We start from the raw sequence: 139894 nt of genomic DNA, 5'->3' as shown, positions 1-139894 counted from the left end.
ACACACAGACACACACACACGGACACACCCACACACAACAGACACACCCACACCCACACACACACATACATACACACACAGACACACACACTCACGTACACACACACACACACACAGACACACACACACACAGACACACACACACACGGACACACCCACACACACACAGACACACACACACGTACACACACACACACACACACACACAGACACACACACACGCAGACACACACACACACGGACACACCCACACACACACAGACACACACACACGGACACACCCACACACAACAGACACACCCACACCCACACACACACATACATACACACACAGACACACACACTCACGTACACACACACACACACACAGACACACACACACACAGACACACACACACACGGACACACCCACACACACACAGACACACACACACGGACACACCCACACACACACACAGACACACCCACACCCACACAGACACACCCACACCCACACACAAACATACACACACACACGTACACACACACACACACACACACACACAGACACAGACACACACACAGACACAGACACACACACACACACGGACACACCCACACACACACAGACACACTCACACGGACACACCCACACACACACAGACACACACACACACAGACACACCCACACACACACAGACACACACACACACACACGGACACACACACACACACAGACACACCCACACACAGACACACACACCCAGACACACACACACACACACACACACACACACGGACGGACGCACACACACACACACACACATACGGACACGGACATACACACACAGACACAGACACGGACACACACACACTCACACACACGGGCACACACACACACACAGACACACACACACAGCCACAGACACACACACACACAGACACAGACACACAGACACACACACAGGCACATACACAGACACACACACAGACACACACACAGACACACAGACGCACAAAACACACACACAGACACACACACACAGACACACACACACACAGACATAAACACAGACACACACACAGACACACACACACAGACACACACACACGCAGACACACAGACACAAACACAGACACACACACTCACTTACACACACAGACACACACACACACATACCACGCACGCACGCACACACACACACACACACAGACATACACGCACACAGACACACAAACACATATATACACACACACACAAACACACACTGTGGGATTCAGGCTGTCTGTGGGAACGGGGAGAGACAAAGGAGCAAAATGCTAGAGAGGGATCTGATCCCACAGATTTCACTGCTTCCCTCTCTCTCTGCGGCTCTCATGTCTATTTCTGTGTTCCCAGTTCTCTCTCCCACATCTTTCCTTCAATCACTATCTCTCAACATCCTTCACATCTCTGTCCAATGTACATTTCCCAGTGTTCTGCAAATCTCTCTCTGCATCTGTCTGACAGCTCTGTGGGATCTTGCTATTCCTTTCTGTACATCACTCTAGCCACCTCACAGCCCCCACCACCACCCCACTCTCTCAGCTCTATCTCTCTGCTGCTGCAGCTCCTCTCTCTCTCTCTCTCTGTCCTATTTCTCTCCCTGGGATTTCCGTCTTGCTGTCTGCCTGAACTTCTCTCCCTGTCTTTCTCTCCCCATTTTCGCCTTGTATCTGTCTGACATTGTATTTCTCTTGGAGTTTCACTCTCTCTCTCTCTGTCTCTCTCTGTCCTGCTCTCTCTCAGTTCTTCTCACTTCCTCTCCCCTTCCCCCCCCGCCTGTCGTTGTCTTGTTCTCTCCCTCTCTCACGCTGTCTGTCCGTCCATCTCTCTTTCTCTCCGGTAGTTTCTCTCCCTCTTTCTCCCTGGACCCCTCTGCTCTGTCCCAGTGACTGGGGAAGGGGCATTGGGAAGAGTTTGCCTCAGTGCCTGGTCTATTCCAGTATTTACCCCGACTGTGGGGAGGGGTTGAATGGAATGAACATGAAGTACTTTTCTGAGTGCGTCTGAAAAAGAGAGAAAGAGAACGAGAAAGGGAGAGTGACAAAAAGAGAGAGACATGGAGAGAGTGGAGATGGAGAAAGTGGAGAGAGAGAAATGGGCAGTAAGAGTCAGGGAGGTGGAGTGAGAAAAGGACAGAGTGAGAGAGACAGGGAGAGAGAGAGAGAGTGAGAAGGACATATATGGAGGGAGAACGACAGTGTGTGTACTTGGCGATGGTTTTAGAGTGGGATCTTGCTGTGCATTACAGCACTCGGTGTCAAAAGGCGAGTTAGTCTCTGCACTATGTCCTCCAGCCCAGGGGCTGTAAGTCTGCATGGGAAGGGGGAGAATGGGAGACACGGAGGGAGTGGGACAGCCAGAGACATGGGGAGGGTTTGATGGGGTTTTGGGGTTGGTGGAGAAAGGAGGGACTGTTGTCATAGAGAGATGAAGGGAGGGATAGCATGTGATGCAAAATCTGAGACAGGGTGGAGAAGAGGTCTTCACACGAAGGATAGTCAATGCGGCCATTCAGGGGCCAATCCTGAGGATCCTGAACCGGACCAGGATCATTTAATGGGGCAGGGGGATGATGGGCAGAAAGGACTCCATCTGTGATGCAAACCTTCTGTAATTCTCGGGCTGGGATCTTGCTGTACATTAAAATAAGTCACAGGTCAGTCAACCCAGACACATTTACCAGTGTGAAAAAGTGAGGACTGCAGATGCTGGAGAGTCAGAGTTACAAAGTGAGGAGCTGGAGAAGCACAGCAGGTCAGCCAGGAGAGTCGATGGTTCAGGCCTGACCTGCTGGGCTTTTCCAGCTCCACACTTTTCCACTCAACTCCCTCTGCCCCAGGGAGTGGGGCTCACAGCAATGTTGAGGGGGGCAGCAAAATATTTGAGGGGGGCACAGTTGGTGAGGTAGGTATTTTGGAGGGAAGGTATTTGGGGAAGGGAATAAATTTGGGAGGAGAGTGAAAATAATGGGCAATTGTTTTTAGGGGGTTCAAAATTAGGTGAGCACTTTCAGGTCTGAAATAAAGAAAAAGAGAAAGGGAGGGTGAGAAAAAGAGAGAGAGGTAGAGAGTGTGGGGATGGAGAAGGGGGATGAGAGAAAGATGGGGCAGAGACAGACAGTGAGAGGGAGGGTGTGAGAGAAAGGCAGATTGAGAGAAAGAGACAGACAGGGAGAGAGAAGGACAAAGAGAGAAGGGGAAGTCAGACTGAGAGAAACAGGCGTTGAAGCATGGACAGACTGAAGGGGGTCACTCAGTATTCCAGTTGGTTCCAGCTCCCTCTCTCTCAATGGGTTTTCACACTCCCTCTCTCCCATGCTCCTGGGGTTTCCTTCAGCTTGTCTCTCTCCCTCTCTCTCTCCCTCTCTCTGGGTGGTGAGCTGGTCTCTGTCCCTTGCCATGTTGGTCACCTCAGAAAGCCTCCAGAAAATTCAAGAGATCAGTCTGCAGGTGATCCCTGGTTTTGTTCATTTCTGGATGGTTTCCCAGAACTTTCTATACTTCTGGCCAGTCAGGAGAATCAGTTAATAGTTTGAAACGTTGCTAATCATTTGGATGGCTTGTTCCTGTTAGTTTCTTTGTGTAGCAGGACCCGGTGCCTTCCTATCTGGGCCCTCCTTTGTTTGGTGGAGACGTTGTTAGGGATATGTCTGCCCAGGGGACCTGCTGCCTTTGACATTATGCTGATGGGATAACCATCTGGCTGCTGTCTGGCTTTTGTGATTTGGGATATAACTTGTCCAATATACCCAGCATCTCTTGGCTGTCTATCTGTGTTTTAGCAAGGAGGCCGCAACATTTCACCCATTCCCCCTCCCCCACCCAGTCTTTTGAATGGAAAGAAGCTTATACAATGAATTACAAACCTAATTTTAAAAGCTGGTTATGTTTGTTGTCAGAGTAGCCTGCTGTTTGAGCGAAAGCCATTTTGTACATTGGTCAAACCGATTGTCATATGGCTGATAAGTGATATCATAGAATCCCTACAGAGCAGAACAGGCCCTTCAGCCCATCGAGTCCACAATGACTCTCTGAAGAGAATCCAACTCAGATTCATCCCCTGATGATATCCCTGAAACCCTGCATTTCCCATGACTATTCCAGCTAACCTGAATATCCCTCGACACTATGGGCAATCTGTCAAAACTGCTCACCATTGAACAGTGGGAGAAAACCCATGCAGATGCAGGGAGAATGTACAAACTCCACACAGACAGTCGCTCAGGAGTGGAATCAAACCCAGGTCTCTGGTGCTGTGAGGTAACAGTGCTAACCACTGAGCGACTGTGGCACTCCTAACTGTTTCGACAAAATATATTCCGTTCTGAGAATCTATACAGAATTGGGATGCATAGCCAACATCCAGTGAGCAGAATAAATGCAAGGGAATGAGACCTGCTGGCTCAAACTCCTGGAATTCCCTCCCTAAGGAACTTGTGGGTCCACCACCTGCAACAGTTCAAGGAGGCAGCTCACCACCAAAACCAGCTCCCGAGCAGCTACGGACAGGCAATCAATACTGGGCCCAGCCAGGAACACTCAAACGTTGCAAATGAATGAAACTGAGGTGATCACCCGGGGAGTTCCATCTACCTTCCAGTCCCTGGGGGTGTGTCTAGGTATTATTCACCATGACCGTACCCATCTGTTACAGGCTGCAATCCTAACCACCGGTATCCCGAGATATATCATGGTGAGTGCAGTTAGGGACACAGCCGATGTGGTCCTCTCTATCTATCACTCCTCTCTCTATCTCACCCCTCTCTCTCTCCCTCAGTGCTTCTCTCTCACACCGCTTCTCTCTCTCTCAGCCCTCTCTCACACACACACCCTCTCTCTCACCCCTCTCTTTCTTACCCCTCTCTCTTCTCACACCTCTCTCTCTCTCCCTCAGCGCTTCTCTCTCACACCGCTTCTCTCTCTCAGCCCTCTCTCACTCTCACCTGTCTCTCTCTCTCACCCTCTCTCTCTTACCCCTCTCTCTTCTCACACGTCTCTCTCACTCTCCCTCAGCGCTTCTCTCTCACACCGCTTCTCTCTCTCTCAGCCCTCTCTCACACACACACCCTCTCTCTCACCCCTCTCTCTCTTACCCCTCTCTCTTCTCACACCTCTCTCTCTCTCTCTCTCTCTCCCTCAGCGCTTCTCTCTCACACCGTTTCTCTCTCTCAGCCCTCTCTCACTCTCACCTGTCTCTCTCTCTCACCCTCTCTCTCTTACCCCTCTCTCTTCTCACACGTCTCTCTCACTCTCCCTCAGCGCTTCTCTCTCACACCGCTTCTCTCTCTCTCAGCCCTCTCTCACACACACACCCTCTCTCACCCCTCTCTCTCTTACCCCTCTCTCTTCTCACACGTCTCTCACACTCTCCCTCAGCGCTTATCTCTCACACCACTTCTCTCTCTCTCTCACCCCTCTCTCTCACCTCTCTCTCACCCTCTCTCTCTCTCACCCCATCTCTCTTGCACCCTCTCTCACCCCCTCTCTCTCAGGCCCTCTCTTTCAGACCCCCTCTCTCTCTCACCCCCCTCTCTCACACCCTTCTCTCTCTCTTACACCCTCTCTCTCACCCCTTTCTCTCTCACCCCTTCTCTCTCTCCTACTTTCTTTCACACCCTCTCTCAGGCCCTCTCTTTCAGCCCCCCTCTCTCTCACCCCTCTCTCTCACACACCTCTCTCTCTCAACCCCCTATCTCTCACACCCCCCTCTCTTTCTCTCACCCTCTCTCTCACCCCTTTTTCTATCACCCCTTCTCTCTCACCTACTCTCTCTCACACCCTCTATCTCAGGCCCTCTCTCTCTCTCTAGCACCCTCTCTCTCAACCTCTCTTTGTGTCACACCCTTCTCTCTTTCTCAACCTCTCTCTCTCTTACCCCTCTCTCTCTCACACCGCTTCTCTCTCTCACCCTCTCTCTCTGTCAGCCTGTCTCTCTCTCTCACCCCCTATCTCTCTCACACCCCTCGCTCCCTCACTCCTCTCTCTCTTTCACCCCTCTATCTGTCACCCCTCTCTCTCAACCTTCTCTCTCTAACACGTCTCTTCCTCTCTCACACCTCTCTCTCCCAGCCTCTCTCTCTCACGCCTTCTCTCTCCCTCTCTTTGGCAGCCCTTCTCTCTCTCAGCCCCCCTCTCTCTCCCCAGTCTCTCCCACCCTGATCTCTCTCACAGTCCCTCTCTCTCTCACCCCTCGCTCTCTCTCATCCCTCTCTCTCTGATCCCTCTCTCTCTCTCACCCCTCTCTCTCACACACATCTCTCTCATCCTCTCTCTCACCCCTCTCTCTTACCCCTCTCTCTCACCCACTCTCTCAACCCCTCTGTCACCCCTTCTCTCTCAGTCCTCTCTCTCTCAGCCCACCTAGTCACTCCAGTCTTTCCCACCCTGACCTCTCTCACACACTCTCTCTCACCATCTCTCTCTCTCACCCCTTCACTCTCTCATCCTGTCTCTCTGTCAGCCCGTCTCTTTCTCACCCGCTCTCTCTTCCACCACTCTCTCTCCCTCAACCCCTCTCTCTCACCCTCTCTCTCTTAACCTTCTCTCACACCTCTCTCTCTCACCCTCTCTCTCTCTCTCTCTCACCCCTACTCTGTTAGCCCCTCTCTCGCACCCCCCTCTCTCTGGCCCTCACTCTTTCACCCCTCTCTCTCTGTTTCACCCCTCTCGCTCTGTTTCACCCCTCTGTCTCACCCCCTCTCTCACTCCCTGTCTCTCTCAGCCTGTCTCTCTGTCACCCCCTGTCTCTTTCTCACCCGCTCTCCCTTCCACCCCCTCTCTCCCTCACCCCTCTCTCTCTCTCACCCCTCTCTCTTTCACTCCTCTCTCTCTCACTCTCTCGCTCTTACCCATCTCTCTCTCTTACACACCTCTCTCTCTCACGCCTTCTCTCTCACCCTCTCTTTCACAGCCCCTCTCTCTCAGCTCTTCTCTCTCTCATCCCTTTCTCTCTCATCCCACTCTCTCTCACACCTCTCTCTCACCTCCTCTCTCACACCCTCTCTCTCACACCCTCAAACTCTCTTACCCCTCTCTCTCACACCGCTTCTCTCTCTCTCACCCGTCTCTCACTCTCACCTCTTTCTCCCTCTCTCATCCCACTCTCTCTCACTCTATGTCAGCCCCTCTCTCTCAAGCCCTCTCTTTCAGCCCATTGCTCTCTCACCCCCCACACACACCTCTCTCTGAACCCTCTGTCGCTCTCACACTCCTCTCTCTCTCTCTCTCACCCTCTCTCTCAACCCTCTCTCTCACCCCCCTCTCTCTCAGGCCTTCTCTTTCAGCCCCCCTCTCTCTCACACACCCTTCTCTCTCTCTCTCACCCTGTATCTCTCTCATCCCCTCTTTCTTACCCCTCTCTCTCACACACCTCTCTCTCACCCTTTCTCTCTCACCTCTCTCTCTCTCACACACCCTCTCTCTCTTACCCCCCTCTCTCTCACACACCTCTCTCTCACACCCTTTCTATCACCCCCCTCTCTCACACCCTCTCTCTCTCATACCTCTCTCACACCCCTCTCTCAGGCCCTCTCTTTCAGCCCCTCTCACTCTCTCACCCCTCTCTCTCTCACCCTCTCTCTCTCACCCCTCTCTCTCTCACCCTCCTCTCTCTCACCCTCTCTCTCTCTCTCTCTCTCACTCATTCTCTCTCACCCCCTCTCTCAGGCCCTCTCTCTCATACCTCTCTCTCACCCCCTCTCTCTCTTACACGCCCTCTCTCTCTCACACCTCCCTCTCTCTCACCCCTCTCTCTCATCCCGCTCTCACTCTCACATCTTTCTCTCTCATCCCTCTCTCTCTCATACCCTCTCTCACCGCCCCCCTCTCACCCCTCTCTCTCACACCCTCTCTCTCACCCCCTCTCTCACACCCCTCTCTTTCACCCCTCCTTCTCTCACCCCCTCTCTCTCACCACCCTCACTCTCACACCCCTCTCTCTCACGCCCTCTCTCTTACCCCCTCTCTCTCACCCCTCTCTCTCTCACCCCCTCTCTTCCTCACCTCGCTCTATCTGTCTCCCTTCTCTCTCTCTCTCCCCTCTCCCACACCCTCTCTTTCTTAGCCCTCTCACTCTCTCACCCTCTCTCTCTCACCCCCTCTCTCTTTCTCACCTGCTCTCTTCCACTCCGATCTCTCTCACACACGCTCTCTCTCACCCCTCTCTCTCTCACCCCTCTCTCTATTACCTCTCTCTCTCACACACACACCACTCTCTCTCTCAGAACCCTCTTGCTCTACCCAGTCTCTCCCAACCTGATCTCTCTCACACCTCTCTCTCTTACACCTCTCTCTATCTCACCCCCTCTCTCTCTCAGACCCTCTCTCTCTCACCCTCTCACTGTCTTTCACCCCTCTCTCTCTCTCACCTCTCCCTCTCACCCCCTCTCTCTCACACGTCTCTCTCTCTTTCAGCCCTTCTCTCTCTCACAACCCCCTCACAGACTTCTCTCTCAACCCTCTGTCTCTCTCACACACCTCTCTCTCTCACCCTCTCTCTCACCCCCTTCTCTCTCACACACCCTTCTCTCTCTCTCACCCTCTCTCTCTCTAACCCCTCTCTCTCACTAACCCCTCTCCCTCTTAACCCTCTCTCTCTCTAACCCCTCTCTCTCTAACACCTCTCCCTCTTTACCGTCTCTCTCTCACACACATCTCTCTCACCCTTTCTCTCTCACCCCCCTCTCTTACCCCCCTCTCTCTCACACACACTCTCTCTCACCACTTCTCTCTCACTGCCTCTCTCATCCCCCTCTCTCAGGCTATCTCTTCCAGCCCCTCTCACTCTCTCACCCCTCTATCTCTCTCACCCTTTCTCTCTCACCCCCTTCTCTCTCATACCCGCTCTCTCAGGCCCCCTCTCTCTCTCACCCCTCTCTCTCTCACACACCCCTCTCTCTCTCAAACACCCCCTCCCTCACACACACCCCTCCCTCACCCCCTCTCTCTCACCCCCTCTCTCTCACCCCCTCTCTCTCTACTCCCTCTCACCCCCTCTCTCATCCCCTCTTTGTCACACACCCCTCTCTTTCACCCCTCTTTCTCACACACCCCCTCTCTCACCCCCTCACTCTCACACCCCTCTCTCTCTCGCACCCTTCTCTCTCTCTCACCCCTCTCTCCCTCACCCCGCTCTATCTGTCATCCCCTCCCTCTCTCCCCTCTTCTCACCCCCTCACTCTCACACCCTCTCTTTCTTATCCCTCTCACTCTCTCACCCCTCCCACTCTCACCACTCTGATTCTCTCTCACCCCTCCCACTCTCACCACTCTCATTCTTTCTTGCCCCTCTCTCTCTTTCACCCCCTCTCTGTCTTACCCTTCTCTCTCGCCCCATCTCTCACACCCTCTCTCTCCCCCATTCTCTCCCCCCTTTCTCTCCCCCACTCTCACTCATCCCCTTTCTCTTTCCCACCCCGATCTTTCCCATCCCCTCTCTCTCTCACTCTCTCTCAGCCTTCTCTCTCTTTCCCCTCTCTCTCTTACTCCCTCTCTCACGACTCTCTCTTACCTTCTCGCTCTCACCCTCTCTTTCTCTGCCTGTCTCTCTCTCACACCCCGCCACTCTCTCACCCCTCTCTCTCTCACCCTTTCTCTCTCAACCCTCTCTCTCATTACCCCTCCTTCTCACACCTCTCTCTCTCCTACCCCTCTCTATTACACCTCTCTCTGTCTCTCACCTCTGTCTCTCACCCTCTGTCTCTCACTCCTTCTCTCCCACCCTCTCTTTCAGCCCCTCTCTCTCACACCCCCCTCTCTCTCTCACACCTCTCTCTCAACCCAATGTCTCTCTCAACCCCTCTCTCTCTCACCCCTGTCTCTCTTACCCCTCTCTCTTACACACCTCTCTCTCACCCTGTCTCTCAACCCCCTCTCTCTCTCACACCCCTCTCTCTCTCACCCCTGTCTCTCTTACCCCTCTCTCTTACACACCTCTCTCTCACCCTCTCTCTCCCCTCTCTCCCCCACTGTCACTCATCCCCTTTCTCTTTCTCACCCGCGCTCTCCCCCACCCCAATCTTTCTCATCCTCCCTCTCTGTCTCACCCTCTCACCCTTATTCCTCTTTCCCCCTCTCTCTCTTACCCCCTCTCTCTCACACCTCTCTCTCGCCTTCTCTTTCTCACCCTCTCTTTCTCTGCCTGTCTCTCTCTCTCTCACACCCTCTCTCTTCCTCACCACCTCTCCCTTCCACTCTGATCTCTCTCACACCCCCTCTCTCTCACACACCCCCTCTCTCTCTCAGCCCTCTCTCTCTCACAAACCCTCTCTCTCACACCCCCTCTCTATCACACCCCTTTCTCTCACACCCCTCTCTCTCACCCCTCTCTCTCTCACACCCCCTCTCTCTCACCCCCCTCTCTCTCATCCCTCTCTCTCACACCCCCTCTCTCTCACACCCCTCTCTCTCACACCCCCTCTCTCTCACACACCCCTCTCTCTCACCCCTCTCTCTCACACCCCTCTCTCTCTCACCCCTCTCTCTCACCCCCCTCTCTCCACCCTCTCTCTCTCACCCCCTCTCTGTTACACCCCATCTCTCTCACCAGCTCTCTCTCACCCCTCTCTCTCTCACCCCTCTCTCTCTCTCACCTCTCTCTCTCTCACCCCTCTCTCTCACACCCCTCTCTCTCTCACCCCTCTCTCTCTCACACCCCCTCTCTCTCACACCCCCTCTCTCTCACACCCCTCTCTCACCCCTCTCTCTCACACCCCTCTCTCTCTCTCACACACCCCTCTCTCTATCACACCCCCTCTCTTTCACACCCCTCTCTCTGTCACCCCTCTCTCTTACACCCCTCTCTCTCACCCCTCTCTCTCTCACCCCACTCTCTCAGCCCTCTCTCTCTCTTAGCGTCCTCCCTCTCTCCCCAGTCTCTCCCACCCTGATCTCTCTCACACACCTTCTCTCACATGCTTCTCTCTCTCACCCTCTCTCTCTCCCACCCCCCTCTCTCCACCCTCTCTCTCTCAGCCCCCTCCCTCTCTCCCCAGTCTCTCCCACCCTGATCTCTCTCACACACCTTCTCACATGCATCTCTCTCTCACCCTCTCTCTCTCCCACCCCTCTCTCTCTCTTTCCCCTATCTCTATCTCACCCCCTCTCTCTCAGGCCCTCTCTCTCTCAGCCCCTCTCTCTCTTTCACCCTCTCTCTCTCTTACCTCCCTCTCACCCTCTCTCTCTCTCACCCTCTGTCTCTCATCTTTGTCTCTCTGACTCAGCCTGTCTCTCTCTCACCCCGTCTCTTTCTCACCCACTCTCTCTTCCACCGGGATCTCTCTCTCACACCCTCTCTCTCTCCCTCACCCCTCTCTCCCTCACCCTTCTCTCCCTCTCACCCCCCTCTCTCTCTTGCCCGTCTCACTCTCTCTCATCCCCTCTCTCTCACCCCCTCTCTCTCACTCTCTCTCTCTCATCTCCTCTCTCTCATCCCCTCTCTCTCACCCCTTCTCTCTCACCTCTCTCTTTCACCCTCACTTTCACCCTCTCTCTCAGCCTGTCTCTCTCTCACCCCCTCTCTCTTTCACACCCGCTCTCTCTTCCACCCCGATTTCTCTCACACAAGCTCTCGAACTCGCCCCCCTCTCTCTCACTCACCCCTCTCTCTCTCACCCTTCTCTCTCTCCCCCTCTCTCTCACATCCCCCTCTCTCTCGCCCTCTCTCACTCCTACGGCTCTCTCTCTTAGCCCTCTCTCTCTCTCACATCTCCCTCTCACCCTCTTTCTCACCCCTCTCTCTCACATCCTCTCTCACCCTCTCTCTCTCCTACCCGTCCATTTCTTTCCCCTCTCTCTCTCACCTCTCTCTCTCTCACCCCTTCTCTCTCACCCCTTCTCTCTCACTCCCACTCTTTCAGCCCCTCTCTCACTCTCCCTTCCCTCTCACACACCTCTCTCTCATCTTCTGTCTCTCACTCCTCTCTCTTACCACTCTCTCTCTCACCCCCGTCTCTCTCTTATCCCTCTCTCTTACTCCTCTCTCTCACACCGCTCCTCTCTCTCACACCGCTTCTCTCTCTCACCCTCTCTCTCACCCCCTCTGTCTCTCAACCCCTGTCTCTCACCCCTCGCGCTCTCACCCCTCTCTCTCTCACTCCCTTTCTGTCTCACCACCCCCTCTCTCAAACCCCCTCACTCTCTCATCCCCTCACTCTCTCACACCCACACTCTCTCACCTCCTCTCTCTCAATCCCTCTTTCTCACACCATCTCTCTCACCCCTCTCTCTCTCCACCTATCTCTCACCCCCTCTCTCTCACCGCCCCCTCTCTCAACCCCCCTCACTCTCTCACCCCTCTCTCTCACCCCTCTCTCTCTCCCACCTCCCTCTCTCTAACCTATCTCTCTCTCTCTCATCCCCACCCCCTCTCTCTCTCAACCCCCCTCTCTCTCACCCCCCTCTCTCTCACCCCCCTCTCTCTCACTCCCCTCTCTCTCACTCCCTCATTCTCTCACCCCCTCTCTCTCAACCCCTCTCTCTCATCCCTCCCGCTCTCACCCCTCTCTCTCACCACCCCCTCTCTCAACCCCCTTTACTCTCTCATCCCCTCAGTCTCTTACACCCTCAATCTCTCACGCCCTCTCTCTTTCTCAAACCCTCTCTCTCCCCCCTCTCTCTTCCACTCTCTCTCACCCTTCTCTCTCACCCCTCTCTCACCCCCTCTCACACCCTTTCTCTCTTACCCCGTGCTCTCTCTAACCCCTCCGCCTCTCACCCCTCTCGCTCACCCCCTCTCTCTCACTCACTCTCTCAATCACACCCTCTCCTTCTCACTCCACTCTCTCTCTTACCCCTCCACACTTTCTCTCTCTCAATCACCCCTTGTCTCTCAACCCGTCTCTCTCACCCCTCTCTCTCACCCGCTCTGTCTTTATTACTCACACTCTCTCTTTCTCACTTACACTCTCTCTCTCTTTCACTCACTCTCTCTCTCTCTCACCCCCTTTCTCTCTCACACTCCTCTCGCTCACCCTTTCTATCTCACCCCTCTCTCTCTTACTGCTCTCTCACCCCTCTCTCTCTTACGCCTCTCTCACACCCCCTCTCTATTCCCCACTCTCACTCACCCCCTTTCTCTTTCTCACCCCACTCTCTCCCCCACCCCAATCTTTCTCATCCTCCCCATCTGTCTCACCCTCTCACCCTTCTCCTTCTTTTCCCCTCTCTCTCTTACCCCCTCTCTCTCACACCTCTCTCTCACCTTCTCTCTCTCACCCTCTCTTTCTCTGCCGTCTCTCTCACCCCCCCTCTCTCTCATCCCTCTCTCTCTCTCACCCCTCTCTCTCAGCCCTCTCTCTCTCTCAGCACCCCTCCCTCTCTCCCCAGTCTCTCCCATCCTGATCTATCTCACACGCGTCTCTCTCACCCTCTCTCTCTCCCACCTCTCTCTCTCTCTTTCCCCTCTCTCTATCTCACCTCCTCTCTCTCACACCCTCTCTCTCTCAGCCCCTCTCTCTTTAATCCCATCTCTATCTCTCTCTCTTACCTCCCTCTCACCCTCTCTCTCTCACCCCTGTCTCTCTAACTCAGTCTGTCTCTCTCTCTCTCACCCCCCGTCTCTTTATCACCCGCGCTCTCTTCCACCCCGATCTCTCTCACACACCCTCCATCGCCTCACCCCTCTCTCTCCCTCACCCTTCTCTCCCTCTCACCCCTCTCTCTCTCTCACTCACGCCTCTCTCTCTCCCTCTCTCTTACCCCTCTCTCTCTCTCACCCACCTGTCTCTCACCCTGTCTCTCTCACCCCGCTCTCTCACACCCTCTTTCTCTCACACCTCCCTCTCACACCCCTTGTCTCTCACCGCCTCTCTCACCCCTCCTCTCAGTCCCTCTCGTTCACCCCCTCTCTCTCACCCCCTCTCACTCGGACACCCCTCTCTCTCACCCCTCTCTCTATCAACCTTGTCTCTCTTTCCCCTCTCTCTTACCCCGTCTCTCTCACGCCTCTCTCTCACCTTCTCTCTCACCCTCTCTTTCTCTGCCTGTCTCTCTCTCACCCCCCTTTCTCTCTTACCCCCTCTCTCTCACACACCTCTCTCTCTCACCGCTTCTCTCTCACCCCTCTCTCTCCCCAGTCTCTCCCACACTGATCTCTCTCACACACCTCTCTCTCTCACCCTCTCTCTGTTACCCCTCTCTCTTTCACTCCCCTCTCTCTCTTACATCTCTCTCACCCCGTCTCTCTCCCCCTCTCTCACTCACCCCCTTTCTCTTTCGCACCCGCGCTCTCCTCCACCCCGATCTTTCTCATTCTCCCTCTCTCTCTCACCCTCTCACCCTTCTCTCTCTCATTCCCTCTCTCTCTCGCCCTCTATCTCTCTCCAACCCCCTCTCTCCCACTCCCTCTCTCTCACCCCCTCACCTCCACTCTTTCTCTGACCCCCCTCTCATACTTTCCCCTCTCTCTTTCTCCCTCTCTCTCCCTTTTTCACCCTCCTCTCTCTCTCACACCCCTTCTCTCTCTCCCTCTCATCTCACCCTCTCTCTCACATCCCCTCATCCACTCTCTCTCTGCACCCTCTCTCTCCCCCTCTCTCTTTCCCCCCACCCTTACATACCCTTTACTCTCCCCACCTCTCTGACACCCTCTCTAACACCCCACTCTCTCACCCCCTCTCTCCCTATCCCCTCTCTCTCTCAGCCCCCTTTCTCTCTCAGCCCGTTCACTCTCTCACCCCGCTCTCTCACCCCCTCTCTCCCTACCCCCCTCTCTCAGCCCCTTTTCTCTCTCAGCCCGTTCACTCTCTCACCCCGCTGTCACTCACCCCTCTCTCCCTACCCCCTCTCTCTCAGCCCCCTCTCTCTCTCAGCCCCCTTTCTCTCTCAGCCCACTCCCTCTCTCACCCCGCTCTCTCTCACCCCGTCTCTCCCTACCCCCCTCTCTCAGCCTCTTTTCTCTCTCAGCCCGTTCACTCTCTCACCCCTCTCTCCCTCACCCCCTCTCTCTCAGCCCCTTTTCTCTCAGCCCCCTTTCTCTCTCACACCATGCTCTCTCTCTCATCTCACCCCTCTCTCACACCCTCTCTCTCTCACCCTCTTAACCTCTCACTCTCTCTCTCTGTTTCTCACACCCCCTCTCTCTCACACCCACCTTTCTCTCTCACCCCCTTTCTCTCTCAACCACCTCTCTCTCACCCCGCTCTATCTCTCATCTCCTCTCTCTGCCCCTCTCTCTCACTCTCTCTTTTCCGCTCACCCCCTCTCTCTCACCCCCTCTCTCTCATCCCCTCTCTCTCAGCCCCCTCTCACTCAGCCCACTTTCTCTCTCAAACCCCCTCACCCCACTCCCTCTCTCATCTCTCCCCCTCTCTCACACACTCTCTCTCTCACCCCCTCACTCACTCTCTCACCCCCTCAATCCCCCCTCTCTCACACCCTCTCTCTCTCACTACCTTCTCTCTCACCCCCCTCACTCCATCTCTCACCCCCCTCTCACACACACCCTCTCTCTCTCACTGCCTTCTCTCTCATCCCCCTCATCCCATCTCTCACCCCCCCTCTCTCTCACATGCCTCTCTCTCACCCTCTCTCTCCCACCCGCTCACCCCCACTCTCTCACCTGCTCTCTCGCTCTCTCAAACCACCTCTCTCTCTTAACCTCTCTCTCTCTCTCACACCCTCTCTCCCAGCCCCTCTCTATCTCACCTCCACTATTTCTCTGACCCACTCTCACACCCCCTTTGTCTCTCCCCTTTTCTCTCTCACGCCCCTCTCATCGCCCTCTCTCTCACTCACCCGCTGTCTCTCCCACCCTACTCCCTCTCCCACCCCTCTCTCTCCCACCCACTCTCTCTCACCCCTCTCTCCCACCCACTCTCTCTCACCGTCTCTCTCTCTCATCCTTTTCTCTCTCTCTCAGCCCTCTCTCTCCCATCCCCATCGCTCTCCCACCCTGTCTCTCTCGAACCCCATTCTCTCTCACACCCTCTCTCTCAACCCCCTCTCTCTCAACCCCCCTCTCTCTCACATACCTCTCTCTCTCTCTCACCGCTTCTCTCTCACCCCTCTCTCTCACTCCAGTCTCTCCCACCCTGATCTCTCTCTCACCCCGCTCTCCCACCGCCCCTCTCTCTCACCGCCCCTCTCTCTCACCCCACCCCCCCACACTCCCCTTTCTCTCACCCACCTCTCTCTCTCATCGCCTCTCTCTCACCCCCATTCTCTCTCTCACTCTCTCTCACCGCTCTCTCACCCTCTCTCTCTCACGCCCCTCATCCTCCTCTCTCTCACCCCTCTCTCTCTCACAACCCCTCTCTCTCACACCCCCTCTCTCTCACACCCCCCTCTCTCTCACCCCTCTCTCTCTCACCCCTCTCTCTCTCACATGTCTCTCTCACCCCCCTCTCTCCACCCTCTCTCTCTCAGCCCCCTTCCTCTCTCCCCAGTCTCTCCCACCCTGATCTCTCACACACCTTCTCTCACATGCTTCTCTCTCTCACCCTCTCTCTCTCCCACCCCTCTCTCTCATTCCCCTATCTCTATCTCACCCCCTCTCTCTCAGTCCCTCTCTCTCTCTCAGCCCCTCTCTCTCTTTCACCCCTCTCTCTTACCTCCCTCTCACCCTCTCTCTCTCACCCTCTGTCTCTCATCTTTGTCTCTCTAACTCAGCCTGTCTCTCTCACCCCCGTCTCTTTCTCACCCACTCTCTCTTCCACCCCGATCTCTGTCTCACACCCTCCCTCTCCCTCATCCCTCTCTCTCCCTCACCCTTCTCTCCCTCTCACCCTCTCTCTCTCTTGCCCGTCTCTCTCTCTCCCTCTCTCTTAACCCTCTCTCTCACCCCATCTCTCTCACCCCTCTCTCTCACCCCCTCTTTCTCACCTCCTCTCTCTCATCCCCCTCTCTCACCCCTTCTCTCTCACTCCTCGCTTTCACCCTCTCTCTCTCTCAGCCTGTCTCTCTCTCACCCCCTCTCTCTTTCACACCCGCTCTCTCTTACACCCCGATTTCTCTCACACAAGCTCTCTAACTCACCCCTCTCTCTCTCACTCACCCCTCTTTTTCTCTCACCCCCTCTCTCTCACATCCTCTCTCTCTCCTACCTGTCCATTTCTTACCCCTCTCTCTCTCACCTCTCTCTCCCACTCTCTCTCTCCCACCCCTTCTCTCTCACCCCTTCTCTCTCAATCCCTCTCTCTCATGCCCAATCTTTCAGCCCCTCTCTCACTCTCCCTTCCCTCTCACACACCTCTCTCTCATCCTCTGTCTCTCACTCCTCTCTCTTACCACTCTCTCTCTCACCCCTCTCTCTCTTACACCCCTCTCTCTGTCACACCCCTCTGTCTAACCCCTCTCACTCTCTCGTACCTCTCTCTCTCATCGCCCTCTCCCACCCCCTCTCTCTCACCCTCTCTCTGTTACATCCCATCTCTCTCACTAGCTCTCTCTTTACACTCACTCTCTCTCTTTCTCACTTACACTCTCTATCTTTTTCACTCACTCGCTCTCTTTCTCACTCCCTCTCTCTCTCACCCCTTCTCTCTCACCTCCTCTCTCTCTCCCGCCCTCTCTCTCCCCTCTCTCCCCCACTGTCACTCACCCCCTTTCTCTTTCTCACCCGCTCTCTCCCCCACCCCAATCTTTCTCATCCTCCCTCTCTGTCTCACCCTCTCACCCTTATCCCTCTTTCTCCCTCTCTCTCACCCCCTCTCTCACGCCTCGCTCTCAACTTCTCTCTCACCCTCTTTTTCTCTGCCTGTCTCTCTCTCACCCCTCTCTCTTCCTCACCCGCTCTCCCTTCCACTCCGATCTCTCTCACACACCCCCTCTCTCTCACCACTCTCTCTCACCCCTCTCTCTCTCTCAAACCCCCTCTCTCTCACACCCCTCTCTCTCACCCCTCTCTCTCACACCCCCTCTCTTTCACACCCCCTCTCTCTCACACCCGCTCTCTCTCACCCCTCTCTTTCACACCACTCTCTCTCTCTCACCCCTCTCTCTCTCTCACCCCCCTCTCTCAGCCCTCTCTCTCTCTCAGCCCCCTCCCTCTCTCCCCAGTCTCTCCCACCCTGATCTCTCTCAAACACCTTCTCTCATGCATCTCTCTCTCACACTCTCTCTTTCCCACCCCTCTCTCTCTTTCCCCTATCTCTATCTCGCCCCCTCTCTCTCAGGCCCTCTCTCTCTCTCTCACCCCTCTCTCTCACAGCCCTCTCTCTCTCTCTCTCTCACCCCTCTCTCTCTCAAACCCCCTCTCTCTCACACCTCTCTCTCCCACCCCTCTCTCTCACACCCCCTCTCTTTCACACCCCCTCTCTCTCACACCCCTCTCTCTCTCACCCCTCTCTTTCACACCACTCTCTCTCTCTCACCCCTCTCTCTCTCTCACCCCCCTCTCTCAGCCCTCTCTCTCTCTCAGCCCCCTCCCTCTCTCCCCAGTCTCTCCCACCCTGATCTCTCTCACACACCTTCTCACATGCATCTCTCTCTCACTCTCTCTCTTTCCCACCCCTCTCTCTCTTTCCCCTATCTCTATCTCACCCCTACTCTCTCAGGCCCTCTCTCTCTCAGCCCCTCTCTCTCTTTCACCCTCTCTCTCTCTTACCTCCCTCTCACCCTCTCCCTCTCACCCTCTCTCTCTCACCCTCTGTCTCTCATCTTTGTCTCTCTAACTCAGCCTGTCACTCTCTCACCCCGTCTCTTTCTCACCCACTCTCTCTTCCACCCGGATCTCTCTCTCACACCCTCACCCCTCTCTCCCTCACCCATCTCTCCCTCACCCTTCTCTCCCTCTCACCTCTCTCTCTCTTGTCCGTCTCTCTCTCTCACTCATTCCCTCTCTCTCACCCCCTCTCTCTCACATCCTCTCTCACCCTCTCTCTCCTACCCGTCCATTTCTTACCCCTCTCTCTCTCACCTCTATCTCTCTCACCCCTTCTCTCTCACCCTTTCTCTCTCACTCCCACTCTTTCAGCCCCTCTCTGTCACTCTCCCTTCCCTCTCACACACCTCTCTCTCATCCTCTGTCTCTCACTCCTCTCTCTCTTACCACTCTCTCTCTCACCCCCGTCTCTCTCTTATCCCTCTCTCTTACCCCTCTCTCTCACACCGCTCCTCTCTCTCACACCGCTTCTCTCTCTCACCCTCTCTCTCTCACCCCCTCTCTCTCTCAACCCCTGTCTCTCACCCCTCGCGCTCTCACCCTCTCTCTCTCTCACTCCCTTTCTGTCTCACCACCCCCTCTCTCAAACCCCCTCACTCTCTCATCCCCTCACTCTCTCACTCCCACACTCTCTCACCTCCTCTCTCTCAATCCCTCTTTCTCACCCCCTCTCTCTCACCCCTCACTCTCTCCACCTATCTCTCACCCCCCTCTCTCTCACCGCCCCCACTCTCAACCCCCTCACTCTCTCACCCCTCTCTCTCACCCCTCTCTCTCTTCCACCTCCCTCTCTCTAACCTATCTCTCTCTGTCACAAACCCCCCTCTCTCTCACCCCTCTCTCTCTCCCACCTCCCTCTCTCAAACCTATCTCTCTCTCTCAACCCCCCCTCACCCCCCTCTCTCTCACCCCCCTCTCTCTCACCCCTCATTCTCTCACACCTCTCTCTCACCACCCCCTCTCTCAACCCCCCTTACTCTCTCATCCCCTCAGTCTCTCACACCCTCAATCTCTCACGCCCTCTCTCTTTCTCAAACCCTATCTCTCCCCTCTCTCTTCCACTCTCTCTCACCCCTCTCTCTCACCCCTCTCTCTCACCCCCTCTCACACCCTTTCTCTCTTACCCCGTGCTCTCTCTAACCCCTCCGCCTCTCACCCCTCTCGCTCACCCCCTCTCTCTCACTCACTCTCTCAATCACACCCTCTCCTTCTCACTCCACTCTCTCTCTTACCCCCTCCACACTTTCTCTCTCTCAATCACCCCTTGTCTCTCAACCCCTCTCTCTCACCCCTCTCTCTCACCCGCTCTGTCTTTATTACTCACAATCTCTCTTTCTCACTTACACTCTCTCTCTCTTTCACTCACTCGCTCTCTTTCTCACCACCTTTCTCTCTCACACCCCTCTCGCTCATCCTTTCTATCTCACCCTCTCTCTCTTACTGCTCTCTCTCACACCCCCTCTCTATTCCCCACTCTCACTCACCCCCTTTCTCTTTCTCACCCCACTCTCTCCCCATCCCAATCTTTCTCATCCTCTCTCTCTGTCTCACCCTCTAACCCTTCTCCTCTTTTCCCCTCTCTCTCTTACCCCATCTCTCTCACACCTCTCTCTCACCTCTCTCTCACCCTCTCTTTCTCTGCCGTCTCTCTCACCCACCCTCTCTCTCATCCCTCTCTCTCTCTCTCACCCCTCTCTCTCTCACCCCTCTCTCTCAGCCCTCTCTCTCTCTCTCAGCACCCATCCCTCTCTCCCCAGTCTCTCCCACCCTGATCTATCTCACACGCGTCTCTCTCTCACCCTCTCTCTCTCCCACCTCTCTCTCTCTCTTTCCCCTCTCTCTATCTCACCCCCTCTCTCTCACACCCTCGGTCAATTAGCCCCTCTCTCTCTTTCACCTCATCTCTATCTCTCTCTCTTACCTCTCTCTCACCCTCTCTCTCTCACCCCTATCTCTCTAACTCAGTCTGTCTCTCCCTCTCACCCCCCGTCTCTTTATCACCTGCGCTCTCTTCCACCTCGATCTCTCTCACACACCCTCCAACGCCTCACCCTCTCTCTCTCCCACCTCTCTCTCTCTCTTTCCCCTCTCTCTATCTCACCCCCTCTCTCTCACACCCTCTCTCTCTCTCAGCCCCTCTCTCTCTTTCACCCCATCTCTATCTTTCTCTCTTACCTCCCTCTCACCCTCTCTCTCTCACCCCTGTCTCTCTAACTCAGTCTGTCTCTCTCTCTCTCACCCCCCGTCTCTTTCTCACCCACTTTCTCTTCCACCCGGATCTCTCTCTCACACCCTCTCTCTATCCCTCACCCCTCTCTCCCTCACCCTTCTCTCCCTCTCACCCCTCTCTCTCTCTTGCCCGTCTCTCTCTCTCTCATCCCCTCTCTCTCACCCCCTCTCTCTCACCCCCTCCCTCTCATCTCCTCTCTCTCATTCCCTCTCTCTCACCCCTTCTCTCTCACCCCTCTCTTTCACCCTCTCTCTCTCAGCCTGTCTCTCTCTCACCCCCACTCTCTTTCACATCCGCTCTCTCTTCCACCCCGATTTCTCTCTCACAAGCTCTCTAACTCACCCCTCTCTCTCTCACTCACCCCTCTCTCTCTCACCCTTCTCTCTCTCCCCCTCTCTCTCACATCCCCCTCTCTCTCGCCCTCTCTCACTCCTATGGCTCTCTCTCTTAGCCCTCTCTCTCTCACATCTCCCTCTCACCCTCTCTCTCACCCCCTCTCTCTCACATCCTCTCTCACCCTCTCTCTCTCCTACCCGTCCATTTCTTACCCCTCTCTCTCTCACCTCTATCTCTCTCACCCCTTCTCTCTCACACCTTCTCTCTCACTCCCACTCTTTCAGCCCCTCTCTGTCACTCTCCCTTTCCTCTCACACACCTCTCTCTCATCCTCTGTCTCTCACTCCTCTCTCTCTTACCACTCTCTCTCTCACCCCCGTCTCTCTCTTATCCCTCTCTCTTACCCCTCTCTCTCACACCGCTCCTCTCTCTCACACCGCTTCTCTCTCTCACTCTCTCACACCCACACTCTCTCACCTCCTCTCTCTCAATCCCTCTTTCTCACCCCCTCTCTCTCACCCCTCTCTCTCTCCACCTATCTCTCACCCCCCTCTCTCTCACCGCCCCCTCTCTCAACCCCCCTCACTCTCTCACCCCTCTCTCTCACCCCTCTCTCTCTTCCACCTCCCTCTCTCTAACCTATCTCTCTCTCTCATCCCCACCCCTCTCCCTCAAAACCCCCTCTCTCTCACCCCTCTCACTCTCCCACCTCCCTCTCTCTAACCTATCTCTCTCTCTCAACCCCCCCTCACCCCCCTCTCTCTCACCCCCCTCTCTCTCACTCCCTCATTCTCTCACACCTCCCTCTCACCACCCCCTCTCTCAACCCCCCTTACTCTCTCATCCCCTCAGTCTCTCACACCCTCAATCTCTCACGGCCTCTCTCTTTCTCAAACCCTATCTCTCCCCTCTCTCTTCCACTCTCTCTCACCCCTCTCTCTCACCCCCTCTCACACCCTTTCTCTCTTACCCCGTGCTCTCTCTAACCCCTCCGCCTCTCACCCCTCTCGCTCACCCCCTCTCTCTCACTCACTCTCTCAATCACACCCTCTCCTTCTCACTCCACTCTCTCTCTTACCCCCTCCACACTTTCTCTCTCTCAATCACCCCTTGTCTCTCAACCCCTCTCTCTCACCCCTCTCTCTCACCCGCTCTGTCTTTATTACTCACACTCTCTCTTTCTCACTTACACTCTCTCTCTCTTTCACTCACTCGCTCTCTTTCTCACCCCCTTTCTCTCTCACACCCCTCTCGCTCATCCTTTCTATCTCACCCTCTCTCTCTTACTGCTCTCTCTCACACCCCCTCTCTATTCCCCACTCTCACTCACCCCCTTTCTCTTTCTCACCCCACTCTCTCCCCATCCCAATCTTTCTCATCCTCCCTCTCTGTCTCACCCTCTCACCCTTCTCCATCTTTTCCCCTCTCTCTCTTACCCCATCTCTCTCACACCTCTCTCTCACCTTCTCTCTCTCACCCTCTCTTTCTCTGCCGTCTCTCTCACCCACCCTCTCTCTCATCCCTCTCTCTCACCCTCTCTCTCTCACCCCTCTCTCTCAGCCCTCTCTCTCTCTCAGCACCCATAGAACATAGAAGAATACAGCGCAGTACAGGCCCTTTGGCCCTCGATGTTGCGCCGATCCAAGCCCACCTAACCTATACTAACCCACTATCCTCCATATACCTATCCAATGCCCGCTTAAATGCCCATAAAGAGGGAGAGTCCACCACTGCTGCTGGCAGGGCATTCCATGAACTTACGACTCGCTGAGTGAAGAACCTACCCCTAACTTCAGTCCTATATCTACCCCCCCTTAATTTAAAGCTATGCCCCCTTGTAATACCCGACTCCATACGCGTGAAAAGGTTCACACTGTCAACCCTATCTAACCCCCTAATCATCTTGTACACCTCAATCAAGTCACCCCTAAACCTTCTTTTCTCTAATGAAAACACCCCCAAGTGTCTCAGTCTTTCCTCATACGATCTTCCTTCCATACCAGGCAACATCCTGGTAAACCTCCTCTGCACCCGTTCCAGTGCCTCCACATCCTTCCTATAGTATGGCGACCAAAACTGCACACAATATTCCAGATGCGGCCGCACCAGAGTCTTATACAACTGCATCATGACCTCAGGACTCCGGAACTCAATTCCTCTACCAATAAAAGCCAGTACGCCATATGCCTTCCTCACCACACTATTTACCTGGGTGGCAACTTTCAGAGATCTGTGTACATGGACACCAAGATCCCTCTGCTCATCCACACTACCAAGTATCCGACCATTAGCCCAGTACCCCATCTTTTTGTTATTCTTCCCAAAGTGAATCACCTCACATTTAGCTACATTGAATTCCATTTGCCACCTTTCTGCCCAGCTCTGCAGCTTCTCTATATCCTGCTGTAACCTGCCACATCCTTCCTCACTGTCAACAACTCCTCCGACTTTCGTATAATACGCAAACTTGCTCACCCAACCTTATAACCCCTCTTCCATAAAAATGACAAACAGCAATGGTCCCAAAACAGATCCTTGCGGAACACCGCTAGTGACGGCACTCCATGAAGAAACTTTGCCATCAACTACTACCCTCTGTCTTCTTCCATCCAGCCAATTCCTAATCCAAACCTCCAACTCACCCTCAATGCCATATCTCCGTATTTTCTGCAGTAGCCTACCATGGGGAACCTTATCAAACGCCTTACTAAAATCCATATATACCACATCTACCGCTTTCCCCTCATCAACCTCCTTCGTCACCTTTTCAAAGAATTCAATAAGGTTTGTGAGGCACGACCTGCCCTTCACAAAACCATGCTGACTATCCTTGATCACATTATTCCTATCCAGATGTGCATAAATCCTATCCCTTACAATTCTCTCTAAGACTTGGCCCACAACAGAAGTGAGACTCACCGGCCTATAGTTACTAGGGTTATCCCTACTCCCCTTTTTGAACAAGGGAACCACACTTGCTATCCTCCAGTCTTCTGGCACTACTCCTGTAGACGAAGAGGACATAAAAATCAAGGCCAATGGCTCTGCAATCTCCTCCCTTGCTTCCCAGAGAATCCTAGGATAAATGCCATCAGGCCCAGGGGACTTATCTAATTTCACCTTTTCCAGGATTTCCAACACCTCTTCTCTACATACCTCAAAGCCATCCATTCTACTTATTTGTGACTCAGTATTCACATCGACGACAATGCCCTGTTCCTGAGTAAATACTGAAGAAAAGTATTCATTCAGTGTCTCCCCAATCTCTTCCGCCTCCACACGCAACTTCCCACTACTATCCTTGACTGGACCTATTCCTACCCTAGTCATTCTTTTATTCCTAACATACCTATAGAAAGCCTTAGGGTTTTCCCTAATCCTACCGACTAAGGACCTTTCATTTCCCCTCCTTACTGCTCTTAGCTCTCTCTTCAGGTCCTTCCTGGCTACCCTATAACTCTCAATCGCCCCAATTGAACCTTCACGCCTCATCTTGAGATAGGCCGCCCTCTTCCATTTAACAAGGGATTCCAATTCCTTATTAAACCACGGCTCCCTCGCACGACCCTTTCCGCCCTGAATGACAGGTACATAATTATCAAGGACACTCAATAGTTGCTCCTTGAACAAGCTCCACATATCATTTACACTCTTGCCTTGGAGTCTACTTTTCCAAGCCACACATCCTAAGTCATGCTTCACCGCATCATAATTTCCCTGACCCCAGCTATAACTCTTGCCCTGTAGTACACACTTATCCCTCTCCATCACGAGAGTAAAAATCACCGAATTATGGTCACTATCCCCAAAGTGCTCACCTACCTCTAATTCTAACACCTGGCCTGGTTCGTTACCCAGAACCAAATCCAGTATGGCCTCACTTCTTGTTGGCCTGTCTACATATTGTGTCAGGAAACTCTCCTGCACACATTGAACAAACACTGACCCATCTAACGAACTTGAGCTATAGCTTTCCCAATCAATATCAGGAAAGTTAAAGTCCCCCATAACAACCACCCTATTACTGTCACTCATCTCCTGAATCACCTTCCCTATCCTTTCTTCTACGTTTCTAGGACTATTGGGAGGCCTGTAAAAGACTCCTAACAGGGTGACCTCACCTTTCCTATTCCGAACCTCAGCCCAAACTACCTCAGATGGCAAGTCCTCATCCATCGTCCTTTCCACCACTGTAATACTATCTTTGACAAGCAATGCCACACCTCCCCCTCTTTTACCCCCACCTCTGACCCTACTAAAACATTTAAATCCTGGAACCTGCAACAGCCAATCCTGTCCCTGTTCTAGCCATGTCTCCGTAATAGCCACAACATCGAAGTCCCAGGTACCAACCTTCGCTGCAAGTTCACCTACCTTATTTCGTATACTTCTTGCATTGAAGTATACACACTTCAAGCCACTTTCCTGTTTACAGACACCCTCCTTGGAAATTGATGCCATGTTCCTAACCTCCCTACACTCCAGGCCCTGCACCCTGAAGCTACAATGTGGGTTCCCATGCCCCTGCAGAGTTAGTTTAAACCCCCCCCCCAAGAGCACTAGCAAACCTCCCCCCAAGGATACTGGTGCCCCTCAGGTTCAGGTGTATACCATCCTGTTTATAGATGTCCCATCGTCCCCAGAAAGAACCCCAGTTATCCAAAAACCGGAATCCCTCCCTCCTGCACCATCCCTGTAGCCACGCATTTAAGTGTTCTCTTTCCCTATTCCTCGAATCTCTATCACGTGGCACGGGTAACAAACCAGAGACAACAACTCTGTTCGTTCTAACTCTGAGCTTCCAACCTAGCTCCCTGAAAGCCTGTCTAACATCCTCGGCACTCCTCCTACCTATGTCGTTGGTGCCAATATGGACCACGACTTCGGGCTGCTCCCCCTCCACCTCCAGGACCCGGAAAACACATCACGTACCCTTGCACCTGGGAGGCAACATACCAAACGTGAGTCTCTCTCGTTCCCACAAAACCGCCTATCTGTGCCCCTAACTATCGAGTCCCCAATTACTACTGCTCTGCTCTTCTTCACCCTTCCCTTCTGAGTAACTGGGACAGGCTCCGAGCCAGAGACCTGAGCCCCGTTACTTACCCCTGGTAAGTCATCCCCCCCACAAGTATCCAAAACGGTATACTTGTTCTTGAGGGGAACGGCCGCAGGGGGTCCCTGCACTGGCTGGCTCCTCCCAGTCCCCCTCACTGTCACCCATCTATCTGCCATCTTTGGAGTTACTACTTCCCTATAACTCTGATCTATGACCCCCTCTGCCTCCCGAATGATCCGAAGTTCATCCAACTCCAGCTCCAGTTCCCTAACACGGTCTTGGAGGAGCTGGAGATGGGTGCACTTCCTGCAAGTGTAATCGGCAGGGACGTCGATGGCATCCCTCATCTCATACATGTTGCAGGAGGAACATTGCACTGCCTTCACTGCCATCCCTCTAAAGCTAACTTTTATTTAAAAAAAAACTGGGTCTAAAGAATACAACAAGCAAAATTCAGCACTTACCTACTTACCACAACAGGTGTTATTATTAGGTTAGAGGAGGAGGGCGGGTGGGAGGCACTACGCGTGTAGTGCCTCGGGTTCCTCTCCTTCGCGCTTTTAAAGGGGGAAAAAACCTACCCAGGTAAGCTTACACTAACTGCTTCCGGGTCTCGGCTGCCCCTCTGGTCGTCGTCACTTCCCCCTGGTGCTCCCGCTCTTTCTGTGAAGAGAGAAAAAAAAACACCGCTGCCCGCTACCGGTAAGCACTTTTAAAACCAAACGGTCTTACCTTCGCTGCTGCTCGCACTGCTCTCTCCCCAGTCTCTCCCACCCTGATCTATCTCACACGCGTCTCTCTCTCACCCTCTCTCTCTCCCACCTCTCTCTCTCTCTTTCCCCTCTCTCTATCTCACACCCTCTCTCTCACACCCTCTCTCTCTCAGCCCCTCTCTCTCTTTCACCCCATCTCTATCTCTCTCTCTCTTACCTCCCTCTCACCCTCTCTCTCACCCTGTCTCTCTAACTCAGTCTGTCTCATCTCTCTCACCCCCCGTCTCTTTATCACCCGCGCTCTCTTCCACCCCGATCTCTCTCACACACCCTCCATCGCCTCACCCCTCTCTCTCCCTCACCCTTCTCTCCCTCTCTCTCTCTCACTCACGCCTCTCCCTCTCCCTCTCTCTTACCCCCCTCTCTCTCACCCACCTGCCTCTCACCCTGTCTCTCTCACCCTGTCTCTCTCACCCCCCTCTCTTTCTCCCTCTTTCTCTCACACCTCCCTCTCACACCCCTTGTCTCTCACCGCCTCTCTCACTCCTCCTCTCAGTCCCTCTCGTTCAACCCCTCTCTCTCACACCTCTCTCTCTCACCCCCTCTCTCTCACCCCCTCTCACTCTTACACCCCTCTCTCTCACACCTCCTCTCTCTCTCACCCCTCTCTCTCAACCTTGTCTCTCTTTCCCCTCTCTCTTACCCCGTCTCTCTCATGCCTCTCTCTCACCTTCTCTCTCTCACCCTCTCTTTCTCTGCCTGTCTCTCTCTCACCCCCCCTTTCTCTCTTACCCCCCTCTCTCTGACACACCTCTCTCTCTCACCGCTTCTCTCTCACCCCTCTCTCTCACCCCAGTCTCTCCCACCCTGATCACACTCTCACACCTTCTCTCTCACATCTCTCTCTCTCAGCCCTCTCTCTCTCCCGAGTCTCTCCCACACTGATCTCTCTCACACACCTCTCTCTCTCAACCTCTCTCTGTTGCCCCTCTCTCTTTCACTCCCCTCTCTCTCTTACGTCTCTCTCACCCCGTCTCTCTCCCCTTCTCTCACTCACCCCCTTTCTCTTTCGCACCCGCTCTCTCCTCCACCCCGATCTTTCTCATTCTCCCTCTCTCTCTCACCCTCTCACCCTTCTCTCTCTCATTCCCTCTCTCTCTCGCCCTCTATCTCTCTCCAACCCCCTCTCTCCCACTCCCTCTCTCTCACCCCCTCACCTCCACTCTTTCTCTGACCCCCTCTCATACTTTCCCCTCTCTCTTTCTACCTCTCTCTCCCTTTTTTACCCTCCTCTCTCTCTCTCACCCCCTTCTCTCTCTCCCTCTCATCTCACCCTCTCTCTCACATCCCCTCACCCACTCTCTCTCTGCACCCTCTCTCTCCCCCTCTCTCTTTCCCCCCCTCCCTTACATACCCTTTACTCTCCCCACCTCTCTGACACCCTCTCTCACACCCCACTCTCTCACCCCCTCTCTCCCTATCCCCTCTCTCTCTCAGCCCCCTGTCTCTCTCAGCCCACTCGCTCTCTCACCCCGCTCTCTCTCACCCCTCTCTCCCTCACCACCTCTCTCTCAGCCACCTTTCTCTCAGCCCCCTTTCTCTCTCACACCATGCTCTCTCTCTCATCTCACCCCTCTCTCACACCCTCTCTCTCTCACCCTCTTAACCTCTCACTCTCTCTCTGTTTCTCACACCCCCTCTCTCTCACACCCACCTTTCTCTCTCACCCCCTTTCTCTCTCAACCATCTCTCTCTCACCCCGCTCTATCTCTCATCTCCTCTCTCTGCCCCTCTCTCTCACTCTCTCTTTTCCTCTCACCCCCTCTCTCTCACCCCCTCTCTCTCATCCCCTCTCTCTCAGCCCCCTCTCACTCAGCCCACTTTCTCTCTCAAACCCCCTCACCCCACTCCCTCTCTCATCTCTCCCCTCTCTCTCACACACTCTCTCTCTCTCACCCCCTCACTCTCTCTCACCCCCCTCAATCCCCCCCTCTCACACCCCTCAATCCCCCCTCTCTCACACCCTCTCTCTGTCACTGCCTTCTCTCTCACCCCCCTCACCCCATCTCTCACCCCCCTCTCTCTCTCACACCCCTCTCTCTCTCACTGCCTTCTCTCTCATCCCCCTCATCCCATCTCTCACCCCTCCTCTCTCTCACACCCCTCTCTCTCACCCTCTCTCTCCCACCCGCTCACCCCCACTCTCTCACCTGCTCTCTCGCTCTCTCAAACCACCTCTCTCTCTTAACCCCTCTCTCCCTCTCACGCCCTCTCTTCCACCCCCTCTCAGTCTCCCCTCCACTCTTTCTGTCCCCCTTTGTCTCTCCACCTTTGTCTCTCCCTCTTTCTCTCTCGACCCCCTCACATCACCCCCTCTCTCTCATCCCTCTCTCTCACTCACCTGCGCGCTCACTCTCACCCCACTCTCTCTCACACCCCCTCTCTCTCACCCCCTTCTCTCTCCCTCACCCTCTCATCTCACCCCTCTCTCACTCACCTCTCATCCCCTCTCTCTCACCTGCTCTCTCAAACTATCTCTCTCTTACCCCCACTCTCTCATTCCTCTCTCTTTCACTCTCACCCCTCTCTCTTTCTCAGCATCACTATCTCACCCCATTCTCTCTCTCAACCCCCTTTCTCACTCCCCTCTCAACCCCTCACCCACATTCTCTCTCGCTCTCAAACTTCCTCTCTCTCTTACCCTTCTCTCTCTCACTCCCTCCCTCTCTCCCACTCAGTGTCTCTCTCTCTCTCACCCCAGCTCACTCACACCTCTCTCTCTTTCAACCCCTCTCTCTCCCACGCCCTCTCTCCCAGCTCCTCTCTATCTCACCTCCACTCTTTCTCTGACCCACTCTCACACCCCCTTTGTCTCTCCCCTTTTCTCTCTCACGCCCCTCTCATCGCCCTCTCTATCTCTCACCCTCTCTCTCACTCACCCGCTGTCTCTCCCACCTTACTCTCTCTCCCACCCCTCTCTCTCTCCCACCCACTCTCTCTCACCCCCCTCTCCCACCCACTCTCTCTCTCATCCTTCTCTCTCTCTCACCACTCTCTCTCCCACCCCATCGCTCTCCCACCCTGTCTCTCTCGAACCCCATTCTCTCTCACACCCTCTCTCTCAACCCCCCTCTCTCATCCCCCTCTCTCTCATCCCCCTCTCTCTCATCCCCCTCTCTCTCGATCCCTCTCTCTCAACCCCTCTCTCTCACTCCTCTCCCTCACTCTCTTCTCTCTCTCAACCCGTCACTCTCTCCCCCCCTCTCTCACTCACCCCTCTCTCTCTCTCACCCCCTCTGTCTCACCCCCTCTCTTTCTCACTCCATCTCTCTTTTACCCCCCTCTCTCTCTCTCCCCCCTCTCTCTCACGCCCCCTCTCTCCCCCTCTCCCCCTCTCTCTCCCACCCCCTCCCACCCCATCTCGTTCACTTTCCCTCTCTCTCTCAGCCCCACTCTCTCTCACTCTCTATCTCACCCTTCTCTCTCTCACCCTTCTCTCTCACCCCGCTCTCTCACCGCCCCTCTCTCTCTCACCCCCCTTTCTCTCAGCCCCACTCTCTCTCACTCTCTCTCTCACCCTTCTCTCTCTCACACCTCTCTCTCTCACCCCACTCTCTCTCACCATCCCTCTCTCTCAACCCACCTCACACTCCCCTTTCTCTCACCCACCTCTCTCCCTCTCTCTCATCCCTTCTCTCTCACCGCCACTCTCTCTCACTCTCTCTCTCACCCCTCTCTCTCACCACGCTCTCTCACCGCCCCTCTCTCTCACCGCCCCTCTCACTCACCCCACCCCCCCACACTCCCCTTTCTCTCGCCCTCCTCTCTCTCCCATCCCCTCTCTCTCACCCCCACTCTCTCTCTCACTCTCTCTCTCACCCCTCTCTCACCCTCTCTCTCTCACGCCCCTCATCCTCCTCTCTCTCACCCGCTCTCTCTCAAACCCCCTCTCTCTCTAAAGCCCTTCTCTCTCACCCTCTCTCTCTCACCCCCCTCATCCTCCTCTCTCTCTTTCACCCTCTCTCACTTTATCCTCCTCTCTCTCTCTCTCACCCGCTCTCTCAAACCACCTCTCTCTCGCAACCCCTCTCTCTCACCCTCTCTCTCTCACCCTCCTCCTCCTCTCTCTCTCACCCGCTCTCTCTCGCTCTCTCAAACCTCCTCTCTCTCTAAACCCCTCTCTCACACCCTCTCTCTCACCCACTCATCGTCCTCTTGCTCTCTCACACACTCTCTCTCACCCCCTCATCCTCCTCTCTCTCTCTCACCCGCACTCTCAAGCTCTATCAAACCCCCTCTCTCACTAAAACCCCTCTCTCTCATCCTCTCTCTCTCACCCCCCTCATCATCCTCTCGCTCTCTCAACACTCTCTCTCACCCGCCTCATCCTCCTCTCTCTCTCTCTCATCCGCTCTCTCTCGCTCTCTCAAACCACCCCCTCACTTTAATACCCCTCTCTCTCACACACTCTCTCTCACCCCCCTCATCCTCCTCTCTCTCTCTCTTTCTCACCCGCGCTCTCTCTCTCACTCAAACCCCTCTCTCTCCAAAACCCCTCTCTCTCACCCTCTCTCTCTCACCCCCCTCATCCTCTTCTCTCTCTCTCACCCTCTTTCTCTCGCTCTCTCAAAACCCCTCTCTGTCTAAAACCCCTATCTCTCACCCTCTGTCTCTCACCCCGCTCATCCTCCTCTATCTCTCTCACCCGCTCTCTCTTGCTCCCGCAAACCCCCTCTCTCTCTGAAACCCCTCTCTCACCCTCTCTCTCTCACACCCGTCTCATCCTCCTCTCTCTCTCTCACCCGCCATCTCTCGCTCTCTCAAACCCCGTCTCTCTCTATAACCCCTCTCTCTCACCCTCTCTCTCATCCCCCTCATCCTCTTCTCTCTCTCTCTCACCCGCTCTCTCTCGCTCTCAAAACCCCTCTCTCTCTAAACCCCTCTCTCTCACCCCCTCATCCTCCTCTCTCTCTCTCACCCGCTCTCTCTCGCTCTCTCAAACCCCCTCTCTCTCTCAACCACTCTCTCTCACCCACTCATCCTCCTCTCTCTCACCCGCTCTCTCTCGCTCTCTCAAACCCCTCTCTCTCTCTCAACCCCTCTCTTTCACCCTCTCTCTCACCCCCCTCATTCTCCTCCCTCTCTCTCACCCGCTCTCTCTTGCTCTCTCAAACACCTTCTCTCACACCCTCTCTCACCCCCCTCATCCTCCTCTTTCTCTCTGACCCGCTCTAACTCGCTCTCTCAAACCCCCTGTCTCTCTCACGCTCTCTCTCTCACCCCCTCATCCTTCTCCCACTCTCTCACCCGCTCTCTCTTGCTATCTCAAACCCCTTCTCTCTCTAAAACCCCTATCTCTCACCCTCTGTCTCTCACACCCCATCCTCCTCAATCTCTCTCACCCGCTCTCTCTCACTCTCTCAAAAACCCTCTCTCTCTAAAACCCCTCTCTCACCCTCTCTCCCACACCCCTCATCCTCTTCTCTCTCTCTCTCACCCGCGCTCTCTCGCTCTCTCAAACCCCGTCTCTCTCTATAACCCCTCTCTCTCACACTCTGTCTCTCACCCCCCTCATCCCCCTCTCTCTCTCTCACCCGCTCTCTCTCGCTCCCTCAAACCCCTCTCTTTCTAAAACCCCTCTCTCTCACCCTCTCTCTCTCACCCCCCTCATCCTCCACTCTCTCTCTCACCCGCTCTCTCTCACTCTCTCAAGCCCCCTCCCTCTCTAAAACCCCTATCTCTCACCCTCTGTCTCTCACCCCCCTCATCCTCCTCTATCTCTCTCACCTGCTCTCTGTCGCTCTCTCAAACCCCTCTCTCTCTAAAACCTCTCTCTCACCTTCTCTCTCTCACACCCGTCTCATCCTCCTCTCTCTCTCTCACCCCCACTCTCTCTCACTCTCTCTCTCACCCCTCTCTCACCCCGCTCTCTCACCCCCTCCCTTTCTCACTCCCTCTCTCCACCCACTCTCTCTCACTGCCCCTCTCTCTCAATACCCCACTCACCCCTCCTCTCCCCTCTCTCTCTCCCAAACCCCTCTCTCACTTCCCCTCTCTCACCCCCTCTCTCTCACCCCCTCTCTCTCTCACCGCCCCTCTGTCTCACCCGCTTTCTCTCGCACCCCCTCTCTCACCCCATCTGTCTCAGCCTATCTGTCTCACCACCTCTCTCTCTCATACCCCTCTCTCAACCCCCATCTCACAACCCCCATCTCTCAACCCCCTCACTCTCTCCCACCTCACTCCCTCTCTCACCCTCTCACCCTCTCTCTCTGTCACCCCTCTCTCTCTCTCGCACCCCAATCTCTCTTATTCTTATTCCCCTCTCTCTCACCTCCCTCTCTCACTCTCTCTCACACACACTCACACACACCCTCCTTCTCTCCCACACCTCTTTCTGTCTCTGTCTAATCCCCTCTCCGTCCTTCTCATCCGGCTCGCTCTAACCCCCTCTCACTCTCACCCGCTCTCCCTCACCCATCTCTCATAAACCCCTCTCTCACTGTCTCTTTCTCATCCCCTCTCCCTCCTTCTCACCCCCTCTCTCTCCAAAACCCCTCTCTCTCACTTTCTCTTTCTCACTCCCCTCATCCTCCTCTCTCTCTCTCATCCGCTCTTACTCGCTCTCTCAAACCCCCTATCTCTCGCAACCCCTCTCTCTCACCCTCTCTCTCTCACCCCTCTCCTCCTCCTCTCTCTCTCTCACCCGCTCTGTTGCTCTCTCAAACACCCTCTCTCTCTCAACCCTTCTCTCTCACCCTCTTTCTCTCACCCCCCATCCTCCTCTCTCGATCACACCCGCGCTCTTTCGCTCTCTCAAACCCCCTCTCTCTCTCAACCCCTCTCTCTCACCCTCTCTCTCTCTCACCCCCCTCATCCTCGTCTCTCTCTCACCCGCTCTCACTCGCTCTCTCAAACCCCCTCTCTCTCTCAACCCCTCTCTCTCACCCTCTCTCTCTCACCCCCCTCATCCTCCTCCCGCTCTCTCACCCGCTCTCTCTTGCTCTCAAACCCTTTCTCTCTCTAAACCCCCTCTCTCTCACCCTCTCTCTCTCACCCCCCTCATCTTCCTCTCTCTCTCACCCGTGCTCTCTCGCTCTCTCAAATCCCCTCTCTCTTTCAAACCCCTCTCTCTCACCCTCTCTCTCACCCCCTCATCCTCCTCTCTCTCTCTCACCCGCACTCTCACGATCTATCAAACCCCCCTCTCACTAAAACCCCTCTCTCTCACCCTCTCTCTCTCTCACCCCCCTCATCCTCCTCTCTCTCTCACCCGCGCTCTCTCGCACTCTCAAACCCCTCTCTCTCTCAACCACTCTATCTCACCCTCTCTCTCACCCCCTCACCCTCCTCTCTCTCACCCGCTCTCTCTCGCCCTCTCAAACCCCCTCTCTCTCTCAACCCCTCTCTCTCACCCTCTCTCTCACCCCCGTCATTCTCCTCCCTCTCTCTCACCCGCTCTCTCTTGCTCTCTCAAACACCTTCTCTCACACCCTCTCTCACCCCCCTCATCCTCCTCTCTCTCTGTCACCCGCTCTAACTCGCTCTCTCAAACCCCCTCTCTCTCTCAACCCCTCTCTCACGCTCTCTCTCACCCCCTCATCCTCCTCCCACTCTCTCACCCTCTCTCTCTTGCTATCTCAAACCCCTTCTCTCTCTAAAACCCCTCTCTCTCACCCTCTCTCTGTCACCCCCTCATCCTCTTCTCTCTCTCTCACCCGCTCTCTCTCACTCTCTCAAACCCCTCTCTCTCTAAAACCCGTATCTCTCACCCTCTGTCTCTCACCCCCCATCCTCCTCAATCTCTCTCACCTGCTCTCTCTCACTCTCTCAAAAACCCTCTCTCTCTAAAACCCCTCTCTCACCCCCCTCATCCTCTTCTCTCTCTCTCTCACCCGCTCTCTCTTGCTCTCTCAAACCCGTTCTCTCTCTATAACCCCTCTCTCTCACCCTCTCTCACCACCTCATCCTTTTCTCTCTCTCTCTCTCTCACCCGCTCTCTCAAAGCCCCATCTCTCTCTCAACCCCTCCGTCTCTCACCGTATCTCTCTCATCCCCCTCATCATACTCTCTCTCTCTCACTCGCTCTAACGCGCTCTCTCAAACCCCCTCTCTCTCTCTCAACCCCTCTCTCTCACCCTCTCTCTCACCCGCCTCATTCTCCTCCCTCTCTCTCACCCGCTCTCTCTTGCTCTTTCAAGCACATTCGCTTACACCCTCTCTCACCCACCTCATCCTCCTCTCTCTCTCTCACCCGCGCTCTCTCGCTCTCTCAAACCCCTCTCTCTCTAAACCCACTCTCTCTCACTCTCTCTCTCTCTCACCCCCTCATGCTCCTCTCTCCCTCTCACCAGCACTCTCTCGCTCTCTCAAACCCCTCTCTCTCTAAAACCGCTCTCTCTCACCCTCTCTCTCTCACCGCCCTCATCCTCCTCTCTCTCTCTCTCACCCACTCTCTTGTACTCTCAAACGTCCTCTCTCTCAACCCCTCGCTCTCACCCTCACTCTCTCACCCCCCCTCATCCTCCTCACTCTCTCTCACCCGCTCTCTCTCACTCTCTCAAACCACCTCTCTCTCTCACCCCCCTCATCCTCCTCTCTCTCTCTCACCCATTCTCTCTCGCTCTCTCAAACACCCTCTCTCTCTATACCCTTTCTCTCTCATCCCTCTCTCTCTCAACCCCCTCATCCTCCTCTCTCTCTCTCACCCTCACTCTCTCACCCCCTCATCTTCCTCTCTCTCTCACCCGCTCTCTCTCGCTCTCTCAAACCCCCTCTCTCTCAAAAAACCCCTTTCTCACACCCTCTCTATCTCACCCCCCTCATCCTCCCCTCTCTCTCTCTCACCCGCTCTCTCTTGCTCTCTCAAACCCCTCTCTCTCTAAATCCCCTCTCTCTCACCCTCTGTCTCTCACCCCCTCATCCTCCTCTCTCACTCTCTCAACAGCTCTCTCTCGCTCTCTCAAACCTCCTCTCTCTCAACGCCTCTCTCTCACCCCCTCATCCTCCTCTCTCACTCTCTCACCCGTGTTCTCTCGCTCTCTCAAACCCCCTCTCTCTCACCCTCTCTCTCACCCCCCTCATCCTCGTCTCTCTCTCTCACCCACTCTCTCGTACTCTCAAACCCCCTCCATCTCAACCCCTCGCTCTCACCCTCTCTCTCTCACCCCCATCCTCCTCACTCTCTCTCACCCGCTCTCTCTCGCTCTCTCAAACCCCCTCTCTCTCTCAACCCCTCTCTCTCACCCTCTCTCTCTCACTCCCCTCATCCTCCTCTCTCTCACCTGCTCTCTCTCACTCTCTCAAACACCCTCTCTATCAAAAAACCCCTCTCTCACTCTCTCTCTCTCTCACACGCCTCATCCTCCTCTCTCACTCTCTCAACAGCTCTCTCTCGCTCTCTCAAACCCCCTCTCTCTGAACCCCTCTTTCTCACCCGCTCTCTCTCTCACCCCCTCCTCCTCCTCTCTCTCTCTCACTCGCTCTCTCTCGCTGTCTCAAACCCCTCTCTCTCTATACACCCTCTCTCTCACCCTCTCTCTCTCACCCCCTCATCCTCCTCTCTCTCTCACCCCCCTCATCCTCCTCTCTCTCTCACCCGCTCTCTCTCGCTCTCTCAAACCCCCTCTCCCTCTCAATCCGTCTCTCTCACCCTCTCTCCTCATCCTCCTCTCTCTCTCACCCGCGCTCTCTCGCTCTCTCAAAACACCTCTCTCTCTCAACCACTCTCTCTCACCCTCTTTCTCTTTCACCCCTCATCCTCCTCCCTCTCTCTCACCTACTCTCTCTCGCTCTCTTAAATCCCCTCTCTCTCTCTCAACACCTCTCTCTCACCCTCTCTCTCTCACCCCCCTCATCCTCCTCTCTCTCTCTCTCAGCCGCTCTCTCTCGCTCTCTCAAACCCCTCTCTCTCAACCCCTCTCTCACCCCCCTAATCATCCGCTCTCTCTCAACCCCTCTCTCACTCCCCTCTCTTTCTCTCTCAACCCGTCTCTCTCACCACTCTCTGTCACACCGACTCTCTCACCCCCATCTTTCTCTGTCAAGCCCTCTCTCTGACCTCTCTCTCTCACTCCCTCTCTGTCTCGCACCCCCCTCTCTCACCGCCCCCTCTCTCACCACCCCCTCTCTCAACACCCTTCAATCTCCTATCCCCTCACTCTCTCACCCCCTCAGTCTCTCACCCCCTTCTCTCTCAATCCCTCTCTCTCACACCTCTCTCTCGCCCCCGTCACCCCGTCCCTCTCTCACCCCCTCTCACACCCTTTCTCTCTTACCCCGCGCTCTCACTGTAACCTCTCCCCCTCTCGCTCAACCCCTCTCTCTCACTCACTCTCTCAATCACACCCTCTCCTCTCACTCCACTCTCTCTCTTACCACCTCTCCACTTTCTCTCTCTCAATCACCCCTTGTCTCTCTCACCCTCTCTCTCACCACTCTCTCTCATTCCCTAAGTCTCTCCCCCCCACCACCCCCTCTCTCAACCCTCCTCACTCTCTCATCCCCTTTCACTCTTATCCTGCGCTCTCTCTAACCCTTCCCCCTCTCACCCCTCTCGCTCACTCACTCTCTCTTCCCCTCTCTCTCGCACCCCTCTCTTTCTCTCTCAACCCCTCTCTCTCTCACCACTCTCTCTCACACCCTCTCTCTCACCCTCTCTCTCTCTCTCTCTCTCACCCCTCGCTTTCTCTATCAACCCCTCTCTCACCCCCCTCTCTCACCACTCCCTCTCTCTCTCACACAACCATCTCCCTCTCACACCCCTCTCTCTCCATCACCCCTCTCTCTCCCAGCCCAATCTCTTTCACATCCGCCCCTCTTTCTCACACACACTCTCACACACCCTCCCTCTCTCACCACCTCCCTCTCTCCCACCATCTCTCTGCCTCTTTCTCATCCCCTCTCTCTCCTTCTCACTGCCTTTCTCTCACCCCCTCTCTCTCTCACCCCCCTCTCTGTCACTCACTCCCACCTCTCCCTCTCACCGCCCTCTCACCCAGCTCTCTCTCTCTCACCACCTCTCTCTCACCCCCTCTCTCTCACCCCCTCTCTCTCACCCCTCTCTCTCACCCACACTCTCTCTCACACCTTCTCCTTCTCACTCCACTCTCTCTCTTACCCCCTCCCCACTTTCTCTCTCTCTCAATTACCCCTTGTCTCTCACCCCCTCTCTCGCACACCTCTCTCTCACTCCGTGTCTCTCACCACCCGTCTCTCACTATCCCCTCTCTCAACCCCCTCACTCTTTCACCCCTCTCTCTCTCACCACAGTCTCTCTCTCTCTGTCCCATCACCTCTGTCTCTCACCCCTTCTCTCTCAACCTCTTCTCACCCCACCCCCTCTATCTCACCCCTCGCTCTCTCACCTGGTCTCTCTTTCTCACTCACTCTTTCTCTTTCTAACTTACACTCTCTCTCTTTTTCACTCACTCTCTTTCTCTTTCTCACCCCCTCTCTCTCACGCCCTCACTCTCAACTCCTCTCTCTCTCCCTCAACTCCTCTCTTTCCTCTCTCTCACTTCTCTCTACCCCCTCTCTTGCCCCCCACTCTCTACCCCCCTCTCTGCCCCTGTCTCTCACACCCTCTCTCTCTCACTCCCATCTCACTCTTTCACCCCACTCTCACTCTCTCACCCCACTCACTCTCTCACCCCACACTCACTCTCTCACCCCACTCTCTCTCTCTAAGCCCGCGTCTCTCTCTCTCACCCCTTATTTTCCCCATCTCTCTCAACCCCTCTCTCTCAACCCCTCTCTCTCAACCCCCTCTCTCAACCGCGCTCTCTCAAATTCTCTGTCTCTCAATTCCTCTCTCTCTCTCCCCTCTCTCTCCCCCTCTCTCTTGCCCCCACCCTCTACCCCCTCTTTCCCGCGTCTCTCACATCCCTCTCTCTCACTCCCATCTCACTCTCTCACCCCACTCTCACTCTCTCCCCCCATGTCTCTCTCTCCCGCCCCCTCTGTCTCCCACCCTTTCTCTCTCACACCCGTTCTCTCTCTCACACCCCTGTTTCTCACTTCCCCTCTCAATTCCTCTCTTTCACCCCCTCTCTCTCAACACCTCTCTCCCTCACCCTCTCTCTCCCCCTCTCTCCCCCCTCTCCTCCTCTATCCACCCATCTCTCTGCCCCCTCTCTCTCCCCTCTCCCTCTCCCTCCCCCTCCCCCGCCCCCTCTCTCTCTCCTCCTGTCTCCCCTCCTCTTTCGCCCCTCTCTCTCGCACCCCTCTCTTACGTCTCTCTCTCTCACACACACACTTCAGCTCGCTCTCTTCCCCTTGCGGTCTCTGACACTCTCTCATCCTCTTCTCACACTATCTCTCTCTCCCTGCCTCTCTCCCTCTCTCTTGCCTCCTTCTCACTCTTATCTCACGGTCTCTCTCATTCGCTCTCTCTTGCTCGTGCTCTCTCTCTCTCTCTCTCTCTCTCTGTCGCTCATGCTCTCTCTGTCTGGCACTCTCACTCTCTCTGTACCTTTCTCCCAGTCCACCATACCTCCCTCACCTCTTCTCTCTCACTCTTGCTTTATCTCTCTCTCTGTCTGTCGCTCTCTCTCTCTCCGTCTCTCTCTCAGTATCCACCTCACCTCCTCTCTCTCAACCCATCTTTCTCAACCCCTCACTACCCCCTCTCTCTCACCCCCCTTCTCTCTCACCCCCTTCTCTCTCTCACCCCTTTCTCACCCCCCCATCACCACCACCTCGCTCAAATCCCCTCACTCTCTGATCCCCTCACTCTCTCACCCCCTCACTCACCCCTCTCTCTTTTCCACTCTCTCTCTCAACCCTGTCTTTCTCTGTCAACCCCTCATTCTCACCCCTCTCTCTCTCATTCTCTCTCCCTCTCACCCCCCTTTCTCTTCACCCCCTCTCTCAACCTCCCTCAATCGCTCATCCCCTCACTCTCTCACCCCCCTCTCTCAACCATCTCTCTCTCACTCCTAATCTCTCTCCCCTCTCTCTCCGTCACCCCTCTCTCTCCCACCCCAATCTCTTTTACATCCCCCCTCTCTCACACACACTCTCACACACCCTCTCTCTCGCACCCCCCTCTCTCTCGCCCCTTCTCTTCCACATCCTCTCTGTCACTCACTTAAATCTCTCCCTCTCACCGCCCTCACACCCCTCTCTCTCTCACACCCCCCTCTCTCTCAACCCTCTCTTTCTCCCACCTTCCTCTCTCTCAACCCCTCTCTCTCTCACCCCTCTCTCTCACACCCTCTCTCACCCCTCTCTCTCACCCCTCTCTCTCAACACCCCCTCTCTCAACAATCCTCAAACTCTCATCCCCTCACTCTCTAACCCCCTCAGTCTCTCACCCCCCTCTCTCTCAACCCCTCTCTCACACATCCCTCTCTCTCTCACCCCCCTCTCTCTCCCCTCTCTCTCTGTCACCCCTTTCTCTCCCACCCCAATCTCTTTCACATCCCCATCTCTCTGCCTCTTTCTCCTCCCCTCTCTCTCCTTATCGCTCCCTCTCTCTCACCCCCATTCTCTCTCACCCCTCTCTCTCCCACTCCCTCTGTGTCACTCACTCCCACCTCTCCCTCTCACTGCCCTCTCACCCCATTCTCTCTCTTACCCACTCCCCACTTTCTCACTCTCAAACATCCCTTGTCTCTCACTCCTCTCTCTCACACCTCTCTCTCACTCCCTGTGTCTCTCACCATCCCTCTCTCACTACCCCCTCTCTCAACCCCCCTCACTCTCTCATCCCCTCTCTCTCACCCCTCTCTCTGTCACCCCCTCTCACCCCTCCTCTATCTCTCACCCCCTCACCCCTCTCCCTTTCTCTCTTACACTGCGCTCTTCCTCTCTCTAACCCCTCCCCCTCTCACCCCTCTCGGTCACCCCCTCTCTCTAACCCTCTCTCTCACCCCTCTCTTTCTCTCTCAACCCCTCTCTCTCCCACCACATTCTCTCACACCCTCTCTCTCACCCCTCACTTTCTCACACCTCTCTTTCTCTGTCAACCCCTCTCTCTCACCGCTCTCTCTCTCACTCCCTCTCTCGCTCACTGCCCCCCTCTCACCACACCCTCTCTCAACAACCCTCACTCTCTCACCCCCTCTCTCTCAACCCCTCTCTCTCTCTCTCTCACATCCATCTCTCTCTCACCCCTCTCTCTCTCTCCGTTACCCCTCTCTCTCCCACCCCAATCTCTTTCACATCCCCCTCTCTCTCACACACACTCTCACACACACTCGCTCTCAATCCCCGCCCTCTCTCCCGCCATCTCTCTGCCTTTTTCTCATCCCCTCTCTCTCCTTCTCACCCCCTCTCTCTCACCCCCTCTCTCTCTTAATGCCTCTCTCTCCCACCCCCTCTCTGTCACTCACTCCCACCTCCTCCTCTCACCTAGCTCTCTCTCTCTCACCCCCTCTCTCTCTCCCACCCCCTCTCTCTCACCCCTCGCTCTCTCACCCCTCTCTCTCACCCCTCTCTCTCTCTCACCCTCTCCTTCTAACTCCACTCTCTCTCTTACCCCTTCCCCACTTTCTCTCTCAATTACCCCTTGTCTCTCACCCCCCCACTCTCTCCCACCTCCCTCTCTCACACCCCCTCTCACTCCCATCTCACTCTCTCACCCCTCTCTCTCTCTCACCACAGTCTCTCTCTGTCCCATCACCTCTGTCTCTCACCCCTTCTCTCTCAACCCCTTCTCACCCCACCCCCTCTCTTCACCCCTCACACTCTCACCCCCTCTCTCTTTCTCACTTGCACTCTCTTTCTTTTTCACTCACTCTCTCTTTCTCACCCCTCTCTCTCACACCCTCTCTCTCCCCCCTCTCTCTCCCCTCTCACTACCCCCTCTCTTGCCCCCTACTCTCTACCCCCTCTCTCCCCTGTCTCTCACACCCCCTCTCTCACACTCCCATCTCACTCTCTCACCCCACTCACTCCCTCACCCCACGCTCACTATCTCACCCCACTCTCTCTCTCTTAGCCCACGTCTCTCTTTCTCACCCCTTATTCGCCCCATCTCTCTCAACCCATCTCTCTCAACCCCTCTCTCACCCCATCTCTCTCTCAACCCCCTCTCTCAACCGCACTCTCTCACCCCTCTCTCACTCCCCTCTCTCTCACTCCACTCTGTCTCTCACTCCGCTTCTCTCTCTCTCTTACCCCCTTCTCTCTCTCAACCCCTCTCTATCTCAACCCCGCTCTCTCTCACTCTCACTCTCTCTCTCTGACCGTCCTCTCGCCCAGCTCTCTCTCTCAACCCCCTCTCTCTCCCACACCCCTCTCTCTCACCCCCCTCTCTCTCACCCCCTCTCTCTCACCCCTCACTCTCTCACCCCTCTCTCTCACCCCTCTCTCTCTCACACCCTCTCCTTCTCACTCCTCTCTCTCTCTTACCGTCTCCCCACTTTCTCTTTCAATCACCCCTTGTCTCTCAACCCGTCTCTCTCTCCCACCTCCCTCTCTCTCACTCCCTCTCTCTCACCCCTCACTCTCTCACCCCTCTCTCTCACCCCTCTCTCTCTCACACCCTCTCCTTCTCACTCCTCTCTCTCTCTTACCGTCTCCCCACTTTCTCTCTCAATCACCCCTTGTCTCTCACCCCTTCTCTCTCACCCCTTCTCACCCTACCCTTCTCTCTCAACCCTCGCTCTCTCACCCCTCGCTCTCTCACCCCCTCTCTCTTTTTCACTCACTGTCTCTCTTTCTCACCCCTTCTCTCTCTCACGCCCTCTCTCAACTCCTCTCTCTCTCCCCCCTCTCTCCCTTCTCTCTACCCCCTGTCTTGCCCCCACTCTCTACCCCCTCTCTTCCCCTGTTTCTCACACCCCCTCTCTCTCACTCCCATCTCACTCTCTTAGCCCACTCTCTTTCTCTTAGCCCACGTCTCTCTCTCACTCACCCCTTTTCCCACATCTCTTTCAACCCCTGTCTCTCACCCCCTCTCTCTTTCAACTCCCTCTCTCAACCTCTCTCTCTCAACAACTCTCTCTCACCCCCCTCTCTCTCCCACCCCCCCCTCTCCCACCCCCCTCTCTCTCCCACCCCCTCTCTCTCCCACCCCGCTCTCTCTCCCACCCCCCTTCTCTCTCACCCCCCTCTCTCTCACCCCCTCTCTCTCCCCCTCGCGCTCTCACCCGTCTCTCTCACCCACTCTCTCTCTCACACCCTCTCCTTCTCACTCCACTCTCTCTGCTACCCCCTCCCCACTTTCTCTCTCTCAATCACTCCTTGTCTCTCACCCCCTCTCTCTCCCACCTCCCTCTCTCTCAACCCTCTCTCTCTCACCCCTCTCTCTCAACCCCCCCTCAACCCCCCTCTCTCTCTCTCCCCCTCTCTCTCTCAACCCTTCTCCCTAACCCCTCGCTCTCTCACCCCTCTCTCACACATTCCCTCGCTCTCTCTCACCATCCCCTCTCTCAAACCCCCTCACTCTCTCATCCCCTCACTCTCTCATGCCCTCACTCTCTCACCCCCTCCCTCTCACACCCCTCTCTCTCACACCCTCTCTCTCCCACCCCCCTCTCTTCCTCCCTCTCACTCTTTCACCCTCTGTCTCTCACACCCCACCCCTCTCTCTCACCCCCCTCAGTCTCAGCCCCCACCCCTCTCACTCTCAACCCCCCTCTCTCTCTCATCCCCTCTCTCTGTACCCCTCTTTCTCACTCCCTGTGTCTCTCACCATCCCTCTCTCACCACCCCCACTCTCATCCCCTCTCTCTCACCCCTCTCTCTGTCACCCCTTCTCATTCCTCCCCCCTCTCTCACCCCCTCACCCCTCTCCCTTTCTCTCTTACCCCGCGCTCTCTCTCTCTAACCCCTTCCCCTCTCACCCCTCTCGGTCACCCCCTCTATCTCTTACCCTCTCTCTCTCACCCCTCTCTTTCTTTCTCAACCCCTCTCTCTCACACACACTCTCTCTCACCCCTCTCTCTCTGAACTCGCTTTCTCTGTCAACCCCTCTCTCTCACTCCCTCTCTCGCTCACCGTCCCCCCCTCACCGCGCCCTCTCTCACCACCCCCTCTCTCAACACCCCTCAGTCTCTCACCCCCTCTCTCTCAACCCCTCTCTCTCACATCCATCTCTCTCTCACTCCCCTCTCTCTCACCCCTCTCTCTCCGTCACCCCTCTCTCTCTCACCCCAATCTCATTCACATCCCCCTCTCTCACACACACTCTCACACACCCTTGCTCTCTCACCCCTTCCTCTCTCCCACCATCTCTCTGCCTCTTTCTCATCCCTTCTCTCTCCTTCTCGCTCCCTCTCTCTCACCCCTCTCTCTCTCACCCCTCTCTCTCTCTCCCACCTCCCTCTCTCTCTCCCACCTCCCTCTCTCTCAACCCTCTGTCTTACACCCCCCACCCCCTCTCTCTTACACACCCCACCCCTCTCCCTCTCAACCCCTCTCTCTCAACCCCTCACTCTCACCCCTTGCTCTCACCCCTCTCCCACACTCCCTCTCTCTCACTCCGTCTCTCTCTCACCACCCCCTCTCTCAAACCCCCTCACTCTCTCATCCCCTCACTCTCTCACCCCCTCTCTCTCACCCCTCTCTCTCAACCCCTCTCTCTCATCCCCCTCTCTCTCTCACCCCCCCCTCTCTCTCACTTCCTCTCTCTTTCACCCCCTTGTCTCTCACCACCCCCTCTCTCAACCCCCTTCACTCTCTCATCCCCTCACTCTCTCACACCTCCAATCTCTCATGCCCTCTCTCTTTCTCAAACCCTCTCTCTCTCACCCCCTCTCTCTCTCATTCCCTCTCTCACCCCTCTCTCTCACGCCCTCTCACACCCTTTCGCTCTTACCCCGCGCTCTCTCTAACCCCTCCCCCACTCTCTCACCAGTCTCTCTCACCCACTCTCTCAATCACACCCTCTCCTTCTCACTCCACTCTTTCTCTTACCCGCTCCCCACTTTCTCTCTCTCAATCACCCATTGTCTCTCACCCCCTCTCTCACCCCTCTCTCTAACTCCCTGTATCTCTCACCCCACTCTCACCACCCCCTCGCTCAACCCCCCTCTCTCTCTCACCCCCTCTCACCTCTCCTCCTTCTCTCACCCCCTCACCCCCTCCCTCTCTCACACCCTTTCTCTCTTACCCCGCCCTCTCTCTCTAACCCCTCCCCCTCTCACCCCTCTCGCTCACCCCCTCTCTCACCCACTCTCTCTCACCCCTCGCTCTCTCACCACTTTCTCTCACCCACTCTCTTCTCACACCCTCTCCTTCTCACTCCACTCTCTCTCTTACCCCCCACATTTTCTCTCTCAATCAACCTTTCTCTCTCAACCCCTTCTCACCCCCAGCCCCCTCTCTCCACCTCTCTCTGCCCCCTTTCTCTCCCCTCTCTCTGCCCCCCTCTCTCTCCCCCTCTGTTTCCCTCTGTCTCTCACACCCCCTCTCTCTCCATCCCATCTCACGCTCTCACCCCACTTTCTCACTTTCACCCCACGTCTCTCTCTCTCCCCACCTCCTATTCCTTACATCCCTTCTCTCTCACACCCCTTCTCTCTCTCACACCGCTTCTCTCTCTCACACCTCTTCTCTCTCTCACACCCCTTCTCTCTCTCTCACACCCCTTCTCTCTCTCACACCTCTTCTCGCTCTCACACCCCTTCTCTCTCACTCCATCTCTCTCTCACCACCCCTTTCTCAACCCCCCTCACTCTCTCATCCCCTCACTCTCTCACACCCTCAATCTCTCACGCCCTCTCTCTTTCTCAACCCCTCTCTCTCACCCCTCTCTCTCTCTCATCCCCTCTCTCACCCCTCTCTCTTCCTCCCTCTCACATCCTTTCTCTCTTACCCCACGCGCTCTCTCTAACCCCTCCCCCTCTCACCCCTCTCGCTCACCACTGTCTCTCACCCACTCTCTCAATCACACTCTCTCCTTCTAACTCCATTCTCTCTCTTACCCCCTCCCCACTTTCTCTCTCTCAATCACCCCTTGTCTCTCAACCTCTCTCTCTCGCACCCTCTCTTTCAACCACTCTCTCTTTCTCACTCAAGCTCTCTCTTTCTCACTTATACGCTCTCTTTTTCACTCACTCTCTCTCTTTCTCAACCCCTCTCTCTCACCCCCTCTCTCTCACCCCCTGTCTCTCTCACCCTCTCTCTCTCTCTCTCCCCCCTCTCCCCTCTCTCTCCCCTTCTCTCTCCCCCCTCTCTTGCCTCCCACTCTTTACCCTTTCTCTCCCCCTGTCTCTCACAACCCCTCTCTCTCACTCCCATCTCACTCTCTCACCCCACTCTCTATCTCTTAGCCCACGTCGCTCTCTCTTTCCCACCCCCTCTGCCTCACACACCTTCTCTCTCAAACCCCTTCTCTCTCACACCCCTGTTTCTCACCCTCCTCTCTCACTTCCTCTCTCTCATCCCCTCTCTCTCATCACCTCTCTCTCTCAGCCCCCTCTCTCCCCCTCTCTCTCCACCCCTCTCTCTCCCCCTCTCTCTCCCCTCTCTCTTTCCCCCTCTCTCTCTCCCCCTCCCCCTCTCTCTCCTCCTCTCTCGCTCATCCTCTCTCTCACCCCTCTCTCTCAACCACTCTCTCTCTCACACCCTCTTTCTCACTCCACTCTCTCTCTTACGCCCTCCCCACTTTCTCTCTCTCAATCACCCTTTGTCTCTCACACCCTCTCTCTCACACCTCTCTCTCACTCCCTCTGTGTCTAACCGCCCCCTCTCACCACCCCCTCTCTCAACCCCCTCACACTCTCATCCCCTCTCGCTTATCCCTCTCTCTGTTTCCCCTCTCACCCCTCCTCCCTCTCACCCCCTCACCCCCTCCCTCTCTCACCCACTTTCTCTCTTACCCTGCCCTCTCTCTCTAACCCCTCCCCCTCACGCCTCTTGCTCACCCCTCCCTCTCACCCACTCTCTCTCACCCCTCGCTCTCTCACCACTCTCTCTCACCCACTCTCTTCTCACACCCTCTCCTTCTCACTCCACTCTCTCTCTTACACCCCACTTTTTCTCTCTAAATCAACCCTTCTCTCTAAACCCCTTCTCACCCCCAACCCCCTCTCTCTCCACCTCTCTCTGCCCCCCCTCCCCTCCATCTCCCTCTGTCTCTCTCACCCCCACTCTCTCCATCCCATCTCACTCTCTCACCCCACTCTCTCGCTCTCACCCCACGTCTCTCTCTCCCTCTCCACCCCTATTTCTCTCTATTTCTCACACCCCTTCTCTCTCACACCCATTCTCTCTCTCTCACCTCTTCTCGCTCTCACACCCCTTCTCTCTCACACCCCTTCTCTCTCTCTCACCCCTCTCTCTCTCATACCGACTCTCTCTCAAACACACCCTCTATCTCACACCAACTCCTTCAACCCCTCTTTCTCATCCTTCTCTCACTCCCCTCTCTCTCTCCTCCCCTCTCTCTCCCCTCTTCCCCCCACCCTCTCTCTCCCCTGTCTCTCCACCCTCTCTACACGCTTTCTCTCCAGCCCCTCTCCCCCACTCTCTCTCTCCCCCTCTCTCTCCCCCCTTTTTCTCCACCTATCTCTCCCCATTCTCACACCCTCTCTTACCATCCCCTCTCTCACCCCCCTCTCTCTCATCCCCCTCTCTCCCCCCTCTCTTTCTCTCTCCCGTAGTCTGTCTCCCATCTCTCTCTGTCGCCCTCTCTCTGCCCCCTCTCTGTCACCGTCCCTCTGTCTCCCCTCCCTCTGTCCCCCTCTCTCTGTCCCCATCTCTCGCCCCACCCCCTGTCCGCATCTCTCTGCCCCCTCTCTCTTTCGCACTCTCTCTGCCCCTTCTCTCTCCCCCGCTCTCTGACCCCCTCTCTCTGTCGCCCTCTCTCTGCCCACTCTCTGTCACCGTCTCTCTGTCCCCCCTCCCTCTGCCCCCCTCCCTCTGTACCACTCTCTCTGTCCCCCCTTCACTGTCCCCTCTCATTGTCGTCCTCTCTATGCCCCCTCACTGTCATCGTCTCTCTGCCCCCTCTCTCTGTCCCCGTTTCTCTGTCCCCTGCTCTCAGTCCCCTTCTCTCTGCCCCCTCTCTGTCACCGGCTCTCTGCACCCCTCTCTCTGTCCCCGTTTCTCTGTCCCCCTCTCTCTGCCTGCTCTCTGTCACCGTTTCTCTGTCCCACCTCCCTCTGCCCCCCTCCCTCTGTCCGCCCTCCCTCTGTCCCCCTCTCCCTGTCCCCCTCTCTCTGTCCCCCTCTCTCTGCCCCCTCTCTCTGTCCCCTCTCCCTCTGTCCCCTCTCTCTTTCACCCTCTCTCTGTCCCCCTCTCTCTGTCCCCCTCTCTCTGCCCCCCTCTCTCTGCCCCCTCTCCCTCTGCCCCCTCTCTCTTTCACCCTCTCTCTGCCCCCCTCTCTCTGTCCCCCTCTCTCTGCTCCCCTCTCTCTGCCCCCTCTCCCTCTGTCCCCCTCTCTCTTTCACCCTCTCTCTGCCCCCCCGCTCTGTCCCCCCCTCTCTGTCCCCCTCTCTCTGTACTCCTCTCTCTGTCCCCCCTCTCTCTGTTCCCCCTCTCTCTATCCCCCTCTCTCTGTCCCTCCTCTCTCTGCCCCCCCTGTCGCCCTCTCTCTGCCCCCACTGTCACCATCTGTCTGTCCCCTCTCCCTCTGTCACCTCTCGCTCTGTCCCCTCCCTCTGTCCCACCTCCCTCTGTCCCCCTCTCTCTCTGTCCTGCCGTGACTGTCCCCTCTCTTTGTCGCCCTCTCTCTGCCTCCTCTCTGTCCCCTCTCTCTCTCTGTCCCCCCTCTTTCTGCCCCCTCTCTCTGTTGCCCCTCACTCTGTCCCACCTCTCTCTGGCCCCCTCTCTCTGTTCCCCCCTCAGTCCCCCCGTCCCTCCCTCTGTCCCCCCTCTCCCTGTCACCCTCTCTCTATTCCCCCTTCTGTTCACCTCCTCTGTGTCCCCCCTCTGTCCCCTCTCTCTGTCCCCCTCTCTCTCTGTCCCCCTCTCTCTCTGTCCCTCTCTCTCTCTGCCCCCTCTCTCTGCCCCTCTCTCTCCCCCAATCTGTACCCTTCATCTGCCCCCCTCCCTCTGTCCCCCTCCCTCTGTCCCCCTCCCTCTGTTCTCCCTCTCTCTGTCCCCCCTTCTCTGTCCCCCCTCTCTGTCCCCCTCTCTCTGCCCCCCCCCCACTCTGGTCCTCCCCGTCCCCCCCTCTGTCCCCTCTCTCTGTCCCCTCTCTCTCTGTCCCCCTCTCTCTCTATCCCTCTCTCTCTGCCCCCTCTCTCTGCCCCCTCGCTCAGTTCCCTCTCTCTCTGCTCCCACTTTCTCTGTCTCCCTCATTCTGTCCCCCTCTCTCTGCCCCCCCTCTGAAATCCTCTCTCTCTGTCCCTCTCTCTCACTGCCCCCCTCTCTCTGCCCCCTCGCTTTGTTCCCCGCTCTCTGTCCCCCCATCTCTATCGCCCTCTCTCTGCCCACTCTCTGTCACTGTCTCTCTGCCCCCTCTCTCAGTCCACCCTCTCTCTGTCCCAAACCTCTGCCCCCCTCTCTGTAGCCCTCTCTCTGCCCCCTGACAGTCACCATCTCTCTGTCCCCCCCCGTCCACCCCTCTCTGTCGCCCGCTCTCTGCCCCCTCTCCGTCACCATCTCTCTGTACTCACTCGTTCTTTCCCCCTCCCTCTGTCCCCCTCTCTCTGTCCCCCTCTCTCTGTCCCCCTCTCTCTGTCCCCTCATCTCTGTCCCCCTCTCTCTGCACCCGCCCAGTCACCATCTCTCTGCCCCCTCCTTCTGTCCCCCTCGCTCTGTACCACTCTCTCTGTCCCCCTCCATCTGTCCCCCTCTCTCTGTACCTCCCTGTCTGCCCCCCCCCCGCTCTGTAGCCCCTCTCTCTGTCCCCCCTCTCTCTGTCTCCCACTCTCTCTGTTCCCCCTCTCTCTGACCCCCTCTCTCTCTGTCCCCCTCTCTCTGACCCCTCTCTCTGTTCCCCTCTCTCTGTCCCCCTCCCTCTGTCGCCATATCTGTCACCGTCTCTCTGTCGCGCTCTCTCTGTCCACCTCTCCCTCTTTTCCCATCTCTCTCTGCCCCCGCCTCTCTGTCCTCCCTCTCTGTCCCCATCTCTCTGTCCCACTCTCTGTCCCCCCCTCTCTGTCACCCCCCTCTCTCTGTCCGCCTCACTCTGTCCCCCTCTCTCTAGCCCCCCTCCCTCTGTCCCCCTCTTTCTGTTCCCCCTCTCTCTGTCGCCCTCTTTCTGACCCTCTCTCTCTCTGTCCCCCTCTCTCTGTCCCCTCTCTCTCAGTCGCCCTCTTTCTGACCCCCACTCTCTCTGACCCCCCTCTCTGTCCCCCTCTCTCTGCCCCCTCTCTCTGTCCCCCTCTCTGTCCCCTCTCTCTGTCCCCCTCTCTCTGTCCACCCCTCTCTCTGTAGCCCCTCTCTCTGCCCCCCTCTCTCTGTCCCCCACTCTCTCTGTTCCCCCCTCTCTCTGACCCCCTCTCTCTGTCCCCCTTCTCTCTGACCCCCTCTCTCTCTGACCCCCTCTCTCTGTCCCCCTTCTCTCTGACCCCCTCTCTCTCTGTCCCCCTCTCTCTCTGTCACCGTCTCTCTGTCCCTCTCTCTCTGTCCAACCCTCTCTGTCCCCATCTCTCTCTGTCCCCACCCTCTCTGCCCCCCGTCCCCCTCTCTCTCTGTCCCCCCTCTCTGTCCCACTCTCTCTGCCCCCTCTCTGTCCCCTTCTCTCTGTCCCCGCGTCCTGTTGTCCCCCTCTTTCTGTCCCACTCTCTCTGTCGCCCTCTTTCTGTCACACTCTCTCTGTCCCCCTTTCTCTGTCCCCCTCTCTCTGCCCCTCTCTCTCTCCCCCACACTGTACCCCCTCTCTGTCCCCCTCTCTCTGCCCCCCCTCTCTCCCACACTGTACCCCGCTCTCTGTCCCCCAATCTCTGTCGCCCCTCCCTCTGACTCCCTGTATCTCCCCCTCTCTCTGTCCTGCTCTCTCTGTCCCCCACTACCTCCCCCTCTTTCCGTCCCCTCTATCTGACCCCATCTATCACCCACACTCTCTGTGCCCCTCTCTGTCTGTACCTTCTCTCTGCCCCCTCTCTCTCTGTCCCCGCACTCTGTCCCCCCACTCTGTCCCCCCTCTCTCTGCGCCCTCTCTCTCTCTCCCTCTCACTCTCTCTCCCCCACTCTCTATCCCCTCTCTCTGACCCCCACTCTCTGTCCACCACTCTCTGTTCCCCCACTCTCTGTCCCCCTCTCTCTAACCCCCAATTTCTGTCCCCCACTCTCTGTCCCCTCCTCTCTCTGACCCCCTCACTCTCTGTGACCCTCTCTCTGTCGCCCACTCTCTGCCCCCTCTCTCTCTGTCCCCGCGTCCCTCTGTCCCCCTCTTTCTGTCCCACTCTCTCTGTCCCCTTCTTTCTGTCCCCCTCTCTCTGTCCCCCTCTCTCTGTCCCCCTCTCTCTGTCCCCCTCTCTCTCTGTCCCCCTCTCTCTCTGTCCCCCTCTTCTCTGTCCCCATCTCTCTCTGTCCCCCTCTCTCTGTCCCCCTCTCTCTCTGTCCCTCTCTCTCTGTCCCCCTTTCTCTCTGTCCCGTCTCTCTGTCCCCTCTCTCTGTCCCCCCTCTCTCTTTCCCCATCTCTCTCTGTCCCTCCTTCTCGCTGTCCCTCTCTCTCTGTCCCCATCTCTCTCTGTCCCCCTCTCTCTGTCCCACTCTCTCTGTTCACTCTCTCTCTCTCTGTCCCTGTGCTCTCTCTGTCCGCATCTCTTTCTGTCCCCCCTCTCTATCTCTCCTCTCTCTGTCCACTCCCTCTCCGTCCACCCCTCCTCCCCCGTTCCCCACTCAATCCATCCCCCTCTCTCTGTCCCTCAGTCTCTGTCCCCGGCTCACTGTCCCCCTCTCTCTGACCGACTCTCTCTCCCCAAATCTGTACCCCTCTCTCAGTCCCCCACTCTCTGTCCCCCTCCCTCTGTCCCGCTCTCTCTGTCCCCCCTCTCTGCCCCATCTCTCTCTGTCCCCACTCTCTGTCCCACTCTCTCTGCCCCCTCTCTGTCACCGTCTCTCTGTCCCCGCTCACACTGTCCCCCTCTTTCTGTCCCCCTCTCTCTGTCCCCCCTCTCTCTGTCCCCCTCTCTCTGTCCCCCTCTCTCTCTGTCCCCCTCTCTCTCTGTCCCCCCTCTCTCTGTCCCCCCGTCTCTCTGTCCCCCTCTCTCTCTGTCCCCCTCTCTCTGTCCCCCTCTCTCTGTCCCCCTCTCTCTTTCCCCTCTCTCTGTCCCACTCTCTCTGTAGCCCTCTCTCTCCCCCTCCCTCTCCCCCACTCTGTCCCCCACTCTCTGTGCCCCCACTCTCTTTCCCCCCTCCCTATGACCCCCTCTGTCTCCCGCTCTCTCAGTCCCCCCCTCCCTCTGTCCCCCTCTTTCTGCCCCCCCTCCCTGTCCCCGTCTCTCTGTCCGCATGCTCTCTCTGTCCCCATCTCTTACTGTCCCCCCTCTCCCTCTATCTCTGTCCTATCCCCCTCTGTACCGCACGACCTCATCTGTCCCCCTCTCTCTGACCCTCTCTCTGTCCCCCTCTCTCTGTCCCCCGCTCTCTGTCCCCCGCTCTCTGTCCCCATCTCTAAGTCCTCCCTCTCTCTCTGTCCCCCATCTCTCTGTCCCCCTCTCTCTTTCACCCTCTCTCTTTCACCCGATCTCTGTCCACCCCCCTCTGTCCCCCTCTCTCTGTCGCCCTCTCTGTCACCGTCTCTCTATCCTCCCTCGGTCTGTCCCCCTCCCTCTGTCCCCCTCTCTCTGTCTCCCTCTCTCTGTCCCCCTCTCTCTGCCCCCTCCCAGTTACCATCTCTCTGTCCGCGCTCCCTCTGTCCCCCTCGCTCTGTCCCTCTCTCTCTGTCCCCCTCCATCTGTCCCCCTCTCTCTGAACCTCCCTCTCTGTCCCCCCCTCTCTCTGTAGCCCCTCTCTCTGTTCCCCATCTCGCTGTCCCCCACTCTCTCTGTTCCCCCCTCTCTCTGACCCCTCTCTCTGTCCCATCTCTCTGTCCCCCTCTCTCTGTCACCATATCTGTCACCGTCTCTCTGTCGCGCTCTCACTGTCCACCTCTCTCTCTGTTCCCATCTCTCTCTGTCCCCCCCCTCTCTGTCCTCCCCTCTCTGTCCTCCCTCTCTGTCCACATCTCTCTGTTCCCCCCTCTCTGTCTCCGCTCACTCTGTCCCCCTCTTTCTGTCCCCCCTCTCTCTGACCCCCCTCTGTCCCCCTCTCTCTCTGTCCCCCTCTCTCTCTGTCCCCCTCTCTCTGTCGGAATATCTGTCACCGTCTCTCTGTCGCTCTCTCTCTCTCTGTCCACCCCTCTCTCTGTCCTGCTCTCTCTGTCCCGCTCTACCTCCCCCTCTTTCCGTCCCCTCTATCTGACCCCATCTATCACCCACACTCTCTGTGCGCCTTTCTCTCTGTACCTTCTCTCTGCCCCCTCTCTCTCTGTCCCCGCACTCTGTCCCCTCTCTCTCTGTCCCCTCTCTCTGTCCCACCCTCTCTCTGTCCCCCCTCTCTCTGTCACCCTCTCTCTGCCCCCTCTCTCTCAGTCCCTCTCTCTCTGCCCCCTCTCTCTCCCCCACTCTCTGTCCCACTCTCCCTGTTGCCCTCTCTCTGCCCACTCTGTCCCCCTCTCTCTGACCCCCACTCTCTGTCCACCACTCTCTGTCCCCCACTCTCTGTCCCCCTCTCTCTAACCCCCAATTTCTGTCCCCCACTCTCTGTCCCCTCCTCTCTCTTACCCCCTCTAACTCCCTCACTCTCTGAGACCCTCTCTCTGTCGCCCACTCTCTGCCCCCTCTCTCTCTGTCCCTGCGTCCCTCTGTCCCCCTCCTTCTGTCCCACTCTCTCTGTCCCCCTCTCTCTGTCCCCTCTCTCTCTGTCCCCTTCTCTCTGACCCCCTCTCTCTGTCCCCCCTCTCTCTGTCCCCCTCTCTCTCTGTCCCCCTCTCTCTCTGTCCCCCTCTCTCTGTCCCCCTCTCTCTCTGTCCCCCTCTCTCTCTGTCCCCATCTCTCTCTGTCCCCCTCTCTCTGTCCGCCCTCTCTCTGTCCCCCCCTCTGTCCCCCTCTCTCTCTGTCCCCCTCTCTCTCTGTCCCCGTCTCTCTGTCCCTCCTTCTCGCTGTCCCCCTCTCTCTGTCCCCCCTCTCTCTGTCCCCCCCTCTGTCCCCTCTCTCTCTGTCCCCCTCTCTCTCTGTCCCCATCTCTCTCTGTGCCCCTCTCTCTGTCCCCCTCTCTCTCTGTCCCCCTCTCTCTGTCCCGCCTTCTCTCTGTCCCCCTCTCTCTGTCCCACTCTCTGTGTTCACTCTCTCTCTCTGTCCCGGTGCTCTCTCTGTCCCCATCTCTCTCTGTCCCCCTCTCTCTGTTCCCCCACCCCCGTCCCCTCTCTCTGACCCCCACTCTCTGTCCACCACTCTCTGTCCCCCACTCTCTGTCCCCCTGTCTCTAAACCCCAATTTCTGTACCCCACTCTCTGTCCCCTCCTCTCTCTTACCCCCTCTAACTCCCTCACTCTCTGTGACCCTCTCTCTGTCGCCCACTCTCTGCCCCCTCTCTCTCTGTCCCCGCGTCCCTCTGTCCCCCTCTTTCTGTCCCACTCTCTCTGTCCCCCTCTCTCTGTCCCCCTCTCTCTCTGTCCCCTTCTCTCTGTCCCCCTCTCTCTGTCCCCCCTCTCTCTGTCCCCCTCTCTCTCTGTACCCCTCTCTCTCTGTCCCCCTCTCTCTCTGTCCCCCTCTCTCTCTGTCCCCATCTCTCTCTGTCCCCCTCTCTCTGTCCGCCCTCTCTCTGTCCCCCCCACCCTCTGTCCCCTCTCTCTCTGTCCCCCTCTCTCTCGGTCCCCCCTCTCTCTGTCCCCCCCTCTCTCTGTCCCTCTCTCTGTCCCCCTCTCTCTCTGTCCCCGTCTCTCTGTCCCTCCTTCTCGCTGTCCCCCTCTCTCTGTCCCCCCTCTCTCTGTCCCCCCCCCCGTCCCCTCTCTCTCTGTCCCTCTCTCTCTGTCCCCATCTCTCTCTGTCCCCCTCTCTCTGTCCACCCCCGTCCCCTCTCTCTGTCCCCCTCTCTCTCTGTCCCCCTCTCTCTGTCCCCCCTTCTCTCTGTCCCCCTCTCTCTGTCCCACTCTCTCTGTTCACTCTCTCTCTCTGTCCCGGTGCTCTCTCTGTCCGCATCTCTTTCTGCCCCCCCTCTCTATCCCTCCTCTCTCTCTGTCCACTCCCTCTCCGTCCACCCCTCCCCCCCCCGTTCCCCACTCAGTCCATCCCCCTCTCTCAGTCCCCCACTCTCTGTCCCCCCTCCCTCTGTCCCGCTCTCTCTGTACCCCCTCTCTCTGCCCCATCTCTCTCTGTCCCCCCTCTCTGGCCCACTCTCTCTATCCCCTTCTCTCTGTCCCCTTCTCTCTGTCCCTCTCTCTCTCTGTCCCCCTCTCTCTGTCCCCGCTCACTCTGTCCCCTTCTCTCTGTCCCCGCGTCCCTCTGTCCCCCTCTTTCTGTCCCACTCTCTCTGTCCCCCCTCTCTGTCCCCCTCTCTCTGTCCCCCTCTCTCTCTGTCCCCCTCTCTCTGTCACCCTCTCTCTGTCCCCCGCTCTCTCTGTCCCCCTCTCTCTCTGTCCCCCTCTCTCTCTGTCCCCCTCTTTCTGCCCCCTCTCTCTGTCCCCCTCTCTCTGTCCCCCTCTCTCTCTGTCCCCCTCTCTCTGTCCCACTCTCTCTGTAGCCATCCCTCTCCCCCTCCCTCTCCCCCACTCTGTCCCCCACTCTCTGTGCCCCCACTCTCTGTACCCCCTCCCTATGACCCCCTCTATCTTCCGCTCTCTCGGTGCCCCCCTCCCTCTGTCCCCCTCTTTCTGCCCCCCCTGTCCCCGTTTCTCTGTCCCCATGCTCTCTCTGTCCCCATCTCTTACTGTTCCCCCTCTCCCTCCACTCTCTGTCCTCTCCCCCTCTGTACCGCATGACCCCATCTGTTTCCCTCTCTCTGACCCTCTCTCTGTCCCCCTCTCTCTCTGTCCCCGCTCTCTGTCCCCCCTCTCTCTGTCCCCCCCTCTTTCTCCCTCTCTCTTTCACCCTATCTCTGTCCCCCTCTCTCTGTCACCGTCTCTCTGTCCTCCCTCTGTCTGTCCCCCTCTCTCTGCCCCCTTTCTCTGACACCCTCTCTTTCCCCCACTCTGTAACCCTCTCTCTGTTCCCCCCTCTCTCTGTCCCCCCATCTCTGTCCCCCCCCTCTGTCCCCTCTCTCTCTGTCCCCCTCTCTCTCTGTCCCCATCTCTCTCTGTCCCCCTCTCTCTGTCCCCCCCCGTCCCCTCTCTCTGTCACCCTCTCTCTCTGTCCCCCTCTCTCTGTCCCGCCTTCTCTCTGTCCCCCTCTCTCTGTCCCACTCTCTCTGTTCACTCTCTCTCTCTGTCCCAGTGCTCTCTCTGTCCCCATCTCTCTCTGTCCCCCTCTCTCTGTTCCCCCACCCCCGTCCCCTCTCTCTGACCCCCACTCTCTGTCCACCACTCTCTGTCCCCCACTCTCTGTCCCCCTCTCTCTATCCCCCAATTTCTGTCCCCCACTCTCTGTCCCCTCCTCTCTCTTACCCCCTCTAACTCCCTCACTCTCTGTGACCCTCTCTCTGTCGCCCACTCTCTGCCCCCTCTCTCTCTGTCCCGGCGTCCCTCTGTCCCCCTCTTTCTGTCCCACTCTCTCTGTTCCCCTCTCTCTGTCCGCCCTCTCTCTGTCCCCCCCCCCTCTGTCCCCCCTCTCTCTGTCCCCCTCTCTCTCGGTCCCCCTCTCTCTGTCCCCCCCTCTCTCTGTCCCTCTCTCTGTCCCCCTCTCTCTGTCCCCGTCTCTCTGTCCCTCCTTCTCGCTGTCCCCCTCTCTCTGTCCCCCCTCTCTCTGTCCCCCGCCCGTCCCCTCTCTCTCTGCCCCTCGCTCTCTCTGTCCCCATCTCTCTCTGTCCCCCTCTCTCTGTCCCCCCCGTCCCCTCTCTCTGTCCCCCTCTCTCTCTGTCCCCCTCTCTCTGTCCCCCCTTCTCTCTGTCTCCCTCTCTCTGTCCCACTCTCTCTGTTCACTCTCTCTCTCTGTCCCGGTGCTCTCTCTGTCCGCATCTCTTTCTGCCCCCCCTCTCTATCCCTCCTCTCTCTCTGTCCACTCCCTCTCCGTCCACCCCTCCCCCCCCCCCGTTCCCCACTCAGTCCATCCCCCTCTCTCTGTCCCTCAGTCTCTGTCCCCGGCTCACTGTCCCCCTCTCTCTGACGGACACTCTCTCCCCAACTCTGTACCCCTCTCTCAGTCCCCCACTCTCTGCCCCCCCTCCCTCTGTCCCGCTCTCTCTGTACCCCCTCTCTCTGCCCCATCTCTCTCTGTCCCCCCTCTCTGGCCCACTCTCTCTATCCCCTTCTCTCTGTCCCCTTCTCTCTGTCCCTCTCTCTCTCTGTCCCCCTCTCTCTGTCCCCGCTCACTCTGTCCCCTTCTCTCTGTCCCCGCGTCCCTCTGTCCCCCTCTTTCTGTCCCACTCTCTCTGTCCCCCCTCTCTGTCCCCCTCTCTCTGTCCCACTCTCTCTCTGTCCCCCTCTCTCTGTCACCCTCTCTCTGTCCCCCGCTCTCTCTGTCCCCCTCTCTCTCTGTCCCCCTCTCTCTCTGTCCCCCTCTTTCTGCCCCCTCTCTCTGTCCCCCCTCTCCCTGTCCCCCTCTCTCTCTGTCCCCCTCTCTCTGTTCCCCTCTCTCTGTCCCCTCTCTCTGTCCCACTCTCTCTGTAGCCATCCCTCTCCCCCTCCCTCTCCCCCACTCTGTCCCCCACTCTCTGTGCCCCCACTCTCTGTACCCCCTCCCTATGACCCCCTCTATCTTCCGCTCTCTCGGTGCCCCCCTCCCTCTGTCCCCCTCTTTCTGCCCCCCCTGTCCCCGTCTCTCTGTCCCCATGCTCTCTCTGTCCCCATCTCTTACTGTTCTCCCTCTCCCTCCACTCTCTGTCCTCTCCCCCTCTGTACCGCATGACCCCATCTGTTTCCCTCTCTCTGACCCTCTCTCTGTCCCCCTCTCTCTCTGTCCCCGCTCTCTGTCCCCCCTCTCTCTGTCCCCCCCTCTTTCTCCCTCTCTCTTTCACCCTATCTCTGTCTCCCTCTCTCTGTCACCGTCTCTCTGTCCTCCCTCTGTCTGTCCCCCTCTCTCTGTCCCCTTTCTCTGACACCCTCTCTTTCCCCCACTCTGTAACCCTCTCTCTGTTCCCCCCTCTCTCTGTCCCCCCATCTCTGTCCCCCCCCCTGTCCCCTCTCTCTCTGTCCCCCTCTCTCTCTGTCCCCCTCTCTTTCTCTGTCCCCCTCTCTGCCCCCTCTCTCTCTCTATTCCCCTCTCTCTGTCACCCTCTCTCTGCGCCCTCTCTCCCACCCGATCTCTGTCCCCCTCTCTCTGTTGCCCTCTCTCTGCCCACTGTCTGTCCCCCTCTCTCTGCCCCCCCTCTCTCTCCCACTCTGTACCCCTCTCTCTGTCCCCGACTCTCTGTCCCTCTCTCTGTACACCTCTCTCTCTGTCCCCCTCTCTCTCTGCACCCCCCTCTTCCCCCCTCTCTCTGTCCCCGCCTCTCTCTGTCCCCCTCTCTCTGTCCCCCACCCCCCTGGCCGCCTCTCTCTCTCTGTCCACCTCTCTCTGTCCCCCTCTCTCTCTGTACCCCCTCTCTCTGTCCCCTCTCTCTCTGTACCTCCTCTCTCTGTCCCCGTCTCTCTGTCCCTCCTCTCTCTGTCCCCCTCCCTCTGTCCCCCTCTCTCTGTCCCCCTCTCTCTGTCCCCCACCCCCTTGGCCGCCTCTCTCTCTCTGTCCCCCTCTCTCTGTCCCCCTCTCTCTCTGTCCCCCTCTCTCTGCCCCCCTCTCTCTCTGTCCCCCTCTCTCTGTCCCCCTCTCTCTGTCCCCCTCTCTCTGTCCCTCCTCTCTCTGCCCCCACTCTGTCACCATCTCTCTGTCCCCTCTCCCTCTGTTCCCTCTCGCTCTGTCCCCCTCTCTCTGCGCCCCCACTCTGGTCCCCCCCCCCGTCCCCCCTCTGTCCTCTCTCTCTCTGTCCCCCCTCTCTCTGTCCCTCTCTGTCTCTGACCCCCTCTCTCGGCCCCCTCGCTCTGTTCCCCGATCTCTGTTCCCCCATCTCCATCGCCCTCTCTCTGCCCCCTCTTTGTCACCGTCTCTCTGTCCCCCCCCTCTCTGTCTCTGTCTCTCTGCCCTCTCTCAGTCTCCGTCTCTCGCCCCGCCGTCCAGCCCTCTCTGTCGCCCGCTCTCTGCCCCCTCTCTGTCATAGTTTCTCTGTACCCCTTCTCTCTGTCCCCCTCATTCCCCCCTCTCACTGTTCCCCCCCTCACTGTCCCATCTCTGTCCCGCCTCTCTCTGTCCCCCCATTACTGTCCCCTCTCAGTCACCGTCTCTCTGTTCGCCCCCCCCAAGTCCCCCCTCTCTCTGTCCCCCCCTCACTGTCCCCTCTCTTTGTTGGCCTCTCTCTGCCCCTCTCTGTCACCGTCTCTCTGCCCCCCTCTCTCTCTGTCCCCTCTCTCTCTCTGTCCCCTCTCTCTCTCTGCCCCCCTCTCTCTCTGTCCCCTCTCTCTCTCTGTCCCCACTCTTTCTGCCCCCTCTCTCTATCCCCATCTCTCTGTTCCCTCTCTGGTCGCCCCCCCCTCTGCCCCCCCCTCTCTGTTCACCTCTCTCTCTACCCCCTCTCTCTCTGACCCCCTCTCTCTCTGACCCCCTCTCTCTCTGGCCCCCTCTCTCTCTGTACCCCCTCTCTCTCTGACCCCCTCTCTCTCTGTCCCCCTCTCTCTCTGCCCCACTCTCTCTCTGTCCCTCTCTCTCTCTGCCCCCGTCTCTCTCTGCCCCCTCGCTCTGTTCCCCGCTCTCTGTCCTCCCATCTCTACCGCCCTCTCTCTGCCCCCTCTCTGACACTGTCTCTCTGTCCACCCTCTCTCTGGCCCCGTCTCTCTGCCCCCTCTCTCAGTCCATCCTCTCTGTCCCAAACCTCTGTCCCCCCCTCTCTGTAGCCCTCTGTCTGCCCCCTCTCAGTCACCATCTCTCTGTTCACCCCCGTCCACGCCTCTCTGTCGCCCGCTCTCTGCCCCCTCTCTGTCACAGTCTCTCTGTCCCTCCTCTCTCTGTCCCCCTCTCTCTGTCCCCCCTCTCTGTCTCCCCCTCTCTGTCCCCCCTCTCTGTAGCCCTCTCTCTGCCCCTCTGTCACCATCTCTTTGTTCCCCCCCGTCCACCCCTCTCTGTCCCCCTCTCTCTGTCCCCCTCTCTCTGTCCCCCCTCTCTCTGTCCCCCCTCCCTCTGTCACCCTCCTTCTGTCCCGCTCTCTCTGTCGCCCTCTTTCTCACCCCCTCTCTCTGTCCCCCTCTCTCTGTCGCCCTCTTTCCGACCCCCTCTCTCTGTCCCCCTCTCTCTGTCCCCCCTCTCTCTGTCGCCCTCTTTCTGATCCCCTCTCTCTCTGTCCCCCCTCTCTCTCCCCCTCTCTATGCCCCCTCCCAGTCACCATCTCTCTGTCCCCCCTCCCTCTGTCCCCCTCTCTCTGTCTCCCTCTCTCTGTCCCCCTCTCTCTGTCCCCCTCTCTCTGTCCCCCCCTCTCTGCCCCCCTCTGTCCCCCTCTCTCTGTCCTCCTCTCTCTGTCCCCCTCTCTCTGTTGCCATATCTGTCACCGTCTCTCTGTCCCCCACTCTCTGTATCCCCCGTCCCCCTGTCTCTGTCCCACCCCTCTCGCCCCCCCCCCGTTCCCCTCTCTCTGTCCTCCTCTCTCTGACCCCCTCTCTCTGTTGCCATATCTGTCACCGTCGCTCTGTCCCCCACTCTCTGTCCCCCTTCTCTCTGACCCCCTCTATCTCCCTCACTCTCTGTGGCCCTCTCTCTGTCGCCAACTCTCTGCCCCCCTCTCCCTCCCCGCCTCTCTCTGTCGCCCTCTCTGTCCCCCTCTCTCTCTGTCCCCATCTCTCTCTGTCCCCCTCTCTCTCTGTCCCACCCACTCTGCCCCCCTCTCTCTGTGCCCCCTCTCTGTCCCCCTCTCTCTATGTCCCTCTCTCTCTGTCCCTCTCTCTCTGTCCCCCTCTCTGTCCCTCTCTCTCTGTTTCCCTCTCTGTCCCCCATTTCTCTGTCCCCCTCTCTCTCCCACCTGCCTCTCTCTGTCCTCCTCTCTCTGCCCCCCTTTCTCTGACACCCTCTCTTTCCCCCACTCTGTAACCCTCTCTCTGTCCCCACTCCCTCTGAACCCCTCTATCTTCCCCACTCTCTGTGCCCCACTCTCTGTCCCGCGCTCTCTGTCCCTCGCTCTCTGTCCCCCACTCTCTGTCCCCCTCTCTCTGTCCCGCGCTCTCTGTCCCTCGCTCTCTGTCCCCCACTCTCTGTCCCCCTCTCTCTGTCCCCCAGCTCTCTGTCTCCCCAGCTCTCTGTCCCCTCTCTCTCTCTCTTTGCCGCCCTCTCCATGTCCCCCCTCTCTTTCCCCCTCTCTCTCTGTCGGGCTTTCTCTCTTTCCCCCTCTCTCTGTCCCCCTCGCTCTCTGTCCCCCCTCTCTGTCCCCCTCTCTCTCTGTCCCCCTCTCTCTGTCCCCCTCTCTCCATCCCCCTCTCTCTCTGCCCCCTCTCTCTATTTCCCCCCATTCTCTGTCCCCCAGCTGTCTGTCTCCCCCGCTCTCTGTCCCCTCTCTCTCTCTCTTTCCCCCTCTCTCTCTGTCCCCCCTCTCTTTCCCCCTCTCTCTCTGTCCCGCCCTCTCTCTGCCCACTCTCTGTCCCCCTCTCTCTGCCCCCCTCACTCTCTCCCACTCTGTACCCCTCTCTCTGTCCCCCACTCTCTGTCCCCCTCTCTCTGTACCCCTCTCTCTCTGTCCCCAGTCTCTCTGCCCCCCCTCTCTTCCCCCCTCTCTCTGCCCCCTCTCTCTGTCCCCCTCTCTCTCTGTCCCCCTCTCACTGTCCCCCCTATCTGTTCCCCTCTCTCTCTGTCCCCCTCTCTCTCTGTCCCTCTCACTGTCCCTCCTCTCTCTGTCCCTCTCTCTCTGTCCCCCTCTCTCTCTGTCCCCCTCTCTCTGTCCCCCTCTCTCTCTGTCCCCCCTCTCTCTGTACCCCTCTCTCTGTCCCTCCTCTCTCTGTCCCCCTCTCTCTGTCCCCCTCTCTCTGTTCCCCTCTCTCTGTCCCCTCTCTGTCCCCTCTCTCTCTGTACCCCCTCTCTCTGTCGCCCTCTCTCTCTGTCCCCCTCTCTCTCTGTCCCCCTCTCTCTCTGTCCCCCTCTCTCTCTGTCCTCCACTCTCTCTGTCCCCCTCTCTCTGTCCCCCTCTCTCTCCCCCCTCTGCCCCCCTCTCTGTTCCCCTCTCTCTCTGTACGCCTCTCTCTATGACCCCTCTCTCTCTGACCACCTCTCTCTCTGACCCCCCTCTCTCTCTGTACTCCCTCTCTCTGACCTCCTCTCTCTCTGTACCCCCTCTCTCTGAGCCCCCTCTCTCTCTGTCTCCCTCTCTCTGCCCCCCCCTCTCTGTCACCGTCTTTCTATCCCCCCTTCTCTCTGTTCCCCCTTTCTCTGTTCCCCTTCTCTCTGTTCCCCCTATCTCTGTTCCCCCTCTCTCTGTCCCGCTCTCTCTGCCCCCCCTCTCTCTCTGACCAGCTCTATCTCCCCCACTCTCTGTCCCCTGCTCTCTGTCGCCCTCTCTCTGTCCCCTATCTCTCTCTGACCCCCTCTCTCTCTGACCCCCTCTATCTCCCCCGCTCTCTGTCCCCCCTCTCTCTGTTGCCCTCTCTCGCTGTCGCCCTCTCTCTGTCGCCCTCTCTCTGACCCCCTCTCTCACACCCGCCTCTCCCTGTACCACCTCACTGTCCCCCTCTCTCGCTGTCGCCCCTCTCTCTGTCCCACACTCTCTGTCCCACTCTCTCTGCCCCCCCCGACCCCTCTCTCTGTCCCTTCTCTCTCTCTGTTCCCCTCTCTCTATTCCCCTCTCTCTGTCTCCCTCTCTCTGTCCCCTCTCTCTCTCCCCCGCTCTTTGACCCCCTCTCTGTCACCCTCTCTCCCTGCCCCCTCTCTCTCTGTCCCCCTCACTCTGTCCCCATCTCACTGCCCCCTCTCTCCCTGTCCCCTCTCTCTCTGCCCCCCTCTGTCTGAACCCCGTCCCCCTCTCTCTCTCTCCCCCTCTCACTCTGTCCCCCTCTCTCTTTTCCCCTCTCTCTGTTCCCCTCTCTCTGTCCCCCTCATTCTGTCCCCCCTCACTCTGTCGCCCTCTCTCTGTCCCCTTCTCTCTGTCTCCCTCTCTCTATCTCCTCTCTGTCCCCTCTCTTTCTCCCCCGCTCTTTGACCCCCTCTCTGTCGTCCTCTCTCTCTGCCCCCTCTCTCACTGCCCCCTCTCTCACTGCCCCCTCTCTCTGTCCCCCTCTCACAGTCCCCTCTCTCTCCCGCTCTCTGACCACCTCTCTGTCACCCCCTCTCTCTGCCCCCTATCTCTCTGCACCCTCTCTCTCTGCCCCCTCTCTCTGTCCCCACTCTCTCTGTCCCCCTCTCTCTCTGCCCCCTCTCTCTGTCCCCACTCTCTCTCCCCCGCTCTCTAATGCCCTCTCTGTTGCCCTCTTTCTGCCCCCTATCTCTCTGCCCCCTTCTCTGTCCCCCCTCTCTCTGTCCCCCTCTCTCTCTGTCCCCCTCTCTATCCCCTTCTCACTGTCCCCTCTCTCTCTTCCGCTCTCTGCCCCCTCTCTCTGTCCTCCTCTCTCTGTACCCCCTCTCTCTGTACCCCCTCTCTCTGTTCCCCCCTCTCTCTGTTCCCCCCTCTCTATCCTCGTCTCTCTGTACCCCCTCTCCCTGTCCCCCCCTCTCTCTGTTCCCCCCTCTCTCTGTTCCCCCTCTCTCTGCCCCCCCTCTCTCTGCCCCCCTCTCTGTTCCCCCTCTCTCTGTCCCGCTCTCTCTGTCCCCCCTCTCCCTCTGACCAGCTCTATCTCCCCCACTCTCTGTCCCCTGCTCTCTGTCGCCCTCTCTCTGTCCGCTATCTCTCTCTGACCCCCTCTCTCTCTGACCCCCTCCATCTCCCCCGCTCTCTGTCCCCCCTCTCTCTGTCACCCTCTCTCTCTGCCCCCTCTCTCTCTGTCCCCCTCACTCTGTCCCCATCTCAATGCCCCCTCTCTCCCTGCCCCCTCTCTCTCTGCCCCCCTCTGTCTGAACCCCGTCCCCGTCTCTGTCCCCCTCTCTCTCTGTCCCCCCCTCTCTTTTCCCCTCTCTCTGTTCCCCTCTCTCTGTCCCCCCTCACTCTGTCGCCCTCTCTCTGTCCCCTTCTCTCTGTCTCCCTCTCTCTATCTCCTCTCTCTGTCCCCTCTCTTTCTCCCCCGCTCTTTGACCCCCTCTCTGTCGCCCTCTCTCTCTGCCCCCTCTCTCACTGCCCCCTCTCTCTGTCCCCCTCTCACAGTCCCCTCTCTCTCCCGCTCTCTGACCACCTCTCTGTCACCCCCTCTCTCTGCCCCCTATCTCTCTGCCCCGTTCTCTGTCCCCCCTCTCTCTGTCCCCCTCTCTCTCTGTCCCCCTCTCGCTATCCCCTTCTCACTGTCCCCTCTCTCTCTTCCGCTCTCTGCCCCCTCTCTCTGTCCTCCTCTCTCTGTACCCCCTCTCTCTGTCCCCCCTCTCTCTGTTCCCCCCTCTCTCTGTTCCCCCCTCTCTATCCTCCTCTCTCTGTACCCCCTCTCCCTGTCCCCCCCTCTCTCTGTTCCCCCCTCTCTCTGTTCCCCCTCTCTCTGCCCCCCTCTCTCTGCCCCCCACTCTCTGTTCCCCCTCTCTCTGTCCCTCCTCTCTGTCCCCCCCTCTCTCTGTCCCCCTCTCTCTGTGTACTCTCTCTCTCCCCGCTCTCTGACCCCCTCTCTGTCACCCGCTCTCTCTGTCGCCCCTCTCTCTCTCTGCCCCCCCTCTCTCTGTCCCCCTCTCTCTATCCCCCTCTCACTGCCCCATCTCTCTCTCACCCTTTCTCTCTGTCCCCCTCTCTCTGACGCCCTCTCTCACCCCCACTCTGTACCCCTCTCTCTGTCTCCCACTCTCTGCCCCCTCTCTCTGTCACCGTCTTTCTATCCCCCCTTCTCTCTGTTCGCCCTTTCTCTGTTCCCCCTCTCACTGTTCCCCCTATCTCTGTTCCCCCTCTCTCTGTCCCGCTCTCTCTGCCCCCCCTCTCTCTCTGACCAGCTCTATCTCCCCCACTCTCTGTCCCCTGCTCTCTGTCGCCCTCTCTCTGTCCCCTATCACTCTCTGACCCCCTGTCTCTCTGACCCCCTCTATCTCCCCCGCTCTCTGTCCCCCCTCTCTCTGTTGCCCTCTCTCGCTGTCGCCCTCTCTCTGTCGCCCTCTCTCTGACCCCCTCTCTCACACCCGCCTCTCCCTGTACCACCTCACTGTCCCCCTCTCTCGCTGTCGCCCCTCTCTTTGTCCCACTCTCTCTGTCCCACTCTCTCTGCCCCCCCGACCCCTCTCTCTGTCCCACTCTCTCCGCCCCCCCGACCCCTCTCTCTGTCCCCCCTCTCTCTGTCCCCCTCTCTCTGTCCCCCCTCTCTCGCTGTCGCCCTCTCTCTGTCGCCCTCTCTCTGACCCCCTCTCTCACACCCGCCTCTCCCTGTACCACCTCACTGTCCCCCTCTCTCGCTGTCGCCCCTCTCTCTGTCCCACACTCTCTGTCCCACTCTCTCTGCCCCCCCGACCCCTCTCTCTGTCCCTTCTCTCTCTCTGTTCCCCTCTCTCTATTCCCCTCTCTCTGTCACCCTCTCTCCCTGCCCCCTCTCTCTCTGTCCCCATCACTCTGTCCCCATCACTCTGTCCCCATCTCACTGCCCCCTCTCTCCCTGCCCCCTCTCTCTCTCTGCCCCCCTCTTTCTGAACCCTGTCCCCGTCTCTGTCCCCCCCTCTCTCTTTCCCCCTCTCTCTTTTCCCCTCTCTCTGTTCCCCTCTCTTTGTCCCCCTCACTCTGTCCCCTCTCACTCTGTCGACCTCTCTCTGTCCCCTTCTCTCTGTCTCCCTCTCTCTAACTCCTCTCTCTGTCCCCTCTCTTTCTCCCCCGCTCTTTGACCCCCTCTCTGTCGCCCTCTCTCTCTGCCCCCTCTCTCACTGCCCCCTCTCTCTGTCCCCCTCTCACAGTCCCCTCTCTCTCCCGCTCTTTGACCCCCTCTCTGTCGCCCTCTCTCTCTGCCCCCTATCTCTCTGCCCCCTCTCTCTACCCCCTATCTCTCTGCCCCTTTCTCTGTCCCCCCTCTCTCAGTCCCCCTCTCTCTATCCCCTTCTCACTGTCCCCTCTCTCTCTTCCGCTCTCTGTCCCCCTCTCTCTGTCCTCCTCTCTCTGTACCCCCTCTCTCTGTCCCCCCTCTCTCTGTCCCCCCCTCTCTCTGTCCCCCCCGTCTCTCTGACCCCTTCTCTCTCTGTCCTCCTCTCTCTCTATCCCCCTCTCTCTGTCTCCTCTTTCTGCCCCCTTCTCTCTCTGTCCCCCTCTCTCTCACTGGCCCCCTCTCTCTCTGACCCCCTCTATCTCCCCCACTCTATGTCCCCCTCTCTCTGTCGCCTTCTCTCTGTCCCCCCCTCTCTCTGTCCCCTCTCTCTCTGTCCCCCTCTATCTGTCCCCTCTCTCTCCCACGCCCTCTGACCCCCTCTCTCCCCCGCTCTCTGACCCCCTCTCTGTTGCCCTCTCTCTGTCTCCGCACTCTCTGCCCCCGACCCCTCTCTCTGTCTCCCTCTCTGTTTCCCTCTCTCTGTTCTCCTCTCTCTGTCCCCATCTCTATGCCCCCTCCCAGTCACTATCTCTCTGTCCCCCCTCTCTGTTCCCCCCCTCTCTGCCGTCCCCCGTCCCCCTCTCTCTGCCACCCTCTCTCTGCCCCCTCTCTTTCTGCCCCCCTCTCTCTCTGTCCCCCTCTCTCTCTCTATCGCCCACTCTCTCCATCCGCCCACTCTCTTTCCCCCTCTCTCTGACCCCCCCTCTCTCCCCCACACTGTACCCCTCTCTCTCTCTCGCTCTGCCCCCTCTCTCTGTCACCGTCTCTCTATCCCCCCTTCTCTCTGTCCCACCTTTCTCGATTCCCCCTCTCTTTGCCCCCCCCTCTCTGTCCCCCCTCTCTCTGTCCCCTCCTCTCTCTGACCCCTTCTCTCTCTGTCCTCCTCTCTCTCTATCCCCCTCTCTCTGTCTCCTCTTTCTGCCCCCTTCTCTCTCTGTCCCCCTCTCTCTCACTGACCCCCCCACTCTCTGACCCCCTCTATCTTCCCCACTCTCTGACCCCCTCTATCTTCCCCAATCTCTGTCCCGGTCTCTCTGTCCCCCTCTATCTGTCCCCTCTCTCTCCCACGCTCTCTGACCCCCTCTCTCCCCCGCTCTCTGACCCCCTCTCTGTTGCCCTCTCTCTGCCCCCGCTCTCTCTGACCCCCGACCCCTCTCTCTGTCCCCCTCTCTGTTTCCCTCTCTCTGTTCCCATCTCTCTGTCCCCCCTCCCTCTGTCCCCCTCGCTCTGTCCCCCCTCTCTCTGTCCCCTCCTCTCTGCCCCCCCCCGTCCTCCTCTCTCTGTCCCTGTCTCTCTGTTGCCATATCTGTCACCGTCTCTCTGTCCCCCACTCTCTGTCCCCCTTCTCTCTGACCCCCTCTATCTCCCTCACTCTCCGTGGCCCTCTCTCTGTCGCCAACTCTCTGCCCCCCTTTCCCTCCCCGCCTCTCTCTGTCCCCCTCTCTGTCCCTCTCTCTCTCTGTCCCTCTCTCTCTGTCCCCCTCTCTGTCCTCCTCTCTCTGCCCCCCTTTCTCTGACACCCTCTCTTTCCCCCACTCTGTAACCCTTTCTCTGTCCCCACTCCCTCTGACCCCCTCTATCTTCCCCACTCTCTGTGCCCCACTCTCTGTCCCGCGCTCTCTGTCCCTCGCTCTCTGTCCCCCACTCTCTGTCCCACTCTCTCTGTCCCGCGCTCGCTGTCCCTCGCTCTCTATCCCCCACTCTCTGTCACCCTCTCTCTGTCCCCCAGCTCTCTGTCTCCACCTCTCTCTGTTGCCCTCTCTCTCTCTCTTTCCCGCCTCTCTCTGTGCCCCCTCTCTTTCCCCCCTCTCTCTGTCCCGCTCTCTCTCTGACCCCCTCTCTCTGTCCCCCACTCTCTGCCCCCCCTCTCTGTCCCCCTCTCTCTCTCTGTCCCCTCTCTCTCTATCCCCCTCTCTCTCTGCCCCCTCTCGCTATTTCCCCCCTCTCTCTGTCCGCCAGCTGTCTGTCTCCCCCGCTCGCTGTCCCTCTCTCTCTCTTTCCCGCCCTTTCTCTGTCCCCCCTCTCTTTCCCCCTCTCTCTCTGTCCCGAGCTCTCTCTGTCCCCCTGTCTCTGTCCCCCCCTCTCTCTGTCCCCCCTCTCTCTCTGTCCCCCTCTCTCTGTCCCTCTCTCTCTCTGTCCCTCTCTCTCTATCCCCCTCTCCGTCCTCCTCTCTCTGCCCCCCTTTCTCTGACACCCTCTCTTTCCCCCACTCTGTACCCCTTTCTCTGTCCCCACTCCCTCTGACCCCCTCTATCTTCCCCACTCTCTGTGCCCCACTCTCTGTCCCGCGCTCTCTGTCCCTCGCTCTCTGTCCCCCACTCTCTGTCCCCCTCTCTCTGTCCCGCGCTCTCTGTCCCTCGCTCTCTATCCCCCACTCTCTGTCACCCTCTCTCTGTCCCCCAGCTCTCTGTCTCCCCCTCTCTCTGTCCCCTCTCTCTCTTTCCCGCCCTCTCTCTGTCCCCCCTCTCTTTCCCCCCTCTCTCTGTCCCGCTCTCTCTCTGTCCCCCTCTCTCTGTCCCCCTCGCTCTCTGTCCCCCCTCTCTGTCCCCCCCTCTCTCTCTGTCCCCTCTCTCTCTATCCCCCTCTCTCTCTGCCCCCTCTCGCTATTTCCCCCCTCTCTCTGTCCCCCAGCTGTCTGTCTCCCCCGCTCGCTGTCCCCTCTCTCTCTCTTTCCCGCCCTTTCTCTGTCCCCCCTCTCTTTCCCCCTCTCTCTCTGTCCCGCGCTCTCTCTGTCCCCCTGTCTCTGTCCCCCCCTCTCTCTGTCCCCCCCTCTCTCTCTGTCCCCCTCTCTCTGCCCCCTCTCTCTGCCCGGTCTCTGTCCCCCTCTCTCTGTTGCCCTCTCTCTGCCCACTCTCTTCCCCCGTCTCTCTGCCCCCCCTCTCTCTGTCCCCCCTCTCTCTGTCCCCCCCCTCTCTCTGTCCCCCCTCTCTCCGCCCCCGCTCTCTCTGTCCCCCTCTCTCTCTGTCCCCCTCCCTCTGTCCCCCTCTCTCTGTTCCCCTCTCTCTCTGTCCCCCTCTCTCTCTGTCCCTCTCTCTGTCCCTCCTCTCTCTGTCCCTCTCTCTCTGTCCCCCTCTCTCTGTCCCCCCTCTCTCTCTGTCCCTCCTCTCTCTGTCCCCCTCTCTCTGTCCCCCTCTCTCTGTCCCCCTCTCTCTCTCCCCCCCTCTCTGACCCCGCTCTCTCTGTCCCCCTCTCTCTCTGACCCCCTCTCTCTGTCCCTTCTCTCTGTCCCCTCTCTCTGTACCCCCTCTCTCTGTCGCCCACTCTCTGTCCCTCCTCTTTCTGTCCCCTCTCACTGTCCCCCTCTCTCTCTGTCCCCCTCTCTCTCTTACCCCCCCTCTCTCTGTTCTCCCTCTCTCTATCCCTCCTCTCTCTGCCCCCACTCTGTCACCATCTCTCTGTCCCCTCTCCCTCTGTTCCCTCTCGCTCTGTCCCCCTCTCTCTGCACCCCCATTCTGGTCCCCCCCTCCCCCCTCTGTCCTCTCTCTCTCTGTCCCCTCTCTCTCTGTCCCCCTCTCTCTCTATCCCTCTCTCTCTCTGACCCCCTCTCTCTGCCCCCTCGCTCTGTTCCCCGCTCTCTGTTCCCCCATCTCTATCACCCTCTCTCTGTCCCCCACCTCTGTCACCGTCTCTCTGCCCCCTCCCAGTCACTGTCTCTCTGTTCCCCCCCCCCGTCCACCCCTCTCTGTCGCCCGCTCTCTGCCCCCTCTCTGTCACAGTTTCTCTGTCCCCTCTCTCTCTGTCCCGCTCGTCTCCCCCTCTCTCTGTCCCCCCCTCACTGTCCCCTCTCAGTCACCGTCTCTCTGTTCGCCCCCCCGTCCCCCCTCTCTCTGTCCCCCCCTTCACTGTCCCCTCTCTTTGTTGGCCTTTCTCTGCCCCGTCTCTGTCACCGTCTCTATGCCCCCTCTCAGTCACTGTCTCTCTGTTCCCCCCCCGTCCACCCTTCTCTGTCGCCCGCTCTCTGCCCCCTCTCTGTCACAGTTTCTCTGTCCCCTCTCTCTCTGTCCCGCTCGTCCCCCCCTCTCTCTGTCCCCCCCTCACTGTCCCCTCTCAGTCACCGTCTCTCTGTTCGCCCCCCCGTCCCCCCTCTCTCTGTCCCCCCCTTCACTGTCCCCTCTCTTTGTTGGCCTTTCTCTGCCCCGTCTCTGTCACCGTCTCTATGCCCCTTCTCTCTTTGGCTCCCCTCTTTCTGCCCCCTCTCTCTGTCCCCCTCTCTGTTCCCTCTCTGGTCCCCCCCTCTGCCCCCCTCTCTGTTCCCCTCTCTCTCTGTACCCCCTCTCTCTCTGACCCCTCTCTCTCTGACCCCCTCTATCTCTGACCCCTCTCTCTCTGTACCCCCTCTCTCTGACCCCCTCTCTCTCTGTCCCCCACTCTGCCCCCCCCGCCCCCCTCTCTGTCCCCCCCTCTGTCCCCCCCTGCCCCCCTCTCTGTCTCACTCTCTCTGCCGCCTCTCTCTGTCACCGTCTCTCTATCACCCCTTCTCTCTGTCCCACCTTTCGCTGTTCCCCCTCTCTTTGTCCTCCCTCTCTCTGTCCCCCTCTCTCTCTGTCCCCCCCGTCCCCCCTCTCTGTCCCCCCTCTCTGTCCCCCCTCTCTGTCTCCCTCTCTCTGCCCACTCTCTCTGTCACCGTCTCTCTATCCCCCCTTCTCTCTGTCCCACCTTTCTCTGTTCCCCCTCTCTTTGTCCCTCCCTCTCTCTGTCCCCCTCTCTCTCTGTCCCTCCCTCTGTACCCCCCTCTCTGTCCCCCCTCTCTGTCTCCCTCTCTCTGCCCCCTCTCTCTGTCACGGTCTCTCTATCCCTCCTTCTCTCTGTCCCAACTTTCTCTGTTGCCCCTCTCTTTGTCCATCACTCTCTCTGTCCCCCTCTCTCTCTGTCCCCCTCTCTCTGTTGCCTCTTTCTGCCCCCTCTCTCTATGTCCCCCCTCTCTCTCTGACCCCTCTATCTCCCCCGCTCTCTGTCCCCCTCTCTCTGTTGCCCTCTCTCGCTGTCGCCCCTCTCTCTGTCCCACTCTCTGTCCCACTCTCTCTGCCCCCCGACCCCTCTCTCTGTCCCCTCTCTCTCTGTTCCCCTCTCTCTGTCCCCCTCTCTCTGTTCCCTCTCTCTCTCCCCTGCTCTTTGACCCCCCTCTGTCTCCCTCTCTCTCTCTGTCCCCTCTCTCTGTCCCCCTCTCTCTATCCCCATCTCACTGTCCCCTCTCTCTCTCTCTCCCGCTCTCTGATCCCCTCTCTGTCATCCTCTCTTTCTGCCCCCTCTCTCTGCCCCCTCTCTCTCTGCCCCCTCTCTCTCTGCCCCCTCTCTGTCTGCCCCCCTCTCTCTGACCACCGTCCCCCTCTCTCTGTGTCCTCTCTCTATCCGCGCTCTCTGACCCCCTCTCTGTCTCCCTCTCTCTCTGTCCCCCACTCTCTCCATCTCCCCACTCTCTGTCCCCCTCTGTCCCCTCTCTCTCCCACCCGCATCTCTCTATCCCTCCTCTTTGTCCCCCTCTCTCTCTGTCCCCCACTCTCTCAGTCCCGCTCTCTCTGTTCCCCCATGTCTGTACCCCTCTCTCTCCCACCCGCTTCTCTCTCTGTCCCCCCTCTCTCTGTTCCCCCATGTCTGTTCCCCTCTCTCTGTCCCCCTCTCTCTCTGTCCCCCTCTCTCTGTTCCCCTCTCTCTGTCCACTTCTCTCTGTCCCCCTCTCTCTCTGTCCCCCTCTCTCTGTCCCCTCTATCTCTCCCTGTCTCTCTGCCCTCTCTCTGTCCCCCACTCTCTCCATCCCCCCACTCACTGTACCCCTCCCTCTGTTCCCACTCTCTGACTCCCTCTATCTCCCCAACTCTCTGTCACCCTCTCTCTGCCCCTCTCTCTTTCCCCTCTCTCTCTGCCCCCCTCTCTCTGTCCTCCTCTCTCTGTCCCCCTCTGTCTGCCCCCCTCTGTCTGCCCCCATCGCTCTCTGCCCCTCTCTCTCTATCTCCCCCACTCTCTGTTCCCCCTCTCTCTGCCCCTCTCTCTCTGCCCCCCTGTCTCTGGCCTCCTCTCTCTTTGGCTCCCTCTCTCTCTGGTCCCCTCTCTCTGTCGCCTCTTTCTGCCCCCTCTCTCTCTGTCCCCCCTCTCTCTGTCCCCCTCTCTCTCTACCCCCATCTCTCTATCCCCCTCTCTCTGCCCCCTCTCTCTGTCCCCCTCTCTCTGTCTCCTCTATCTCTCCCTCTCTCTCTCTGCTCCCTCTCTGTCCCCCTCTCTCTCTGTCCCCCACTCTCTCCATCCACCCATTCTCTGTCCCCCTCTCTCTGACCCCCCCTCTCTGACCCCCCTGTCTCCCTCACTCTGTACCCCTCTCTCTGTTCTCACTCTCTGACCCACTCTATCTCCCCAACTCTCTGTCACCCTCTCTCTGCCCCTCTCTCTGTCCCCTCTCTCTCTGCCCCCTCTTTCTGTCCCCCTCTCTCTGTCCCTCTCTCCCTGCCCCCCTCACTCTGTCCCCCTGTGTCTGCCTCTATCCCTCTCTGCCTCTCTCTCTGTACCCCTCTCTCTGTCCACCTCTCTCTCTGTCCCCCTCTCTCTCTGTCCCCCTCTCTCTGTCCACCTCTCTCTGTCCCCCTCTCTCTGTCCCCCTCTCTCTGTACCCCTCTCTCTGCCCCCCTCTCTCTGTGTCCCCCTCTCTCTATCCCCCCTCTCTCTGTCCCCCTCTCTCTGTCCATCCTCTCTCTGTCCCCCTCTCTCTGTCCCCCACTCTCTCCATCCGCCCACTCTCTGTCCCCCTCTCTGTCGCCCTCTCTCTGCCCCCTCTCTCTCTGCCCCCCTCTCTGTACCCCTCTCTCTCTGTGACCCTCTCTCTCTCTATCCCCCACTCTCTCCATCCGCCCACTCTCTGTCCCCCTCTCTCTGACCCACCCTCTCTCCCCCACACTGTACCCCTCTCTCTCTCTCCCTCTGCCCCCTCTCTCTGTCACCGTCTCTCTAACCCCCTTCTCTCTGTCCCACCTTTCTCTGTTCCCCCTCTCTTTGCCCCCCCTCTCTCTGTCCCCCTCGCTCTGTCCCCCCCTCTCTCTGACCCCTTCTCTGTCCTCCTCGCTCTCTGTCCCCCTCTCTCTGTCTCCTCTTTCTGCCCCCTTCTCTCTCTGTACCCCTCTCTCTCAAAGATCCCCTCTCTCTCTGACCCCCTCTATCTCCCCCACTCTCTGTCCCCCTCTCTCTGTCGCCATCTCTCTGTCCCCCCCTCTCTCTGTCCCCTCTCTCTCTCTGTCCCCCTCTATCTGTCCCCTCTCTCTCCCACCCTCTCTGAGCCCTCACTCTGCCCCCGCTCTCTGACCCCCTCTCTGATGCCCTCTCTCTGCCCACGCTCTCTCTGCCCCCCCGACCCCTCTCTCTGTCCCCCTCTATCTGTTTCCCTCTCTCTGTTCCCCTCTCTCTGTCCCCCCTCTCTTTTCCCCTCACTCCTGCCCCCCTCACTCTGTCCCCTCTCTCTGCCCCCTCTCTCTCTGCCCCCTCTCTCTGTCCCCCTCTCTCTATCCCCATCTCACTGTCCCCTCTCTCTCTCTCTCCCGCTCTCTGACCCCCTCTCTGTCATCCTCTCTCTCTTCCCCCTCTCTCTGCCCCCTCTCTCTCTGCCCCCTCTCTCTCTGCCCCCTCTCTCTCTGCCCCCTCTCTGTCTGCCCCCTCTCTGTCTGCCCCCCTCTCTCTGACCACCGTCCCCCTCTCTCTGTGTCCTCTCTCTATCCGCGCTCTCTGACCCCCTCTCTGTCTCCCGCTCTCTCTGTCCCCCTCTCTCTCTGTCCCCCTCTCTCTCTGTCCCCCACTCTCTCCATCTCCCCACTCTCTGTCCCCCTCTGTCCCCCTCTGTCCCCTCTCTCTCCCACCCGCATCTCTCTATCCCTCCTCTTTGTCCCCCTCTCTCTCTGTCCCCCACTCTCTCAGTCCCGCTCTCTCTGTTCCCCCATGTCTGTACCCCTCTCTCTCCCACCCGCTTCTCTCTCTGTCGCCCCTCTCTCTGTTCCCCCATGTCTGTCCCCCTCTCTCTGTTCCCCTCTCTCTGTCCACTTCTCTCTGTCCCCCTCTCTCTCTGTCCCCCTCTCTCTGTCCCCTCTATCTCTCCCTGTCTCTCTGCCCTCTCTCTGTCCCCCACTCTCTCCATCCCCCCACTCACTGTACCCCTCTCTCTGTTCCCACTCTCTGACCCCCTCTATCTCCCCAACTCTCTGTCGCCCTCTCTATTTCCCCTCTCTCTTTCCCCTCTCTCTCTGCCCCCCTCTCTCTGTCCTCCTCTCTCTGTCCCCCTCTGTCTGCCCCCCTCTGTCTGCCCCCATCGCTCTCTGCCACTCTCTCTCTATCTCCCCCACTCTCTGTTCCCCCTCTCTCTGCCCCTCTCTCTCTGCCCCCCTGTCTCTGGCCTCCTCTCTCTTTGGCTCCCTCTCTCTCTGGCCCCCTCTCTCTGTCGCCTCTTTCTGCCCCCTCTCTCTCTGACCCCCCTCTCTCTGTCCCCCTCTCTCTCTACCCCCTATCTCTCTATCCCCCTCTCTCTGCCCCCTCTCTCTGTCCCCCTCTCTTTGTCTCCTCTATCTCTCCCTCTCTCTCTCTCTGCCCCCTCTCTGACCCCCTCTCTCTCTGTCCCCCACTCTCTCCTTCCACCCACTCTCTGTCCCCCTCTCTCTGACACCCCCACTCTGACCCCCCTGTCTCCCTCACTCTGTACCCCTCTCTCTGTTCTCACTCTCTGACCCACTCTATCTCCCCAACTCTCTGTCAGCCTCTCTCTGCCCCTCTCTCTGTCCCCTCTCTCTCTGCCCCCCTCTTTCTGTCCCCCTCTCTCTGTCCCTCTCTCCCTGCCCCCCTCACTCTGTCCCCCTGTGTCTGCCCCTATCCCTCTCTGCCTCTCTCTCTGTACCCCTCTCTCTGTCCACCTCTCTCTCTGTCCCCCTCTCTCTCTGTCCCCCTCTCTCTGTCCACCTCTCTCTGTCCCCCTCTCTCTGTCCCCCTCTCTCTGTACCCCTCTCTCTGCCCCCCTCTCTCTGTGTCCCCCTCTCTCTATCCCCCCTCTCTCTGTCCCCCTCTCTCTGTCCATCCTCTCTCTGTCCCCCTCTCTCTGCCCCCCTCTCTCTGTCCCCCTCTCTCTGTCTCCCCCTCTCTCTATCCCCCCTCTCTCTGTCCCCCTCTCTCTGTCCATCCTCTTTCTGTCCCCCTGTCTCTATCCCCCACTCTCTCCATCCGCCCACTCTCTGTCCCCCTCTCTGTCGCCCTCTCTCTGCCACCCTCTCTCTCTGCCCCCCTCTCTGTACCCCTCTCTCTCTGTGACCCTCTCTCTCTCTATCCCCCACTCTCTCCATCCGCCCACTCTCTGTCCCCCTCTCTCTGACCCACCCTCTCTCCCCCACACTGTACCCCTCTCTCTCTCTCCCTCTGCCCCCTCTCTCTGTCACCGTCTCTCTAACCTCCTTCTCTCTGTCCCACCTTTCTCTGTTCCCCCTCTCTTTGCCCCCCCCTCTCTCTGTCCCCCTCGCTTTGTCCCCCCCTCTCTCTGACCCGTTCTCTGTCCTCCTCGCTCTCTGTCCCCCTCTCTCTGTCTCCTCTTTCTGACCCCTTCTCTCTCTGTCCCCCTCTCTCTCACTGACCCCCTCTCTCTCTGACCCCCTCTATCTCCCCCACTCTCTGACCTCCTCTCTCTGTCGCCATCTCTCTGTCCCCCACTCTCTCTGTCCCCTCTCTCTCTCTGTCCCCCTCTATCTGTCCCCTCTCTCTCCCACCCTCTCTGACCCCCTCTCTCCCCCGCTCTCTGACCCCCTCTCTGTTGCCCTCACTCTGCCCCCGCTCTCTCTGCCCCCCCGACCCCTCTCTCTGTCCCCCTCTATCTGTTTCCCTCTCTCTGTTCCCCTCTCTCTGTCCCCCCTCTCTTTTCCCCTCACTCCTGTCCCCCTCACTCTGTCCCCCACGCTCTATCCCCCTCTCACTGCCCCCCTCTCTCTCTCCCACTCTCTGACCCCCTCTCTGTCACCCTTTCTCTCTGCCCCCTCTCTCTCTGCCCCCACTCTCTCTGCCACCCTCTCTGTCCCCCCCACTCTCTGTACCCTCTCTCTCTGCCCCCCTCTCTCTTGGTCCCGCTCCCTCTGTCCCCCTCTCTCTCTCTGTCCCCCTCTCTCTCTCTATCCCTCTCTCTCTACACCTCTCTCTCTCTGTCCCACTCTCTCTGTCCCACTCTCTCTGCCCCCCCGACCCCTCTCTCTGTCCCTTCTCTCTCTCTGTTCCCCTCTCTCTATCCCCCTCTCTCTGTCCCCCCTCTCTCTCCCCCGCTCTTTGACCCCCTCTCTGTCACCCTCTCTCCCTGCCCCCTCTCTCTCTGTCCCCCTCTCTCTATCCCCATCTCACTGCCCCCTCTCTCTATCACCCGCTCTCTAACCCCTTTTCTGTCATCCTCTCTTTCTGCCCTCTCTCTCTGCCCCCTCTCTCTCTGCCCCCCTCTCTCTGTCCCCCTCTCTCTATCCCCCACTCACTGCCCCCTCTCTCTCTCCCGCTCTCTGACCTCCTCTCTGTCACCCTTTCTCTCTGCCCCCTCTCTCTCTGCCCCCACTCTCTCTGCCCCCCTCTCTGTCCCCCCACTCTCTGTCCCCCTCTCTCTGACCCCCTCTCTCTCCCCCACTCTGTACCCCTCTCTCTGTCTCCCTCTCTCTTCACCCCCTCTCTGTCACCGTCTTTCTATCCCCCCTTCTCTCTGTTCCCCGTATCTCTGTTCCCCCTCTCTCTGTCCCGCTATTTCTGTCCCCCCCTCTCTCTGTCCCCCCTCTCTCTGTCCCCCCCTCTCTGTCCCCCCTCTCTCTCTGACCCACTCTACCTCCCACACTCTCTGTCCCCTGCTCTCTATCGCCCTCTCTCTGACCCCCACTCTCTCTGTCTCCCTCTCTCTCTCTGACTCCCTCTCTCTCTGACCACCTCCATCTCCTCCGCTCCCTGTCCCCCCTCTCTATGTTGCCCTCTCTCTGTCGCCCTCTCTCTGACCCCCTCTCTCACACCCGCCTCTCCCTGTAACACCTCACTGTCCCCCTCTCTCGCTGTCGCCCCTCTCTGTCCCACTCTCTCTGACCCCGACTCCTCTCTCTGTCCCTTCTCTCTCTCTGTTCCCCTCTCTCTATCCCCCTCCCTCTGTCCCCTCTCTCTCTCCCCCGCTCTTTGACCCCCCCTCTGTCACCCTCTCTCCCTGCCCCCTCTCTCTCTGTCCCCCTCTCTCTATCCCCATCTCACTGCCCCCTCTCTCTATCTCCCGCTCTCTAACCCTTTCTCTGTCATCCTCTCTTTCTGCCCCCTCTCTCTGCCCCCTCTCTCTCTGCCCCCCTCTGTCTGAACACCGTCCCCGTCTCTGTCCGCCTCTCTCTCTGTTCCCCTCTCTCTGTCCCCCTCACTCTGTCCCCCCTCACTCTGTCCCCCCTCACTCTTTCGCCCTCTCTCTGTCCCCTTCTCTCTGTCTCCCTCTCTCTATCCCCCTCTCTCTGTCCCCTCTCTTTCTCCCCCGCTCTTTGACCTCCTCTCTGTCGCCCTCTCTCTCTGCCCCCTCTCTCTGTCCCCCTCTCACAGGCCCCTCTCTCTCCCGCTCTCTGACCACCTCTCTTGTCACCCCCTCTCTCTGCCCCCTCTCTCTGTCCCCCTCTCTCTCTGTCCCCCCCTCTCTCTGTCCCCCTCTCTCTGTCCCCTCTCTCTCTCCCCCGCTCTCGGACCCCCCTCTCTGTTGCCCTCTTTCTGCCCCCTATCTCTCTGCCCCCCATCTGTCCCCCCTCTCTCTGTCCCCCTCTCTCTCTCTCTGTCCCCCTCTCTCTATCCCCTTCTCACTGTTCCCTTTCTCTCTCCCGCTCTCTGTACCCCTCTCTCTGTCCTCCTCTCTCTGTATCCCCTCTCTCTGTACCCCCTATCTCTGTCCCCACTCTCTCTGCCCCCCTCTCTCTGTTCTCCCCTCTCTCTGTGCCCCCTCTCTCTGTCCCCCTCTCTCTGCCCCCCTCTCTCTCTCTGTCCCCCTCTCTCTATCCCCTTCTCACTGTTCCCTCTCTCTCTCCCGCTCTCTGTACCCCTCTCTCTGTCCTCCTCTCTATGTATCCCCTCTCTCCGTATCCCCTCTCTCTGTACCCCCTCTCTCTCTCCCCCGCTCTCTGACCCCCCTCTCTGTTGCCCTCTTTCTGCCCCCTATCTCTCTGCCCCCCATCTGTCCCCCCTCTCTCTGTCCCCCTCTCTCTCTCTGTCCCCCTCTCTCTATCCCCTTCTCACTGTTCCCTCTCTCTCTCCCGCTCTCTGTACCAATCTCGCTGTCCTCCTCTCTCTGTATCCCCTCTCTCTGTATTCCCTCTCTCTGTACCCCCCTCTCTGTCCCCCCTCTCTCTGCCCCCCTCTCTCTGTTGCCCCCCCCTCTCTCTCTGTCCCCCTCTCTCTATACCCTTCTCACTGTTCCCTCTCTCTCTCCCGCTCTCTGTACCCCTCTCTCTGTCCGCCTTCTCTCTGCCCCCCTCTCTCTGTTCCCCCTCTCTCTGTCCCCCCTCTCTCTGCCCCTCCTCTCTGTCCCCCCTCTCTCTGTTCCCCCTCTCTCTGTCCCCGCTCTCTCTGCCCCCCTCTCTCTGTCCCCCCTCTCTCTGTCCCCCTCTCTCTGTGTACTCTCTCTCTCTCCGCTCTCTGACCCGCTCTCTGTCGCCCGCTCTCTCTGTCGCCCGCTCTCTCTGTCCCCCTCTCTCTCTGTTGCCGTCTCTCTGCCCCGCTCTCTCTGCCCCCTCTCTCTCTGCCCCCTCTCTCTCTGCCCCCTCTCTCTCTGCCCCCATCTCTCTGCCCCCTCTCTCTCTGTCTCCCTCTCTCTGTCCCCATCTCTCTGTCCCCTCTCTCTCCCCAGCTCTCTAACCCCCTCTCTGTCACCCTCTCTCTGCCCCCTCTCTCTCTGCCCCCTCTCTGTCCCCCTCTCTCTCTGCCCCCCCCTCGCTCTGTTCCCCCTCTCTCTGTCCCCCCTCTCTCTGCCCCTCCTCTCTGCCCCCCCCTCACTGTCCCCCTCTCTCTGTGTACTCTCTCTCTCTCTCCCCGCTCTCTGACCCCCTCTCTGTCGCACGCTCTCTCTGTCGCCCCTCTCTCTGTTGCCGTCTCTCTGTCCCCCTTTCTCTGCCCCCTCTCCATCTCTGCCCCCTCTCTCTCTGCCCCTCTCTCTCTGTCGCCCTCTCTCTGTCCCCATCTCTCTGTCCCCTCTCTCTCCCCCGCTCTCTAACCCCCTCTGTGTCGCCCTCTCTCTGCCCCCTCTCTCTCTGTCCCCTCTCTCTCTCTATCCCCAACTCTCTCCATCCGCCCACTCTCTGTCCCCCTCTCTCTGACCCCGCCTCTCTCTCCCACACTGTACCCCTCTCTCTAGCTCCCTCTGCCCCCTCTCTGTCACCGTCTCTCTATCCCCCTTCTCTCTGCCCCACCTTTCTCTGTTCCCCCTCTCTTTGCCCCCCCTCTCTCTGTCCCCTCCTCTCTCTGTCCCCCCTCTCTCTGACCCCGTTTCTCTCTGTCCTCCTTTCTCTCTGTCCCCCTCTCTCTGTCTCCTCTTTCTGCCCCCTTCTCTCTCTGTCCCCCTCTCTCTCACTGACCCCCTCTCTCTCTGACCCCCTCTATCTCCCCCTCTCTCTGTCCCCCTCTCTCTCTGTCCCCTCTCTCTCTGTCCCCCTCTATCTGTCCCCTCTCTCTCCCACGCTCTCTGATCCTCTCTCTCCCCCGCGCTCTGACCCCCTCTGTGTTGCCCTCTCGCTGCCCCCTCTCTCTGTCGCCCTCTCTCTGTTTCCCTCTCTCTGTTCTCCTCTCTCTATCCCCTCTCTCTGTCCCTCTCACTCCTGTCCCCCTCACTCTGTCCCCTCTCTCTCCCCCACTCTTTGACCCCCTCTCTGTCACCCTTTCTCTCTGCTCCCTCTCTCTCTGCCCCCACACTCTCTGCCCCCCTCTCTGCCCCCCCCCACTCTCTGTACCCCTCTCTCTGTCTCCCTCTCTCTGCCCCCCCTCTCTGTCACCGTCTCTGTATCCCCCTTCTCTCTGTTCCTCCTTTCTGTGTTCCCCCTCTCTCTGCCCCCCTCTCTCTGTCCCCCTCTCTCTCTGTCACCCTCTCTCTGTTGCCTCTTTCTGCCCCCTCTCTCTCTCTGACCCCTCTCTCTCTGTCCCCCTCTCTCTCTGCCCCTCTCTCTCTGACCCCCTCTGTCTCTGACCACCTCTCTCTCTGCCCCTCTCTCTCGGTACCCTCTCTTTCTGTCCCCCTCTCTCTCTGTACCCTCTCTCTGTCCCCCTCTCTCTTTGTCCCGCTCTCTCTGTTCCACCCCTCTCTGTCGCCCTCTCTCTGACCCCCCTCTCTCTATCCCACTCTCTCTGTCCCACTCTCTCTCTCTGTCCCCCTCTCTCTCTCTGTCCCTCTCTCTCTACACCTCTCTCTCTCTGTCCCCTCTCTCTCTGTCCCCTCTCTCTCTGTCTCCCTCGCTCTCTGTCTCCCCCACTGTGTCCCCCTCTGTCTGTCGCCCTCTCTCTGACCCCCTCTCTCCCAACCGCCTCTCTCTCTCTCCCGCTCTCTGTCCCCCTATCTCTGCCCCTCTCTCTCTGTTCCCCTTTCTCTGTTCCCCCTCTATCTGTCGCCCTCTCTCTGACCCCCACTCTCTCTGTCCCCCTCTCTCTCTCTCTGACCCCCTCTATCTCCCCCGCTCTCTGTCCCCCCTCTCTCTGTTGCCCTCTCTCGCTGTCGCCCTCTCTCTGTCGCCCTCTCTCTGACCCCCTCTCTCACACCCGCCTCTCCCTGTACCACCTCACTGTCCCCTTCTCTCGATGTCGCCCCTCTCTCTGTCCCACTCTCTCTGTCCCACTCTCTCTATCCCCCTCTCTCTGTCCCCTCTCTCTCTCCCCCGCTCTTTGACCCCTCTCTGTCCCTCTCTCTCCCTGCCCCCTCTCTCTCTGCCCCCCTCTGTCTGAACCCCGTCCCCGTCTCTGTCCCCCTCTCTCTCTGTCCCCCTTTCTCTGTTCCCCTCTCTCTGTTCCCCTCTCTCTGTCCCCCTCACTCTGTCCCCCTCACTCTGTCACCCTCTCTCTCTCCCCCTTCTCTCTGCCTCCCTCTCTCTATTCCCCTCTCTCTGTCCCCTCTCTTTCTCCCCCGCTCTTTGACCTCCTCTCTGTCGCCCTCTCTCTCTGCCCCCTCTCTCTGTCCCCCTCTCACAGGCCCCTCTCTCTCCCGCTCTCTGACCACCTCTCTTGTCACCCCCTCTCTCTGCCCCCTCTCTCTCTGCCCCCTATCTCTGTCCCGCTCTCTCTGTCCCCTCTCTCTCTCCCCGCTCTCTGACCCCCCTCTCTGTTTCCCTCTTTCTGCCCCCTATCTCTCTGCCCCCATCTGTCCCCCCTCTCTCTGTCCCCCTCTCTCTCTCTGTCCCCCTCTCTCTATCCCCTTCTCACTGTTCCCTCTCTCTCTCCCGCTCTCTGTACCCCTCTCTCTGCCCTCCTCTCTCTGTATCCCCTCTCTCTGTATCCCCTCTCTCTGTTCCCCCTCTCTCTGTCCCCCCTCTCTCTGCCCCCCTCTCTGTCCCCCTCTCTCTATCCCCTTCTCACTGTTCCCTCTCTCTCTCCCGCTCTCTGTACCCCTCTCTCTGTCCTCCTCTCTCTGTATCCCCACTCTCTGTATCCCCTCTCTCTGTACCCCCTCTCTCTGTTCCCCCTCTCTCTGTTCCCCCTCTCTCTGTCCCCCTCTCTCTGTTCCCCCCTCTCTCTGTGCCCCCTCTCTCTGTCCCCCCTCTCTCTGCCCCCATCTCTCTGTTCCCCCTCTCTCTGTCCCCGCTCTCTCTGTCCCCCTCTCTCTGTGTACTCTCTCTCTCCCCGCTCCCTGACCCACTCTCTGTCGCCCGCTCTCTCTGTCGCCGCTCTCTCTGTTGCCGTCTCTCTGTCCCCCTCTCTCTGCCCCCTCTCTCTGCCTCCTCTCTCTCTGCCCCCATCTCTCTGCACCCTCTCTCTCTGTCGCCCTTTCTCTGTCCCCATCTCTCTGTCCCCTCTCTCTCCCCCGCTGTCTAACCCCCTCTCTGTCGACCTCTCTCTGCCCCCTCTCTCTCTGCCCCCCTCTCTGTCCCCCTCTCTCTTTGTCCCCCCCCTCTCTGTTCCCCCTCTCTCTGTCCCCCCTCTCTCTGCCCATCCTCTCTGTCCCTCCCTCTCTCTGTCCCCCTCTCTCCGTGTACTCTCTCTCTCTCCCCGCTCTCTGACCCCCTCTCTGTCGCCCTCTCTCTCTGTCGCCCCTCTCTCTGTTGCCGTCTCTCTGTCCCCCTCCCCATCTCTGCCCCCTCTCTCTCTGCCCCCTCTCTCTGTCGCCCTCTCTCTGTCCCCATCTCTCTGTCCCCTCTCTCTCCCCCGCTCTCTAACCCCCGCTGTGTCGCCCTCTCTCTGCCCCCTCTCTCTCTCTCCCTCTGCCCCCTCTCTCTGTCACCGTCTCTCTATCCCCCCTTCTCTCTGTCCCACCTTTCTCTGCCCCCCCTCTCTTTGCCCCCCCTCTCTCTGTCCCCTCCTCTCTCTTTCCCCCCACTCTCTGACCCTGTTTCTCTCTGTCCTCCTCTCTCTCTGTCCCCCTCACTCTGTCTCCTCTTTCTGCCCCCTTCTCTCTCTGTACCCCTCTCTCTCACTGACCCCCTCTCTCTCTGACCCCCTCTATCTCCCCCTCTCTCTGTCCCCCTCTCTCTGTCGCCGTCTCTCTGTCCCCCTCTCTCTGTCCCCTCTCTCTCTCTGTCCCCCTCTATCTCTCCCCTCTCTCTCCCACGGTCTCTGATCCTCTCTCTCCCCCGCGCTCTGACCCCCTCTCTGTTGCCCTCTCTCTGCCCCCTCTCTCTCTGTCCCCCTCTCTCTCTGTCCCCACCCTTCTCTCTGTCCCCCCTCTCTCTGTCCCCCTCTCTCTGTTCCCCTCTCCCTCTGTCCCCCTCTCTCTGTCCCCCTCTCTCTGTTCACCTCTCTCTCTGTCCCCTTCTCTCTGTCCCTCTCTCTGTCCCCCTCTCTCTCTGTCCCCCTCTCTCTGTCCCCCCTCTCTCTGTCCCCCCTCTCTCTGTCCCCCTCTCTCTGTCCCTCCTCTCTCTGTCCCCCTCTCTCTGTCCCCCTCTCTCTGTCCCCCTCTCTCTGTCCCTCCCTCTCTCTGTCCCCCTCTCTCTGTCCCCCTCTCTCTCTGTACCCCTCTCTCTCTGTCCCCCCCTCTCTGTCCCCTCTCTCTGTCCCCTCTCTCTCTGTCCCCTCTCTCTCTGTACCCCCTCTCTCTGTCACCCTCTCTCTGTCCCTCCTCTCTCTGTCCACCTCTCTCTCTTTCGCCCTCTCTCTGTCCCTCCTCTCCCTGGACCCTCTCTATGTCCCCCTCTCTCTGTCCCCCCTCTCTCTGTCCCCCTCTCTCTCTGTCCCCCTCTCTCTGTCCCCCTCTCTCTCTGTCCCCCTCTCTTTCTGTCCCCCTCTCTCTCTGCCCCCTCTCTCTCTCTGTCCCCCTCTCTCTCTGTCCCCACCCTTCTCTCTGTCCCCCCTCTCTCTGCCCCCCTCTCTCTGTCCCCCTCTCCCTCTGTCCCCCTCTCTCTGTCCCCCTCTCTCTGTTCACCTCTCTCTCTGTCCCCCTCTCTCTGTCCCTCTCTCTGTCCCCCTCTCTCTCTGTCCCCCTCTCTCTGTCCCCCCTCTCTCTTTCCCCCCTCTCTCTGTCCCCCTCTCTCTGTCCCTCCTCTCTCTGTCCCCCTCTCTCTGTCCCCCTCTCTCTGTCCCTCCCTCTCTCTGTCCCCCTCTCTCTGTCCCACTCTCTCTCTGTCCCCCTCTCTCTCTGTCCCCCTCTCTCTGTCCCCTCTCTCTCTGTCCCCTCTCTCTCTGTCCCCTCTCTCTCTGTACCCCCTCTCTCTGTCCCTCCTCTCCCTGTACCCTCTCTATGTCCCCCTCTCTCTGTCCCTCCTCTCTCTGTCCACCTCTCTCTCTGTCGCCCTCTCTCTGTCCCTCCTCTCCCTGTACCCTCTCTATGTCCCCCTCTCTCTGTCCCCCCTCTCTCTGTCCCCATCTCTCTCTGTCCCCCTCTCTCTGTCCCCCTCTCTCTCTGTCCCCCTCTCTTTCTGTCCCCCTCTCTCTCTGTTCTCCCTCTCTCTGTCCCTCCTCTCTCTGCCCCCACTCTGTCACCATCTCTCTGTCCCCTCTCCCTCTGTTCCCTCTCGCTCTCTCCCCCTCTGTCTGCACCCCCACTCTGGTCACCCCCCTTCCCCCCTCTGTCCTCTCTCTCTCTGGCCCCTCTCTTTCTGTCCCCCTCTCTCTCTATCCCTCTCTCTCTCTGACCCCCTCTCTCTGCCCCCTCGCTCTGTTCCCCGCGCTCTGTTCCCCATCTCTATCGCCCTCTCTCTGTCCCCCCCCCCCGTCACCGTCTCTCTGCCCCCTCTCTGTCACAGTTTCTCTGTCCCCCCTCTCTCTGTCCAGCTCGTCCCCCCCTCTCTCTGTTCCCCACTCACTGTCCCCTCTCAGTCACCGTCTCTCTGTTCGCCCCACCCGTCCCCCCTCTTTCTGTCCCCCACTTCACTGTCCCCTCTCTTTGTTGGCCTCTCTCTGCCCCGTCTCTCTGTCCCTTCTCTCTCTGGCCCCCCTCTTTCTGCCCCCTCTCTCTGTCCCCCTCTCTCTGTTCCCTCTCTGGTCCCCCCCTCTGCCCCCGTCTCTGTTCCCCTCTCTCTCTGTACCCCCTCTCTCTCTGACCCCTCTCTCTCTGACCCCCCCTCTCTCTGACCCCGCCTCTCTCTCTGTACCCCCTCTCTCTGACCCCATCTCTCTCTGCCCCCCCCCCTCTGGCCCCCCTCTCTGTCCCCCCTCTCTGTCTCCCTCTCTCTGTCCCCTCTCTCTGTCACCGTCTCTCTATCCCCCTTCTCTCTGTCCCACCTTTCTCTGTTCCCCTCTCTTTGCCCCTCCCTCTCTCTGTCCCACTCTCTCTCTGTCCCCCTCTCTCTGTTGCCTCTTTCTGCCCCATCTCTCTCTGACCCCCCTTTCTCTCTGACCCCCTCTATCTCCCCCGCTCTCTGTCCCCCTCTCTCTGTTGCCCTCTCTCGCTGTCGCCCCTCTCTCTGTCCCACTCTCTCTGTCCCACTCTCTCTGCTCCCCGACCCCTCTCTCTGTCCCCTCTCTCTCTGTTCCCCTCTCTCTGTCCCCCTCTCTCTGTCCCCTCTCTCTCTCCCCTGCTCTTTGACACCCCTCTGTCTCCCTCTCTCTCTCTGTCCCCTCTCTCTGTCCCCCTCTCTCTATCCCCATCTCACTGTCCCCTCTCTCTGTCTCCCGCTCTCTGACCCCCTCCCTGTCATCCTCTCTTTCTGCCCCCTCTCTCTCTCTGACCCCCTCTCTCTGACCCTCCTCTCTCTGTCCACCTCTCTCTCTGTCGCCCTCTCTCTGTCCCCCAGCTGTCTGTCTCCCCCGCTCTCTGTCCCCTCTCTCTCTCTCTTTCCCACCCTCTCTGTCCCCCTCGCACTCTGTCCCCCCTCTCTGTCCCCCTTTCTCTCTGTCCCCCTCTCTCTCTCTGTCCCCCTCTCTCTGCCCCCTCTCTCTGCCCCGGTCTCTGTCCCCCTCTCTCTGTTGCCCTCTCTCTGCCCACTCTCTGTCCCCCTCTCTCTGCCCCCCTCACTCTCTCCCACTCTGTACCCCTCTCTCTGTCCCCCACTCTCTGTTCCCCTCTCTCTGTACCCCTCTCTCTCTCTGTCCCCAGTCTCTCTGCCCCCACCCTCTCTTCCCCCCTCTCTCTGTCCCCCCCTCACTCTGTCCCCCTCTCTCTGTCCCCCCTTCTCTCTGTCCCCCCTCTCTATGCCCCCCCTCTCTCTGTCCCCCTCTCTCTCTGTCCCCCTCTCTCTGTCCCCCCCTCTCTCTCTGTCCCCCTCTCTCTGTCCCTCTCTCTGTCCCTCTCTCTCTGTCCCCCTCTCTCTGTCCCCCTCTCTCTCTGTCCCCCTCTCTCTGTCCTCCCTCTCTCTGTCCCCCCTCTCTCTGTCCCCCTCTCTCTGTCCCTCCTCTCTCAGTCCCCCTCTCTCTGCCCCCCTCTCTCTGTCCCCCTCTCTCTGTCCCCCTCTCTCTCTGTCCCCCTCTCCCTCTGTCCCCCTCTCTCTCTGTCCTCCTTTCTCTGTCCCCCTCTCTCTGTTCCCCTCTCTCTCTGTCCCCCTCGCTCTCTGTCCCCTCTCTCTGTCCCCCAGCTATCTGTCTCCCCCGCTCTCTGTCCCCTCTCTCTCTCTCTCTTTCCCACCCTCTCTCTGTCCCCCTCTCTCTGCCCCCCTCGCTCTCTGTTGCCCCTCTCTGTCCCCCTCTCTCTCTCTGTCCCCCTCTCTCTGCCCCCTCTCTCTGCCCCGGTCTCTGTCCCCCTCTCTCTGTTGCCGTCTCTCTGCCCACTCTCTGTCCCCCACTCTCTGTCCCCCGCTCTCTGTACCCCTCTCTCTCTCTGTCCCCAGTCTCTCTGCCCCCACCCTCTCTTCCCCCCTCTCTCTGTCCCCCCTCTCTCTGTCCCCCTCTCTCTGTCCCCCCCTTCTCTCTGTCCCCCCCTCTCTGTCCACCCTCTCTCTGTCCCCCTCTCTCTCTGTCCCCCTCTCTCTGTCCCCCTCTCTCTGTTCCCCTCTCTCTCTGTCCCCCTCTCTCTGTCCCTCTCTCTGTCCCTCTCTCTCTGTCCCCCTCTCTCTGTCCCCCTCTCTCTCTGTCCCCCTCTCTCTGTCCTCCCTCTCTCTGTCCCCCCTCTCTCTGTCCCCCTCTCTCTGTCCCTCCTCTCTCAGTCCCCCTCTCTCTGCCCCCCCTCTCTCTGTCCCCCTCTCTCTGTCCCCCTCTCTCTCTGTCCCCCTCTCTCTCTGTCCCCCTCTCTCTGTCCCCTCTCTCTGTCCCCTCTCTCTGTACCCCCTCTCTCTGCCCCCCTCTCTCTGTCCCTCCTCTCTCTGTCCGCCACTCTGTCTGTCGCCCTCTCTCTGTCCCTCCTCTCCCTGTCCCCTCTCTCTGTCCCCCTCTCTCTGTCCCCCCTCTCTCTGTCCCCCTCTCTCTCTGTCCCCCTCTCTCTGTCCCCCTCTCTCTCTGTCCCCCTCTCTTTCTGTCCCCCTCTCTCTCTGTTCTTCCTCTCTCTGTTCCTCCTCTCTCTGACCCCACTCTGTCACCATCTCTCTGTCCCCTCTCCCTCTGTTCCCTCTCGCTCTGACCCCTCTCTCTGCACCCCCACTCTGGTCAGCCCCCCTCTCTCTCTGTACCCCACTCACTCAGTCCCGCTCTCTGTTCCCCCATCTCTGTCCCCCTCTCTCTCCCACCCGCCTCTCTCTGTCTCCCCCTCTCTCTGTCCTCCCTCTCTCTGTCCACCCCCTCTCTGTCCACCCCCTCTCTGTCCCCTCTCTCTCTGTCCCCCTCTCTCTCTGCCCCCCTCTCTCTCTGTCCCCCTCTCTCTCTGTCCCCTCTATCTCTCCCTGTCTCTCTGCCCTCTCTCTGTCCCCCACTCTCTCCATCCCCCCACTCTCTGTACCCCTCTCTCTGTCCCCACTCTCTGACCCCCTCTATCTCCCCAAATCTCTGTCACCCTTTCTCTGCCCCTCTCTCTTTCCCCTCTCTCTCTGCCCCCCTCTCTCTGTCCTCCTCTCTCTGTCCTTCTCTCTCTGCCCCCTCACTCTGTCCCCCTCTGTCTGCCACCCTCTGTCTGCCCCCATCGCTCTCTGCCCCTCTCTCTCTATCTCCCCCACTCTCTGTTCCCCCTCTCTCTCTGCCCATCTCTCTGTCCCCTCTCTCTGTACCCCCTCTCTCTGCCCCCCTCTCTCTGTCCCTCCTCTCTCTGTCCGCCACTCTGTCTGTCGCCCTCTCTCTGTCCCTCCTCTCCCTGTCCCCTCTCTCTGTCCCCCTCTCTCTGTCCCCCCTCTCTCTGTCCCCCTCTCTCTCTGTCCCCCTCTCTCTGTCCCCCTCTCTCTCTGTCCCCCTCTCTTTCTGTCCCCCTCTCTCTCTGTTCTTCCTCTCTCTGTTCCTCCTCTCTCTGACCCCACTCTGTCACCATCTCTCTGTCCCCTCTCCCTCTGTTCCCTCTCGCTCTGACCCCTCTCTCTGCACCCCCACTCTGGTCAGCCCCCCTCTCTCTCTGTACCCCACTCACTCAGTCCCGCTCTCTGTTCCCCCATCTCTGTCCCCCTCTCTCTCCCACCCGCCTCTCTCTGTCTCCCCCTCTCTCTGTCCTCCCTCTCTCTGTCCACCCCCTCTCTGTCCACCCCCTCTCTGTCCCCTCTCTCTCTGTCCCCCTCTCTCTCTGCCCCCCTCTCTCTCTGTCCCCCTCTCTCTCTGTCCCCTCTATCTCTCCCTGTCTCTCTGCCTTCTCTCTGTCCCCCACTCTCTCCATCCCCCCACTCTCTGTACCCCTCTCTCTGTCCCCACTCTCTGACCCCCTCTATCTCCCCAAATCTCTGTCACCCTTTCTCTGCCCCTCTCTCTTTCCCCTCTCTCTCTGCCCCCCTCTCTCTGTCCTCCTCTCTCTGTCCTTCTCTCTCTGCCCCCTCACTCTGTCCCCCTCTGTCTGCCACCCTCTGTCTGCCCCCCTCTCTCTCTGCCCATCTCTCTCTCTGCCCCCCTGTCTCTGGCCCCCTCTCTCTGTCGCCTCTTTCTGCCCCCTCTCTCTCTATCCCCCTCACTCTCTGTCCCCCTCTCTCTGCTCCCTCTCTCTGTCCCCCTCTCCCTGTCTCCTCTATCTCTCCCTCTCTCGGTCTGCCCCCTCTCTGTCCCCCTCTCTCTCTGTCCCCCACTCTCTCCATCCACCCACTCTCTGTCCCCCTCTCTCTGACATCCCCTCTCTGACCACCCCTGTCTCCCTCACTCTGTACCTCTCTCTCTGTTCTCACTCTCTGACCCACTCTATCTCCCCAACTTTCTGTCACTCTCTCTCTGCCCCTGTCTCTTTCCCCTCTCTCTCTGCCTGCTTTCTCTGTCCCCCTCTCTCTGTCGCTCTCTCCCTGCCCCCCTCACTCTGTCCCCCTCTGTCTGCCCCTATCACTCTCTGCCCCTCTCTCTCTGTCCCCCTCTCTCTGTCCCCCTCTCTCTCTGTCCCCCTCTCTCTCTGTCCCCCTCTCTCTGTCCCCCTCTCTCTGTCTCCTCTACCTCTCCCTCTCTCTGTCCCCCTCTATCTGTCCCCCCTCTCTCTCTGTCCCCCCCTCTCTCTGTCCCCCTCTCTCTGTCCCCCTCTCTCTCTGTCCCCCTCTCTCTGTCCCCCTCTCTCTGTCCCCCCTCTCTCTGTCCCCCCCTCTCTGTCCCCCTCTCTCTGTCCCTCCTCTCTCTGCCCCCTCTCTATCACCATCTCTCTGTCCCCTCTCCCTCTGTTCCCTCTCGCTCTGTCCCCCTCTCTCTGCCTCCCCCCGACTCTGGTTCCCACCCCCTCCCCCCTCTGTCCTCTCTCTCTCTGTCCCCGCTCTCTCTGTCACCCTCTCTCTCTATCCGTCTCTCTGTCTGACCGCCTCTCTCTGCCCCCTCGCTCTGTTCCCCGCTCTCTGTTCCCCCATCTCTATCGCCCACTCTCTGCCCCCTCTCAGTCACCGTCTCTCTGTCCCCCTCTCTCTGTCCCCGTCTCTCTGCCCCCTCTCTGTCACAGTCTCTCTGTCCCCCCTCTTTCTGTCCCCCCCTCTCTCTGTCCCCGTCTCTGTCGCCCTCTCTCTGCCCCCTCTCTCTCTGCCCACCTCTCTGTACCCCTCTCTCTCTCTATCCGCCACTCTCTCCATCCGCCCACTCTCTGTCCCCCTCTCTCTGACCCACCCACTCTCCCCCACACTGTACCCCTCTCTCTCTCGCCCTCTGCCCCCTCTCTCTGTCACCGTCTCTCTATCCCCCCTTCTCTCTGTCCCACCTTTCTCTGTTCCCCCTCTCTTTGACCCCCTCTCTCTCTGTCCTTCTCTCTCTTTGTCCCCCTCTCTCTGTCTCCTCTTTCTGCCCCCTCCTCTCTCTGTCCCCCTCTCTCTCACTGACCCCCTCTCTCTCTGACCCCCTCTATCTCCCCCACTCTCTGTCCCCCTCTCTCTGTCGCCGTCTCTCTGTCCCCCTCTCTCTCTGTCCCCTCTCTCTTGTCCCCCTCTATCTGTCCCCTCTCTCTCCCACCCTCTCTGACCCACTCTCTCCCCCGCTCTCTGACCCCCTCTCTGTTGCCCTCTCTCTGCCCCCGCTCTTTCTGCCCCCCGACCCCTCTCTCTGTCCCCCTCTCTCTGTTTCCCTCTCTCTGTTCCCCTCACTCTGTTCCCCACTCTTTGTCCCCCTCTCTCTTTTCCACTCACTCCTGTCCCCCTCACTCTGTCCCCTCTCTCTCCCCCGCTCTTTGACCCCCTCTCTGTCGCCCTCTCTCTCTGCCCCCTCTCTCTCTGCCCCCCTCTCTCTCTGCCTCCCTCTCTCTGTCCCCCTCTCTCTATCCCGCACTCACTGCACCCTCTCTCTCTCTCCCGCTCTCTGACCCCCTCTCTGTCACCCTTGCTCTCTGCCCCCTCTTCTCTGCCCCCACTCTCTCTGCCCCCCTCTCTGTCCCCCCACTCTCTGTCCCTCTCTCTCTGACTCCCTCTCCCTCCCCCACTCTGTACCCCTCTCTCTGTCTCCCTCTCTCTGCACCCCTCTCTGTCACCGTCTTTCTATCCCCCCTTCTCTCTGTTCCCCCTTTCTCTGTTCCCCCTCTCTCTGTCCCCTCCTCTCTCTGTCCCCCTCTCTCTGTCCCCCTCTCTCTCTGACCCCCTCTATCTCCCCCGCTCCCTGTCCCCCTCTCTCTGTTGCCCTCTCTCGCTGTCGCCCCTCTCTCTGTCGCCCTCTCTCTGACCCCCTCTCCCACACCCGCCTCTCCCTGTACCACCTCACTGTCCCCCTCTCTCTTGGTCCCGCTCCCTCTGTCCCCCTCTCTCTCTCTGTCCCCCTCTCTCTCTCTATCCCTCTCTCTCTACACCTCTCTCTCTCTGTCCCACTCTCTCTGTCCCACTCTCTCTGCCCCCCCGACCCCTCTCTCTGTCCCTTCTCTCTCTCTGTTCCCCTCTCTCTATCCCCCTCTCTCTGTCCCCCCTCTCTCTCCCCCGCTCTTTGACCCCCTCTCTGTCACCCTCTCTCCCTGCCCCCTCTCTCTCTGTCCCCCTCTCTCTATCCCCATCTCACTGCCCCCTCTCTCTATCACCCGCTCTCTAACCCCTTTTCTGTCATCCTCTCTTTCTGCCGTCTCTCTCTGCCCCTCTCTCTCTGCCCCCCCTCTCTGTCCCCCTCTCTCTATCCCCCACTCACTGCCCCCTCTCTCTCACCCGCTCTCTGACCTCCTCTCTGTCACCCTTTCTCTCTGCCCCCTCTCTCTCTGCCCCCACTCTCTCTGCCCCCCTCTCTGTCCCCCCACTCTCTGTCCCCCTCTCTCTGTCGCCGTCTCTCTGTCCCCCTCTCTATCTGTCCCCTCTCTCTCTGTCCCCCTCTATCTGTCCCCTCTCTCTCCCACCCTCTCTGACCCACTCTCCCCCGCTCTCTGACCCCCTCTCTGTTGCCCTCACTCTGCCCCCGCTCTTTCTGCCCCCCGACCTCTCTCTCTGTCCCCCTCTCTCTGTTTCCCTCTCTCTGTTCCCCTCACTCTGTTCCCCACTCTCTGTCCCCCTCTCTCTTTTCCACTCACTCCTGTCCCCCTCACTCTGTCCCCTCTCTCCCCCGCTCTTTGACCCCCTCTCTGTCGCCCTCTCTCTCTGCCCCCTCTCTCTCTGCCCCCTCTCTCTCTCTGCCCCCTCTCTCTGTCCCCCTCTCTCTATCCCGCACTCACTGCCCCCTCTCTCTCTCCCGTTCTCTGATCTCCTCTCTGTCACCCTTTCTCTCTGCCCCCTCTCTCTGACCCCCTCTCTCTCCCCCACTCTGTACCCCTCTCTCTGCCTCCCTCTCTCTGCACCCCCACTCTGTCACCGTCTTTCTATCCCCCCTTCTCTCTGTTCCCCCTTTTGCTGTTCCCCCTCTCTGTAACCCTCTCTCTGTCCGCCCCTCTCTCTGTTCCCCCTCTCTCTGTCCCCCCCTCTCTGTCCCCCCTCTCTCTCTGACCCCCTCGATCTCCCCCACTCTCTGTCCCCTGCTCTCTGTCGCCCTCTCTCTGACCCCCTCTCTCTCTGCCCCCTCTCTCTCTGCCCCCCTCTGTCTGAACCCCGTCCCCGTCTCTGTGCCCCTTCTCTCTGTCCCCCTCCCTCTGCCCCCCTCTCTCTTTGTCCGCCCTCTCTCTGCCCCTCCTCTCTGTCCCCCCTCTCACTGTCCCCCTCTCTCTGTCCCCCTCTCTCTGTGTACTCTCTCTCTCCCCGCTCTCTGACCCCCTCTCTGTCGCCCCATCTCTCTGTCGCCCCTCTCTCTGTTGCCGTCTCTCTGTACCCCACTCTCTGCCCCCTCGCTCTCTGCCCCCTCTCTCTCTGCCCCCCATCTCTGTGCCCCCCTCTCTCTGTTGCCCTCTCTCTGTCCCCATCTCTCTATCCCCTCTCTCTCCCCCGCTCTCTGACCCCCTCTCTGTGCCCTCTCTCTGCCCCCTCTCTCTCTGCCCCCTCTCTCTCTGCCCCCACTCTCTCTGCCACCCTCTCTGCCCCCCCACTCTCTGTCCCCATCTCTCTGACCCCCTCTCTCTCCCCCACTCTGTACCCCTCTCTCTGTCTCCCTCTCCCTGCCCCCCTCTCTGTCACCGTCTTTCTAACCCCTTCTCTCTGTTCCCCCTTTCTCTGTTCCCCCTCTCTGTTTCCTCCCTCTCTCTGTCCCCCCTCTCTCTGTCCCCCTCTCTCTTTCCCCCCCCCTCTCTCTCTGACCCCCTCTATCTCCCCCACTCTCTGTCCCCCGCTCTCTGTTGCCCTCTGTCTAACCCCCACTCTCTCTGTCCCCCTCTCTCTCTCTGACCCCCTCTATCTCCCCCGCTCCCTGTCCCCACTCTCTCTGTTACCGTCTCTCGCTGTCGCCCTCTCTCTGTCGCCCTCTCTCTGACCCCCACTCTCTCACACCCGCCTCTCCCTGTACCACCTCACTGTCCCCCCTCTCTCTCTCCCCTCTCTCTCTGTCCCCGTCTCTCTGTCCCCTCTCTCTCTCCCCCGCTCTCTGACCCCCTCTCTGTTGCCCTATCTCTGCCCCCACTCTCTCTGCCCCCGACCCCGCTCTCTGTTCCCCCCCTCTCTCTCTGTCCCACTCTCTCTGTCTCCCTCTCTCTGCCCCCCCCTCTGTCACCGTCTCTCTATCCCCCCTTCTCTCTGTCCCCCCTTTCTCTGTTCCCCCTCTCTCTGTCCCCGTCTCTCTGTCCCCCACTCTCTCTGTCCCTCCCGCCCCCCTCTCTCTCTCTGTCCTCCTCTCTCTCTGTCCCCCTCTCTCTCTGCCCCTCTCTCTGACCCCCTCTGTCTCTGACCCCGTCTCTCTCTGCCCCCTCTCTCTGTACCCTCTCTTTCTGTCCCCCTCTCTCTCTGTAACCTCTCCCTGTCCCCCTCTCTCTCTGTACCCTCTCTCTCTGCCCCCCTCTCTCTTGGTCCCGCTCCCTCTGTCCCCCTCTCTCTCTCTGTCCCCCTCTCTCTCTCTATCCCTCTCTCTCTACACCTCTCTCTCTCTGTCCCACTCTCACTGTCCCCTCTCTCTCTGTCCCCTCTCTCTCTGTCTCCTTTTCTCTCTGTCTCCCCTCTCTCTGTCTCCCCTCTCTCTGTCTCCCTCGCTCTCTGTCTCCCTCTTTCAGCCCCCTCTCTCTCTGTCCCACTCACTCTCTGTCCCCCTCTCTCTATCCCCCTCTCTCTGTCCCCTCTCTCTCCCCCGCTCTCTGACCCCCTCTCTGTTGCCCTCTTTCTGCCCCCTATCTCTCTGCCCCCCTCTCTGTCCCCCCTCTCTCTGTCCCCCTCTCTCTCTCTCTGTCCCCCTCACTCTATCCCCTTCTCACTGTCCCCTCTCTCCCGCTCTCTGTCCCCCTCTCTCTGTCCCCCTCTCTCTGTCCTCCTCTCTCTGTTCCCCCTCACTCTCTGTCCCCCTTCTCTCTGTTCCCCCTCTCTCTGTCCGGCCTCTCTCTGCCCCCCATCTTTGTCCCCCCTCTCTCTGTCCACCTCTCTCTGTCCCCCTCTCTCTCTTCCCGCTCTCTGACCCCCTCTCTGTCGCCCGCGCTCTCGGTCGCCCCTCTCTCTGTCGCCGTCTCTCTGCCCCCTCTCTCTCTCTTCCCCCTCTCTCTCTGCCCCCTCTCTCTCTGCCCCCATCTCTCTGCCCCCTCTCTCGCTGTCGCCCCTCTCTCTGTCCCACTTTCTCTGTCCCACTCTCTCTGCCCCCCGACCCCTCTCTCTGTTCCATTCTCCCTCTCCCGCTCTTTGACCCCCTCTCTGTCACCCTCTCTCCCTGCCCCCTCTCTCTCTGCCCCCCTCTCTCTGTCCCCCTCACTCTATCCCTCTCTCACTGCCCCCGCTCTCTCTCCCGCTCTCTGACCCCCTCTCTGTCACCTTTCTCTCTGCCCCCTCACTCTCAGTCCCCACTCTCTCTCCCCCCCCACTCTCTGTCCCCCTCTCTCTGACCCCCTCTCTCTCCCCCACTCTGTATCCCTCTCTCTGTCTCCCTCTCTCTGCCCCCCTCTCTATCACCGTCTTACTATCCCCCCTTCTCTCTGTTCCACCTTTCTCTGTTCCCCCTCTCTCTGTCCCCACCTCTCTCTGTCCCCCCCTCTCTCTGTCCCCCCTCTCTCTGTCCCCCCTCTCTCTGTCCCCCCTCCCTCTGTCCCCCTCTCTCTCTGACTCCCTTTATCTCCCCCACTCTCTGTCCTCCGCTCTCTGTTGCCCTCTCTCTGACCCCCAATCTCGCTGTCCCCCTCTCTCTGACCCCCTCTATCTCCCCCGCTCCCTGTCCCCCTCTCTCTGTTACCCTCTCTCGCTGTCACCCTCTCTCTGTCGCCCTCTCTCTGTCGCCCTCTCTCTGACCCCCACTCTCTCACACCCGCCTCTCCCTGTACCACCTCACTGTCCCCCTCTCTCTCTCTCCCCTCTCTCTCTGTCCCCCTCTCTCTGTCCCCTCTCTCTCTCCCCCGCTCGCTGACCCCCTCTCTGTTGCCCTGTCTCTGCCCCCACTCTCTCTGCCCCCGACCCCTCTCTCTGTCCCCCTCTCTCTCTCTGTCCCACTCTCTCTGTCTCCCTCTCTCTGCCCCCCCCCCTCTGTCACCGTCTCTCTATCCCCCTTCTCTCTATTCCCCCTTTCTCTGTTCCCCCTCTCTCTGTCCCCGTCTCTCTGTCCACCACTCTCTCTGTCCCCCTCTCTCTCTGCCCCTCTCTCTCTGACCCCTCTGTCTCTGACCCCGTCTCTCTCTGCCCCCTCTCTCTGTACCCTCTCTTTCTGTCCCCCTCTCTCTCTCTGTCCTCCTCTCTCTCTGCCCCTCTCTCTCTGACCCCCTCTGTCTCTGACCCCGTCTCTCTCTGCCCCCTCTCTCTGTACCCTCTCTTTCTGTCCCCCTCTCTCTCTGTAACCTCTCTCTCTCCCCCTCTCTCTCTGTACCCTCTCTCTCTGACCCCCTCTCTCTCTGTAACCTCTCTCTGTCCCCCTCTCTCTCTGTACCATCTCTCTCTGCCCCCCTCTCTCTTTGTCCCGCTCCCTCTGTCCCCCTCTCTCTCTCTGTCCCCCTCTCTCTCTCTATCCCTCTCTCTACACCTCCCTCTCTCTGTCCCCTCTCTCTCTGTCCCCTCTCTCTCTGTCCCCTCTCTCTCTGTCTCCTTCTCTCTCTGTCTCCCCTCTCTCTGTCTCCCCTCTCTCTGTCTCCCTCGCTCTCTGTCTCCCTCTTTCAGCCCCCTCTCTCTCTGTCCCACTCACTCTCTGTCCCCCTCTCTCTATCCCCCTCTCACAGTCCCCTCTCTCTCCCGCTCTCTGACCACCTCTCTGTCACCCCCTCTCTCTGCCCCCTCTCTCTCTGCCCCCCTCTCTCTGTCCCCCTCTCTCTGTCACCTCTCTCTCCCCCGCTCTCTGACCCCCTCTCTGTTGCCCTCTTTCTGCCCCCTATCTCTCTGCCCCCCTCTCTGTCCCCCCTCTCTCTGTCCCCCTCTCTCTCTCTGTCCCCCTCCCTCTATCCCCTTCTCACTGTCCCCTCTCTCCCGCTCTCTGTCCCCCTCTCTCTGTCCCCCTCTCTCTGTCCTCCTCTCTCTGTACCCCCTCACTCTCTGTTCCCCTCTCTCTGTCCCCCCTCTCTCTGTCCCCCTCTCTCTGTCCCCCTCTCTCTGTCCCCCTCTCTCTGTCCCTCCTCTCTCTGCCCCCTCTCTATCACCATCTCTCTGTCCCCTCTCCCTCTGTTCCCTCTCACTCTGTCCCCCTCTCTCTGCCTCCCCCCGACTCTGGTTCCCACCCCCTCCCCCCTCTCTCCTCTCTCTCTCTGTCCCCGCTCTCTCTGTCACCCTCTCTCTCTATCCGTCTCTCTGTCTGACCGCCTCTCTCTGCCCCCTCGCTCTGTTCCCCGCTCTCTGTTCCCCCATCTCTATCGCCCACTCTCTGCCCCCTCTCAGTCACCGTCTCTCTGTCCCCCTCTCTCTGTCCCCGTCTCTCTGCCCCCTCTCTGTCACAGTCTCTCTGTCCCTCCTCTCTCTGTCCCCCCCTCTCTCTGTCCCCGTCTCTGTCGCCCTCTCTCTGCCCCCTCTCTCTCTGCCCACCTCTCTGTACACCTCTCTCTCTCTATTCCCCACTCTCTCCATCCGCCCACTCTCTGTCCCCTCTCTCTGACCCACCCACTCTCCCCCACACTGTACCCCTCTCTCTGTCTCCCTCTGCCCCCTCTCTCTGTCACCATCTCTCTATCCCCCCTTCTCTCTGTCCCACCTTTCTCTGTTCCCCCTCTCTTTGACCCCCTCTCTCTCTGTCCTTCTCTCTCTTTGTCCGCCTCTCTCTGTCTCCTCTTTCTGCCCCCTTCTCTCTCTATCCCCCTCTCTCTCACTGACCCCATCTCTCTCTGACCCCCTCTATATCCCCCACTCTCTGTCCCCCTCTCTCTGTCGCCGTCTCTCTGTCCCCCTCTCTCTCTGTCTCCTCTCTCTCTGTCCCCCTCTATCTGCCCCCTCTCTCTCCCACCCTCTCTGACCCACTCTCTCCCCCGCTCTCTGACCCCCTCTCTGTTGCCCTCTCCCTGCCCCCGCTCTTTCTGCCCCCCGACCCCTCTCTCTGTCCCCCTCTCTCTGTTTCCCTCTCTCTGTTCCCCTCACTCTGTTCCCCACTCTCTGTCCCCTCTCTCTTTTCCACTCACTCCTGTCCCGCTCACTCTGTCCCCTCTCTCTCCCCCGCTCTTTGACCCCCTCTCTGTCGCCCTCTCTCTCTGCCCCCTCTCTCTCTGCCCCCCTCTCTCTCTGCCCCCCCTCTCTCTGACCCCCTCTCTCTATCCCGCACTCACTGCACCCTCACTCTCTCTCCCGCTCTCTGACCCCCTCTCTGTCACCCTTGCTCTCTGCCCCCTCTCTCTCTGCCCCCACTCTCTCTGCCCCCCTCTCTGTCCCCCCACTCTCTGTCCCTCTCTCTCTGACCCCCTCTCCCTCCCCCACTCTGTACCCCTCTCTCTGTCTCCTTCTCTCTGCACCCCTCTCTGTCACCGTCTTTCTATCCCCCCTTCTCTCTGTTACCCCTTTCTCTGTTCCCCCTCTCTCTGTCCCCTCCTCTCTCTGTCCCCCCTCTCTCTGTCGCCCGCTCTCTCTGACCCCCTCTATCTCCCCCGCTCCCTGTCCCCTCTCTCTGTTGCCCTCTCTCGCTGTCGCCCCTGTCTCTGTCGCCCTCTCTCTGACCCCCTCTCCCACACCCGCCTCTCCCTGTACCACCTCACTGTCCCCCTCTCTCGCTGTCGCCCCTCTCTCTGTCCCACTCTCTCTGTCCCACTCTCTCTGCCCCCCGACCCCTCTCTCTGTCCCTTCTCTCTCTCTGTTCCCCTCTCTCTATCCCCCTCTCCCTGTCCCCTCTCTCTCTCCCCTGCTCTTTGACCCCCTCTCTGTCACCCTCTCTCCCTGCCCCCTCTCTCTGTCCCCCTCTCTCTATCCCCATCTCACTGCCCCCTCTCTCTATCTCCCGTTCTCTAACCCCTTTTCTGTCATCCTCTCTTTCTGCCCTCTCTCTCTGCCCCCTCTCTCTCTGCCCCCTCTCTCTGTCCCCCTCTCTCTATCCCCCACTCACTGACCCCTCTCTCTCTCCCGCTCTCTGACCTCCTCTCTGTCACCCTTTCTCTCTGCCCCCTCTCTCTCTGCCCCCACTCTCTCTGCCCCTCTCTCTGTCCCCCCACTCTCTGTCCCCCTCTCTCTGACCCCCTCTCTCTCCCCCACTCTGTACCCCTCTCTCTGTCTCCCTCTCTCTGCACCCCCTCTCTGTCACCGTCTTTCTATCCCCCCTTCTCTCTGTTCCCCCTTTTGCTGTTCCCCCTCTCTGTACCCCCCCTCTCTGTCCGCCCCTCTCTCTGTCCCCCCTCTCTCTGTCCCCTGCTCTCTGTCGCCCTCTCTCTGACCCCCACTCTCTCTGACCCCCTCTCTCTCTCTGACCCCCTCTCTCTCTGACCCCCTCTATCTCCCCCGCTCCCTGTCCCCCCTCTCTCTGTTGCCCTCTCTCGCTGTCGCCTTCTCTCTGACCCCCTCTCTCACACCCGCCTCTCCCTGTACCACCTCACTGTCCCCCTCTCTCGCTGTCGCCCCTCTCTCTGTCCCACTCTCTCTGTCCCACTCTCTCCGCCCCCCCGACCCCTCTCTCTGTCCCTTCTCTCGCTCTGTTCCCCTCTCTCTATCCCCTTCTCTCTGCCCCTTCTCTCTCTCCCCCGCTCTTTGACCCCCTCTCTGTCACCCTCTCTCCCTGCCCCCTCTCTCTCTGTCCCCCTCTCTCAATCCCCATCTCACTACCCCCTCTCTCTATCTCCCACTCTCTAACCCCTTCTCTGTTATCCTCTCTTTCTGCCCCCACTCTCTGCCCCCTCTCTCTCTGCCCCCTCTCTCTCTGCCCCCCTCTGTCTGAACCCCGTCCCCGTCTCTGTGCCCCTCTCTCTCTGTCCCCCTCCCTCTGCCCCCCTCTCTCTTTGTCCGCCCTCTCTCTCCCCCTCCTCTCTGTCCCCCCTCTCTCTGTCCCCCTCTCTCTGTCCCCCTCTCTCTGTGTACTCTCTCTCTCCCCGCTCTCTGACCCCTCTCTCTGTTGCCGTCTCTCTGTACCCCACTCTCTGCCCCCTCTCTCTCTGCCCCCTCTCTCTCTCTGCCCCCCATCTCTGTGCCCCCCTCTCTCTGTTGCCCTCTCTCTGTCCCCATCTCTCTATCCCCTCTCTCTCCCCCGCTCTCTGACCCCCTCTCTGTGCCCTCTCTCTGCCCCCTCTCTCTCTGCCCCCTCTCTCTCTGCCCTCACTCTCTCTGCCGCCCTCTCTGCCCCCCCACTCTCTGTCCCCATCTCTCTGACCCCCTCTCTCTCCCCCACTCTGTACCCCTCTCTCTGTCTCCCTCTCCCTGCCCCCCCTCTCTGTCACCGTCTTTCTAACCCCTTCTCTCTGTTCCCCCTTTCTCTGTTCCCCCTCTCTCTTTCCTCCCTCTCTCTGTCCCCCCTCTCTCTGTCCCCCCTCTCTCTTTCCCCCCTCTCTCTCTCGGACCCCCTCTATCTCCCCCACTCTCTGTCCCCCGCTCTCTGTTGCCCTCTCTCTAACCCCCACTCTCTCTGTCCCCCTCTCTCTCTCTGACCCCCTCTATCTCCCCCGCTCCCTGTCCCCCCTCTCTCTGTTACCCTCTCTCGCTGTCGCCCTCTCTCTGTCGCCCTCTCTCTGACCCCCACTCTCTCACACCCGCCTCTCCCTGTACCACCTCACTGTCCCCCTCTCTCTCTCTCCCCTCTCTCTCTGTCCCCCTCTCTCTGTCCCCTCTCTCTCTCCCCCGCTCTCTGACCCCCTCTCTGTTGCCCTGTCTCTGCCCCCACTCTCTCTGCCCCCGACCCCTCTCTCTGACCCCTCTCTCTCTCTGTCCCACTCTCTCTGTCTCCCTCTCTCTGCCCCCCCCTCTGTCACCGTCTCTCTGTCCCCCACTCTCTCTGTCCCCGCCGCCCCCCCCTCTCTCTCTCTGTCCTCCTCTCTCTCTGTCCCCCTCTCTCTCTGCCCCTCTCTCTGACCCCCTCTGTCTCTGACCCCGTCTCTCTCTGCCCCCTCTCTCTGTACCCTCTCTTTCTGTCCCCCTCTCTCTCTGTAACCTCTCTCTGTCCCCCTCTCTCTCTGTACCCTCTCCCTGTCCCCCTCTCTCTCTGTACCCTCTCTCTCTGCCCCCCTCTCTCTTTGTCCCGCTCCCTCTGTCCCCCCTCTCTCTCTGTCCCCCCTCTCTCTCTATCCCTCTCTCTCTACACCTCTCTCTCTCTGTCCCCTCTCTCTCTGTCCCCTCTCTCTCTGACCCCTCTCTCTCTGTCTCCTTCTCCCTCTGTCTCCCATCTCTCTGTCTCCCCTCTCTCTGTCTCCCTCGCTCTCTGTCTCCCTCTTTCAGCCCCCTCTCTCTGTCCCACTCACTCTCTGTCCCCTCTCTCTATCCCCCTCTCACAGTCCCCTCTCTCTCCCGCTCTCTGACCACCTCTCTGTCAACCCCTCTCTCTGCCCCCTCTCTCTCTGCCCCCCTCTCTCTGTCCCCCTCTCTCTGTCCCCTCTCTCTCCCCCGCTCTCTGACCCCTCTCTGTTGCCCTCTTTCTGCCCCCTATCTCTCTGCCCCCCTCTCTGTCCCCCCTCTCTCTGTCCCCCTCTCTCTCTCTGTCCCCCTCTCTCTATCCCCTTCTCACTGTCCCCTCTCTCCCGCTCTCTGTCCCCCTCTCTCTGCCCCCCTCTCTATGTCCTCCTCTCTCTGTACCCCCTCACTCTCTGTCCCCCCTCTCTCTGTTCCCCCTCTCTCTGTCCGGCCTCTCTCTGCCCCCCATCCCTGTCCCCGCCTCTCTCTATCCACCTCTCTCTGTCCCCCCCTCTCTCTGTCCCCTCCCTCTCTGTCCCCTCCCTCTCTGCCCCCCCTCTCTCTCTGTCCACCTCTCTCTGGCCCCCCTCTCTCTGTCCCCCTCTCTCTGTCCCCTCCCTCTCTGTCCCCCTCTCTCTCTTCCCGCTCTCTGACCCCCTCTCTGTCGCCCGCGCTCTCGGTCGCCCCTCTCTCTGTCGCCGTCTCTCTGCCCCCTCTCCCTCTCTGCCCCCTCTCTCTCTGCCCCCTCTCTCTCTGCCCCCATCTCTCTGCCCCCTCTCTCGCTGTCGCCCCTCTCTCTGTCCCACTCTCTCTGTCCCACTCTCTCTGCCCCCCCGACCCCTCTCTCTGTCCCCCTCTCTCTCTCCCGCTCTTTGACCCCCTCTCTGTCACCCTCTCTCCCTGCCCCCTCTCTCTCTGCCCCCCTCTCTCTGTCCCCCTCACTCTATCCCTCTCTCACTGCCCCCCCTCTCTCTCCCGCTCTCTGACCCCCTCTCTGTCACCCTTTCTCTCTGCCCCCTCACTCTCAGTCCCCACTCTCTCTCCCCCCCACTCTCTGTCCCCCTCTCTTTGACCCCCTCTCTCTCCCCCACCCTGTACCCCTCTCTCTGTCTCCCTCTCTCTGCCCCCCTCTCTATCAACGTCTTACTATCCCCCCTTCTCTCTGTTCCACCTTTCTCTGTTCCCCCTCTCTCTGTCCCCCTCTCTCTGTCCCCCCTCTCTCTGTCCCCCCTCTCTCTGTCCCCCCTCTCTCTGTCCCCCCTCTCTCTCTGACTCCCTTTATCTCCCCCACTCTCTGTCCTCCGCTCTCTGTTACCGTCTCTCGCTGTCACCCTCTCTCTGTCGCCCTCTCTCTGTCCCCCCTCTCTCTGTCCCCCCTCTCTCTCTGACCCCGTCTATCTCCCCTGCTCCCTGTCCCCCCTCTCTCTGTTACCGTCTCTCGCTGTCACCCTCTCTCTGTCCCCTCTCTCTCTCCCCCGCTCTCTGACCCCCTCTCTGTTGCCCTGTCTCTGCCCCCACTCTCTCTGCCCCCGACCCCTCTCTCTGTCCCCCTCTCTCTCTCTGTCCCACTCTCTCTGTCTCCCTCTCTCTGCCCCCCCCCTCTGTCACCGTCTCTCTATCCCCCCTTCTCTCTGTTCCCCCTTTCTCTGTTCCCCCTCTCTCTGTCCCCGTCTCTCTGTCCCCCACTCTCTCTGTCCCCCCCGCCCCCCTCTCTCTCTGTCCTCCTCTCTCTCTGTCCCCCTCTCTCTCTGCCCCTCTCTCTGACCCCCTCGGTCTCTGACCCCGTCTCTCTCTGCCCCCTCTCTCTGTACCCTCTCTTTCTGTCCCCCTCTCTCTCTGTAACCTCTCTCTCTCCCCTCTCTCTCTGTACCCTCTCTCTCTGTCCCCCTCTCTCTCTGTAACCTCTCTCTGTCCCCCTCTCTCTCTGTACCCTCTCTCTGCCCCCTCTCTCTTTGTCCCGCTCCCTCTGTCCCCCTCTCTCTCTCTCTGTCCCCCCCTCTCTCTATCCCTCTCTCTCTACACCTCTCTCTCTCTGTCCCCTCTCTCTCTGTCCCCTCTCTCTCTGCCCCCTCTCTCTCTGTCTCCTTCTCTCTCTGTCTCCTTCTCTCTCTGTCTCCCCTCTCTCTGTCTCACCTCTCTCTGTCTCCCTCGCTCTCTGTCTCCCTCTTTCAGCCCCCTCTCTCTGTCCCACTCACTCTCTGTCCCCCTCTCTCTATCCCCCTCTCACAGTCCCCTCTCTCTCACGCTCTCTGACCACCTCTCTGTCACCCCCTCTCTCTGCCGCCTCTCTCTCTGCCCCCATCTCTCTGTCCCCCTCTCTCTGTCCCCTCTCTCCCCCCCGCTCTCTGACCCCCTCTCTGTTGCCATCTTTCTGCCCCCTATCTCTCTGCCCCCCTCTCTGTCCCCCTCTCTCTGTCGCCCTCTCTCTCTCTGTCCCCCTCTCTCTATCCCCTTCTCACTGTCCCCTCTCTCCCGCTCTCTGTCCCCCTCTCTCTGTCCCCCTCTCTCTGTCCTCCTCTCTCTGTACCCCCTCACTCTCTGTCCCCCCTCTCTCTGTTCCCCCTCTCTCTGTCCGGCATCTCTCTGCCCCCCATCTCTGTCCCCCCCTCTCTCTGTCCACCTCTCTCTGTCCCCCCCTCGCTCTGTCCCCCTCTCTCTTTCCCTCACTCTCTGTCCCCCCCCTCTCTCTCTGTCCACCTCTCTCTGTCCCCCCCTCTCTCTGTCCCCTCCTCTCTCTGTCCCCCTCTCTCTGTCCCCTCCCTCTCTCCCCCTCTCTCTCTTCCCGCTCTCTGACCCCCTCTCTGTCGCCCGCGCTCTCGGTCGCCCCTCTCTCTGTCGCCGTCTCTCTGCCCCCTCTCTCTCTCTGCCCCCTCTCTCTCTGCCCCCTCTCTCTCTGCCCCCCATCTCTCTGCCCCCTCTCTCGCTGTCGCCCCTCTCTCTGTCCCACTCTCTCTGTCCCACTCTCTCTGCCCCCCCGACCCCTCTCTCTGTCCCCCTCTCTCTCTCCCGCTCTTTGACCCCCTCTCTGTCACCCTCTCTCCCTGCCCCCTCTCTCTCTGCCCCCCTCTCTCTGTCCCCCTCACTATATCCCTCTCTCACTGCCCCCTCTCTCTCTCCCGCTCTCTGACCCCCTCTCTGTCACCCTTTCTCTCTGCCCCCTCTCTCTCAGTCCCCACTCTCTCTCCCCCCCCACTCTCTGTCCCCCTCTCTCTGACCCCCTCTCTCTCCCCCACTCTGCACCCCTCTCTCTGTCTCCCTCTCTCTGCCCCCCTCTCTATCACCGTCTTACTATTCCCCTTCTCTCTGTTCCCCCTTTCTCTGTTCCCCCTCTCTCTGTCCCCCTCTCTCTGTCCCCCCCTCTCTCTGTCCCCCCCTCTCTCTGTCCCCCCTCTCTCTGTCCCCCCTCTCTCTGTCCCCCCTCTCTCTCTGACTCCCTTTATCTCCCCCACTCTCTGTTCTCCGCTCTCTGTTGCCCTCTCTCTGACCCCCACTCTCTCTGTCCCCCTCTCTCTCTGACCCCCTCTATCTCCCCCGCTGCCTGTCCCCCCTCTCTCTGTTACCCTCTCTCGCTGTCACCCTCTCTCTGTCGCCCTCTCTCTGTCGCCCTGTCTCTGACCCCCTCTCTCACACCCGCCTCTCCCTGTACCACCTCACTGTCCCCCTCTCTCGCTGTCGTCCCTCTCTCTGTCACCGTCTCTCTGTCCCCCCTCTCTCTGTCCCCCTCTCTCTCTGTCCCCCTCTCTCTCTCCCCTCTCTCTCTGTCCCCCTCTCTCTGCCCCCTCTCTCTCTGCCCCCACTCTCTCTGCCCCCCCACTCTCTGTCCCCCTCTCTCTGACCCCCTCTCTCTCCCCCACTCTGTACCCCTCTCTCTGTCTCCCTCTCTCTGCCCCTCTCTATCACCGTCTTACTATCCCCCCTTCTCTCTGTTCCCCCTTTCTCTGTTCCCCCTCTCTCTGTCCCCCTCTCTCTGTCCCCCCCCTCTCTCTGTCCCCCCCTCTCTCTGTCCCCCCTCTCTCTGTCCCCCCTCTCTCTCTGACTCCCTTTATCTCCCCCACTCTCTGTCCTCCGCTCTCTGTTGCCCTCTCTCTGACCCCCACTCTCTCTGTCCCCCTCTCTCTCTCTGACCCCCTCTATCTCCCCCGCTCCCTGTCCCCCCTCTCTCTGTTACCCTCTCTCGCTGTCACCCTCTCTCTGTCGCCCTCTCTCTGTCGCCCTGTCTCTGACCCCCTCTCTCACACCCGCCTCTCCCTGTACCACCTCACTGTCCCCCTCTCTCGCTGTCGTCCCTCTCTCTGTCACCGTCTCTCTGTCCCCCCTCTCTCTGTCCCCCTCTCTCTCTGTCCCCCTCTCTCTCTCCCCTCTCTCTCTGTCCCCCTCTCTCTGTCCCCTCTCTCTCCCCCGCTCTCTGACCCCCTCTCTGTTGCCCTCTCTCTGCCCCCTCTCTCTGTACCCCCTCTCTCTGTCCCCCTCTCTCTCTGCCTCCCTCTCTCTGTCCCCTCTCTCTCCCGCCTGCTGTCTGACCCCCTCTCTGTTGCCATCTCTCTGCCCCCACTCTCTCTGCCACCCGACCCCTCTCTCTGTCCCCCTCTCTCTCTCTGTCCCCCTCTCTCTGCCCCCCTCTCTGTCACCGTCTCTCTATCCCCCTTCTCTCTGTTCCTCCTTTCTCTGTTCCCCCTCTCTCTGTCCCCCTCTCTCTCTGTCCCTCTCTCTCTCTGTTGCCTCTTTCTGCCCCCCCCTCTCTGTCCCCCTCTCTCTGTCCCTCCCTCTGACCCCCTCTCTCTCTGCCCCTCTCTCTGTTCCCCACTCTCTCTGTCCACCCTCTGCCCCCCTCTCTCTCTCTGCCCCTCTCAATTCTGTCCCCCTCTCTCTCTGCCCCTCACTCTCTGACCCCCTCTGTCTCTGACCCCCTCTCTATCTGCCCCCACTCTCTGTCCCTCTCTCTCTGACCCCCTCTCCCTCCCCCACTCTGTACCCCTCTCTCTGTCTCCTTCTCTCTGCACCCCTCTCTGTCACCGTCTTTCCATCCCCCCTTCTCTCTGTTACCCCTTTCTCTGTTCCCCCTCTCTCTGTCCCCTCCTCTCTCTGTCCCCCCTCTCTCTGTCGCCCGGCTCTCTCTGACCCCCTCTATCTCCCCCGCTCCCTGTCCCCTCTCTCTGTTGCCCTCTCTCGCTGTCGCCCCTGTCTCTGTCGCCCTCTCTCTGACCCCCTCTCCCACACCCGCCTCTCCCTGTACCACCTCACTGTCCCCCTCTCTCGCTGTCGCCCCTCTCTCTGTCCCACTCTCTCTGTCCCACTCTCTCTGCCCCCCGACCCCTCTCTCTGTCCCTTCTCTCTCTCTGTTCCCCTCTCTCTATCCCCCTCTCTCTGTCCCCTCTCTCTCTCCCCTGCTCTTTGACCCCCTCTCTGTCACCCTCTCTCCCTGCCCCCTCTCTCTCTGTCCCCCTCTCTCTATCCCCATCTCACTGCCCCCTCTCTCTATCTCCCGTTCTCTAACCCCTTTTCTGTCATCCTCTCTTTCTGCCCTCTCTCTCTGCCCCCTCTCTCTCTGCCCCCTCTCTCTGTCCCCCTCTCTCTATCCCCCACTCACTGACCCCTCTCTCTCTCCCGCTCTCTGACCTCCTCTCTGTCACCCTTTCTCTCTGCCCCCTCTCTCTCTGCCCCCACTCTCTCTGCCCCTCTCTCTGTCCCCCCACTCTCTGTCCCCCTCTCTCTGACCCCCTCTCTCTCCCCCACTCTGTACCCCTCTCTCTGTCTCCCTCTCTCTGCACCCCCTCTCTGTCACCGTCTTTCTATCCCCCCTTCTCTCTGTTCCCCCTTTTGCTGTTCCCCCTCTCTGTACCCCCCTCTCTGTCCCGCCCCTCTCTCTGTCCCCCCTCTCTCTGTCCCCTGCTCTCTGTCGCCCTCTCTCTGACCCCCACTCTCTCTGACCCCCTCTCTCTCTCTGACCCCCTCTCTCTCTGACCCCCTCTGTCTCCCCCGCTCCCTGTCCCCCCTCTCTCTGTTGCCCTCTCTCGCTGTCGCCTTCTCTCTGACCCCCTCTCTCACACCCGCCTCTCCCTGTACCACCTCACTGTCCCCCTCTCTCGCTGTCGCCCCTCTCTCTGTCCCACTCTCTCTGTCCCACTCTCTCCGCCCCCCCGACCCCTCTCTCTGTCCCTTCTCTCGCTCTGTTCCCCTCTCTCTATCCCCTTCTCTCTGCCCCTTCTCTCTCTCCCCCGCTCTTTGACCCCCTCTCTGTCACCCTCTCTCCCTGCCCCCTCTCTCTCTGTCCCCCTCTCTCAATCCCCATCTCACTACCCCCTCTCTCTATCTCCCACTCTCTAACCCCTTCTCTGTTATCCTCTCTTTCTGCCCCCACCCTCTGCCCCCTCTCTCTCTGCCCCCTCTCTCTCTGCCCCCCTCTGTCTGAACCCCGTCCCCGTCTCTGTGCCCCTCTCTCTCTGTCCCCCTCCCTCTGCCCCCCTCTCTCTTTGTCCGCCCTCTCTCTCCCCCTCCTCTCTGTCCCCCCTCTCTCTGTCCCCCTCTCTCTGTCCCCCTCTCTCTGTGTACTCTCTCTCTCCCCGCTCTCTGACCCCTCTCTCTGTTGCCGCCTCTCTGTACCCCACTCTCTGCCCCCTCTCTCTCTGCCCCCTCTCTCTCTCTGCCCCCCATCTCTGTGCCCCCCTCTCTCTGTTGCCCTCTCTCTGTCCCCATCTCTCTATCCCCTCTCTCTCCCCCGCTCTCTGACCCCCTCTCTGTGCCCTCTCTCTGCCCCCTCTCTCTCTGCCCCCTCTCTCTCTGCCCCCACTCTCTCTGCCGCCCTCTCTGCCCCCCCACTCTCTGTCCCCATCTCTCTGACCCCCTCTCTCTCCCCCACTCTGTACCCCTCTCTCTGTCTCCCTCTCCCTGCCCCCCCTCTCTGTCACCGTCTTTCTAACCCCTTCTCTCTGTTCCCCCTTTCTCTGTTCCCCCTCTCTCTTTCCTCCCTCTCTCTGTCCCCCCTCTCTCTGTCCCCCCTCTCTCTTTCCCCCCTCTCTCTCTCGGACCCCCTCTATCTCCCCCACTCTCTGTCCCCCGCTCTCTGTTGCCCTCTCTCTAACCCCCACTCTCTCTGTCCCCCTCTCTCTCTCTGACCCCCTCTATCTCCCCCGCTCCCTGTCCCCCCTCTCTCTGTTACCCTCTCTCGCTGTCGCCCTCTCTCTGTCGCCCTCTCTCTGACCCCCACTCTCTCACACCCGCCTCTCCCTGTACCACCTCACTGTCCCCCTCTCTCTCTCTCCCCTCTCTCTCTGTCCCCCTCTCTCTGTCCCCTCTCTCTCTCCCCCGCTCTCTGACCCCCTCTCTGTTGCCCTGTCTCTGCCCCCACTCTCTCTGCCCCCGACCCCTCTCTCTGACCCCTCTCTCTCTCTGTCCCACTCTCTCTGTCTCCCTCTCTCTGCCCCCCCCCCTCTGTCACCGTCTCTCTATCCCCCCTTCTCTCTGTCCCCCCTTTCTCTGTTCCCCCTCTCTCTGTCCCCGTCTCTCTGTCCCCCACTCTCTCTGTCCCCGCCGCCCCCCTCTCTCTCTCTGTCCTCCTCTCTCTCTGTCCCCCTCTCTCTCTGCCCCTCTCTCTGACCCCCTCTGTCTCTGACCCCGTCTCTCTCTGCCCCCTCTCTCTGTACCCTCTCTTTCTGTCCCCCTCTCTCTCTGTAACCTCTCTCTGTCCCCCCTCTCTCTGTACCCTCTCCCTGTCCCCCTCTCTCTCTGTACCCTCTCTCTCTGCCCCCCTCTCTCTTTGTCCCGCTCCCTCTGTCCCCCTCTCTCTCTCTGTCCCCTCTCTCTCTCTATCCCTCTCTCTCTACACCTCTCTCTCTCTGTCCCCTCTCTCTCTGTCCCCTCTCTCTCTGACCCCTCTCTCTCTGTCTCCTTCTCCCTCTGTCTCCCCTCTCTCTGTCTCCCCTCTCTCTGTCTCCCTCGCTCTCTGTCTCCCTCTTTCAGCCCCCTCTCTCTGTCCCACTCACTCTCTGTCCCCTCTCTCTATCCCCCTCTCACAGTCCCCTCTCTCTCCCGCTCTCTGACCACCTCTCTGTCAACCCCTCTCTCTGCCCCCTCTCTCTCTGCCCCCTCTCTCTGTCCCCCTCTCTCTGTCCCCTCTCTCTCCCCCGCTCTCTGACCCCTCTCTGTTGCCCTCTTTCTGCCCCCTATCTCTCTGCCCCCCTCTCTGTCCCCCCTCTCTCTGTCCCCCTCTCTCTCTCTGTCCCCCTCTCTCTATCCCCTTCTCACTGTCCCCTCTCTCCCGCTCTCTGTCCCCCTCTCTCTGCCCCCCTCTCTCTGTCCTCCTCTCTCTGTACCCCCTCACTCTCTGTCCCCCCTCTCTCTGTTCCCCCTCTCTCTGTCCGGCCTCTCTCTGCCCCCCATCCCTGTCCCCGCCTCTCTCTATCCACCTCTCTCTGTCCCCCCCTCTCTCTGTCCCCTCCCTCTCTGTCCCCTCCCTCTCTGCCCCCCCTCTCTCTCTGTCCACCTCTCTCTGGCCCCCCTCTCTCTGTCCCCCTCTCTCTGTCCCCTCCCTCTCTGTCCCCCTCTCTCTCTTCCCGCTCTCTGACCCCCTCTCTGTCGCCCGCGCTCTCGGTCGCCCCTCTCTCTGTCGCCGTCTCTCTGCCCCCTCTCCCTCTCTGCCCCCTCTCTCTCTGCCCCCTCTCTCTCTGCCCCCCATCTCTCTGCCCCCTCTCTCGCTGTCGCCCCTCTCTCTGTCCCACTCTCTCTGTCCCACTCTCTCTGCCCCCCCGACCCCTCTCTCTGTCCCCCTCTCTCTCTCCCGCTCTTTGACCCCCTCTCTGTCACCCTCTCTCCCTGCCCCCTCTCTCTCTGCCCCCCTCTCTCTGTCCCCCTCACTCTATCCCTCTCTCACTGCCCCCCCTCTCTCTCCCGCTCTCTGACCCCCTCTCTGTCACCCTTTCTCTCTGCCCCCTCACTCTCAGTCCCCACTCTCTCTCCCCCCCACTCTCTGTCCCCCTCTCTTTGACCCCCTCTCTCTCCCCCACCCTGTACCCCTCTCTCTGTCTCCCTCTCTCTGCCCCCCTCTCTATCAACGTCTTACTATCCCCCCTTCTCTCTGTTCCACCTTTCTCTGTTCCCCCTCTCTCTGTCCCCCTCTCTCTGTCCCCCCTCTCTCTGTCCCCCCCTCTCTCTGTCCCCCCTCTCTCTGTCCCCCCTCTCTCTCTTACTCCCTTTATCTCCCCCACTCTCTGTCCTCCGCTCTCTGTTACCGTCTCTCGCTGTCACCCTCTCTCTGTCGCCCTCTCTCTGTCCCCCCTCTCTCTGTCCCCCCTCTCTCTCTGACCCCCTCTATCTCCCCTGCTCCCTGTCCCCCCTCTCTCTGTTACCGTCTCTCGCTGTCACCCTCTCTCTGTCGCCCTCTCTCTGTCGCCCTCTCTCTGACCCCCACTCTCTCACACCCGCCTCTCCCTGTACCACCTCACTGTCCCCCTCTCTCTCTCTCCCCTCTCTCTCTGTCCCCCTCTCTCTGTCCCCTCTCTCTCTCTCCCCCGCTCTCTGACCCCCTCTCTGTTGCCCTGTCTCTGCCCCCACTCTCTCTGCCCCCGACCCCTCTCTCTGTCCCCCTCTCTCTCTCTGTCCCACTCTCTCTGTCTCCCTCTCTCTGCCCCCCCCCTCTGTCACCGTCTCTCTATCCCCCCTTCTCTCTGTTCCCCCTTTCTCTGTTCCCCCTCTCTCTGTCCCCGTCTCTCTGTCCCCCACTCTCTCTGTCCCCCCCCGCCCCCCCTCTCTCTCTGTCCCCCTCTCTCTCTGCCCCTCTCTCTGACCCCCTCTGTCTCTGACCCCGTCTCTCTCTGCCCCCTCTCTCTGTACCCTCTCTTTCTGTCCCCCTCTCTCTCTGTAACCTCTCTCTCTCCCCCTCTCTCTCTGTACCCTCTCTCTCTGTCCCCCTCTCTCTCTGTAACCTCTCTCTGTCCCCCTCTCTCTCTGTACCCTCTCTCTCTGCCCCCTCTCTCTTTGTCCCGCTCCCTCTGTCCCCCTCTCTCTCTCTCTGTCCCCCCCTCTCTCTATCCCTCTCTCTCTACACCTCTCTCTCTCTGTCCCCTCTCTCTCTGTCCCCTCTCTCTCTGCCCCCTCTCTCTCTGTCTCCTTCTCTCTCTGTCTCCTTCTCTCTCTGTCTCCCCTCTCTCTGTCTCACCTCTCTCTGTCTCCCTCGCTCTCTGTCTCCCTCTTTCAGCCTCCTCTGTCTCTGTCCCACTCACTCTCTGTCCCCCTCTCTCTATCCCCCTCTCACAGTCCCCTCTCTCTCACGCTCTCTGACCACCTCTCTGTCACCCCCTCTCTCTGCCGCCTCTCTCTCTGCCCCCATTTCTCTGTCCCCCTCTCTCTGTCCCCTCTCTCCCCCCCGCTCTCTGACCCCCTCTCTGTTGCCATCTTTCTGCCCCCTATCTCTCTGCCCCCCTCTCTGTCCCCCTCTCTCTGTCCCCCTCTCTCTCTCTGTCCCCCTCTCTCTATCCCCTTCTCACTGTCCCCTCTCTCCCGCTCTCTGTCCCCCTCTCTCTGTCCCCCTCTCTCTGTCCTCCTCTCTCTGTACCCCCTCACTCTCTGTCCCCCCTCTCTCTGTTCCCCCTCTCTCTGTCCGGCATCTCTCTGCCCCCCATCTCTGTCCCCCCCTCTCTCTGTCCACCTCTCTCTGTCCCCCCCTCGCTCTGTCCCCCTCTCTCTTTCCCTCACTCTCTGTCCCCCCCCTCTCTCTCTGTCCACCTCTCTCTGTCCCCCCCTCTCTCTGTCCCCTCCTCTCTCTGTCCCCCTCTCTCTGTCCCCTCCCTCTCTCCCCCTCTCTCTCTTCCCGCTCTCTGACCCCCTCTCTGTCGCCCGCGCTCTCGGTCGCCCCTCTCTCTGTCGCCGTCTCTCTGCCCCCTCTCTCTCTCTGCCCCCTCTCTCTCTGCCCCCTCTCTCTCTGCCCCCCATCTCTCTGCCCCCTCTCTCGCTGTCGCCCCTCTCTCTGTCCCACTCTCTCTGTCCCACTCTCTCTGCCCCCCCGACCCCTCTCTCTGTCCCCCTCTCTCTCTCCCGCTCTTTGACCCCCTCTCTGTCACCCTCTCTCCCTGCCCCCTCTCTCACTGCCCCCCTCTCTCTGTCCCCCTCACTATATCCCTCTCTCACTGCCCCCTCTCTCTCTCCCGCTCTCTGACCCCCTCTCTGTCACCCTTTCTCTCTGCCCCCTCTCTCTCAGTCCCCACTCTCTCTCCCCCCCCACTCTCTGTCCCCCTCTCTCTGACCCCCTCTCTCTCCCCCACTCTGCACCCCTCTCTCTGTCTCCCTCTCTCTGCCCCCCTCTCTATCACCGTCTTACTATTCCCCTTCTCTCTGTTCCCCCTTTCTCTGTTCCCCCTCTCTCTGTCCCCCTCTCTCTGTCCCCCCCCTCTCTCTGTCCCCCCCTCTCTCTGTCCCCCCTCTCTCTGTCCCCCCTCTCTCTGTCCCCCCTCTCTCTCTGACTCCCTTTATCTCCCCCACTCTCTGTTCTCCGCTCTCTGTTGCCCTCTCTCTGACCCCCACTCTCTCTGTCCCCCTCTCTCTCTGACCCCCTCTATCTCCCCCGCTGCCTGTCCCCCCTCTCTCTGTTACCCTCTCTCGCTGTCACCCTTTCTCTGTCGCCCTCTCTCTGTCGCCCTGTCTCTGACCCCCTCTCTCACACCCGCCTCTCCCTGTACCACCTCACTGTCCCCCTCTCTCGCTGTCGTCCCTCTCTCTGTCACCGTCTCTCTGTCCCCCTTCTCTCTGTCCCCTCTCTCTCTGTCCCCCTCTCTCTCTCCCCTCTCTCTCTGTCCCCCTCTCTCTGCCCCCTCTCTCTCTGCCCCCACTCTCTCTGCCCCCCCACTCTCTGTCCCCCTCTCTCTGACCCCCTCTCTCTCCCCCACTCTGTACCCCTCTCTCTGTCTCCCTCTCTCTGCCCCCCTCTCTATCACCGTCTTACTATCCCCCCTTCTCTCTGTTCCCCCTTTCTCTGTTCCCCCTCTCTCTGTCCCCCTCTCTCTGTCCCCCCCTCTCTCTGTCCCCCCCTCTCTCTGTCCCCCCTCTCTCTGTCCCCCCTCTCTCTCTGACTCCCTTTATCTCCCCCACTCTCTGTCCTCCGCTCTCTGTTGCCCTCTCTCTGACCCCCACTCTCTCTGTCCCCCTCTCTCTCTCTGACCCCCTCTATCTCCCCCGCTCCCTGTCCCCCCTCTCTCTGTTACCCTCTCTCGCTGTCACCCTCTCTCTGTCGCCCTCTCTCTGTCGCCCTGTCTCTGACCCCCTCTCTCACACCCGCCTCTCCCTGTACCACCTCACTGTCCCCCTCTCTCGCTGTCGTCCCTCTCTCTGTCACCGTCTCTCTGTCCCCCCTCTCTCTGTCCCCCTCTCTCTCTGTCCCCCTCTCTCTCTCCCCTCTCTCTCTGTCCCCCTCTCTCTGTCCCCTCTCTCTCCCCCGCTCTCTGACCCCCTCTCTGTTGCCCTCTCTCTGCCCCCTCTCTCTGTACCCCCTCTCTCTGTCCCCCTCTCTCTCTGCCTCCCTCTCTCTGTCCCCTCTCTCTCTCCCGTCTGCTGTCTGACCCCCTCTCTGTTGCCATCTCTCTGCCCCCACTCTCTCTGCCACCCGACCCCTCTCTCTGTCCCCCTCTCTCTCTCTGTCCCCCTCACTCTGCCCCCCTCTCTGTCACCGTCTCTCTATCCCCCCTTCTCTCTGTTCCTCCTTTCTCTGTTCCCCCTCTCTCTGTCCCCCTCTCTCTCTGTCCCTCTCTCTCTGTTGCCTCTTTCTGCCCCCTCTCTCTCTGTCCCCCTCTCTCTGTCCCTCCCTCTGACCCCCTCTCTCTCTGCCCCTCTCTCTGTTCCCCACTCTCTCTGTCCACCCTCTGCCCCCCTCTCTCTCTCTGCCCCTCTCAATTCTGTCCCCCTCTCTCTCTGCCCCTCTCTCTCTGACCCCCTCTGTCTCTGACCCCCTCTCTATCTGCCCCCCTCTCTCTCTGCCCCTCTCTTTCTGTCCCCTCTCTCTCTGTACCCACTCTCTGTCCCCCTCTCTCTCTGTACCCTCTCTCTCTGTCCCCCTCTCTCTTTGTCCCGCTCTCTCTGTTCCACCCCTCTCTGTCGCCCTCTCTCTGACCCCTCTCTCTCTGTCCCACTCTCTCTGTCCCCCTCTCTCTCTCTGTCCCTCTCTCTCTACACCTCTCTCTCTCTGTCCCCTCCATCTCTGTCCCCTCTCTCTGTCTCCCGCTCTCTCTGTCTCCCTCGCTCTCTGTCTCCCCCACTCTGTCCCCCTCTCTCTGTCACCCTCTTTCTGCCCCCTCTCTCTCTGCCCCCTCACTCTCTGTCCTCCTCTCTCTGTCCTCCTCCCTCTGTCCGCCTCTCTCTGTTCCCCTCTCTCTGACCCCCTCTCTCTCCCACCTGCCTCTCCCTCTGCCCCGCTCTCTGCCCCCTCTCTCTGTCGCCCTCTCTCTGTCCCCCTCTGTCTCTTACCCGCCTCTCTCTATCCCCCCTCTTTTTCACACTCTCTCTCTGTACCCCTCTCTCTGTTCCCTCTCTCTCTGTCCTTCTCTCTCTGCCATCCGCCTCTCTCTGACCCCCTCTCTCTCCCACCCGCCCCTCTCTCTGTCCCCCTCTTTCTCTCCGCCTCTCTCTCTGTACCCCTCTCTCTGCCCCCCTCTCTCTGTTCCCCTTTCTCTCTGGCCCCCTCTCTGTCACCCTCTCTTTGCCCCCTTCTCTCTGCCCCCTCTCTCTGTCCCCCTCTCTCTCTGTCCCCCTCTCTCTCTCTGTCCCCCACTCTCTCCATCCCCCCACTCTCTGTCCCCCTCTCTCCCCCCACTCTGTACCCCTCTTTGTCTCCCTCTCTCTGTCCCCCTCTCTCTGTCCCCTCTATCTCCCCCTCTCTCTGTCCTCCTCTCTCTGTCCCCTATCTCTCTCCCCAGCTCTCTGTCCCCTCTATCTCTCCCTCTCTCTGTCCTCCTCTCTCTGTCCCCTATCTCTCTCCCCCGCTCTCTGACCCCCTCTCTGTTACCCTCTCTCTGCCCCCTTCTCTCTGCCCCCCTCTCTGTCCCCCTTTCTCTCTGTCCCCCACTCTCTCCATCCCCACACTCTCTGTCCCCCTCTCTCTGACCACCTCGCTCCCCCCCACTCTGTACCCTCTCTGTCCCCCACTCTCTGTCCCCCTCTCTCTGTCCCCTCTATCTTCCCCTCTATCTGTCCCCCTGTCTCTGTACCCTCTATCTCCCCCTCTCTCTCTGTCCCCCTCTCTCTGTCCCCTCTCTCTCTCCCCCCCGCTGTCTGACCCCCACTCTGTCGCCCTCTCTCTGCCCCCACTCTCTGTCCCCCTCTCTCTGTCCCCCACTCTCTCTGTCCCCCAGTCTCTCCATCCCCCCACTCTCTGTCCCCCTCTCTCTGACCCCCTCTCTCTCTCCCACTCTGTACCCCTCTCTCTGTCCCCTTCTCTCTGTCACCATCTCTCTGTCACCATCTCTCTGTCCCCCCTTCTCTCTGTCCCCTCTCTCTCTCTCTCCCCCACTCTCTCTGTCCCCCTCTCTCTGTCCCGTCGACCTCTCCCCCGCTCTCTGCCCCCCTCTGTCGCCCTCTCCCTGCTCCCTCTCTCTCTGCCCCCTCTCTCTCTGTCCCCCCTCTCTCTCTGTCCCCCACTCTCTCCATCCCCCACTCTCTGTCCCCCTCTCTCTGACCCCCTCTCTCCCCCCCACTCTGTACCCCACTCCCTGTGCCCCTCTCTCTGTCGCACTCTCTATCTCCCCCCTTTTCTGTCCCCCCTCTCTCTGTCCCCCTCTCTCTGTTCCCCCTCTCTCTGACCCCTCTCTCATTCTGTCCTCCCCTATTTCTCTCTCTCCCTCCCTCACCTTATCTCTCCCTTCCCTCTCTCTCTCCCTCTGTCTCTCCCTGCTCCTTCGCTCTCTCTCCATCTTCTCCCACTCTCGATCCCCCTCCCTCGGTATCTCTCTCTCTCCCCACTTCCCTCCGTTTCTCTCTGACTCAATCTCTCTCCCTCCTGTCCTGCCCTTCCTCTCTCTCTGACACACTCTGTCTCCCTAGTCCTTCCCTCTCCCTCTAACCTAGAGACTGGGGGTTGGTGGTGAGGCTGCGTGTGGGGGGTGGGGGTGAGATGATCGAGAGATGTGGGAAGTGGGGAAATTGGGGTAGAGACGGAATTGCGGGAGGGAGACAGAGATGGCAGTGGAGAGAGAGTGAGGGTGAGGGGGAGAGAGAAGAATGGAGGCAGGTGGAGAAACTCATGTTGAGGGTGTGAGAGAGAGAGGGAGAGGGAGGCAGAAAGAATAGTGGAGGCAGGTGGAGAAACCGGGGTTGGGGGCGGTGTCTGAGAGGGGACCAGAGAGAGTGAAAGGGAGAGGTGGTGAGAGAGAGAGACAGTGTGCAGAAAGAGAGAGAGGGGGAGAGAATTGAGGAAGAAGAGTGGGGGAGAGGAAATGGGGAGGCCAGGTTGGAGTGGGGTTGGGGGACAGAGGGAGTTAAACCCAGCTCCTGAGCTCAGGGCCCGGTGCCCTCCACTTCCCTGAGGACCAGGACTTGGGGCTGAGTCTGTCTCTCTCCAGCTCAGCTTCTCCAACATAAAGACACACAACAATATCGGTCACTCTGCTGCTCGGCACGCTTTAATCAACATTTTTATTGGTTACAAATGGAAGTGATGGATTCAGTCGGTGGGATGGTGCCTTTTCTCACTGGCCCCTGAGTTGTGAGAAACATTGAAATGTTTCCTGTAACCCCCCTGTGGGATAAGGATGGACAACCCAGCGCTACCCTCAGTCTGTTACCACAGCGACAGGCTGCTCCATCGCTGAAACACTGAACTGAAATGAGAAAATCCCGGATGGATTGATTAATGCGGGAATTTGATGGATGGATGGATCTGGGTGAAGGGATATATCAGCACATTCTTCAGCTGCTGCCTGAACTTAGTCTGGGTCACGGCATAAATCGCGGTGTTTGTGCAGCAACTGAGGAGCTGCAGCATGAAGCCCAATTCCTGCACAAAGAGATGGAGATACACAGAGTCATACCCAATATACCACATCCGGTACCATATAGAATACAGCATGAACGTTGACCATAACAGGATGAAATTGGCCGAGATCACAAACAGTAAAATGATGGATTTTTTTCGGTTTCTCATCTCTGTGTCAGACTGAGCGTCCCCATTGGTGTGAGCGCGGAGTCTCCTGCGGGCTCTGCTGGTCACTACAATGTGTCTGACGGTGAGAACATTGAGCAGCAGAATCAGGAGAAATGGGACACACGGGGTTAGAATGTGGTGGAGGAACTCGATTGTGAGCCAGACACTGGAGAATAGAACAGCGTTTGTTACATCACAAAACCAGGGGGCGTTCACCAGCCAATACCGAGCCGTGAGCATAAAATACCAGAAAATGTTCTTTAAACAGCTCAGCACAGTCACTGCTCCAAGAACCACAGCCGCCGTTTTCTCACTGCAATATTTACTTTTCAACTTCTGGCAACAAATGGCCACAAACCGATCAAAGGTGAAAGTGACGGTGAACCAGACAGAGCAGTCAGTGGCTGCATAAAGCAGGACGGCGTGGATATTACACACGGGGACGGAGTTCAGGAAATAAAACTGTTCCCGATAAACAATGGGAATGTGTCTCATTATCAGGTCGAGGATAATGACCAGGAGATCCGCCGCTGCCATGGCCCCCAGGTAACGTCTGACACATGGAGACAATCCACAATCTTTATAAAGCAGGACGTAGATGGTCACTACGTTCACTGTGAGGAAGGGAAACAAACCCATTATCCATCAGCCTGGAGGCAAAGGGACCCGTTTGAATGGGGACCCAGTGAGATTTTCAAATGTGTCCCTGTATTCAGGGAATTATTAAAATAATCGGAGCTGGAATAACAAATGGGAAGATCTGAATTACTGACAAAAATGTGACATAAACCACAAGAAACCCTCCCTCCCCAAACACACAGAGACACATCCATAAGGACAGATGGTTTCTAGAACATTCCCACACACTCGATCACTCGAGAGCAGACACAGGTCACTCCTTCCCAGTTCCTAATACGGAGGGTGGAAACGTTGCTGTCCTGAAGGATTCTCTCCCAGTTTATTGAAGGCAAACTGAGTTTGGGAATTCCTGTGTTTTGGTCTAAATTGTGGTCGATCCTGTGTCGTGGAGAAATGTAAACGCAGGGAAAACGTATTCATCCCTTTAACTGCCTGAGGGGCCTTCGGAACAGTGTCTCCCTCTCCCTGGAACGGGATCTCTTCCCTCGGGATCTTATCGTTTGTTCAAATCACTGACGTCCGGCCGTTCACAAACAATGTCAGGGACAGAACGTTCCGGGGAATGTCAGTGATAGAATGTCGGGGACAGAACGTTCCGGGGACTGTCAGTTATAGAATGTCGGGGATGGAACGTTCCGGGAAATGACAGTTATAGAATGTTGGGGATAGAACGTTCCAGGGAATGTCAGTTATAGAATGTCGGGGACAGAACGTTCCGGGAAATGTCAGTTATAGAATGTTGGGGACAGAACGTTCCGGGGAACCCCTTGACCTGTCCATCACCTTTCCCCACTACCCACCCCACCAACATAATGTACTGTACCTGGACACACTGTAACATTAATGGGGTGAGAGACGGAGGGTCCAATCACAGGAATGGGAGCTAAAGGCATTGCCAGATCAGCTGAAAGGGTTAGATATACCACATTCTCAATCCACCTCAGAGAACCAGCCCAGACACCATACACCCAGAGGGGATATCTGTTCACTGTGGAACACTGTGCAGACCAGGCCAGTGTCCTGCTCAGTACAACCCAGCAATCTGTCCAGATTCATCCATTGCACTGGTCAATACAATCCAGCGATCTGTGCAGAGTGGAACACTGCGCAGATCAGATCAGGGCATTGGTCTATGAACCCAGACCATATATCTGTCCAGGGCAGTGAGCTGTGCAGATCACAGCAGTGCGTTATCTATAAATCTCAACCAGATAGTCTGACCACCACAGCGACCTGCGCAGTGATCACCCGTGAATTAATCTATAAGCCAGGAGCAGTGACCCTCTCAGCATGTAGGACTGTGTACCCCACCCCAGTACATTGATCTGTAACCCTGGAGCAGTTACCCTCCCAACATGTAGGACTGTGTACCCCACCCCAGTACATTGATCTGTAACCCAGGAGCAGTTACCCTCCCAGCATGTCGAGCTGTGTACATCACACCAGTGCATTGATCTGTAACCCTGGAGTAGTTACGCTCCCAGCATGTAGAGCTGTGTACATCACACCAGTGCATTGCTCAGTAACACTGTGATAAATCACTGCCCAGCGTGGGGAAACTTGCAGCCCATGCTGAAGTGACGGGATGTGCAGCTCCCACCCATTTACAGCTCACTATCTCCATTGTGCCCTGACAAGGGGGTGCTGTGGGTGTGAACATCACTGCCACAGAGAGGTGGCGGGGAAATCAGTTTAAATATCACCACATGGGAGGGGTTGGGGTATAGACAGAGAGGGGGAGACTGAGAGACAGTGTCATGGAATGATGTGTTCCCAGATTACAGAATGCTGAAATGTAGACACTTGGATAGCATCCTGTAACATGAGACAGGCTTCCCAGGAAAGTTGGGAAATAGTGATATTGGTGTGAGGTCAGCTGCTGTGTGGTTTTGAAATTACGTTTATGTAATGTTAATAAGTGTCTTTTTGAAACAGTATATTGCTGTAGAGTTGGAGTAGGGTAATAAGCAATTAAGAGAAATGAGGTCTCCGAGTTGTGAATAGTTGATGTAAAATGTTCAGTTTCAGGGTTTAAAAAAATAAATTGGTGTCTTTATTTGAACAGTGGAATTTGGGAGTTCTCTGTCCCTCATATTTTAACAGTTTACAAGGCAAATTGAGCATTTCTTTATGTTTAGTTTAAATTACCAGATGAGCTCAATGTTGTGTCCTAACAATTGCTGTGTGTGTATCTGTGTGTCTCTGTGTGGGGCAGGTCTGGCAGTCTCTGTGGTGCTTAAAGTGATGCAATGCCACCCTCTGCTGGCCTCCCCACGCCACTGCACAGACATTGGCAGAGGGTGAATACCAACAGGGATTCATTCAGAGAGGGCGAGGGAGAGGGCAGCTGCTCACAGCACCATCCAAACTGATGTCTTATCCATGGACTGATCTAAATGTCCTTTAAATGTTGTAACTGTCCCCGCTTTCACCACTTCCTCTGGAAGTTCATTCCACACCCAAGCCCGATTCTGTCTAACATAATTACCTCTCATGACTTTTGTAAATCTTTTTCCTTGCACCTTAATTATCCCTCAGTTTTGAATCCCCAACTCTAGGGAAAAGACATCAGCCCTTCAGCTTATCTGTACCCCTCATTATTTTATAAACCTGTGTAAAGTTACCGCAGAATCTCATATTCTTCAGCGAAAAAAGATCCAGCCTCTCATTATAGCTCACTCCCTCCTTTCCCAGCAACATCCAGGTTAATCTCTTCTGAACCCTCTCCAGCTTAATAATATCAAGGTCAGTAATATCAAAGTGAATAGTCAATGTGTTTTCTAAGGTACGGGGAGACCAAAACTAGAGGATATGGGCTTAAAGTGAGAGGGGAAATATTAAAGTGACCTAAGGGGCAGCTTTTTCACCCAGAGGGTGGTGTGCCTATGGAATGAGCGGGCAGGGTGACCAGACTGAACACAGTATTCCAGAAGAGGTCTCAACAATGTCCTGTACATCCTCAACATGACGTCCCAATTCCGATACTCAAAGGTCTGACCGATGAAGACAAGTGTATTAAACACCTTCTTAAACACACTATCTATATGAGATGCAAATTTTAAAGAATTATACCTGAAGGCCGAGGTCTCTGTTCTACAACACTGCCAAAGGCTCTACTTTTAATTGTATTGGTCCTGCTCTTGTTTGATTTACCAAATCCAATACCTCGCATTAATCCAAACTAAACTCCATCTGCCACCCCTCAGTCCAGTGTGTGATATTATTGCCACCTCACCCACCCCCTTCAGTTTTAAAATTCCCATCCCTCTCCAGGATGCTTGCACACTCCGGCCTTGATTTTCACAAAGACCCTGAGCTTGGTTTGCCTTGTGTGGTTAGAGGGAGGTGGGACAGATTGCAGACACAGCCAGTGGGGAGGAGAGGCTGGACAGTAATCACCGGCCAGGAAGAGGGAAGTTGCACGTTCGAGTTGGGTAAGAGTGATCGGTATTGTGGGACCAGAAATTAAGCTCTTCCTTCGTCTCTGCTGTTCAGTAATAAATATCCATTTGAGACCTTTCATTGGGCAGAGTGTGGCTGCAGGATTTCTTTCCCTAATATTGCAGACTACAGATAATAGCGATTAAAGATGTTCATAGTTAATTTCGATGGCACAGCACAAACACTCAACATCCTACAGTTGAGACAAATATCTTGCATTTGCTTAACAATACAAAGTGTTTTGTGTAGTTCAGTAATGGTAACCTGATTGTAATAAATCCACACCGAGCTGAAAGTGGGCATAAAATATAACCCAAAATCTGGGTATGGTAGTGTAGTGGGTAGTGTACCTGCCTCTGAGCCAGAATTCTGGATTTGATTCCAATTCCTGAACTTGTGTGGTAGCATTCCTAGCTCTGGACTAGAAGGCCTGGATTTAAGTCCTGCCTGTTGCAGAAGTATGTCACAGCATGTCAAAACAGGCTGATGAGCAAACACACAGGAGAATACTGTTACAGCTTTATGGGTATTGCTAGTGTCCTTACCTCTGGGCACAAAGGTCTGGGTGTGAAGCCCACAGATGCGTCTCATGATACATCTGAACAAACTGATTAAAATGGATTTAAAATTGTGACTTGATGGAGAAGGAAGAGGTGTCAGTATTGCAATTTCAGAATTTAGGCCTAGGATGACTGAAAGTCCAGTTATTTGTGTTGATTGAAGTCACATTTCGCAGCAGTAAAGATTTATAAAATCGGAACGGTCCTGGATAGGGTGAGTAGTCAGGGTTTTACCCCAGTTTGGGGCGTCCAAAACTAGACGGCATTGTTTGAAAGTGAGAGGGGAAAAGTTTGATGAGACCTAAAGGGCACCTTTTCACACAGAGAGTGGTGTGTGTATGGAATGAGCTGCCAGAGGAAGTGGTGGAGGCTGGTACAACTTTACAGATCACTTACAGTGTGGAAACAGGCCCTTCGGCCCAACAAGTCCACACCGCCCCACCGAAGCGCACCCACCCATACCCATTCCCCTACATTTACTCCTGTACCGAACACTACAGGCAATTTAGCACGGCCAATTCATCTAACCTGCACATTTTTGGACTGTGGGAGGAAACCGGAGCACCCGGAGGAAATCCACGCAGACACGGGGAGAATGTGCAGACTCCACACTGACAGTCGCCTGAGGCGGGAATTGAACCCAGATCTCTGGCGCTGTGAGGCAGCAGTGCTAACCTCTGTGCCACCGTGCCACCCACAAACTGCAGCATGTAAAAGGCATCTGGGTACTGACAGACCTGCCGAGCTTTACCAGCAATTTCTGTATTTGTTAAAAAAATGCATTCATTTTAACACAGGTATTCTCAATACATTAAATATTTTATTTTTTTCATGACGCAGGGCAATGTAAACATATTTCAAATTGACCGAGACCATTTTCTGTTCAGGATATGGCTCTGTGTATGACAGTAGCAATGATGCACCTACATGGAACAGGGAATGTGATGGAGACATAGTTCGACAATGTACAAAGAGACCTCACATGGGGTCCAGTTTGGGAAAGGATGATATTATTATGTGATTCAACTCAGAGAGGGAGAAAATGCAATCCTCCTGAGAAGGAACGGCCTATTGCACTCTCCCTCCTTCAGTGTCCCTCACCAGAGCAATGTGTGCAAGCTAAAACAAACTCTACAGTCATCATTACCGTTCTTATTTTTATAGAATCCCTGCAGTGTTGAAACAGGCCCTTCGGGCCAACAAATCCATACCAACCTTCCCAACCCATTCCCCTATATTTGCCCCTGACTAATGCGCCTAACCTAGAATTCCCTGAACACTACAGACAATTTAGCATGACCAATCCACCAATCCTACACAGTTTGAGCTGTGGTAGGAAACGGGATCACCCATTAGAAGCTCACACAGGAAAGTGGAGAATGTGCAAGCTCCACACCGACAGTCACCCAAGGCTGGAATCGAACCCAAGTCCCTGGTGCTGTGAGGCAGCAGTGCTAACCACCGTACTACCCATTGGGTGCTCCCTGACCATAATTCATTGGAATCTACTCACTGCCTAAAGCAAAGGGAATGCAGCCAAATCTAACTCTCCCAGGATGGAATCCCATTGCTAGCAGCTGTGTGAGTACAATATCTTCAGAAGCAGAAAAATGTTTTAGACAACCTCAATTTTTACTTTTGTCATGAGTTCCATTAATATCTGGACAAAGTTCTTTCAAATTAAAATTGCAGAAATTTTGTTAATCTGTGTGTGTGTGTGTATGCATGTGTTTGTGTTTGTGTGTTTGTGTGTGCGTGTGTGTGCGTTTGTTTGTGTGTGTTGTGTGTGTGTGATTAGAAAGGGAAGTACTGGACCATAAGACCATAAGACATAGGATCGGAAGTAAGGCCATTCGGCCCATCGAGTCCACTCCGCCATTCAATCATGGCTGATGGGCATTTGAACTCCACTTACCCGCATTCTCCCCATAGCCCTTAATTCCTTGTGACATCAAGAATTTATCAATCTCTGCCTTGAAGACATTTAGCGTCCCGGCCTCCACTGCACTCTGCGGCAATGAATTCCACAGGCCCACCACTCTCTGGCTGAAGAAATGTCTCCGCATTTCTGTTCTGAATCGACCCCCTCTAATTCTAAGGCTTTGTTCACGGGTCCTAGTTTCCTCGCCTAGCGGAAACAATTTCCTAGCGTCCACCCTCTCCAAGCTATTGATTATATCTTTGCAATACTCAAACAGTTTGCCATTCATCTTTCCATCATAGTTTGAGTAACATTGCCCTGGATCATAAACGTGTTGTTTCAGCAGATTAAAGTAACTAGCCTGACTTGTTCCTAAAACTGACCCTGACCCAGTGTGAGACCGATATCATCGGCCATCTCACCAACCTGGTTATATTTAACATTTGTTGTGAGCAGTGGAAGAGTGGGACTAGAAAAGGAAACAGTGACCCAAAAAGCCGGGGAACTATAGACGGGTGAGCCTGATGTCAGTGGTGGGTAAGTTGTTGGAGGGGATTCTGAGGGATAGCATTTACATACATTTGGGAAGGCAAGGGCTGATCGGGGTAGACAACATGGCTTTCTGCATGGGAAATCATGTCTCATTAAATCGGTTGAGTTTTTTGAAGAGGTGACAAAGAAGATTGATGAAGGCAGTTTGGTAGATATTGTCTATATGGACCTCAGCAAGGTGTTCATTTAAAGAACAAAGAGCAAAGAAAATTTACAGCCCAGGAACAGGCCCTCCAGCCCTCCAAGACTGAGCCGATCCAAATGTACTGTCTAAATCTGTCGGTCAATCCCTAAGCATATGTACCCCTCTGCTCCCACCTACTCATGCATCTGTCCAGACTCTTCTTAAATGAATCTACCGTGTCTGCCTCTACCACCTCTGCTAGCAACACGTTCAAAATGCCCACCACCCTCTGTGTGAAGTACTTACCGTGTGTATCCCCCTTAAACTTTCCACCTCTCATCTTGAATGCACGACCTCTCGTTATTGAATCCTTCACCCTGGGAAAAAGCTTGTCTCTGTCTATACCCTTCATGATTTTGTAAACTTCAATCAAGTCCCCCCTCAATCTCTTTTTTTCCAGTGAAAATAAACCTAACCTACTCAGCCCCTCTTCATAGCAAGTATTTCATTCTGATTGGTAGACAAATGAGTAAGGTTCGGTCACATGGGATAGAGAGGAAGCTAGTCACAATTGGCTTGAAGGAAGAGGGATATTTTTCAGACTGGACGATTGTGAGCAGCAGTGTGCTGTAAGAATCGGTACTGAGTTCACTGCATTTCATCATTTATGTAAAGGATTTAGATGTGAATATTGGGGCCATTGTTACTAAGTTTACAGATTACATCAGAAAGGCAGTGTAGTAGATTATCTCAGAGTACAACAAGACCACAATTAGATGGGACAAAAGGGCAAAGAGTGACAGATTAAGTTTAATTTAGATAAATACGAGGTTTTGTATTTTGTGAATGCAAACCAGGGCAGGAATTATACACTTGATGGTAAGGTCCTGGGGCGTGTTGTGAAACAAAGGGATAGGGCTGCAGGTACATTGTTCCTTGAACGTGGAGTCGCAGGTAGACAGAATTGGACAGAACACATTTGGCACATCTCCCTTAATCAGTCAGAGCATTGTGTATAGGGATTGTGATGGTATGTTGCATCTGTACAGGATGTTGGTGAGGCCACGTTAAAAATACTGCATGCAACTCGGTTTTCTGCAGAAATGATTTAGACACAGATGTTCCAGAACTGGAGGTTTGAGCTGTAGGGAGAGGTTGATGAGGGTGAGGTGTTTCTCCCTGGAGTGTCAGAGGTTGAGGGGTGACATAGAGATTTATAAAATCATCATGGGCATAGATATTCTGAACAGCCACGTTCTGCTCCCCAGTGTAGGGGAGTCCAGAGCAAGAGAGCATAGGTTGAAGGGGAGAGGGCGAATGATTTAGAAGGGACCTGAAGGTAAATGTTACACACAGAGAGTGGTGTGTGTATGGAAAGTGCTGTCAGAGGAAGTGGTGAAGGCAGTTACAATCGCACATTTAAAAAGTATCTTTAAGAGGAGGGATATTGGCCAAATGCTGGCAAATGGGACTGGATCAGGTTTGATATCTGATCGGATTGAACAGGTTGGACTAACGGGTCTGTTTCCGTTCTGCATGACGCTCTGATTCTATAAAAAGGATGACGAATAATTCTGAAAGGACCTTTCAAGTGGGAATTCTCTTCACTGGAAGTTTATCGTGCCTCCATGCTCACATTGATTGAAAGCTGCATTAGGTAAATATTTGACAGAGAAGTGAGTCACGGATAATGGGATATAGAGAGCAAAGTGGAGCTGAGACCCCAACTTGATCTGCCACAATCTTAGTGTCTGGTGGAAAAGGCTCAAAGTATCTAATGACCCACTCCTGCTCTTCAGTCCCATTTTTCTGTATTCCATTCAGCCCATCAAACCTGCTAGACAGGAGCAGTTGGAGGCTACTTACTCCTATAACCTGTTGCACAGAAACAGAGGAGACTATTCAGCCTCTCAAGACTGTCACACACGATGTGAGGTGATTTGGGAAATGTAATTGGAAAACCCAGGCTGTTTATGAAAGAGGCTCCTCATCTCTCTTTACAGAGCTTCCCCTCTCTGCAACTTGTGCTCCATTTGTTGGTCATGTTGTAGACCCAGATTCACTGTGAATACAGCCCACATACCTCACCCAGCGATAGCTCACAAAATCCTCTGGTCTCCCTGACTGCAATATGTAATAACATAACATTCATGAAAATAACACCCACTACCTTTCCAATAACAGAATGTGAGAGCATCAGAAACAGGGGCAGGTCGTTCACTCCCCAAGCCTGCCTTGTCCTTCACTAAGATTGTGGCTGATCTGCTCTCGGTCTGAAATTCTCTTTAATACCCAATTCCTCATAGCCATCACCTCTCTGACAGATCAATATCCATCTAACTCCTCTTCAAATAATTTCAGTCATCTCACTCCCCGAACACTCTTGAGAACAGAAATCCTGACATTCAATACCACCTGTTTGATGAAAACACTTGCTGCTCCTATATCATGGTTTATTGATATGAACAAAAGAGGTTGAGACAAGGGTTCAGGTAAAGTGGACTCGCCCTGATACAAGGCAGTGGTTGACGTCTGCTGACATCAAGGAGCTTAACAAAACTGGACTTAATGGGAATCAGACTAAACTCTCCAGTGTTTGGAGTCAAACATGGCACAAAGGAAGATGTTCATCATCTCAGTCCTGGGTCACCTCTGTGCGAGATCCTCAGGGTAGCTTCCTCTTCACAAACATCTTCAGCTGTTTCATCAATGTCTCCCCGCCCCCACACTCCCCACCATAAGATCAGAAGTGGGGATTGTCACTGAAGATTCCACAATGTTCAGAACATTTTGTCCCCCCTCAGCTCCTGAACTGGTCTGTGTCCATGTGCAGCAAGACCCAGACTCCATTGAGAGTTGTGCTGTTAACGTGTCAGTAACATTCATGTAACTGCACTGCCTATTGCCACAGTAAAATAAGAGTTCATTCAGCACTTCACAGGAATATGAGGAAGTCATTCAGCCCATTGACACTATTGGAGAAGAACAGGGACAACCCATTCAGTGCCTCCAGCTTATTACTCAGGAAGAGAAGGAGTCTAGTGTGATGGGCCACACCAGAGCCCCTCGAAATATTGGAAGGCAATAGCCTTGCTTCTAATGTTTTCTTATTTTAAAGGAAATATAAAGGGTCTGTTCCAGATGCAATGTGACAGCATCAAGAGAAAATTCAGTGAGAGTAGCAGCCAGGAGACATTCCCTGAAGCTTCCAACTCTGTTGAGACCGCTATAGTTTTTGATGTTACTGAGAAACCAAAACCCAGAGATCCTAATCTGTGAGAGCTGGCCACACCCATTCAGTCTGCATTAAAATAAACCTAAGGCATGCCTCGCTGTTACTCAAGTGTCTTAACTAACCAGCTTGGTAACGATCGTTCAATCTCTCTCTTAAAAGAAACCAGGACAAAATAACCTCGTAAAGCTACAGCATCATCACACTTGTCAGTACATCGAGCTATCAAACAGGAACCAGGGGTAACCCAGTCAGGCCCTTGGCCCTGTCCAATCGGACGAGGAAGAAGTCAATCAGCCCCTTGAGTCACTTATACATGAACAGTAGGAGGCCATTCCCACCTCAATACACTTACACGGGGGCAGAATGAGGTAATTGATGCTGATTCCTGATGAATGTCTTATTCATGCAACGTCGATTCTCCTGCTTCTCGGATGCTGCCTGACCTGCTGTGCTTTTCCAGCAATCGACGCTCTACTCTGATCCTGGATTAGTGGTGCTGGAAGAGCACAGCAGTTCAGGCAGCATCAGAGGCGCAGTAAAATCGACGTTTCGGGCAAAAGCCCTTCGAGGAGGCAAACTTCTTCAAGGCAGGTATCCTTGCAAGAGGATTCACAGTAGGGTTAAAATCAACTAGGTCAAAACAATGACTGCAGATGCTGGAAACTCTGATCTCCAGCATCGGCAGTCTTAAGTTTCTCCTAAATGATGCTCCAACATGATGAACAAGTGGAGCAGAGGCTTCACATACAGACTGTTCCACGTTGTTCCTCATGGCTCCATTGCTTATGATACACACGTAGGACTAAAACGTGGTTTTCTAGTGGTGAGCAGAGAAGCTTCATGTCTTGTGTGAAGTCTGAAGAAGGCATCTTCCATCTCTGAGAAAACAGCCTGGTGTTCTTTATGCAGGGCGGAAGCTGGTGGGAATGGCTACCTGTTTCAGATCGAAGGTATTGTGGCTGCTGTTGGGAATTGTAAGCAACATGGCGTTCAGTACGGGCTCACATGCCGACTGCACAATAACGTGGGGAGAGTCAATTAAGGCATATAAACTATTAGGATAGTCACGTTAGACTGATGAATGGACTCTCTATGTTCAAATAATGCTGACCGTGTTCACGTTGACCTTGTCTAGTGCATGTCCTGTGCAGTGTAACCTGTATGCCTTACTCTGTCCAAGTCTATTTCCACCCTATGACCTGTCTGACCATGCTTACTATGACCTGCCTCCACTGCTCATAAATAAAGTGTTTCTCTGTACTGAGATACACGTGACAATATATCAAATCAATTAATCCTGTGTAAAGTATGGAATTTCTCACCCTATCAATGTATCTTTTGGAAATACACCTGCCATTCCTCGCGTTTCAGCATCACCATTTCTTCGTCTCTCACAGCTCTACAGATTAAACACTCAGCTAATTCACTCTATCCTCATGTTACCATCACCCGTGTCTGTGGTCAGGAGATCATTCCTTACAAAGGAGATCAAATCTGTACAGAGTGCCTCAAATACTCTCTCAGCATGGCTCTACAACTGCAGGAAAATGGCTTTGCTTATTTACTCGAATCATCTTACAATGAAGGACAGCATACCATTGACTGCACCCATTACTTACACAGGGTTTGATTCGGCACAGTCAGCATAGACTTGTAAGTGGGAGATCATGCTTCCCAAATTTGTTAGCGTTCTTTGATGAAGTGACAAGGAAGGTTGACGAGGACAGACCGGTAGACGTAGTCTCTATGGATTTCAGTAACGCATTTGAAAAGCTTCCACATGGCAGGCTGCTCAGGAAGGTTACATCGCGTGGAATGCTGGGGGAACTGGCCAATTGGATACACAGTTGGGTTGTTGGTAGGAAGCAGAGGGTTCAGTGGAAGGATGCTTGTCAGACTGGAGGCTGGGTCTATAGCTGTTTGTTATCTATGATTATCTATGATTATCTGTGACTGCAGACACATAGACATGGGATAAAACTTTTCAATGATCTCTGAATCAGCCAACAAGACACTCTATTGTGTCAAATTGCTCTGAGGTCTTAAAGGATAAACCTGGACAGAAAACCTGACCCCAGCCTCAGTATCGGAAAAAGGGGACGGGAAACAGTCCTGTTGACACTGCAGAGACCTCCTTCCTAACATCTGAGAGCTTGTGACAACAATAGACGATAGACAATAGACAAAAGGTGCAGGAGTAGGCCATTCTGCCTTTCGAGCCTGCACTGCCATACAATATGATCATGGCTGATCATTCCTAATCATTATCCTCTTCCTGCCTTATCTCCATAACCCTTGATTCCATTACCTTTGAGAGCTCTCTCCAACTCTTTCTTAAATGAATCCAGAGACTGGGCCTCCACTGCCCTCTGGGGCAGAGCATTCCACACAGCCACCACTCTCTGGGTGAAGAAGTGTTTCCTCACCTCTGTCCTGAATGGTCTACCCCGTATTTTTAATCTGCGTCCTCTGATTCGGCACTCACCCATCAGCGGAAACATGTTTCCTGCTGCCAAAGTGTCCAATCCTGTCATAATCTTATATGTCTCAATCAGATCCCCTCTCAGTCTTCTAAACTCAAGGGTATACAAGTCTAGTCGCTCCAGTCTTTCAGTGTAAGGTATTCCCACCATTCCAGGAATCGACATCGTGAATCAACGCTGCACTCCCTCAATAGCCAGAATGTCTTTCCTCAAACTTAGAGACCAGAACTGCACACAGTACTCCAGGTGTGGTCTCACCAGGGCCTACAGCTGCAGAAGAACCTCTTTGCTTCTATACTCAATCCCTCTTGTTATGAAGGCCAGCATGCTATTAGCCTTCTTCACTACCTGCTGTACCTGCATGCTTACCTTCATTGACTGGTGTGCAAGAACACCCAGATCTCTCTGTACTGCCCCTTCACCTAAATTGATTCCATTGACGTAGTAATCTACCTTCCTGTTCTTGCCACCAAAGTGGATAACCATACACTTATCACATTAAACTGCAATTGCCATCCATCTGCCCACTCACCTAACTTGTCCAGGTCACCCTGTAATCATCTAACATCCTCATCACATTTCACCCTGCCACCCAGCTTTGTATCATCAGCAAATTTGCTAATGTTATTGCTGATACCATCTTCTATATCATTAACATATATTGAAAAAGCTGCAGTCCCTGCAGGGATCCCTGCGGTATCCCTCTGGTCAATGCCTGCCATTCCGAAATGGAGCCATTTATCACTACTGTTTGTTTCCTATCAGCCAACCAATTTTCAATCTAAGTTAGTACTTTGCCCCCAATACCATGCGCCCTAATTTTGCTCACTTACCTCCTATGTGGGACTATATCAAAAGCTTTCTGAAAGACTCGGTGGTACAGTGGTTAGCACTGCTGCCTCACAGCGCCTGAGACCCGGGTTCAATTCCCGCCTCAGGCGACTGTCTGTGTGGAGATTGTGCATTCTCCCCTTGTCTGCGTGGGTTTCCTCCGGGTGCTCCGGTTTCCTCCCACAGTCCAAAGATGTGCAGGTCAGGTGAATTGGCCATGACAAATTGCCCGTAGTGTTAGGTAAGGGGTAAATGTAGGGGTATGGGTGGGTTGCGCTTCAGCGGGTCGGTGTGGACTTGTTGGGCCGAAGGGCCTGTTTCCACACTGTAACGTAATCTAAAAAAAAAGTCCAGGTGCACTACATCTACTGGATCTCCCTCATCCATCTTCAGAGTTACATACTCCAGAAGAGTAGTCAAGCATGATTTCCCCTTCATAATCCATGCTGACTCTGACCTATCCTGTTACTACTATCCAGATGTACCGTAATTTCATCCTTAATAATAGACTCCAGCATCTTTCCCACCACTGAGGTCAGACTAACTGGTCTATAATTTCCTGCTTTCTCTCTCCCACTTTTCTTAAAAAGTGGTATAACATTGGCCACCCTCCAATCCGCAGGAACTGACGCCGAATCAATCGAACTCTGGAAAATAATCACCAACACATCCACGATTTCCCGAGCCACCTCCTTCAGTATCCTGGCATGTAGACCATCAGGCCCCGGAGATTTATCAACCTTCAGACCTAACAGTTTCTCCAACACCAAATCCTGGCAAATATAAATTCCCTTAAGTTCAGGTCCTTCAGCCACTGTTACCTCAAGGAGATTGCTTGTGTCTTCCCCAGTGAACACAGATCTGAAGTACCCATTTAATTCTTCTGCCATTTCTTTGTTCCAAGTAATATATTCCCCTGTTTCTGTCTTCAAGGGACCAATTTTTGTCCTAACCATTTTTTTGCCTTGCACATACCTAAAAAAGCTTTTTACTAACCTCCTTTATATTATTGGCCAGTTGACCTTCGTACCTCATTGTTTCTCTGCTTATTTCCTTTTTAGTAATCCTCTGTTGTTCTTTAAAAGCTTCCCAATCCTCCGTTTTCCCACTTGTCTTTGCTATATTATACTTTTTATCTTTTAACTTTATATGTTTCTTAACATCCCTCGTCAACCACGGCTGCCCATGGTCTACATCCCAGGGTACTGAAGGAGGTGGCTCGGGAAATCGTGGATGCGTTGGTGATTATTTTCCAGAGTTCGATAGATTCGGCATCAGTTCCTGCGGATTGGAGGGTGGCCAATGTTATTAAGAAAAGTGGGAGAGAGAAAGCAGGAAATTATAGACCGGTTAGTCTGACCTCAGTGTTGGGAAAGATGCTGGAGTCTATTATTAAGGATGAAATTACGGTACATCTGGATAGTAGTAACAGGATAGGTCAGAGTCAGCATGGATTTATGAAGGGGATCTTTCTTCATTTTAGGAATGAACTGATCCTGCAACTTCTGCATTATACACAGAAATATCCGCCATTGTTCCTCCACGGTCATCCCTGCTAAGGTATTGCACCATTGAACTTTGGCCAGCTCCTCCCTCATAGCTCCATAATTCCCTTTATTCAACAGAAATGCTGTCACGTCCGACTGTACCCTCTCCCTCTCAACATTTACAGAGCTTTCCCACAGACTATACAGAAACATCAGGAATGGAGTAGGCCATACAACACATTGAGCCTTCCTCATTATCGTTCCTGTTCAAACATCTCCACAATGCACTTATCCCACACAATGATATATCCGTTAATGTGATTAACCTTGGGAAGCTATAAAATAGGAAGTGCATTAGACCCTTTGGTCCATCGAGTTTGCTACCCAATTCAATATAATGATGGCTTGCCCTTTATTTCCACACCGTTCTCCTGCTCGCCCACCATTCCTTTTCTGTCTATAAATCCTTATTTATATTCAATGTCGTGGCTTCCAGGCTCGAGTGCATTCCCCAGGTTCACCAGTCGCTGAGTGCAGACATTTATTCTTATCTCATTGCAGAATGGCCTGTCTGTACCTAATACTGTGGCCCCTTGCTTTAGACACCATAGCCTGGGGAATTATCATCGCTGCTTCCAATCCGTCTCACCCTGTCAGAGCTTTATATATCTCACTGAGATCTCCATCCATTTTCCTAAACCCCATGGAATGCAGGCCCAGTCGCCCCAAACTCTGCTCCCACAACAAGCCTGTCATCACAAAGATCAGTCTGGTTATCCTTCGCTGCTCTCCCTCAATGTCAGGTTTGTCCTTTATGAAGGTACAGAGACCAAACCCGCACACAATACTGCACAGTGTTTTAGATGGGGAGTCACAATCTAAAATAACTGCAGTACGACACCCTTACTCCTGGACCCAAATCCCTTTGGAATTAAGGTCAGCACACCACTGATCTTCCTAACTGCTTTCTTTCCTGCAATATTGCTTTCAGTGACTGGTGTACAGGGAGATCCAGATCCTTTGCAATGTTACAGCTCCCCACTTTGTGGGTCTATGTACCCTGGTCAGCGTGCCAATGCCATTCCCAGTATTGACTTCTGGCTTCAGAACTCACTGTGCTGCAGGGACCCCGGAGGGCTGCGAAGAAGGAAACAACAAAAAGGAGCATATGTCCCTTTGTATATCAACATGTTTCAAACAATCCCTTTTCAAACGATAGGCTTCCAATCTATTGTTCCCAACAAAGGGCACACCGTCACCTCTACCCACATTGCTCTCCATCTGCCACGTATTTGCCCATTCACTCCACTTGTCTTAGTCGCCTTGAAGCTTTTTTACAGCCTCCTCACCCACTCACAATCCAACATCCTTTAGTTCTGTCAGCAGGTTGGGATATATTGCATTTGATTCCCACAACCAAATGTTTGATGAGTACTGTGAACAGTTGGGGCCTGAGTACCGATCTCTATGATATCCCAGCAACCTTCTTCTGTTATTTTTTTAAAATAATATTTATTTCCTCAATCTAGGTGTGATTGGCTGTCCCTGGTTGCCCCTTGAGAAGGTGGTGGTGAGCTGCCTTGTTGAACCGCTGCAGCCCACTGTGGATTCAGTGACAGTAACACCAATGAATGCCAAGCAGCAGTGGTTAGATTGTATTTTAGTGGTGATGGTCACGGTGTGGCATTTGTGTGGCGTGAATATTACTTGCCACTTGTTAGCCTGGATACTGTCCAGATCTTGTCGCATTTGGACATGGCCTGCTTCAGTATCTGAGGAGCCACAAACATTGCTGAACATTGTACAATCATTAGTGAACATCCCCACTTCTGACCTTATAATAGAGGCAAGGCCATTGATGAAGAATCCCTGAAGATGTATGGGCCTAGGTCACTGCCCGAGCAACTCCTACAGACGTGTGCTGGAGCTGAGTTGACTGGCCTTTATCAACCATAACCATCTTCCGACGTGTCAGGTATGATTCTAACCAGCGGGAAGTTTGCCCCTGATTCCCATTGATTCTAATCTTGCTAAGGCCCCTTGATGCCACACTTGGTCGAAGGAAACCTTGATTTAAAGGGCTATCACTCTCACCCCACCTCTGGAATTCAGCTCTTTTGTCCATGTTTGAATCAAGGTACTGAGATCAGGAGCTGAGTGGCCCTGGTGGAGCCCAAACTGGGTGTCGTTGACCCGGTTATTGCTGAGCAGGTGCTGCTTAAAATCACTGACACCTTCCACCACTTTACTGATGATCGAGAGTAGACTGATGGGGTGGTAACTGGCCGGATTGGATTTGTTCTGCTTTTTATGCATGGGAGATATTTGGGGTAATTTTCGATGTAATTGGGGAAATGTCGTTGTTGTAACAGTATTGGAACAGCTTAGCTAGGGCAGTGACAAGGGCTGGAGAACAACTTTTCAGTACTATTGCCAGAATGTTGTCAGGGTATGTACCCTCTGGGGTATCCAGTGTCTCCAACTGAATCTGGATATCGCATGGAGTGAACCAAATTGGCTGATGACTGGTAACTGAATTCCTGAGGACCATTAGAGGAGGATGAGATGGATCATCCACTCAGCACGTCTGACTGAAGATTGTTGCGAATGCATGAACGTTATCTTTTGTACTGATGTGCTGGGCTCTTCCATCATTAAGGATAGGGATCTCCTCCTCCAATGACTTGTTTAATTGTCCATAACTATTCTCAACTAGAAGTAGAAGGACTGCAGAGCTTAGATCTGATCCGTTGCTTGTGGGGTCACTTAGCTCTGTCTATCACTTATTGATTATGCTGTTTGGCACACAGGTAGTCCTGGTTCGTGGCTTCACCAGGCTGACACCTCATTTTCAGGTATGCCCGGTGCTGCTCCTGCCCTCCTGCACAATCCATTGAATCGAGGTTGATCCTCTGACTTGATGGTAATTGTTGTGACGGGGATATGCCAGGCCGTGAGGTTATGCGGGAGTACAATTCTGCTGCTATTGATGACCCACAACACCGTATGGAAACCCAGACTTGAGCTGCTAGATCTGTTCTAATCTGTCCTATTTAGCACCGTGATAGTACCACCGAAAATGGTGGAGGTTATTCTCAATGTGAAGATGTGACTTTGTCTCCACAACGACTATGCGGTGGTCACTCTTACCCGATACATCATGGACAGATACTTCTGCAACTGTCAGATTAATAAGGCTGTGGTCAAATATGGCTTATCCGTATTGATGGTTCCTTTAGCATCTGCCGCAGACCAAGTCGAGAAGCTATATCCTTTCGGACCCAACCAGCTCGATCAGTAATGCTGCTGCTGAACCACTCTTTTTGTGGACATTGACATCCCCCACCCAGAGTACATTTTGTGCCTTTGCCACCCTCAGTGCTTCCTTCAAGTGTTGGTCAGCATGGAGGAGTACTGATTCATCAGTTGAGAGAGGCTGGTACATGGTAAACAGCAGGAGGTTTCTTTTCCCATGTGTCAACTAACGCCATGAGACTTCATGGGATACAGAGACACTGTTGAGGACTCCCAGAGCAATTCCCTTCCAACTGTATCCCACTGTGCCACCACTTCTGCTGTGTCTGTCCTGCTGGTGAAACAGGAGATATCCAGGGAAGGTGATGGGGTGTCTGGGACATGGTCATACTCACAGAATCATACCTTAAAGACAATGTCAGGCTGTTGCTTCACAAGTCTGTTTATTTCTATTCACTGTTTCCTGCCAGCTGTCCCATTCTAGAAGCATGTCCATATATTCGCCCCAATCCACTAAGATTTGATTTTGCAAACTGGGCTTGGAGCTTTACCAAACTTTTTCTGAAAATCCACGTGTTTTACCTCCATTGCTTCTCTTTCATTTGTCTCCCAATCAGTTTCTCAAACATAATTCCCATTTTACAAATCTATGTTAGTGTTGTCTATGAGCATTACTTTCAGTCCCAATAATTTCTCCCAAACCATTTACTTACTATGTTCTATGTTCCATGTACTATTTCATTTTCCCACACCAGACTTGGTTTTCCTGGTATTGTCAGAAAGTTCTGTGAGGACAGAACTGAAGTAGTGGATTCATAGTTCTGCCATTTCCCTGTTTCCCATTCTCCATTCTCAAGTTTCAAACTAGAAGGAACCCACACTATTTTTTCATACTTCTCACATTGACATAATTTGACAAGCTATAACAGTTCACCCTTATAACCTTTGTGAACATTATCTTCAGAAACCTATCAATTCCTGTCTTAAGCTGCTCAGCTCCACATCATACACGCACAGGAACATAGTCTCTGTACCAACAGAAATACAGCACGATCTATATTATTCCCACTTTCCAACACCAGGCACATAGCCTTGAATGTTATGACACTTCCAAGTACACTTAACGGTTGAGAGATTAGCCGCGATAACTCCCCTCTCAGGAAGTACATTCCAGACCTCAACACACTCTGGGTGAAAAAAAAGTAATCTTTAAATCCTCTCTGAACGTCAAACCCTTCACTTAAAGGTGTGCTCCCTTGTTCTTGACCCTCTGTCTTAAAGGAACAGCTACTGTCTATCCACCCTGTCCATGCCCCTTGTTAACTTATCCTTCAGAATCACATCCCCCGCAGCCTCCTCTGCTCTAAAGTAAACAACCCGAGCTTATCCAGCATCTCTCCATAGCTGATATGTTCCTTCCCAGGGAACATCCTGGTGAATCTCCTCTGCAAGCCCCTCCAGTACAATCACATCCTTCCTGTAATGAGGCTCCCAGAACGACATACAGTACTCCATCATGGACTAAACCAAGCCCTGTATAGCACTTATAATCTACTCCCTGATTAATAAAAGCTACACCCAAGGTTCAATTCTTAACTTGTCCATTACCCTGTTCAGTCACATTCAGGGATGTGTGGAGAAACACCCTCTGAGCTCCCTAGTGTGCTGCCAATCATTGTGTAAACCCCATGTCTGGTTCCTCCTTCCAAAGTACATCACCTCATATTTATCAGGATCACATTCCATCTTCCATTGATCTGCCCATCTGATCATTCCACTCGAATCTTCCTGTAAAATCGGAACTTCCTCCTCACTGCCAACCACACGGCCAATCTTTGTGTCAAACACAAACTTACTTATCACAACTTCCACCCCTCCACCCACCAACACCCCCCCCCCTCCAGATTCACATCTATACCATTTATGAATGCTACAAACAATAAGGGACACAGCACTGATCCCTGTGGTACACCAGGGGACACTGGTCTCCAGTCACACAAACAGCCTTCTCCCACCACCCTCTGCCTCCTGACACTAAGACAATTTTCGTTGTACCTTTTCAAGTTATCTTTGATACTGTGAGATTTTACTTTATTTTTTTCAGTTTCCAATGTGGAACTTTGTCAAAGATCTTGCTGCAAAACTAAATAAGCGACCTCCTTAAACTAATTCAATCAAATTCATTAGGTGTGACTTCACTCTGATAAAGTCATGATGATTATGCCTGATCAAACCTTGCGACTCTGATTGGAGTTGGATTTTCTCCTTCTCTATTTTCTCCAGTAGTTTCCCTAACAGTGATCTAATACTCGCTCGTCCATAGTTACCTTGGCAAATCTCTACCACCCTTACTGTGAAGTGGAATCATATTAGCTGCTCTCCAGTCCTCTGGCAACTCCCCTCTGGTCAGAATACAATTAAAGACTCCTCCCTTGACTCCAACAGTATCCAGACCTGCGGATTGGTCGAATTTTATATCAGACAGAGCCTCAAACCCCTGCTCGCATTTTACATGAATCTCTTCAAGAGCTTTCCAGTCCATCTTCTCGAATTCTGTGCCTGCATCCTGCTTCTCCCAAGTAAAACAGCTGTGATGTTTATATGTAACAATCTATCAATGTTCTCCGGGTTGACGCACTGATTGCACCCCTTTGGTTTCTAATGGACACTAACTGTTTGCTGATTATTCTGTTCTACTTGTCCATGTAGAATACCGTGGGATTTTCCCTAATCTCGCCTACTTGCACTTCTCCATGTCCCTCTGTTATTCAGTCCCCTCTATGTTTCTAAGTTTCTAAGTTTCACTACAATCACCTCTCATCTTTTGAAACTCGAGACCACAGGCTGAGTTTCCCCATCAGACAATCTTGCCATTTTATGGATTAGTCTGGAAAATATCTTTTGCAGTTCCTCTATAGTCAGTTACTCTATCTTAGATTGGGACTCCAAATGGTACACAATACTCTAAGTTTAGTCTCAGCAACACTATATGCAGCTGGTGCACGACATCTTCTATGTTGCAATTACATACACATGAATGTACACCTAATTTTTCGTTTCCTATTTGCATGCGTTCTTCCCAATTCCTTTCACTTTAACTTTTCTTATGATGTTAGTGGGAGAGTTCTTAAAAAAAGATCCTCCTGAATATCCAACGGTACGTTATCCATTAGCTCCTTGTTGCCTACGTCCACAAGAATCATCTTCAAACCATTCCAAAAAATGTTTGCCACTTATGATTTTAGTTTCATCGATGCATGATCATCCTCCCCAGTTTTCCCATTACCTTCTATATATCCACCAACACGTTCTTTGTAATTCAGCCCAAGAGACACCCGACCGCGGATTACAAGTTACTGATCTGTAGTTCACCACTCTCCATTTCATCCTTTCTGAAACTATTGGATAATATTTATAACTTTTGCCATATCCAGATTGGCTAAATATCTTTCCAGAATGTATTGGAAAATAACATGAAAATCTGAGATGCAATCAATACGTCTATTGCTGCTTCCTCTGAAATTCTTGTATGAAGTACATCTGATCTGTTAGATTTACAAATACTCAATATAGCTTCCTTTTAAAAGATGGCCTCAACATTGATAAGAATGATATTAGATTTTACTTACACAAGTCCCATGGTCACGTTGTATTTCTGGGAAAATTTCTGGATATTCTGCCTTGAAGATAGACACAAAGAAACTGTTTCTTTCCACTGTGTTTCTCTATTCTCTTCAATAAATTACCCTGTCCGCACACCTACTGTTCCACATTTGACCTTTGTTTTTACTTTTGTTTCATTCACTGATGTATTTGTCTTTTAGCAGTCTTTTTTTTTTTAGCAGTCTTTATGTTTTTTTCTTTAGCAGTTTTTATGGTTTTCTTTTGTTTGCATGCTGTTTCGCTTTTTGATTTCCTTCTCAGTTTCTTGGTCATCCGTTGCTGGGTCCTACATTTCTCCGAATCCATTGGCTTACTACAACACTTGGCATTTTCCTAAGCTGCTTCCTTTGACCTAATAAGTACTTAAAGGTGAGGCTGAAAGGTTTAGGTTGGAGAGGAGGGTGGACCAGATTGATGGGAAGGAAGATGAACACATAGGAAAGTTCAAAAGGGGGAGTGTGCTGAGTTGGAATATTGGACTGGGATAAGGTGGAGTTAGGGGAAATGGGGAAACTGGTGAAATCTACATTAATCCCCTGTGGTTGGAGGGTCCCAAGGCAGAAGAGGAACCTTTCTTCATCCATGCTTCGGGTGGTTAGGGTTTGGCGATGGAGGAGGCCCAGGACTCTCATGTCCTTGGCAGAGTGGAAAGGAGAGTTAAAGTGTTCAGCCACAAGGCGGTGGAGTTGGTCAATGTGGCTGTTCCAGCGATGGTCTCTGAAATGATCCACGGATGTCTCGCCAATGTAGAGAAGACCACACTGAGTTTAAAGGATGCAGTAGATGAGGCGTTCTGTCTCCCTTCATCACCTATCACTTTCAACCCCACCTTCATCTACCTCTCACATTCCTAGCTACCTGCCTCCTGCCACACCCCCTTCTCATTTATCGCTCAGCTCCCTTGACCCAGAAGCCTCATTCCTGATAAAGGGTTATGCCCGAAACGTCAATGCTCCTGCTCCTATTACGCTGACTGACTGTGCTTTTCCAGCACCACTGATCTCCAGCAGCTGCAGTGCGCACTTTCTCCTCACACCTTCAGGGCTTGCATGATTCAGATTTATAACAGTAACTTCAAATAAAACAAAAACTACCGTGTACTCAAACAGCATAAAAGAAAAACAATGCATTGTGGTCACGGTTCCCAAAAGGTCCTTTACAGCAAAGTTTTCAATTAGCTTTTCTGATCATCCAACATCAATTTCTAAATAACCTGACCTCCAGCTCAGTGCTCGACAAAACATGCTCATGAAATCCATTTCTCCCAGCATTAGCATTCAGTTGGGTTAACACAGTTTAGATATAATGTAAACAGTACATTATTACTGCAGTAGCC

Source organism: Chiloscyllium plagiosum, unplaced genomic scaffold, assembly GCF_037043375.1.
Source record: "Chiloscyllium plagiosum isolate Xiang-an unplaced genomic scaffold, Cpla_swu_hap1 HiC_scaffold_40, whole genome shotgun sequence".
NCBI lineage: Eukaryota > Metazoa > Chordata > Chondrichthyes > Orectolobiformes > Hemiscylliidae > Chiloscyllium > Chiloscyllium plagiosum.
Note: the sequence above shows the minus strand (reverse complement) of the source record.